Source organism: Molossus molossus, unplaced genomic scaffold (genome assembly GCF_014108415.1).
Source record: "Molossus molossus isolate mMolMol1 unplaced genomic scaffold, mMolMol1.p scaffold_m16_p_1, whole genome shotgun sequence".
Lineage (NCBI taxonomy): Eukaryota > Metazoa > Chordata > Mammalia > Chiroptera > Molossidae > Molossus > Molossus molossus.
Window position 1 is genome coordinate 50021347 of NW_023425344.1, and position 126256 is coordinate 50147602.

Below are 126256 nucleotides of genomic sequence, written 5' to 3' on the forward strand. Positions count from 1 at the left end.
GATGTAAAATGTATTACAGATGTTCCACATTTTTCCCCCATTGACCCCCTCCTCCCCACTCCCACCCCCCTTCCACCTTTTCCCACACTATTGTCTGTGTCCATTCGTTATGCATATAAGTTCTTTGGTTTATTTCTTCCCACCCCCTAACCCCTTTCCCTTTGAGGTTTGTCAGTCTAGCAATGAATTTGTGCTTCTTAATCCCTTCACCTTTTTCACCCATTCCCCAAACCCCCTTCCCAACTGGCAACCAACAAAATGTTCTCTGTATCTATGAGAATGTTTCTGTTCTTCCTGTTCATTTTGTTTGTAGATTCCATTGTTGATAGATATGTATTCATTGCCATTTTGTTTGTTCATACATTTTATCTTTTTCTTCAAAAAGACCCTTCATCATTTCATATAATAATGGTTTGGTAGTGATGAACTCCTTTAACTTTTTCTTGTCTGGGAAAGATTTTATATGTCCATCAATTCTAAATGACAGCTTTGCAGGATAGAGTAATTTTGGTTGTAGGTTCTTGGTTTTCATCACTCTGAATATTTCTTGCCACTCGAAAGTGGGCATCCTTGTCTTGTTCCTGTTCTTAAGGGAAATGCTTTTAGTTTTTTCCCATTGAGTATGATGTTGGCTGTGGGTCTTTTGTATATGGCCTTTATTATGTCAAGATATAATCCCTCTATTCCCAGATTGCTGAGCATTTTTATCAAAAATGGGTGCTGGATTTTGTGAATGCTTTTTCAGCATCTATTGATGTGATCATATGATTTTTATCTTTCATTTTGTTTATGTGGTGTATCACATTCATTGATTTGTGAATATTGTACCAGCCTTGCATCCCTGGGATGAATCCCACTTGGTCATGGTGAATAATTTTTTTGATATATTGCTGGATTCGATTTGCTAGTATTTTGTTCAGGATTTTGGCATCTATGTTCATCAGGAATATTGGTCTGTAGTTTTCTTTCTTTGTAGTGTCTTTTCCCGGTTTTGGAATTAGATTTATGTTGACCTCATATAACGAGTTTGGAAGTCTTTCTTCTCCTTGAATTTTTTGAAAAAATTTGAGGAGAATGGGTATTAGTTCTTCATTGAATGTTCGGTAAACTCCCCTGTGAAGCCGTCCGGGCCTGGGCTTTTGTTTTCTGGGAGAGTCTTGATTACATCTTCAATTTTTTGTTGTTGTTGTTAGTCTGTTCAAGTTTTCTATCTCTTCCTGGTTCAGTTTTGGGAGACTATGTGTTTCTAGAAATTTGTCCATTTCACTTAGATGGTCAAATTTGTTGCCATATAATTGTTCATAATATTTGTTCACAATCCTTTGTATTTCTGTGGTGTGAGTTATTATTTCTCCTCTTTCATTTCTGATTTTGTGTATTGGGGTTCTTTCTCTTTGTTTCTTGGTGAGTCTTGCTAAGGGTTCATCAATCTTGTTTATCTTTTCAAAGAACTAACTCTATGTTTCATTGATCCTTTGAATTATTTTTTGGTCTCTATGTCATTTATTTCTGCTCTGATCTTTACTATTTCCTTCCTTCTACTTATTCTGGGGTTTTCCTTTTGTTTGCTTTCTAGTTTTTTAAGTTGTGAGGTTAGATAGACTGTTAGACATTTTTCTTGCTTCTTGAAGTAGGCCTGTAGTGCTATGAACTTCCCTCTCAGAACTGCTTTCGCTGCATCCCATAGATTTTGTGTTGTTGTGTGTTCATTTTCATTGGTTTCCAGGAAGTTTTTAATTTCTTCCTAGATTTTCATGGTAACCCATTCATTGTTTAATAACATGCTATGTAGCCTCCATATGTTCAAATGTCTTTGCATGTTCTTGTTACAATTGATTTCTAGTTTTATGACATTGTGATCTGAGCAGATGCTTGATATGATTTCAGTCTTCTTGAACTTGTAGAGACTTAGTTTGTGCCCTAACATGTGGTCTATCTTTGAGAATGTCCCATGTGCACTTGAGAAGAATGTGAATTCTACAGTTTTGGGGTGTAATTCTCTATAGATGTCTATTAAATCCATTTAATCTACTGCTTCATTTAGAGTCCGTGTTTTCTTGTTAATTTTTTTGTCTAGATGATCTACCCAGTGATGTCATTGAAGTATTGAAGTCCCCTGCTATGATTGTGTTGCTGTTGATTTTTTCTTTGAAGTCCTCCAAAAGATTTTTAATATATGTTAGTGCTCCTATATTGGATGCATATATATTTACCAAGATTATATCTTCCTGTTGGATAGATCCTTTCAATATTATGTAGTGGCCTTCTTTGTCTCTAGTTATGGCCTTCATTTTGAAATCTAATTTATCAGATATGAGTATTGCTACCCCAGCTTTTTTATTGCTTTCCATTTGCTTGGAAGATTTTTTCCATCCTTTCACTTTCAATCTATGTGAGTCTTTTGTTGTGAGGTGGGTTTCTTGTAAACAACATATATGTGAGTCATGCTTTCTTATTCAGTCCGCTTCTTTTTGTCTTTTTATCAGAGCATTCAAACCAGTTACATTTAAGTTAATAATTGATATGTACTTATTTATTGCTATTTTTGTTTAGTGTGGTTCTATTTTTCTTCCTATTTCTTCATACTGCTTTGTTTGAATCCCATCTTCATCACTTCCTCCCATGAAGTCTTGTATAGGTTACTTGAATTTCCCATCCTTCAGTTTCAACACTCATAAAAAAGAAGGGATTATAATATTTATAAAAAGGACTGCTGTGTGTGTCTTCTGTGAATTATACACATGAAGGGCTTAGAAGTTTTCCTGGAAAAGAGTAAATTTTCACTAAATTTCCTTTGTCCCATGCAAACAGGAAATGTAAGACATTCTCAATAAATATTTGTTATAGAATCAAGATTAGAAATCATTCAGGTATGAAAAATATACTAGACTTTTACATTTTGCTTCATTTTTCAAACTGAGGGGGAAGAAGTAATTATAGGATCAGAAAACAGACATTGATAATTTACTATTAATACTCCAAATGTTAGATTTACTTAGTGGATGACCTAATTTATTGAAAAGGAAGAAGTAATACTAGCTAATCCTCAGAGAAAACTAATTTACAGATAAGCAATTTTCTTTTTTACTAGAAATATTAGATGATAGAGATAGGAGAATAATTGAAACTAGGAGAGAGAGAGATTAGAGACTTTGATTCAAAAAGCCAAAAGAAACCTTAGCTGTGAACTCATAGAATTGTTTAATTTTAATGGCAAGTAAACATAAAGTTTTCACAAAGCACTATACTTTCTTACATATAAAGTAGATTTTTTACAAGAACCATATTTGAAAATTATATTTTCTCCTGACCTTCACTTGAATTTATAAATATGTTAAATGAAGTTTTCTTCTGTAGTATATTCCAAATGATATATATTCTTTGCAACTCCTATTGAGAGGCCTATTTCTTCATCCTCTGAATTTGGGCATGCCTTGTGACCTGTTTTACCAAAAGAATATGGCAGAAGCTATACTGTGTGACTTCTAAACCTAGGCCTAGAACTTATATAAGCTCTTATGGAATTCTGCTATCATGTGACAAAGCTCAGACTTGCCTGTTAGAGAGCTAACATGAAGTGAGAATCAAAGTGTCCTGCTAATCTGCCAAACCTCAGGCATATGTGTGAGGCTTTTTTAGTAAGCCGCAACAAAACTGACAGCTAACTATATCCTAATGAATGAGCCCAGGCAAGTCCTAAAGAAGAAACATTTACTGAGCCCAGTCCAAATTGCTGATCTGCAGGATAATGAGCAAATTATATGGTTGCTGTTTTAAACACTGAGTTTTAGACAGCCAAATAGGGAGACAAAGAAATATGCCACAGATAAAGAAGAGGAAAAATCTCCAGAAAGAAAACTAACTGAAATGGAGGCAAGTAATCTACCAGGTACAGAGTTCAAAGCAATGGTTATAAGGATGCTCAAGAAACTTAAGAAAAGAATAGAGAAACTCAGAACTTCAACAAAAATATAGTAAGCATAAAAAGGACATAAAAACCATAAAAAAATTCAGTCAAAAATGAAAAACACAATAACTGAAATGAAGAATACACCAGACAAAATCAACAGCACTTTAGATGAAGAAGAGAATCAAAACAACAATTTGGAAGACAAGGTAGCAGAAAACACCAGATCAGAATAACAATAAGAAAAAAGTATTTCAAAAAAAATAATAATAGTTTAAGGAACCTCTGGGACAACATCCTCATCATAGGGTATTAGAAAGAGAAGAGAGAGAGCAAGGGATTGAGAACCTATTTGAAGAAATAATGACTGAAAACTACACTCACCTGATGAAAGAAAAAAAATACACAAGTCCAGGCAGTACAGAGAAGCCCAAAGCATGTGAAACCTAAAGAGGCCCACAGTAAGATGCATCATAATTAAAATAGTAAAGGTTAAAGACAAAGAGAGAATATTAAAAGCAGTAGGAAAATGACAGTTACCTACAGGGAGCTTCCATAAGACTGTCAGCTGATTTTTCAACAGAAACTTTTCAGGAGAGAAGTGATTTCTATAAATTATTCAAACTGATAAAAAGCAAGGACCTACAGCCCTGGCCAGTGTTAGACTGAGCAGTGGTTAGACTGTTGACCTGCACAGCAAAAGATCGTGGATTTGATTCCTGCTCAAGGGCATGTACCTTGGTTGTTGGTTTGATCCCTGGCTCTGGTCCAGGGCATGTGGAAGGCAACTAATCAATATGTCTCTTTCACATCACTTTCTCTCTCTATCCTCGCTCGCTCTCCCCCTTCCCTCTCTTTCACTCTCTCTAAAAATCAATGGAAAAAATATCCTTGAGTGAGGATTAACAAACAAACAAAAAAGCAAGGACCTACAAACAAGAATACTTTACTCAGTAGAGTTATTGTTTAAAATTGAGGGAGAGAGCTGGCTTGTTTTTCTCAGTGGTTAGAGCCTGGGCCCATGGACCAGAGAGTCTTAGGTTTGGTTCCCTCTAAGGCCACGTACCTTGGTTGCAGTTCATCTCCAGCCCTGGTTGGGGTCATGTAGGTGGCAACCAGATGATGTGTCTCTCTCATGCCGGTGTTTCTCTCTCTCTTCCTCCTTTCCTCCTTCCTGCTCTATTTGAGGATAAATGCAAAAATGTCCTTGGGTGAGGATAAAAAAAAAAAAAGTAAAATTGAAGGAGAGATAAGAAGCTTCTCAGACAAGAAAAAGCTAAAGGAATTCATCACCACCACACCAATATTATGAAATGTTAAGGAGACTTTTATAAGAAGAAGAAAGATAATAAAGAGGATCAAACATGAATAATGAAATGGCAATAAATACATACTATCAATATTCACTTTAAATGTAAATGGGTTAAATGCTTCAATCAAAAGACATAGTGTGGCTGAATGGATAAAAAATACAAGACCCATATATATGCTGCTTATAAGAGAGTCACATTACATCAAAAGATACATATAGACAAAAGTAAAGGAATGGAAATAAATATTTCATGCAAACGGATATGGGAAAAAAAAAGCCAAGGTAGTACTACTTATAGCAGACAAAATAGACTTTAAAACAAAGACTATAGCCTTGGCCAGTGTGGCTCACTTGGTTTGAGCATTGTCTCATGTGCCAAGAGGTTGCCAGTTTGATTCCTGGTCAGGACATTGCTTGGGGTTGTGGGTTCAGTCCCCAGCAGGAGGTGTGCAGGAGACAGCTGCTCAATCTTTCTCTCCCATTGATGTTTCTCTCTATATATCCCTCTCCCTTCCTCTCTCTTTCTAAAATCAATAAAAAATATTAAAACAACAACAAAAAGCTATAACAAGAGACAAGAAAGGACACTACATAATGATGAAAAGAACAATCCAACAAGAGTACGTAACCCTTATAAACATTTATGTACCCAACATAGGAGCACATAAATATATACAGCACATTTGATAGACATAAAGGGAAAGATCAACATTAACACAATTATAATAGAGGATTTCAACACCCTATTGACTTCAATGGAAAGATCTTCCAGACAGAAAATCAACTAGTATGTCTACTAGATCTGATGGATTTAATTAATATTTTCAGACTATTTCACTCTAAAGCAACAGAATATACATCCTTTTCAAGTGCATATGGGACATTTTTAGGATAGTCTACATATTAGGATACAAAACAAGTCTCAATAAATTTAAGAAGATTGATATCATATCAAGCTTCTTCTCTGACCATAATACTATGAAACTAGAAATCAATCTAAGAAAAAAACTGAAAATCAAACACATGAAATCAAAGTAACATATTACTAAACAATTAATGGGTTAGCAATAAAGTCAAAGAAGAAATCAAACGATACCTTAAAACATGTAAGAATGAGACCACAACAACCCAAAATCTATGGAACACAGCAAAAGCAGTTCCATGAGGGAAACTCTAGCATTACAGGCCTACCTCAAGAAATAAGAAAAATCTCAGAGAAACAATCTAACTTTATACTTAAAGGAACTAGAAAAAGAACAACAAGAAAAGCCCAAAGTGATTAGAAGAAAGGAAATAATAAAGATCAGAGCAGAAATAAAATAAAGTCTAAAAAAATACAAAAAAATCAATGAAACTAAGAGCTGGTTCTTTGAAAATATAAACAAACTTCAACCAGACTTATTAAGAAAAAACGAGAGAGGTCCAGAAATGAAAGAGGAGAAGTAACAACTGATACTGCAGAAATACAAAGGATTATAAGAATATACTGTGAACAACTACATGCCAACAAATTGGACAATCTGGAAGACATAGATAAATTTCTAGAAACATACAATCTTCCAAAACTAAATCAAGAAGAAACAGAAAGTCCAAACAGACAGATTGCAACTAATGAAATTGAAGCAGTAATAAAAAAAAAAAAAAGCCACCCCCCCCCCAAGCCCCCTTAGTCTGGATGGCTTCACAGGTGAATTTTACCAAATATTTAAAAAATAATTAGCACCTATCCTCTGAAACTATTCCAAAAATGTCAAAGAGAGGGAGGACACTCAAGCTTAATGAATGAGGCCAACATTATCTTAATTCCAAAACCAGATAAAGACACTACAAAGAAAGAAAAGTATAGGCCTACATTTCTAATAAACATAGATGCAAATATTCTCAATGAAATATTAACAAACTGAATTTAGCAATACATTAAAAAGATCATACACCATGATAAAGTGGGATTTATTCCTGGGATGCAAGGTTGATACAGTATCCACAAATCAATAAATATGATGTACCACATAAACAAAATGAAGGATAAAAATCACATGATCAGCCCTGGCCAGTGTGACTCAGTTGGTTGAGCATCATCCAATTATGCTTGTTTGATTCCTGGTCAGGGCATATGTCCAGGTTGTGGGTTTGATCTCCAGTAGGGCAGGAGGCAGCCGATCAATGTTTCTCTCTCATCAATGTTTCTCTCTCTCCCCGTCCCTTCCTTACTCTCTCTAAAATCAATAAAAACATATTTTTAAAAATCACATGATCATATCAATAGATACAGAAAAAATATTTGATAAAATGCAACACCCATTTAAATAAATCTTTCAACAAAGTGGGAATAAAGGGAATGTATCCCAACACAATAAAGGCCATATATGACAAACTCACAGCTAATACATTCAATGGGGAAAAACTAAAAGCGTTTTTCTTAATATGAGGAGCAAGACAGGGACATACACTTTCACCACTCTTATTCAACATAGTACTGGCCATAACAATCAGACAAAAAGAAGAAATAAAAGGCATCCAAATTTGGAAGGAAGAAGTAAAACTGTCATTATTTCCAGTTGACATGATAGTGTATGTAGAGAATCCTAAAGATTCCACCAAAAACCATTTGTCCTATATTTGAAAGAGTCAAATTCTGATAATGTTATATTAAAAGTGAAAATACATGACTGTATGCAAAGGCTATGCTAGACATTAGATGGGATCTGGTGCTTTAATACATGGTATTATGATAGCCAACAATGCACAAAACCCCCAATCCTGGCAGCAGTACCTCTGCTATGAAATACGAATGCATGAGCGTGTGTGTAGGTCTCACTTATCTATATGTGTGATTACAGACTGAAATATATAGCTTTCTACTGCAAAATTCTGGTGTATGTGTCTTTGGCCTGGCATATGGTAGCTTTCATTTCTCTAATTGTGATCCTTACAAAAGTTTACCCTTAGAAGTTCATGTTAGGAGATGAATGTGTGTGTGCAAAAAGGAGAATAGATGGCTTGCTTTACCTTTAGCATCACAGAAGTACAAGTCGGGGGAAACTGCAAGATCCTTGTGTATATTTCCAGGTATACAGAATGAATTACTCCATACAATAGATTAACCTAGATCAGTGATTTTCAACCTTTTTCATCTTTTAGCACGCATAAACTAATTACTAAAATTCTAAGGCACACTAAACGTATATATAATTTTTGCCGATCTGACAAAAAATCAATTTTGATTCATCCACACTGGAAAGCTATTGGTGCATTGGCTGTTGTCATTTGTTTATTTGACAATCTAGGGGAAAAGATGTCAGTGCCCCTGACTAAATAGTCAGGTACTGTATGTTTTAAAAATTTTTGCAACACACCAGTGTGGTGTTGGGACACACTGGTTGGACATTGTTGACCTACAGTAACCTTTTTTGCCTATTGTTTCAGTGGCATACAAAGCTCAAAATGGCAAGGTGGTAGTTTCACCTTCCAATTTAATGAAACCATTATTGTGTAATGGTTTCAGTAACAAATATATTGGACACAGAATGACATAAAAATCTAAGAAACCTAGTTATAGACTCTTTCATTTTATTCAAAGAATTCTGTTCAAAATAGTTTTGAATACTTAAGTCATCTGTTAATTTCTCAAAAGAATACACACACTCACAAACAAAGAACAAAAATAAAAAACAAACTTGTTGATCAAGCAAAGGTAGGTTTATTTGACTCATTGCAGGAAGGGAGACCAACACCTAGAACAGGAAATGTCCATTTTCAACAGTAAAAAGTTGTCAGTTGTGATTTTTTTTACCGTGAAGACTCAGAGAAATAATTGTTATTCCTTATTGTTTCTCTGTAATAATAATTAAAAAACCACTACAAAATATGAATATATAAATGTATTTAATTGCATATTTGTCACTTTTATACTAGTCCAGCTTTTTCATTACTTTATCTCCTTATGCACTTGAAACCAGCCTTGCAAATGTGCTCAGGAAACATCCAGTCCCCATTTTTTCTTCATAATACCATTCTTTTCCATTCCTCAGATTAAATTAAAGAAATCCACATTAATTACCGATTCTTGGCCTAAGTTTTATTGATCACTGGAAAAGAAACTACAGTGATACCTCGGTTCTCGAACGCCTTGACTTTCTACCAAATCGGTATTCGACCAGGAGATTCGAGAAACTTTTGTCTTGGAATCCAAACAAATATTTGGAACTCGAACTTCCGAGATGAGCCGAGTTGAGCCGAATGGCGTTCATTCGGCCCAGTGCGCCTTGCTGGCGTCATCAGTGTGAGTGCAGAGAGAGAGTCACGCTTTGTGGAGAGAGTCACGCTTTACACTGAATTTAACCCTTAGACATACTGTACACTTTTATTTCTTGTTGAGACTTATGTTTTTCTACATATTATATACAAATTAGGCCAGTAAATAGGCATTTTCTGGGGCTTGGAACGAATTAATCCAGTTTCCATTATTTCCTATTGGGTTTCATTGCTTCGGTTCTCGAACAATTTGGTTCTAGACCGTCCTCCTGGAACGAATTATGTTCGAGAACCGAGGTATCACTGTAGTTGCAAAGTTGCCTTAAACACTGCCATGGCCTGAAGAAGCTGTGATGAAGTTATCACTGCGGTTGCATCTCCAGTGTGCACTGTTACTTTGAGCAGGTACATTGAGGGTATAGCTAAGGTCATTAAAAGTGCCTAATGTTTTTGAAATCCACAGTCACCTATAATTTATGTAATAAATTCTAAAGATTAGAAAGACATTATCTCAGTCTATAATTAGTTAATCCATGAATAGCTCTAAGATGCAAGTTGGTTTATTGGAATTTAGGAACACCCCTGTAATTAAGAACTCTGGCCTGGCCAGTGTGGCTCAGTGGATTGAGCATTGTCCCATGGACTGAGAGGTCCTGGTTCAATTCCCGGTCAGAGCACATGCCCAGGGTTGTGGGCTCGATCCCCAGTAGGGGGTGTGTAGTAGTCAGCTGATTGATGTTTCTCTCTCACATCGATGCTTCTATTGCTCTCTAAAAAATCAATAAAACATATTTTTTAAAAAAGAACTTTGTTGTAAACAAACAGTTAAAAAAATTAACCCCATAAACCTCAAAACATTTTTCACTAAATACTGATAAAAACATATCACAAGAGTAAAAAATTTATTTATTTAAATATATACAATATATTTAATTGTATATATACAATACAATATAGTACAATACAATATATGTAAACCCAATCTATTTTAATGCTCATCCAACATATCAATTGAAGAAGGTACATTGAAAAAATATATCGCAACAGCTTAGATTGTACTATTAATTCTATGCTGCAGATGTTTTATAACATTTTTTTTTTATTCCAATGTGAACAGAGGTTTTCCTTGTGGGTATCCGTAGCTATTTCTCAGTTGAATTCATTCCTTTGGATTTAATAAGGCCATGCCATTTGTCTACACATGAGTATTTAAGCAGATTCATCTCCAAAAGTTTCTTCTGCACACTTTGAACTTTCTGTCTGACACCACAGCATCAAATGCTTTACCCTTGGCTTAGGTTACTTCTCTTGCTGGTTATCTTCCCCAGACTTATTCTGCTTGGTCACTGGCTGGGGTTCCTTCAACTTGTGCACAGTGAAGAGGTATCCAGACAGAGACACAGGACATACAACAGGGGCCAAATTTGGGCACTGGTAGGAAGCACCATTTGATTTGTGTGCAGGATGTGTTCAAAGAGCAGCAGGTTTTTCATGGTGAAGCTGTACACAACATGGTGAAGGTGAACCTTTGAACTATACTATTTGGCCTTTCCAGTGATTGAATAACAGTTCCTCTGGGAGATCTGAACTCTAAAACTGGTGCTTTCAACTTGCCCTTTGGGCTGGGAACCTTGATATCTTCTTTTGTTCTTGTTTTTTTTCTCATTTGTTGCTTCTGTTTGTCATTATTTTTTAGAGTCTCTTATTATCTGTTAGAGTACTTACCAAATTTATGATTATGCATTAGAATGATAGTTTATTTTCAAATATTCATTTTAATTACTGATAGTATTACATACTATGCTGTGAACTGTGGTAATATGAGAAAAAAACAAGTCAGGAAGGACCAATCTTCCTTTGAATTTACTCTCTATAAGAGGAGATGGAAAAAAGCAAACAAGTAAAAACCAAAGCAAAAATGATCACAAGTACTTTAAACAGAGTTGGAGAAGTGAGACAAGTTTAGATAAAACTTGTTGAAATGGGAGTTTAATTTCTGTCATCCCCTCCCACACAAGACTTTAGTGTCGTGAAAGGAGGCGTGGGTTCCTAGCACGCTGTCTATTCCACTGTAGGTGCACAATACATTAGTTTAATGAATAAATGAATTAATGGATGATTGATAAAACATAACATTTATTGAATATCTACAAATTTCACTGAATTGAGTTCTTTGTACATATTACCTCACTCTATCCTATAACAACCCTAAGCCATCCATATTTGGTAAGTATCTTGCCTAAAATCAGAGAACCTGTCTCATGCTGGGCCATCTGATTTCAAAATGGATATGTATGACAAATTTAATCAATCATTAGAGGTAATAGCTCTTTAAAATGAGACTTATTCAGTACATAAACATTTTCCTGTTCTATTTATTCTGTGCAGTGGCTTCTGTTCACTTAAATTTTACATTTAAATGTATATAAATTGTTGTCTTTGTGTATGTATAATTACCCCATAATAAACATTTTAAAAACACTCTTCAAATCAGTCTCTCCAAGAAAACAAATTTAGTCACAATCCCAATATATATTCTGTTATCCAAAGATTACATTGTGAATTAACCTCTAATGACTTCTATATAAATAAAGTGGAAGGAGAAAGAAGAAAGGGATTAGTATTTACAGATAACACATGTATATGATAAGCAAAGAGAAAATATCAAAGCATCTATAGTTCTTATATCTGTAAATTGGTCATGTCATAGTTGATATTTACAGCTTCCTTCTTTAGTCCCATCTCATACTTCCCTTGTCTTCAACCAGAAACTTCTCTTGGTTCTTTACCCAGTGAAATGACCCAGGTCGTCATTCCAGGTCTGTCTTTAATCATCCTGACTTTTTCTGGTTGCTCTTAGTGTTCCATTAACATTTATTTACATTTGGGATGAAAGTAACTGAGGCATTCCAGAGTATCCCCTGAGTTCCAGACACAGTTCTATCAGTTCCATTGTGTAGCAACAACTAAACTTCCCCCTGGTAATCAGAATGAATTACTCCATACAATAAATTAACCTAGATCAGTGATTTTCATCCTTTTCCATCTTATAGCACACATAAACTAATTACTAAAATTCAAAGGGACACTAAACATATATATATATATCTTTTGCCAATCTAACAAAAAAATAATTTTGATTCATTCACACTGGAAAGCTATTGTTGCATTGGCTGTTGTCATTTGTTTATTTGACAATCTAAGGGAAAAGATGTCAGTGCCCCTGACTAAATAGTCAGGTACTGTATGTTTTAAAAATTTTTGCAACACACCAGTGTGGTGTTGGGACACACTGGTTGGAAATCGTTGACCTATAGTAACCTTTTTTGCCTATTGTTTCAGTGGCATACAAAGCTCAAAATGGCAAGGTGGTAGTTTCACCTTCCAGTTTAATGAAACCATTATTGTGTTCTATGGTGGAAGCATTTCCCATTGAGGATTGAGATAAATTTCTGAATGAGAAGCAAAAATTCTGCATGTGTAATCCACTTCTACTCCTTGATTTCTGCACCCATATAATGTGGCTGTGGGGAGACAGTAGCATTTAATGGTTTCTGAATCAAAGCATACTCTGCCTCTTCTAAAACAGAGCTCCATCCTTTCAGGGTCTTGCCTCCCAAGTGTTGTAACTAAGTCATCAGTAAGCCATTCTACTTTTTTGAGTGATAAAACCCATTGCAAACCTCTGCTCACCCTGTGACTTGCCTATTCAGTCTTTCCATGGTATTTCTAATGAATAGAAGTTCTTCTTTTTAATGTGCTTAAATTTATAATTTCTTTCTTATTTTTTTTTCTTTGTATTGATTTTTCTATCTCTCAGAGGTAGAAACATTGATGAGAGAGAACATCGACCGGCCGCCTCCTGCATGCCCCCGCTGGGGATCTGGCCCACAACTGGGCATGTGCCCTGACTGGGAATTGAACCAGTGACCTCTTGGTGCATGGGTCAGTGCTCAACCACTGAGCCACACTGGCTGGGCAATTTTTTTCTTATTTTATGATTAGTTGTCACTGTCTTGTTTTTAAAGCTTTTTCCCTCTGTTGAGATTATGAAAATTTTGTTCTGTAATGTACTTTAAAATAGTTGATAGTTTTGCATTTCACATTTTGGTCTTCAGTACCTTGAGGTTGATTTTTGTGTATGCTGTAAAACAAGAGCCAGGTTATTATTAGTTTTTTTTTTAATATATAGGTAAACAGTTGTCCCAGTGAAATATGTAGACTTCCCCTTCTGATGTCTTTAACCATCTCTATCATATAGCAAATATCTATATATGCATAAGTAATTTCTGGGCCCTGTATTTGGTTCTGTTGCTCAATCTGCCTGTCTCTGCTAATTATTATAGTTTTCTAACATGTGAGAAAAGTTTGTAGGTGTTTGCATGGGCATGGCTTTCCTCAGGTTCCTGGGAGGACTCCTACTGGGTTATTGGTGGGTCCTTGGGCAGGCAGGACTAGCCCTGGACCACAGTTTAATGACCCAGAACTAAATCATAGAGCTGCCTTAATGTCCACAGACTGGTTCGAGATCTGCAGGCCTGGTTCTGGGGTCATGATAGGTATCTCTCAGCTGGATCCTGGGCAGGTAGGACAATTCCTGGATTGTGACTAGGAAGGGTTGGATCAGAATCAAAGGGTTGTTTTAGGACCTGTGGTCATACTATGTCATTGGACCTGCCTCCAGGGGCACAGATGGGTATGTTCCCACTGGATCTCTGGGATTACAGGAGTGCTCTTGGATCACAGCCAAGATGGGTTAGAGCTAAGTTATAGAAATGCTTCTGGATCTCCAGTGCAGACCAAGGTTGGCAGGCCTGTAACCCAAGACACGGGCAGGTGTAGCTTCTCCCAGGCCGCTTGGTGAATGATGCTGGTGGCAGGATCAAGGTCAGTCAGGGCTCTAGTCAAATGCACTGGAATATGGGGTCTATAGTTATATCATGGTTGGTCAGCCTGGGTGTGGGCCAGCCTTTTTTAAATGGCCCTCCTTTCTCTCTCTCTCTCTCCCCCTCTCCCTTCCTCTCGCTCTAAAATAAATAAAGAAAGAAAAAGAAAAGATGCTTAAAAATGGCTCTCCTCTGTCTTGGGTTCCATCAAGGTTTCACAGCCTCCTACCTGGATGCCCAAGTTTGCAAAAAAAAGTACTTTTGTCCATGGATGGTGCTAAATTATTGTTGCTGTGGGTGGATACAAGCGAGGGACCTCCAATTCTGCCATCTTGCTGACATCACTTTATCTTTGAGCATTTTATAACTATAGAACTTGAACCAAGTCTCTAAGATAGATTATTCCTTAATATGGCAAACAATAGTCCATTCTCTTCTGTATTGAGCAAACTATATCTCCAGCATAATTTCACATTCTAAATGCTACAATCAAGAATTACAGTACATTTAAAAACAGAATTCTTTGCAGATTAGAATTTCTTGCGGCAAAGAAAAGCTAGAGTGAGAATTTATCCCAGATAAATTTATCCCAGATACAGTGAAGCTATAAGAGACTTCACAAAGAAAATAAGTGGTGGTGATTAAAGTTTGAAGCTTCTCTGTCATGAAGTTATACTATAGAATGCATTTAGAGAAAAGCTGCCAAACAATGTAGGTGTATTTTTGTTTTCAAGCAATTTTGAGATACTTGTGGTTTGAATAAAGATGATTAATCTTTCCTGGCCAGTGTGGCTCAGTGGATTGAATGTCATTCCATGCACCAAGAGGTTGCCAGTTCCATTCTTGGTCAGGACATATGACTGGGTTTGGGGGCTCAATTCTCAGTACAGGTTGTGCAGGAGGCAGCCTATCAATGTACATTGATGTTTTTATCTCTCTCTCTCTCTCTAAAAAATAAGAACATTTTTCTTTTTAAAGAGAAGATTAATCTTTAAGTACATGTTGGCGTAGTAGTTTCTGGGTAGGAAGAAATGAGTTGAGAATAGTTCTCTGTTTAAGACGTAATAGCAAACAATTTTATTGTTTTCGTTTTGTTCTTTTGAAAAGCAGAATTATTACCACCATATAAACCTGTGCTTTTCTCTGCATTTTAATGAATGAAAACTATTTAGGATCTAGAAATGATCAACAATGTGAAACTAATTACAACAATTGAAGTATTCAGATCTTTTTCCTGTGGTTTGGATTTAATATAATATATTATACTTCTATTAAATATATTATATTTTTATTATTATAATTACTTTAAAACACTTCACTGTAGACTTTCTGGCATTGTAAAAAAAAAGTATATATGTGTGTGTGAGTGTGTGAGTGTGTGTGTGCGTGCTGCTGTTGTTTTTTTCGTATATACCCTAGCAGTAGTTACCTAACATATGGCATGACCTTATTAGGTTACATCCCAGTGGAAGCTACTAAAGTCACATTAATTTTTCACTTGAAAAGATATTGCTCCAACTAAACCTGGGCTCAAACCAACCACAGAAAGCTTATGATAAGTGTTTTCTGTGCTTCAACCTCTCATCCAGTTAATAGTTAACGGGGCTGAACTTTGGACAGCCTGCCAATACCAATGTTGAAGATCGAGTGTATGCCCTGGCTGGTGCGGCTCAGTTGGTTGGAGCATCATCCCATAAACCAAAAAGTGGCAGTTTGAGTCACAGTCAGGGCACATACCCAGGTTTGGGGTTCAATCCAGGGTCGGGATGTGTGGGGGAGGCAACCAATTGATGTTTCTCTCTCCAATCAATGTTTCTTTCTCTCTCCCTCCCTTCCTCTCTCTGTAATAGTAATCAATAAAATATATTTAAAAGAATAAGACTGAGTAAAAGAGTAAGACTGAGTGTAGCTGCTCTGATATAAAAGGTCAATAAAATTAAGCAACATAGTTCAAACTACCAAACACTTCCTAAAGGCTACATTTAGAGGTAGGAATTTAAGTGCTTAAAATTAAACACAAATCAAAGTAATTTCTAATTGGGTTTAAAAACAAGTCCACCATCATGCTTTGCCTGTTCAAATATGATGGTTTGGGTTCTTTTCTTTAGATTCATTTGAATGTTCATTTGAGCAGAGTATATTCTCTCACTTTTGTATTTTCTTATTATTGGGGTGATGGTGAGTGCATACGTGAAGGAGTTATACTCTAATTTATTACTGATATGTTTTGTGACTTTTTTATTTCACTTAGTACAATGTTCTATAGTTCTTTTCTTTTTAGAATATTTTTATTTTATTTTATTTATTTTTTTCTAATTTATGTATTTTTGTTACAGATGTTTCTTCTTTTCCCCCCACTGATTGCCCCCTTCCCCTCCCTCCCCGCTTCGTCCCTAGTCCTGTTGTCCATGTCCATTGTTCATGCATACATGCATATAAGTTCTGTGGTTTATCCCTCCCCCACCACACACCCTTCTGGAGATTGTCAGGCTGCACCCCACTTCCACATCTCTGGGACTGCCCCATTCCTCAGACTGTTATGTTCATTATATTCCACAAATAAGTGAGATCATATGATACTTGTCTTTCTCTGTTTGGCTTGTGTTGCTTATTATAATACTTTCCAGGTTCCTCCATGTCATCTCAAAGGATAAGAGATCTTTCTTTCTTACAGCTGCATAGTACTCCATTGTGTATATGTACCACTGCTTTTTTATCCATTGGTCTACTGATGGACACTTGGGCTGTTTCTAGATCTTAGCTATTGTAAATAGAGCTGCTATGAACATGGGGGCACATATATTCTTTCTGATTGGTGTTTCAGGCTTCTTAGGGTATATTCCTAGAAGTGGTATCACTGGGTCAAATGGAAGTTCAATTTTTAATTTTTTGAGGTAACACCATATTGTTTTCCATAGTGGCTGCACCAGTCTGCATTCCCACCAGCAGTGCACTACAGTCCCCTTTTCTCCACACCCTCGCCAACACTAGTTGTTTGATGATTTGTTGACGGTGGCCCTTCTGACAGGTGTGAGGTGATACCTCATTGTTGTTTTAATTTGCATCTCTCTGATGATTAGTGAAGTTGAGCATTTCTTCATATGCTTCTTAGCCATTTGTATGTCCTGTTGGAGAGGTGTCTATTCAGCTCCTCTGCCCATTTATTAATTGGGTTCTTTGTCTTCCTTTTGTTGAGTTGTATGAGTACTCTATATATATTGGAAATTAACCCCTTATCTGATATATCATTGGCAATTATGCTCTCCCATACAGTGGGTACCCTTACCATTTTGATGATTGTATCTTTTGCTGTGCAGAAGCTTTTGAGTTTGATGTAGTCCCATGTGTTCATTTTCTCCTTTGTTTCTGTTGCCTTAGGGGATGTATCAGTGAAAATTCTGCTGCGTATGATGTCTGAAATTTTGTTGCCTACAGTTTCTTCTAGGATTTTTATGGATCATGAGTCACATTTAAGTCTTTTATCCACTTTGAGTTTATTCTTGAGTACGGTGTAAGTTGATGGTCTAGTTTCATTTTTCTCCATGTACCTGTCCAATTTTCCCTACACCATTTATTAAAGAGGCTGTCTTTACTCCACTGCATGTTCTTGCCACCTTTGTCAAATATTAATTGAGCATATTGCCTTGGGTCCATTTCTGGGTTCTCGGTTCTGTTCCACTGGTCTATGTGCCTGTTCTTGTGCCAGTACCAGGCTGTCTTGCTTACAGTGGCTTTGTAGTATAACCTGAAATCTGGTAATGTGATCCCTCCTACTTTGTTCTTCTTTTTCAAGATTGCTGTGGCTATTCAAGATCTTTTTTGGTTCCATATGAACTTTTGAAGTATTTGTTCTAGTTCTGTGAAGTATGCCGTTGGTATTTTGATGGGGATTGCATTGAATGTATAGATTGCTTTGGGTAGTATGGACATTTTAATGATGTTAATTCTTCCAATCCATGAACAGGGTATGTGCTTCCACTTTTTAATATCTTCCTTTATTTCTTTTTTCAATGACCCACAGTTTTCTGTGAATAGGTCCTTTATTTCTTTGGTTAAGTTTATTCCTAGGTATCTTAATTTTTTTGCCGCAATGGTAAATGGGATTGTTTTTTAGTTTCTCTTTCTGTGAGTTCATCATTGGTGTATAAGAATGCCATTAATTTCTTGACATTAATTTTGTATCCTTCTACTTTGCCAAATTTATTTATTAAGTCTAGTAGATTTTTGATGGAGTCTTTTGGGTTTACTATGTATAGTATCATGTCATCTGCAGATAATGACAGTTTCACTTCCCCCTTTTCAATTTGGATCCCTTTTATTTTTTCTTCCTCTCTGATTGCTGTGGGTAAGGCTTCCAGTACTATGTTAAATAAGGGTAGTGAAAGTGGGCATCCTTGTCTTGTTCCTGTTCTTAAGGGAAATGCTTTTAGTTTTTACTCATTGAGCATGATGTTGACTGTAGGTCTTTCATATATGGCCTTTATTATGTCAAGATATGATCCCTCTGTTCCCACATTGCTGTGTGTTTTTATCAGAAATGGATGCTGGATTTTGTTGAAGGCTTTTTCAGCATCTATTGATGTGATCATGTGGTTTTTATTCTTCATTTTGTTTATGTGGTGTGTCACATTTATCGATTGGTGAATATTGTACCAGCCTTGCATCCCTGGGATGAATCCCACTTGATCATGGTGAATAATTTTTTTGATGTGTTGCTGGATCTGATTTGCTATTATTTTTTTCAGAATTTTGGCATTTATGTTCGTCAGGGATATTGGCCTGTAGTTTTCTTTCTTTGTAATGTCCTTTTCTGGTTTTGGAATTAGAATTATGCTGGCCTCATAAATTGAGTTTGGAAGTCTTCCTTCTTCCTGAATTTTTTGAAATCGTTTGAGGAGAATAGGTGTTAGTTCTTCGAATGTTTGGTAAAATTCTCCTGTGAAGCTGTCTGGGTCTGGGCTTTTGTTTTCTGGGAGAGTCTTGATTACATCTTCAATTTCTTTTGTTGTTAGTGCAAGTTTTCTATCTTTTCTTGGTCCAGTTTTGGAAGACTATGTGTTTCTAGAAATCTGTCCATTTCGCTTAGATTGTCAAATTTGTTGCCATACAATTTTTCACAATATTTATTTACAATCCTTTGTATTTCTGTGTTGTCAGTTATTATTTCTTCACTTTTATTTCTGATTTTGTGTATTTGGCTTCTCTCTCTTTGTTTCTTGGTGAGTCTAGCTAAGGGTCCATCAATCTTGTTTATCTTTTCAAAGAACCAGTTCTTTGTTTCATTGATCCTTTGAATTGTTTTTTTCATCTCCATGTCCTTTATTTCTGTTCTGATCTGTACTATTTCCTTCTTTCTGCTTATTGTGGGGTTTTCTTTTTGTTTGCTTTCAAGTTCTTTAAGTTGTGAGGTTAGATAGTCTGTTAGAAATTTTTCTTGCTTCTTGAAGTGTGCCTGTAGTCTATGAACTTCACTCTCAGAACTGCTTTCGCAGCATCCCATAGATTTTGTATTGTGTGTTTATTTAAGTTAGTTTCAAGGAAGTTTTTAATTTCTTCCTTGATCTCCATTGTTCAATAACATGCTATTTAGCCTCCATGTGTTCAAATGTCTTTGCATGTTCTTGTTGCAATTGATTTCTACTTTCATGCCATTGTGACCTGAGCAGATACTTGATATGATTTCATCTTCTTAAACTTGTAGAGACTTAGTTTGTGCCCTAACATGTGGTCTATCTTTGAGAATGTCCCATGTGCACTTGCGAATAATGTGAATTCTGCAGTTTGGGGTGTAATTCTCTGTAGATATCTATTAAATCCATTTGATCTAGCACTTCATTTAGATTCTGTGTTTCCTTGTTAATTTTTTGTCTAGAAAATCTATTCAGTGATGTCAGTGGGGGTTTGAAGTCCCTTGCTATGATTGTCTTGCTGTCAATTTCTTCTTTGAAGTCCTCCAAAAGATTTTTAATATATGTTTGTGCTCCTATATTGGGTGCATACATGTTTACCAAGGTTACATCTTCTTGTTGGATAAATCTTTCAATATTATGTAGTGGCCTTCTTTGACTCTAGTTATGGTCTTCATTTTGAAATCTACTTGATCAGATATGAGTATTGCTACCCCAGCTATTTTTGCTTTCCATTTGCTTGGAAGATTTTTTTTCATCCCTTCACTTTCAACCTATATGAATCTTTTGTTGTGAGGTGGGTCTCTTGCAAACAACATATATGTGAGTCATGCTTTCTTATCCAGTCAGCTATTCTGTGTCTCTTTATTGGAGCATTCAAACCATTCACATTTAAGGTGATTATTGATATGTACTTATTTATTGCCATTTTTGTTTTGTGTGGTTCTACTTTCATTTTCATTTCTTCTAATAATTACAGCAGTCCTTTTAGCATATCTTGCAGTGCTGGTTTGGTGTTAATATATTCCCTTAGCCTTTTTTTTTTTTGTCTGGGAAGCTCTTTATTTGACCTTCTATTTTGAATGATAGCCTTGCTGGGTTGAGTAGTCTTGGATTCAGATCCTTGTTTTTTATGACCTTGATTATTTCATGACACTCCCTTCTGGCCTGTAGTGTTACTGTTGAGAAGTCAGCTGAGAGCGTTATGGGGTTTCCTTTGTAGGTAATCTGTTGCTTATCTCTTGCTGCCTTAAGAATTCTTTCTTTGTCTTTAATTTTTGGCATTTTAATTACTATGTGTCTTGATGTGGGCCTGTTTGGGTTCTTCTTACTTGGGGCTCTCTGTACTACTTGAACCTGAATGCCTTCTTCCTTCACCAAGTTAGGAAAGTTTTCTGTCACTATTTCTTCAAATATATTCTTTAAGCTTTGCCCATTTTTTTCCTCTTCGGGGACTCCTATGATGTGAATGTTATTACGTTTCCAGTTGTCCCACAGTTCTCTTAAGCTATCTTCCTGTTTTTTAATCATTTTTTCCTTTTGGTTTCCTGATTGGTTGATTTTTTCTACCGTATCTTCTAATTCACTGATCTTGCCCTCATCTTCCTCTACTCTGCTGGTTAGTCCTTCCAATGTGTTCTTAATTTCTGCTATGTCATTCCTCATTTGGTTGGTTTTCAATGTTTCTTTATCTTTACTCATGGTGCTGATGTACTTACTTACTCATGCCGTTGAGCTTCCTTAAGATCAAGGCTCTGAACTCTACCTCTGATAATTTGCTTAGCTGCATTTCATTGATCTCATCTTTAATAAAGTTCTCTTGTTCTTTCTTTTGTGATTTGTTTCTCTGTTTCACCATTTTGGCTATCTCAGTGGGTTTTGGATCCTGCCAAATTTTCCCTGTGGGTGTTGGTATTCTGTTGTTTGTGACTCCCTCTACTGGGTTTTGATGAGCCTGGGTGGGCCCACGTTATACACTGCTGTCAAGTCTTACTTTCCTGGGTAGATTTGCAAGCCCAGGAAAGGTTCAGTTATCCTCTAGCTTTTTCCTGGTGGCTGGTAGTGTCAGTTACTCAGTGCCTTGGAATATAGCCCTGGTGTTCTACATAAAACAATTTCCAGAGGGTTGGATAGAGGCTGTTTGTTAATGAGCCTCAATTTGCATTTCTTTGCCTCACCTGGGATAGGGCGAATCTCCAACGTGGGGGGGGGGGTGTGAGGGGGTGTGAGGGACTGCTGCTTTTCTCCACAGTTCTGGGAAGGAGCACACTGGCCACCGTCCTTTGTGGCCACAACTCAGCAAAAACTCAGTGCCCTCCAAATCCCGGGTGTCCCCACAGAGTTTCAGCCCAGTCTGCCCTCCCTCTGCTATAGCCCCCAGGTGAGTGGCTGTGGCTATTTTAGTGCTCTGTCTGGGCTCTCTGTGCTGTGGAGCAGGCTTGGTCTTTATTCCCCATGGGCGCTGCTTATAGCTAAGACTGCTGCTGTTTGTGGGCTCCCAGCCCACCACCCTCTTGTGCCTTCACATATCCTACCAGTGTCCCTGGTTATATGGTCTTGTCCTGCTTTTCTGTTGCTATTTTCCAAGGATTTGTCTTTATTTTAGTTGTAATTCCCATTTGGTCCTGGCAGGTCATCTCTGCTGCTGGTCTGTGCTTCTGGTCTTGTTTTCAAGAGAATATTTGCCTGGGGATGGATGTCCGCTCCCCAGTCTCTGTTGCTGGGCGTATATCTCGACTCCGATGGAGCTCCTACTATGGGGGATGGTGCTGGGCTCCCGTCAGTCTGTGGCTTCAGCAACCGGCACCTTGGGAGTTCTACTACTGTGCACTGGTTTGTGTTGACACAGAGTGTCCACTGGTCTGCTGGTGCCAGGTGCACAGGTGGGCTCAGGTTGCTGGACCCTATGCACTCACATCAACTCCTCCCAGGGAAGGCTCAGGATCTTTCAAAATGGTGGGACCTCCCTGTGGCACAGGGAGAAGTATCCTGAAGGGCCGCTTACCAAGGTAGCTGGTTACTCCCGTCCACAGCTCAGGAATCTTCTGCTCCACGTGTCTGTACTGCTCAGGTTTGGTCGTCCACCTTCACGTCCACTCACACTCTCTCACACACTCACCCTCCCTCTGGTCCTGCCTGTCGCCATCTTCCGACCCCTCCTTCCTCTATCTTATAAGGCCCCTTGTCTTCATACTATTTTCAAACTACTTGATTCTAGATAAAGATTGTTTTCAAGAGAATATTTTATCCCTCTAAAGAAAATTGTTTTATCAACTGATTCTTTTTTTTTTTTTATCCTCACCCGAGGACATTTTTCCATTTTTTGTTCAGGTAGAGTGGGAGGGAGAGAGAGGAACAGAGAGAGAGAGAGAAACATCGATGTGAAAGGAACACATCGAGTGGCTGCCACCCGCACAACCGACCAGGGCCGGGGACAAACTGCAACCGAAGTACGTGCCCTTAGCAGGAACCTAACCCGGGTCTCTCAGGACCGCAGGCCGACGCTCTAACCGCTGAACCAAACCGGCCAGGGCTATCAACTGATTCTTAATAGAAAAACAAGAAAATCTTTTTGATAATCATTCTTATTTGATAGTAAGAGGAACACCTATTTCTTTATGGCAGAATAAAAGGATTGGAGCTGTTATATGTTTTGGCTGTCTGAATGGTTGGATCCCAAATACTCCATTTTCTTTTCCTTTAGAACCTCTCTCTTTTATTACATCTAGGAAATACAAAAGTTGGTGTGACATTTGTATCTGAAATAAATTAATTAAATATAACAGAAAATATATTGAGAAAGTTAGATTTTGGATATGTTGTCATCAGATTGTTCAGCTGCCACAGCTGCAAAGTTATACAACTTCACCTCACTAGTCAGAGATGGAACAAGGGATTAGGGGTCACATCTCTGCTTCTTGTGTAATGTGTGGCACTTATTCTCCAAATGAGCAACTCCCAAGCTAGATTCAAAGACTTCCATTTTATAGTCTCTGGTATAGAGGTGTTTGGCATTCTGAGGTCTGTGTAAGTGCTTTATTTGTTTCTCCAGCGGCTAAGTAATAGGAAACAGGTAAGGACAGACAAAATCTCAGCATGGATGACAGGAAAATGGAAAAGGAAGTTTTGAGTTTTATTTGTTTTTGTCCTCACCAGAGGACATTTTTCCATTTTTTGTTCAGATAGAGTGGGAGGGAGAGAAAGAGAGAGAGAGAAAAACATCGATGTGAAAGGGACACATTGAGTAGCTGCCACCCGCACGACCAACCAGGGCCGGGGACAAACTGCAACCGAGGTACGCGCCTTTAGCGGGAACCAAACCCAAGTCTCTTGGGACCGCAGGCCGATGCTCTAACCGCTGAGCCAAACTGGCCAGGGAGGAAGTTTTGAGTTTTAAAAATTAGTTTATTTCTTACAAAATTCTCAGGATTATCATAAAGAGACATGAGATGATTGCACTGACATTTTAGGGAAGCATTGAAAAAAATAGGATTATGGGGGAAGGATTGCTTTGTTGTACTTTGATATCTCACTTGATACTCATCCTTGGAGCTATAAAACAAAATCACTCCCCCTATTTCTTAGGGCTTCTCCTCATATACAATGAGCAGTGACTGCTACTGTAACAAGCTTCTCCCATCACCAGTGAGGTGGCTGAATGTGGATAAAGAGCAGTGTGAGGAAAACGGAGAAGAGGGGTTCTCAAAGCCTGACACATTCCTAATAAAACTAGAGGGACTCAGTTCACCAAGAAATCTGGAAGGTTCTAAAGTACTGCTGATTGGAATCTGATAGAAGATTAGATGAACAAAGTGATTTCAGCCCAGGTTTAACATAGGTGGTGCAAAGCTTGACTTTGAAAACATTTTAATCTACATAAAGCTTGAAGGAATATTATAAAAGGAAACTTTATAACCTGTCCAATTTTGGCAAGGAATCAAACTCTTTACTTCTTTACCTAAATGTTACAAACTTTCCTACCAATATAATTCTCTTTATTTATTTTCTCCATTTATATGAATGAAGCATCCTGTCCTTTACCCCTGTTAAGACTGATCAACCTCAGGTCCTTAGTTTATATATTGTCCTTCTCTTTTTGCAGTAAGAAGTATATGTTCATAAATGAGGTATATATCATTAATTTTAACAATACTTACTCTGGGCTCTGTCTGCTTATGGTGAAATTCTCCCCAACCACTAGCCAGTAATATCACATTGTGAAAATGATATAATCTGTGTGTACCTCAGTTTCCTTATCTGTAAAACACATGTATTAATAATGATTATTGTAAGAATGAATTGAATTAATATATTTAGAGTACTTAAAATTATGCCGAGCATTTCAACTTAATAATGTTATGAATTAAAATAAAATACACATGTGGACATACATGGATCTCGATGCTTACATTTCTGTCTCCATGTTACCTCTCTGTCTCATTGACCATCACATATCTTTCTTCCTAACCTGAATCCTACCGTATGAGAACTGTCTACACATTTTGTCTTATGTCCTTATCTCCCACATTGTAATTTAGCTTCTGCCCCCACGATTTCCCTTAAATAGGTTATATCAGGCTCAGCAACAAAATCTGAAATTGGATAAAAATGTATCATTAGTTTTGTTTATATGACCTAGAATTTATTACTATTCTACCTCATTTACTAAAATTATTACTACGGTTCCTGACTTATACCCTTAAGGTGTTTCACTTACCTTCTATTTGTTCTACTCAGTATTGTTTTTTTCCTTTCTGTTATGGTAGACTCTGTCTGTCTAGTAAATAGAAATGTTCGTTATTCATTCACAAATTCAGTTATTAATAATCAAATACCTTCTAAGTCACTGTTGTTAGCCTCTGGATGCCTCATCATTTCTCTTTCTTCCCCTTATTATCCACACTTTTTGTAAGTATTCTTTTTTCAAAAATTTCCCTGTTTGAGTCATTTGGGAGGAATATTGTTATCCACAGTGAAACTGAGTTATTCTGAGTTGGAGTATTCCCTTTAGTGTGGTTGACAAGCTGATGCACCATTACCTGTCCATCATGTTAAAAGAGGTCTCAAAGCTTATTAGGCCCACTTTGAATAATATGGAAACTATGCCACATATGGGTGTGTGAGCATAACTTATTCAAGAAGTAATCTGTAAGTTACAATTTTTTTTACTTCATCTAGGACATGAGTGTCATCTACTGTATATCTTGCTGTATTACATTCATTATGACTTAGAAAGTATTACTGTATATGCTCTGTCTGTGGCAGATAGAAACACTAGAGTGATGTCAACATCATGGCAAAGTTAGACGACCGCTTTGTGTCTCCTCTTATCTCTACAATAACCTAACAAAGGTTTCTCTGCTCTCCAGGGCACCTGAGGGATACACACATGAGTGTATCTGAAGGTGAGTGTACTGGAATGCATAGGTAGGCAAGATGGGGGAAGGATAGGGATGGTACACACAATCCCAGTTTCATGGCTTTCCACAGATGAGCTGGGAGCCCCAATGAATGCGGTAAGGGTGGAAGTATCAGGTAATAGCTTTGACACTGCTGTGGGTAGAGGGTAAGAGGGACAGCAGTAGCTCTGGAGCCCATAAATTCAGCTCCATCCCCCGATTTGCAGTGGTGCTCCCATTACGCTGCATTACTGGACAGCCTGTTAACAGATGTCTCTCTGGCATTCTGGTCACAGTACAGTGGTGCCAGAAGCTAATGGAAGCCAGTAGCTGGGTGGTGGGCTCTCAAATCTGGTTACCCCTTGACTTGTCACATTTCCCCTTACCATGGTGGTATGACTCAAAAAACAGGTAATCGAAACACAGAAGGGCACCCTTTTTCCTTGGCAACTCCTCTCCTGGTCAGGGTTATTTAGTTGGTGGTATGATCTAAACCTTTATTCATTCAGAATCAATGTGATGATTTATTTTTATTAGTTTGTTACCACTTTACCCTGACTTTTATTATTGGGCATTAGAGTATTAAGTGATGCCCTACTAGACTGCCTCTCATTCGTTTACTCTTTACCAGAGTTCAGTAAAAATCTGGGAGCTAGTTCTCAAACACAAAGGAGTAGTCAGGAGAATATGGTGTGGTTTTGTTCCAAAATCCTAAGATTCTTCTATTAGGAGTTGTCAGGGATGTACGCATTTTCTAAATTGAGATAAAATTGGTTATTAACATTATATACATTTCAGGTGCACGACATTATAATTTGATTATCTTTATTATGTGCTCACCACCAAAAGTCTAGTTTCCATCTGTTGCCATGTATTTGACCCCCTTTACATTTTGCTTTTCCTCTATCTCCTTCCCCTCTGGTAATTACCTGTCTTCTGTCTGTTTCTGTAAGTTTGTTTTTGTTTATGTTTTATTATATTTGTTACCTTTTGTTTTATATTCCACATATGAATGAAACCATATGTATGAATTTACATTAATAGAATATAGAGATTGGAAAAAATTGCAATGATCTTACATTCAGAGTATATGACTTTTTTCTGTAGGAAACTATTTCTTTGATTATATAGAATTATTACCTAAATTATGAATACTAGTGATTTTTAAATATAATGAATTGACATTTAACTTTAAGGTTATTAATTGGGCTGGTCTTTAACAATCTCATTAAAATCAGCAAAACAATTTATTTCTATAATTTTTAAATTTAGAAATATTTTATTTTTCCTAAAATAATTTATTTACTTTTATAACATCACTGATATCTTCACTTGTTGTGGGTGGGGGATCATTCCATTGATTATCTTTATTGTCTAAGGAAATACATGAAATTCAGCTCATATTTTGTTCTCTCTAGCAATCACCATATCACTTAAGATTATATTATTAAAATAGTGATATCATGGCCTGGCTGGTGTCTCTCAGTGGATTGAGCATCATCCCATGAACTGAGAGGTCGAAATCCGATTCCTGGTCAGGGCACCTGTCTGGATTTTGGGCTCCATCTCCAATAGGTGGCGTGCAGGAGGCAGTCGATCAATGTTTCTCTTTCATTATCGACGTTTCTATCTCTCTCTCCCTTCCTCTCTCTAAAAAAAATCAATAAAAAAAATAGTGTTATCATGAATAGAGTATTAATGTCCCTGTGTCAGAAAGTGGGTAAAGAGGAAGAGGGTAAAAATACCTGGGACTAGAAAAAGGAATGGGACATGCTCACCAGTTAATAGTCTTGTGGAATTGCAGGCTGGTTTTTTAGGCTAAAAAAGAGGAATGGTGTGCCTCAATGGTTGAGCATTGACCCATATACCAAGAGGTCACTGGTTCGATTCCCAGTCAGGTCACATGCTATGGTTGTGGGCCAGATCCCCAGTGCGGGGCATGCAGGAAGAGGCCAATCGATGTTCTTTCTCATTAATGTTTCTATCTCTTTCTCCCTCTCCCTTCCTCTCTCTCTAAAATCAATAAAGAAAAAAAAAGTAAAAAGAGGAATGGAAAATTTGAAAACAGGAAGGAGGTGCAGTAATAAACAGGATTTTCCACTCAGACTTTTGCCAAACTTGGAAAGATCTATTCCCTCTTTTTCTTCTTTCCTGTTTTACAAAAATTTTTATAAGATAACAAACAACATTTCATGATCAAGAATATAGCAGTTGCCACACAGGCCAGCAGGAACCCAACCACATCCAGAGAGTGGTACTGGAGCCAGGTGAGGTCATGGGAGGCTGGCCGCAGGTGTTTGGCTCCTTTGTGGCGCATGACATACTCGATCCAGAAGACTGCTCGATCTAGAGGCTTCATAGGTTGATCATGGTGAATCCTTGATAACCTCATCACATTCTCTTTATAGCTGGAAGGCAAATAAGAAAAGGCAAAAGAGAAAGAAATTAATGAAATTTTGTTTTTGTTAGTTACGTGATACATGTTACAAAAACTAATTGTTACATCAACTCTGCTCACTGCATAGAATTTTAACATTTATAGTGGGGTGATGGTAAAATAAATACATTCTTGAGAGAACGTGGTTAAGTGCAGACATAGGGAAAAAAATCAAAGTAAAATAGTTGTTAACTGAAGCCTAATTTTTCCAAGCAGTAAGTATGACATTGAATGAACTATACTTTCTAGGAGATTTCCAAGACCAAGGTAGTGAATGGCCCAAGGTTATAGGAAAAGATCCATTAAAAGGTCTGTAAGCATAATCTCTAATATTTTGTTGTATGGTGCATAATACAATCAATGGTAATCCCTTAGAAAGAAATAGTACTTACGAAGGATCATTAATGACTGTCCTCAAGGCGTTGAGCAACTCTGCACTTGTCATTGTGTGTAGGTTCACCTCCACCGCTGCTCCTTTGACTTTCATGTGAGCAATGTTATCAGGCTGATCAGCAAACATGGGAACTCCCACCATAGGGACCCCATGATAAATAGCTTCATAGATCCCATTTAGTCCACCATGAGTGATAAAAGCTTTGGTTTTCGGATGACCTAGTTTGGGGATAGAATGAGAAGCAGGTAAACGTTTTATTATAACACATGAACAGAAATTCAGACAGAAGAGGAAGATCTATGGGAAAGTTACCAAAGAAGGCAGTATTTTCTACAGTATTTCCTGTGGGGTACTGCTACTGCAGAAAATTATTATCCCAGGAAAAGGAGGCATTAAATTTCCTCTGTGTTGCCTGAAAATCTTATCTGAATTCATAGCAAGTATGAATATATAAAATTAATGGTTAAATCTTTAATTATATTTTTGAATTGGAGGTAAAATGAGAAATAGTTGCAATTGTTAACTATTTATTGATATTAGTTTTATGTTAATATTAACTGTTAAAGAATTAATCAAATTATCCATCAACCACTGTACAGCTTTTCTTCCTCTTAGAAGCTGAACACAGGAATTACTGCTATCTCAGAAAACTGTGATCTCAGGAAATGGCAGGATTAACTCCCCCTGCATTGTCTGGAAAGACTTTACAAGGAGGTGATATCTGAACTGAGGTTCAAATTTGAAAAGTGATGAAAATCGTTACTGAAGATTCTCCTTTGTGAACCAGAGGAAGCAGGACTCTATAAATGGCCAATTCTTAATTATATCTGCTTTAAAATTGGGAGTAAAATGTGAAAATGTTAAACCATTAAGTGTTCATTGAATTTAGTTGCTACCAGTTACTGAACGTGTTTATCAGCCAACTATACAGCTTTTCCCCCTTAGTCTTACCAAGAAGATCATTCTGGGGTATCCAGTCATAGATCTGAGTATTGGCTCCCAATGTGGCTGGTTTCTTTCCTTTGTATCTCCATAAAACCTGTGGAAGACAGTACATGTATTTCACAAGTTATACCACAGGATAGTGATATTTTAAGGTTATAGAGTTATGTATAAATCATGCATCTACTCTACTTTAGGTGATAGTTGAGAAGGGAGTATAGAGGCATACTTTGTAAACACTGAAAGAAATAGTGGGTCTGTTTACAACCACCTTTTAATTTATTTATCGATTTTTATTTTTGTTAATCCTCACCATGTATATTTTTCCAATGATTTTTAGATAGCATGGAAGGGAGGGAGAGAGGGTGGAAGAGGAGGAAGAGGAGGAGGAGAAGGAGGAAGAGAGAGAAAGAGAGAGAGAGAGAGAGAGAAAGAAACATAGATGTGAGAAAAAACATCGATCATCGATTGGTTGCCTCCCACATGACTCCGACTGGGGTGGGTGTCGAACCTGCAACTCAGATGCATGCCTTTGACCGGAAATTGAACCCAAGTATACTATTATCATTTTGTCTATTATCACTTAAAAACTTCTAAGAGTGGGATTGTAAGTGAAGAATTAGAAAATAATGCAGTAGTAGCATAATGAATCAAAGTTTAGGAGTTAAAAGTTCATGGCCACAGAACTTCTGTATAAATGTATGTTACTGCCATTCCTAGCTCTGTCTTCAAATTAGTGTTTCTTACAAATATTATTGCTTTAAATTTGATCTATTTACTTTTTCGATGACTGGTTATCTTTTCATCCTCTATTTCTTTCTATCTTCTTTATTTTCCCCACAACTTCTTCTTCTTTTTTTAAAAAGTAAGAATAAGATAGTGCTTTAGCTCATATGCCAAAGTTCAGTGAAGTATCCGGTTTTGTTTTTGCAATTATCATATTTACCTTTATATAGAATTTTTTAATATACTTTTATGGAATTTAACCAAATATACAAATGAAAAGAGCTCTGGATGTTTTATAAATAGCACTATATAAAGAGCAGTAGTCTAGAATGGTGGTGATAACATTAAAATGAATTGAATATCATAAATTAGGACATGCAAATTGCTAGACAATAATATTAAAGTTTCCATGATCTTTCAATCCTAGGAAACTCTAATTAAAACACTAAATGAATATAGGCTTTTACTTCTATGCTCAGTTATGACAAATCAAGTCCTAATGCAAACAAAGATATGGAGGAGGTTCTTGTGCATGATTCATCTCTGTTTTTGTCATTTCAGTTCTCCCCTTGTCCTGGAGTGTATGCACTTCAGAACTATCTTGGAAGTTGTCAGAACAGGCCTTAAAATTTCACAAACAAGACACTTCATATTTTAATTTCTATTACATTGAAAACAAATGATTGTAAAAAGTTGTGTTCCATAGGAGCAGCAAAGCTTGGTAGGCAAGGCGCAAATATGCCTAAACTCACTATTACAATGTTTTACAAGTTTTTCCTAATACTGGTACCTGATATGTTAAGTGTAAAATGAGATTCACCTTTCAGCTGGAAAGACACCATTAGTCACACTCTCTTTCCATTTGGTAATAGCTACTCATAGGATTAAAGGTTGTACTAACCTTCTGTGGAATCTGAGCGAGGGCCGAGGCAATGAGATTGGCCTTTTCTTCTGTGAGATTTTGGATGATTGAACCCATAGAAAACACTACAATGCCGTCTTTGCCTGAGCTCTGGACAAATTCTTCCATTTCCTGTAGAGAAAAAATGTTTGTACCACAGAGGTACAGCATCATAGGGAATAAAATAAAGTTCACTTACACTTCTAAACTAAAGATTCAAGGGAATTGTCAGAGGCATGGTTAGACTGTTTCTTATCTTTTGACACATATAACTACCTAGTCTCTTTAGGAGGAAGTATATAGTGCAATATATAGATGAGGTATTGTAGAATTGTACACTTGAAACCTATATAATTTTATTAACCAATGTCACCCCAATACATTTAATTTAAATAAGTAAATAAATAAAATCTATGGCTTAAATACATATAATTGATTAGTGAATAGCCATAGAACCACACCATTATACCAAAGGATTAGTTGATAAGAATACAACACTTTTCATGGTTGATGGACATTGTTACTCAACAGGTTTAATTTTATTAAAAACTGAGTAGTTTGCAAATTCATAAAAATATTCCTCAAAATAAATCCCCAAATGGGTCTGAATTAGGCATCTGACAGTTTACATTCGATAAGTCATTACTGTATTGATCTGCCCACTTTTTTTTTTAATCCTCACCTGTGGATATTTTTCCATTTATCTTCGGATAGAGTGTGTGTGTGTGTGTGTGTGTGTGTGTGTGTGTGTGGAGAGAGAGAGAGAGAGAGAGAGAGAGAGAAACAATGATGTGAGAGAGACACATCGATTGGTTGCTTCCTGCAAGACACCAACCAGGGCTGGGGACCAAACCACAACTGAGGTACGTGCCCTTGACTGGAATCAAACCCGTGACTCTTTGGTCCTTGGGTGATGCTCTAACTGCTCAGCCAAACTGACCAGGACTGTGTATTTTTTATATATAGCTTCAATGGTAATTTTCTCATCTTCAAGTCTTCCTTTATTCATAGGGCTAAGTAAATATTTGTTAGAATTGTGGTATGTAGTAATGTATTAGAGAGAGAGAGATAACATATTTAAACTGCTGTGTAATCATAAATTACTTTTAGGAGACAGTGATTGCTTGTCTTCCTGATGTATAAAACTCTCACCTCAGTGCACACTAGCTGCATAATCTTAATTTAAGCCTTAGCACAGAGTTGATGCATAGTTACTTCTGGAAATGATACCGCCTCACCATTTAGAGCTGTGCAAGTTGACCATGGGAAACTCTGGGTCTGGGCCCAGTCAGATCATATTCTATGACAATGACATCCTCGAGACATGCATCATTATTCCTTGTGAAATCTTTTCTGACAGCTCTAGAGTCACTGTGTTCCCCAGTTAAAGGTTGTTAGATGACGAGAAAAAAGACGATGTCAAAGTTGACGATGTCAGATTCATTAATGTTAGGAGGACATATCTGACATTACAAGAATTATTTTGTTATTATTTTGATTCACCTTCTCAAACACATGGAGTTTGAATAAAATGTGTGTGTGTGTGTATGTACACATGTGTGAATGTTCTTGATTGTAAGAAGTCTCATTTTTTTTTTTTTTTGAGGTTGTGACAGTTTATTTTGAAGGTCATTTAAAAAGCAAAATTAAGGACAATCAGAGAAAAAATTGAACAGAATACACTCCTTAAACAAGTATAGTGATTAAATAAAACTAAGTGAAATATGTTTTCTTCTGCAACTCCATTAATAAGTTGTTATCCTGAAGGTTCTTATACTTCCAAAAAGGTGCTGGTGGTGGGGGGTAAGTTATGGCATTTAAAGCTGCCTCTTAGTCATGTAAATCTATAGTAGAAACCAAATTTTTCTGTTCTTCCCAATAAGTCAGTTTTGATCTTCCAACTGTGCCTTGTTTTTTAAGGGATATGGTGCTAGAAATTTGGTGGTCTTTCCTTTTCAAGAACAACAATTTCCTATAATAAGATAGCCTATAATAAGATAGGCACAACTGTGATTTAGGTAGGCACAGTTGGCAAAGACTGCAGATCCACTTTCTGTTTTGATGACTTTTTTGCATTAATATCCTCATTTCTACTATCCTCTCAATGTTATCTGTGAGACTGTACTCAGAGTGAGGATTTTCTGCAACCTGTGTCTGTCCTTCCAGTATGTGCTCTGGCTCCATGGCGACCCTGCAAGTCACAGTCCCCGGATACGACTCCATGCCCAAGGATTCCATTTCTAAGAGCTCTGTGCCACACCACCAACTCCCAGAACAAACTGCTTCTACCTTATCATTGCTTTTTAATCTATGTATTCAGTGACTGATTTCTCAAGTTGGATATTAGTTTATTATACCAAGTCTTAATAGAGCTTGATTTGCAACTATAACTTGATTGGTAAGAAAAAGGATATTCATAATTCTGAAATGAAATATTATTCATCACTATGCAGCTTAAATAAATCATGAATTCTCCTAGGAACACCATGTCCCCTGAAAACTTCCTAAAGGTATTTTGTTAATATTCTCTCACTACAAGTAGATGAGGGTTTTCCTACTCACTCCTTGTTCATAGTTCAACACAGTATCAGTGTAATGCGAATCCATTACGTGTTTGTTTCTCATTACTGTTCCCTTCCAAAATCCCTGACACCCCACATTTTTTTCTTTGAAAACTTAAGAATGTGGTATACAATTATCTTTTTCATTCCAAAAGAAACCTGTCATCAGGCTGGTAGAGAATCAAGCCAAGATTGGGTCTCTCATTTTCATGAACTCTACTTTATGCTGATGACTTCCAATCTTTCCTTTGCTGTGTACTGATATTGAGACCTCGTACCACCTAAATGACTTCTTGAAAATTCTGCTTGTTCCTTTAAGTGAATTATCACAGTATAGAACTCATTTTATTAGTCTCAGATAAATTTTACCTTATGTTTCCTATTTCAGTAGAAGCCATCACTATCAAATAAATATTGAAAACGGAAGTCAAGGAGTCTTTATTTCCCTTTCTTCCTTTAATCTTGCTTCATTTCACCCATTAAATAGTGTGTAACTTATCCCAATACCTTATGAAAGCATGTTTATTGCTCTACCATCATAATTTGTGTCTTTGTTCATAACTTGATCATGCTTGTGAGGAATACTGCAGCAGTCTCCTTAGTGATTTTCATGGCTCCAGTTTCCTGTCACACCTATCAATTGTCCATATAATGATATTTTAAGATGTGCTTCAATCATGCCATTTTTTTAGCCTAATTTTCCAATATAATGCATAAAATACCAATATGTAACTTCCAAGAACCCCTCTGATATGGAAGATGGAAATGGAGTTAGCCATTCAAAGATGTTCAACATCAGGTCTCTGTTATTAAGACTGTAATCTTTAAAGGGAAATCAGGTATCATATCAAAAGGCATACAAATCTTTCAATGTTATAGGCTTACCTTAGGTAAAGGTTTGCTAGGTTTGCAGTGCAGTCCTCCAACAAATTCAAAATTAGGTGGGTATGGACGAGGATATTCAAAATCCCAATATGATCTGATTAACCAAATTTCAGCTTTTCCCAGAGTCTCACATAATGTAGTGGGTCTTCCTGGAAATTTTTTTTTTTAAAGTTGGGTAGAGGGAATTAGACTATAAGTTAAATAGGAAAATTGCACCACTAATTTGATAATTAGCTATCAAGAGAAAAATAAGTTTATTTTTACATTAAAAATAAGACTAATACATCTTCTATATGTGGAATGAAAAGAGGCATTAATACAATAGCATGGAATGAAGGAAAGAAAGAGAAAAAGAAGCAGAGCTGAAAGAAAAAGACAGTAAAAAAAAGGAAAAATAGAGTTATTTATAAATTTACAGATAAAAGAAATCAAACATTTAAACACAACCCCAAACTGCAAATTAATTTATTACTAATTTTCTCTCTCTAATTGAATGGAAAATGATAGATTAGCCCCACAATATCAGCACAAAATCACCTCTCCGTGGTTTCTAATCTTCCAGTCAGAAATATGTCTGTGCCCCTGCCAGCATATTTTAATTTCAGGATTACTCATATTGTTATAGGATCCCATCAATATCAGTCCACCTTATCTTTCTGAGTTATATCTCATCACTTCAATTGATGGGCCACCATTTTTTTAGCAAGGTCTCCCTGAGTAATCCATGCTCATGATGCTCCTCCTTTTGGGATGTCTGATACATACTATGATGATCACACACCACTTCACTGCTTCCTTACTGATGTGTTTTGAAGGGTATTTAAGGTATTAATTTTAGGTTTTTATGACTAAAATTGCAAATAAAAAAGTCAATCATTATTGTTTACAAAAATACAGGTTTTATAATTAAGAGAAAGGGAAAAAAAACCAAGGTGAGAATCCTTTTCACTTCAGTATTCTAATTAAAGTTGATGGTGACATACACCTAGGGAGGAAAGCCTCATTTTGGACTCATCACTTTTTAATGTTTGAAATAATATTTAAGGTCATATAACCCAATGGCTATAATTTGATACTGGAGAAGCTTTGCCCAAGGACACTCAGCTTGAAATGGCCAGAGATTATACCAGAATTCTGTCTCTTTGCTTCTGAATTAATGTGTTTTGCCCTTTAGATGCCTACATTTTTTGTAATTCAAATCCTGTCCTGATTACAAACTCTGAGGTAATATTTTTATTTGTCATTCTCTTATTTCACTTAATCACTTTTCTCCCTAGGTGATTTAGTTTATATGACCTTAGCTTCATTTTAGAAAGCCAGAGCTTAAAGCAATTAGGAGAATTCTGTATTTAAAGTAATGCTCCACAATAATGAGCATGGAGAAGATAAATGGGCAGGAAACGAAAGTGAATTTAGAAAATAAACTGTAAGTAATTTCATAAATTGGATTTGAAATGTTACATACCAGTAATTATGGACATAAAACAGTGAAATAAAATTGACAAATACCTCTTTTCTTTTAGTTATATAATTTACATAAAATTGAGTTATATAATTAGAATGGATACTTCTAAATATAAATTAATTAATATCTATTAATTATATATAATTAATAAATTAAATTTTAGGTACCAAGTAGATATTATTTTCAAATGAATCTGTTATGTTAAGCTACTCAATGGGTCAAGTGGGATGGTTTTTTATTTTAAATACTTCTTAGGAGTTGCCTGACTGCATAGCCAGTACAACTTTTGCTTAATAGAAGATGTTCTTTTTCTCCCTTTTCCTTAGATAATGGTTCTGTCCTCTTTTTCTAAAGTTGAGGCTTTTCAAAGGTATTTACTCATAATCCTATTATTGCCAAAATGTGACAGTGATATATTATAGTTTTCAGTTTCCACTGAGGGTAGACATGAGCCAAGATTCTTGTATTTTTTTTGTAAATCTATAGAACATAGCATGTACTGTGTTCTTAGGCATGCATAATGGTTAATTAATTAATTGATTATTAATGAATTATAGCAAATCAATATATAAACTTCAAAGTATGTCTATATCAAAGAATATTTTAAGTTGGTTTCTTTGAACATTAGTTCTATGAAACAATTAGATATTCAGTGAATTAAATCAAATGGTATGTTTAGTGTCAGATATGATCCTTTATTTGTTCATGTCTGTGCTTCTCAAAGATAGTTGAAGTAGAAGCCTGTCTGAGTTGACCGATTTTAGCTGAGTGTATGAAATTGCAAATCAAAGTATTTTTAAGCAGAAAAGGCAAAGAATTAAAAATAGATTGAATAGGTATATATCAGCAAAGTTTTAAAAAATCCATTCTCTTTAACTGCTCAAGACACAAAGTCTTTTAGAGTTGTCTAATTAGACAACTCCGGTGTTTGTGTGGCACTCCTCCAAGAAATACAAGCCATTTTAGGAATACTTTCCATGACCAGCCATGACGAACCTGTCCCAATAGGACTTTCTGAAGTTTCATTTAATGTTTGTGAGAGGGATAAGAATGGTGGCTACCCTTTTCCAGTAGAACCAGTATAAGATTGAAGGTTATCATCACTAATTATCAAAAATTTTTGGAGTCGCCCTGGCCGGTTTGGCTCAGCGGTTGGAGCGTCGGCCTGTGGTACACAGAGACCCGGGTTCGGTTCCCACTAAGGGCACGTACCTCGGTTGCAGTTTGTCCCCTGCCCTGGTTGGTCGTGCGGATGGCGGCCACTCGATGTGTCCCTTCACGTCGATGTTTCTCTCTCTCTCTCCCTCCCGCTCTATCTGAACAAAAAATAGAAAAATGTCCTCGGGTGAGGATAAAAAAAAAAAAAAATATTTTTGGAGTGGATTCAGGTGAATTAAATGCAACCTCTTCGTTAATAATGACCATATTTTAGTTTATTACTAGTGTCAGGCAAGTAGGTTATCTTACTCTTATCCTCTCTTTACCAAGAATAATGATGATTTATTCTAATTTGGAAACTCAATGTACTGAACTTATATGTAATATCCAAATATGACAAACATTCCATCTTCTAGAGGATTAACATTTTTTGTGTTTTGTATTGTTTTTTTTCAGGAACCTAATAAGTATTAAGTTATCTTATGAGAAACCATGGCAAGAGACTTCTGTTTCCCATTACCACTGAGTTTTTTTTTAAATTTTTTTTATTTTTATTTTTTTATCCTCACCTGAGGACATTTTTTTGATATTTTGTTCAGATAGAGTGGGAGGGAGAGAGAGAGAGAGAGAGAAACATCGATATGAAAGGGACATATCGAGTGGTTGCCACCCGCACAACCTAACCAGGGTCAGGGATAAACTGCAACCGAGGTACGTGCCCTAGCGGGAACCGAACCCGGGTCTCTCCAGACCGCAGGCCAACGCTCTAACTGCTGAGCCAAACCGGCCAGGGCACCACTGAGTTTTTGATAACCAGTTGATTACCGTACTGGCAGAGTTTTAAATGGAAGACAGATATTTGAAATGTATTTCTTTCATTTACTTAGATTTTATTCACTTAGATTTAGATTTCTAAATTTATTTGGATAACAACTTTAAAATGAAAAGCAAAGCAACTTACCTAATACCTCACTGTACATCTGGTCCCAAACATGGACGTCATAATCCCAGATCCAGAAGTCAAAGAAAACAGAAAGCATTGTATTTTTCACTCTTTCCAGAAAGGTCATTCGGTCTGTAAGCCCCATCATCTGAACAGGAACATAGGAGGGTGGAGCTGGAAGTTTCCCACAGCGTTTCTCCTTCATGCCTCCTATAGACACTCTTAATGTGAGTACAAAAGGGACTGCAAGCAACTCAGCCACCAGCTCTCCGCAAGGCATCACAGGGTCTATAAGCATTACATCGTAGTTGGTTTCCTGGAGATTCTTCATGAGTGTCTGATTGTAGACTGCACTCTCACACAGGGTTTTTAACGTTTCAGTTATTTCAATAAAATAGTCGTTTAATTTTATTGTTGCTTGCCAGGGTGTTAAGTTTGGCAAGACATCAAAAATTAGGTCCTGTAATTTAGCATGTATATTCTCCACTGATTCTTTTTGATATTCTGAATGTAGTAGCTTAAAGTTCAGTGGGGAAGGTTTGCTGTAGTCAATGAGTTTACCATATGATGGAATCAGTACTGTTACCTCATGTCCCTTCTTTGTGAGTTCCTCCAGAATAACCTTTATATTAAGCCAGTGGCTCATGTCACAGGGCCACACCAGAACCTTCCCACAGAATCCACAGCCAGCATTACAGAGCTGCAGCAGCAGAATCGCCAAAGCCCACTTCTTAGACACCATGATAGCAGCTCCGTCACACGCTGTTCTGTGGTGGTTTTAGGGTATTTCTCCTGAGTGCAGAGATCAAATGGCAGTTAAGACATATAATATGTTAAAAATTAACTTTAAAAGGAACATTTTTATGTGTAATATGCAAGGTTAATGTTTATTGAGGAAAGAAAATAGAATAATAGCTGGGAAAAATTATTTCAACTTCCAGAACTTAAAAATAAAATACATTAAGTAGAGATACATTTATTCTCTAGATCTGAAATAAGAAAAATAACAAATAAGAACTCCCTAACGTTAATGTTTCCCTCCCTCTTCTCTCTCTCTCTCTCTCTCTCTTACACACACACACACACACACACCCCAACATTCATTCCACTCTGTGTTTGAAGGTTTCAAGTGGCTTAGGTGAAAACATATTGAACATCTTTTTTTCCTATGGGAAATAACAAATAATTTGCTTGGATAGCTATTAGGAATATTTTGATAAGAGTTTTATGACTAGTACAGGGTGTTCAGAATTACAGAGAAAAAACATAATCCTCTATGGAATAATTGGTAACAGCTTTAATAAAGTAGATAACGTATGAGGTGAGATGAAAACCTTGGTAGGACCCAGGCAGAGTGTGGCAAAAAGAACAGATTTCACAGTGAGTAGAGGAATGAGAAAAATTCATAGGTATTTGGAAAGCATTTAAGTGAGTATGGATCACAGACGAAGTTGTGGGCAGTAGGTTATAGAAAGTTAGATTGAAATAGGAGACAATAGGTAGTCTTCAATGGTTAGGATTTTAATACAGAGGCAAAACTATTTACTCTAATTTTATTTAAAATAATTTTTTTTTTCCTTTATTGATTTTAGAGAGAGCGGAAAGATAGAAACATCAATGAGACAGAACATTGATTGGCCACCTCCTGCATGCCCCCCACTGGGGATCTGGCCCACAACCCGGGTATATGTCCTTACTGGGAATCAAACTGGCAACCTCTTGGGGCATGGGTCAATGCTCAAGCACTGAGCCACATAGGCTGGACTACTCAAATTTTTAAGAAGGTCAATCACAAGATCAAATTTTTCCTTTAGCAAAGAATTCTGACAGCTAAACATAAATTGGCATACAAAGGCAAGAATTTAAAAGAAGGAAATATGATTAAAAATGTGTATTAGTAACTTAAACATGAGACCTGCCCTGGCCAGTTTGGCTCAGCGGTTAGAGCGTCGGCCTGCGGTCCGGAGAGACCGGGGTTCGGTTCCCGCTAAGGGCACGTACTTCGGTTGCAGTTTGTCCCCGGCCCTGGTTGGTCGTGCGGGTGGCAGCCACTCGATGTGTCCCTTCACGTCGATGTTTCTCTCTCTCTCTCCTTCCTCTCTCTCCCTCCCACTCTATCTGTACAAAAAATGTAAAAAATATCCTCGGGTGAGGATAAAAAAAAAAAAAAAAACATGAGACCATAATGGCCTGAAACATAGATTGAAAATAGTAAATGTGGGGTTTTCAAGATGATGGCAGAGTAGATGGATCTTTCTTGCACCTCCTCCCAGAACAAAACTGGAAATAAAACTAACCTGGGAAATAATCACCCTGAATTATTAACTGAAGACTATCTGAAGAGGAGACTTTGGATGAAGGACTGGCAGAAGAGGCCACTGCAAGACTGGTGGGAAGGGTGGTGTTGGCCTCACTCCCATGTGGCAGGCCAAAGTTGCAGAAGGATATCTCAGCTGCAGGGAGTGTGGATGGTTATCCTGAGAGGCATGAAGCCTTAATCCCAGACTAGGCTCCTGAGTCTGGAGTGCCAGAACCAGGAACAGGTGCTCATGTAGACCCAGCAATGAAAGGTGGCAGGTTTCTGTCTGCCAGAGAGAGGTGGAGTCTGCTGAAAACAAACTACTTTTTTAAAGGGCCAACACATGAGATTTTCATTTCAGCCACTTACCTTGGGCTCCAGCAGAGGGAAGGTGGTGTGGACTGGAGTTGTCTGAGGAGAGACTGGAGTACGTGGCTTTGGGGAAAGACATGAGGGAACAGCCACCAGGATACCTGTACTGGGTCATCCCTGGATACCACAGCAGCCATTACTCTTGAGAGGAGCAAGCCCCTCCCACCAGCATCAACCTTGGGGGAAGCAATCACCCCTCAGGAATCCCACTTGCCCCACCCTGTATCTTAAGCCCTCCTGAGGAGACAGCCCCATAGGCCGGGGTATACAAGTTTGGTCCGACTCAGAGGGTGTCAGTGACCATCTTTGGGGCAGGGCCATTTCACCCACTTTCCCAGGAACCTGATTGGCACTTTTCCCTCACAGAAGAGCCAATAGAAGCACCCTCCCAACCTCTGAGCTCTGGAGGCCCCACTCGCCTGTCTAATAGGCGCTGTACCCTGCCGAGGACAGCGAACAAGTATAAGACAGAGTGTGGCTCTGGGGCAGGGGAACATATTCACCATCTTACCTGAAGTCTTAACATGACCTCCACTTCATGGTAGATCCGAGAGGTCCCATCCTCCTGATACCACCAGAGGCTCCAGAATCTGAGCCTTTTCAGTGACTAAAAGTGGCAGCCAGCAGGTGGAGGCAGGCCGAGGTGGATCCTGGGTGCCATGGGATGTTTGCGGAACCCCCCACCCTCCACCTTGTACTGGTAAAAGCCAGCTTTGGAGAGCACCTTGGTCCTTCCTGGGTGCAGCCAAGCCCAGCGGAGGCAGTCACAGACTGTGGATTGCTTATAGCTTTGGAAAGGTTGCTGAGGGCCTGGTGCGAACAGTGTCTGACATTGGCTTGCACTAGAGAACCTTCTGGGAGGCCCAGAACTGGCACACAAAATGGCCAGATTCAGACAACATCAAAGCAGGATCCAACGCGCTTCACAAATAGCATATCCAAAGGGAGAGTGCAGCTGGCACTAAACTCTGCTGAGGCAAACGCTGCTTTTTTCTTTTCCATTCTTTTCTTGTTTTTCTTTCATATCTCTTATTTTTCTCCTCCTTTTTTTTTACTTTATTTTTTCTTTTATTCCTTTCCCCCCATGTTTTCTATATATTTTTCTTTTCATATTTTTTTCTTTTAATATTTCTATTTTTCTTTTCTCTTATTCTCTGTTGTTGGTGGTTTTTTGTTTTGTTTTGTTTTGTTCTGTCAGCACCTGTACAACACCTTTCAGGACATGGTCAAGGTTGAGCCTTACAGTCAGTCAACCTGAGGGTAGATCCTACCCATGAACAGGCCAACATCAGTTAAGACCCAATTACAATAGGAGGGCCCACATAGCCCATACAAGGGACATTCCTAGAGCATCCAGCTCAGGAGATCAAGGAGACTGCACCACTGGGTCCCACAGGACACCTACTACATAAGGCCATACCATGAACACGGGAAGTAGTAGCTGTTCTATCTAATACATAGAAACAAACACAAAAAGACAGATAAAATGGGAAAAAAGGAGCCCCAAATGAAAGAACAGAAGGAATGTCCAGGAAAAAAGCTAAATGAAATGGAAGCAAGCAATTTATCAGATATAGAGTTCAATGTAATGGTTATAACTATTCTCAAGGAACTTAGTGCAAATTACAATAAACTTAGTGGAAACTACATCAGTATGAAAAAGGACATAAAACCATAAATAAGTAGGAGTCAGAAATGAATACCATATCTGACATCAAGAATGCATTGTAAGCAAGACTTCCAGTCAAGATGGTGGTATAGATAAACACAATTAGTGGCATTTTTATACATTACCAATTTTTATGTATCAGAAAGAGAAACTAAGAAAACAATGCCATTTACTATTGCAACAACAACAAAATAAGGTTCCTAGGAATAAACTTAGCCAAGGAAGTGAAAGACCTGTACTTGGAAAACTTTAAGACATTGAAGAAAGAAACAGAGAAAGTTACAAATAAGTAAAAGCATATACTCTATTCATGGATTGGAACAAATAACCATTAAAATGCCCATACAACCTAAGCAATCTATATATTAAACACAATTCCTATTAAAATACCAATGGCAAATATTCCAAAAATTTATATGGAACCAAAAACGATACCAAATAACCTCAGCAATCTGGAGGAAGTTTCAGGAATCACAATACCCAATATCAAATGATACTACAAAGCCATTGTAATTAAAACAGTCTGCTACTGGCACAAGAACAGGCATATAGATCAATGGAACAGAACAGAGACCCCAGAAATCAACCCACATCTTTATGGTCAATTAATATTTGACAAAGGAGGCAAGAGCATATGATGGAGTAAAAACAGTTTCTTCAATTAATGATGCTGGGAAAATTGCACAGGTATATGCAAAAACATGAAACTAGACCACCAACCTATACCATACACAAAAATAAACTCAAAATGGATAAAAAACTTAAATGTAAGTAGCAAAACCATAAAAATTCTAGAAGAAAACAGGCAATAAAATCTCAGACAACTCTTGAAGCAATATCTTTTTCTGATATATATCCTAGGGCAAAAGAAACACAGGAAAAAATAAACAAATGTAACTATATCAAACTAAAAATCTTCTGCACAGCAAAAGAAACCATCAACAAAAGGAAAAGGAACCCACTGTATGGGAGAACATATTTGCCAATGTTATATCTGATAAGGGGTTGGTTAATGTTTAAAATATATAAATTACTTATGCAACTCAATTCCAGGAAGACAAACAATTCAATTTAAAAATGGGCAGTGGGCCTGACTGGTGTGGCTCAGTGGTTGAGCATCGACCCATGCACCAAGAGGTCGCCAGTTCAATTCCCAGTTAGGGCATATGCTCAGGTTGTGGACCAGGTCCTCAGCAGGGGGCATGCAGGAGGCACCAATTGATGTTCTCTTTCATTGATATTTCTGTCTCTCACCCTCTCCTCTCCTCTCTTTCTAAAATCAATAAAGAAAAAAAATAAAAATAGGCAATGGACTTGATTAGACACTTCTTCAAAGAGGACATACAGATGGCCAACAGACATATGAAAAGCGTTCAATATCACTAATCATCAGAGAGATGCAAATTAAAACTACAGTGGGGTATCACCTCATACATTCCAGAATGGCTACCATCAATAAATCAGTAAACAACAACTGCTGGCAAGAATGTGGAGAAAAGGCAACTCTAGTGCACTGTTAGTGGGAATGCAGACTGGTGAAGCCACTGTGGAAAATAGTATGGAGTTGCCTCAGAAAATTAAAAATAAAACTGCCCTTTGACCCAGTAATCACAATTCTGGATATCCTAAGAATCCCAAAACACCAATGAGAAGGAATATGTGCACCCATATAGTCATAGCAGCGTTATTTACAATAACCAAGACCTGGAATCAGGCCAAATGTCCATCAGTAGATGAGTGGATAAAAAAAGCCGTGGTACATTTACCCAGTGGAATACTATGTGGCTGTAAAAAGAAGGAACTGTTACCCTTTGTGATAGCACAGATGGTCCTGGAGATTATTATGCTAATTGAAATAAGTCAGTCAGAGAAAGACAAGTACCATATGATCTCACTCATATGTGGAATATAATGAAGAAAATAAACTGACCAGCAAAATAGAACCAGAGACATGGATTTATGGAACAGGGTGACAAATATCAGAGGGGAAAAGGGTGGGGGTGGGGGACTAGATAAAAGAAGGTGGAGAGATTAGCCAAATAACATATATGCATAGCCCATGTACACAGATAACAGTGGGGTGGAGGCCAGGGGAGGGGGAGGGTGGGGCCTGAGAGTAGGTGGGCAAAGGAGGTAATATGGGGGACAACTATAGTTGAAATTTATGATTAGTGATTATATCTGAGACTAAAAACAATGTATAAGAGCAAAAATGTGTGGTTTGTACAAAGATGTAAAGAAAATGATTTCTGCTTGAAAGACCAAAAAGCTGATAATATCATTAGATAAAATATTATATACAAGATTAACAGTAGGTTTAGGAATCAAAATGATGATTAGATTCCCCCCTCCCCAAAGAGAATAATTTAGTAAGACAACTTCATTGAAATGTGTATACACCTCTTAGATATTCAGACTTAGGCAGATGATTATCTATCACTCCCTCTACAATAATAATATACATCAAGGTAATTTCTTTTACATTATGACACTCAATTAATAGTTTGTACCTTCTACTACATCTTAGTTTTTTCAGAAGAGCTGTAAATTATGATGGTGTACTCATGGTGCACAAACTTTTATATTAGTGGATGAATTTTGGGGGAAAAGAACAATTTTTTTCATCTTGCATAACTTACTTGAGATGGCTTTGTGAAGAACTGTAGTTCATTTTGTGGTTTGTGTCTGTGCATGTGTGAAAAGCAAGATTAGAAGAATGAATGTGATATTACAGACTGAGAGATTAGAGTGCCAAGAAAAATGTCATATCTCATTCTGTATGTGTAATAAATATTGACTCAGTATCTCCTATAATAGCATCTCTTTATTGAGGTTGGGTTGTAGCTACAACTTGACTGGGGAAAAATGGATATTCAGAATCTTGAATGAAATTTCAAACATCAATACACATTTTACAATAAACAGAAATCAAGAGCTCTCCTGGGAACACTATTTACCTTGCAACATTCTTAGAAGAGATTTTGCTCATATTCCAACAACCCAAGTAAAAGATGGTCTCTCTAGAAACAAGAGCTAGGACAGGATAAGACAATGATTGATCCCCACCTGCACCCCCAACTCCACCCCCCACAGTGAGCTGCGGTGACCCAGGTGGCAGCAGGGCTTTGTCGACCCTAAGCACACAAATGATCTCCATCCTGAGTGTGAGACCCCCGCCAGGCCCACCTGCCGGCACCCACCATGAACCCGGCCAGTTAGAGCAGAGAGGCAGGCTCTGGCTAGCTGCTCTTCACTAGCTTCAACCAGGACATCACAAACCTAGCTATTGGTAGTTAAGACTGGTTTTAACTTTTTTCTCCCTTTCTTCTGTGGATAAACTGGAACAGACCTATGACTGCACTTGATACTGAAGACAGGTGCATTGTTGAAATATTGTTCTCAAGCATCTTGGTAGCCCTTGTCAGCCTCAAAGCTCCTAGGAAGCTATAATTAGCCACTTTAAGAAAGGAACTGAGATCTGCAACTCCAAGGCAATACGAACTGTGAAGTTAAACCTGCAGACACTCATAGTGTGCCTGAAAGAGTCTCTGTGTATACCCATGAAGGTACTGCTCACCATCAGGGAGATCCCCAAACCCATGTGTGATATCCATGAACAGTGACAGCTGCTACTTGACAAACTCTAGCAGCACTACCACCAGAGAGGTGCCAATCTTCAACACCCTTAACTGGAAAGCTGCCAACATAATCCTGGCTCAAGACAGTCCTTGAGCCACGCTGTCTTTCAATGCCAGTGGAACCAAACTTGCCACTGCTTCCAAGAAGGAAACCATGCTTAGGGTATCTTTCATTCCAGATGAACAGAAAGAGGAGTTAAGAGGTACGTGAGCATCTGCTCCCTGGCTCTCAGCATGAATGGCATATTTCTCCTCCAGCCACCCTGAGACTGTGCATCTCTTCAAACTTGAGCTGGTGCAGGAAAAACTTTGGGAGGAGCCCACCACCTGGACTGGGTACTTTTAGAAGGCGCTCATGGCTTCTGCCAGCTACTTGCACTCCCAAGTAACAGAAATTTTTAACCAGGGTAGAGCTTTTGCCACAGTCTGTCTGCCTTGCTGTGGCCACAAAAACATTTGTGCCCTTGCCACAATTCCAAAGATTCCCCGATTGCTAGTGGGAGCTTCTGACGGGTACTTGTACATGTACAATCTAGAGCCCCAGGAAGGGGCGAATGTACCCTGATGAAGCAGCATAAGTTGGATGGCAGTATGGAGACAACCAATGAAATAGACTCTGCCTGTCTTGACTAATCCTTAGTAACTCAGACCTTAGTCAAAGCCTACACCTATGAGATGGATGTGGTGGGCTGTTTGGAAGTGGGAGCCAGTGCCCTGCAGCTGGAGGAGGACAGCTGGAGGAGGACAGCTCGAGTATCCTCCCATGATTCTTTGGATGGACTGAACTTGACCTGTGAACTCTGACCCCAAAGCAGAGAACACTGGCTGACAGAGAACTTAATGTTATGCTGCTCTGAACTTTGATCTGAATTGGGAGAGTGAATGGCAGAGACTTAAAAAAAACAACAACAACAAAAAAAAGATCATAGCTGTAGTCTCATTCCCTACTGTTGAGAAATCATGGTTTCATTTCAGTGGCTTTAAAAAAAAGGTCTCTTGCCCTGGCCGGTTTGGCTCAGCGGTTAGAGCGTCGGCCTGTGGTCCTGAGAGACCCGGGTTCAGTTCCTGCTAAGGGCACGTACCTCGGTTGCAGTTTGTCCCCAGCCCTGGTTGGTCGTGCGGGTGGCAGCCACTCGATGTGTCCCTTTCACATCGATGTTTCCCTCTCTCTCTCTCCCTCTCTCTCCCTCCCACTCTATCTGTACAAAAAATGGAAAAATGTCCTCGGGTGAGGATAAAAAAAAAAAAAGGTCTCTTTCCTCAGTCCCTATTGATTACTAAGCACAGTATTGTCATCATATTTATCTATTACTATCTCTTCCTTCTTAATACTATTTCCTTCCAAAATTCCTAACACCATTTCTTTGAAGACTTATAATGTGTTATTCAATTTTCTTTATTTCAAAAATTCTACCATCATGCTGGTGAAGGACTAACTCAATTTTTGAGTCCTCTCATTTCCATGGTCTCTTTTATGCTGGTGACCCTTACTCTATTTCTTTTGCTGTTTGCTGAGATTGAGACCTTGTATTATCCAAATGACTACTTTTTAAAAACAATTGTCCTATTCCTCAATTACAGTTGACATACAATATATTAGTTTAAGGTTTACAACACAGTGATTAGACATTTATAGAATTTATGAAGTGATCACCTCGATAATTCTGGTGCCCATCTGACACCATACCTAGTTATACAATATGATTGACTGTATTCCAAATGACTTCTAAAAATTTCCACCAGATATTGCTTTGATTCCTTGAAGTGAATAAATCTGAAAAAGAACATATTCATCTTAAAAAAGTTGTCCCTCCACATCATTTCTTATTTCAGAGCCATCATTATTCAAATGAACATACAAGATAGAAATCAAGTAGTCCACTTTAACTCCTCTTCCCTGAATAGTTAATTCCTTTCACTTACCAAACCTTTGAATTTACCCCAAAGTGTCTCATGAAAGTACCTTTATCTCTCTACCATACTAGTAAATACCTTTGTTCTGATCTTAGTTATGCTTGTGAGGAATACTAAAGCAGTCTCCCCAGTGATCTGCATGGTTCTATTTTTCTATGCCTACAATCCATTATGTACACTTTAATCCTACTGGTATTTTAAGGTGCCCCTTAATTCATGTCATGCTTCAGTTAAAATTCTCAAATGTTGCCCTGGCCGGTTTGGCTCAGCGGTTGGAGCGTCAGCCTGTGGTCCTGAGAGACCCGGGTTCGGTTCCCGCTAAGGGCACACCTCGGTTGCAGTTTGTCCCCGGCCCTGGTCGGTTGTGCGGGTGGCAGCCACTTGATGTGTCCCTTTCACATCGATGTTTCTCTCTCTCTCTCTGTTCCTCTCTCTCCCCCCCACTCTACCTGAACAAAAAATGGAAAAATGTCCTCGGGTGAGGATAAAAAAAAAAAAAATCTCAAATGTTATGTCCATATGAACTAATATCACTTAGAAGATTCGTGATGTGGAAAATAGTTTTGGAGATGCAATCCAAAATTTGCAGTAGCATGTCACTGTTAGGAGGTTGTATTCTTTAAAGGCTATCAGGAGTCCTATCACAAGGGATATACAAAATCCACTGTAATACTCTGAGTAAAATTTTGGTGGGTTTGCTGTGCAATCCTCCAACAGACTAAAAAATAGGTAAATATGGATATGGAATTCAATATCCCAATATGTTCAGAGTAGCCATATTTCTATTGTTTTCAAGCCTCACATAACTCAGTGGGTCTTCCTAAAGGAAACAAAGATTAAGTGGACCCAATTAGCACACAAGTTAAAAAGGGCAAATTTCACTATTAACTTACTGTTAAAGCTATTATGGGAAAAATAAGTTTAGGTCCTCCAGAATAACTTTGGGTTACAAACATAAATAGAAAGGGGGCATTAAATAATATAAGAAGGAAGGAGGAAGAAAGGGAGGGACAGATGGAAGGAAGGAAGGGTGGATGGAAAGAAGGGAAGGAAAGAAAGGGAAAGAAGGGAAAGAGAAAGAAAAAGAGAGAGAAAGGAAGATGGAGTAAGGTAGAGAGGATAGGAGAGAAAAAAATAGTTAGGTCTTTCACTACAAGGAAGTCAGCCAAAAATTTAAGAACTCCTACCTACTGATTGATTTAAAGCTCATTCCCCCTGCCCCAATTAAATAGAAAATGATAAATTAGTTGTGCCATATTTGTAAATCACTACCAGTGATTTTCCAGTGCTGTCAGGGATGTATCCTGTCTTCATCTTGTTATATAGTATCTGGTTGACTCATATACTTGAAGAATTTTTGAATATTGGTCCATTTTGTCCTCCTGAGTCAAATCTCATCACATCTCCTGATGGGCCACTATACTTGTAGCAAGAATTCTAGGAGTATTTTACACCCTTTTGGGATGTGAAGAAAACATATGTATACATGCTACAACTGCCATACTTCCTTTAATTTATATTTCTTGAAGGAAAACATACAGGTAGCTTGCAGACAGTTAATCCTATTAATTTTAGGATTGACTATTTGCAAATTACCAGGTCAAACACTTATATGCACCAAAAAATATTCTTTTCAACTAAATTAAAGAGAAAACTCAGATTAGAATTATTTTCTCTTTAGGATTCTAATCAAAGTTGGTGGTGAAAGACACCCCAGGGTAGAAAGTCTCCTTTTGGAGTTATCATGTTTTAGTGTTCAAAGTTATGTCTGAGGTCATACAGATTCATGTTTTTAATTTGATAACAAAGTTATTCCTGAGGACACTCAGGATGATATTGTCAGTGACTGATGAGAACCCCATCTCACAGCATCTTAGCCAATGTATTTATATCCTCTAGATGCCTTGTTTTCTGTGCTTCACATTCTATCTTGACTACCAAACCTATAGGTGATTTTGATTTCTAAGACATTTAGGCAACATGCTTATAACATTTACCAAAATTTTATATTTAAAGGAGTGATTCACAATAATAAATATGAATATATCCAATGAAAGAGAATGAAATGGAATAAAAACTTATAAAAATTATTGCATAAGGTTTATTTAAAATGTTATACCTGAGTTATTGTGGATCAAAAGAGTGAATTATAAGTGACTAATTATTATTTCATTTAGTTATTATTCACTTACACTTGAGTTATAAATATAATGTACTAATCTATAAAAATAGTTAATACTCAGTAGCTTATTTATTTTGACATACCAAATATATATTTTTATTTAATGACTATATTTTCTAATATTATGTAGTAATTTAAATGAGATTGTTTTAATTTAAAAGAATTCTTGGAATTAGCCTGAACACATGGTCAAATGTAGATGAAGCAAAAGTCAAAGGGAGAGGGGACTTCAGTGCTTAGCAATTCCTAATATTTTAGATATCAGAAATTAGGAAGATGGGTATCTAGAGACAACTTTTACTAGGTGTTTTAGGTGTGACCATGTCGCTAAATCCTCAGCAAAGGCAAGTGAGCAACCTGTGTACAGTATCTTGATCACATGACTTAAACAGGAAAATGTTCTTTACTTTCTTAATGTCTTGAGTTAGATTATAGGTGTCCCTACCTAAGTACATAGACAAGAACAGCACCCTAACGGATGAAGGGACACCAAAGTAATGAGATAATCAATGCCTTTATACCTGGTTGAATTTTTCAGTAGAGATTTCTTCCTTCCTACAACATTTATATTGGAAATATACCTTTATGCAACATGAAGCATGGTAGTTTACCTGTCTTTTTACTGCAGTTTATTTATTTTTATTTTCTCTTTTATTGATTTCGGAAAGAGAAAGGGAGAGGGAGAGAGAGATAGAAACATCAATGAGAGAACATCTACTGGCTCTCTCATGTATGACTCCCTTTGGGGATTTGGCCCACAACCTGGGCATGTGGTCTGACCAAGAATCAAACTGGCGACCTCTTGGTGCATGGGTCGATGCTCAACCACTGAGCTATACCAGCTTGGCTTTACTGAAGTTTATACTGCGGAGTCTATTATTTTAACCCAAGTAAAAGATAAAGGTACTTACAACCAAGGAAAGCCCATGGAGGTGAAGAGTAGGGTGCAAATTCTAGATATACAGGGTGGGGCAAAAGTAGGCTTACAGTAGTGAGGATGCAAAACATAGAGTTTATTCTTATATTCTTATTTATTAATTATTGTATTACTTTACATATGAACAACTGTAAACCTACTCTTGCCCTACCCTGTACTGTGAGGTAATGCTGACAGATATTGTTAGACAATTGAAAGAGAGAGATACATAATGAGACCAGTATTTTTTCCTGAGTCCCTGGAAGGACTGAGATGATTTTTAATTGACATAGGGATGATTTCAGGAGAACTTGTTGGGTAGGGTAAGAGCAGGAGCTCGTTTTCAAATAGTACATTTGTAAAGTATATGTGAACATCTTAACATAGATAAAGAATAGCAGTTGGTCTTATAAGTCTGCAGTGCAGTAAGATAAAGACAAGAAAAGTAAATTTTGCTTAGTTGGTTGGAATGTTGTTCCATACACCAAAAGGTTGCAAGTTTGATTCTTAGTCAGGGCGCCTGCCTAGGTTATGGGTTTGATCCATGGTAGGGCACCTATGAAAGACAGCCAATCCATGTTTCTTTCTCTGCCATTGATGTTCTCTCTCTCTCTCTCTCTCTCTCTCTCTCTCTCTCTCTCATTGAATTCACCTCACTAAGGGCTTATCTGGCTACTTTAGATGTTATATCCTCAATTTGTTAATAGAGATATCTCTCTACCTCCTTCTCAATATGGCCCCACTTCCTAGGATTCTAACTAGCCAGAAGCTAGAAGATTGCACTGGTCACCTTCCATCCTAGAAGATGCATCCTTTTTCTCCATAGAAGTAGTTAAATTTCAAATAACAATTATCCCTCTCCCAACTCTCTGTAGTACTTTTGCCAGCCTCACAAACCATGAGTACAAAGTCTTAGTAAAAATCATGTTATTGATATCAACATGTGTATAACCAGGAAACATATTTATAGTAAAAAAAATGTAACAAAATCTAATATCCACACAATTTGCTGATTTTACCTATTAGCTAATGAAAGCTTTTTAGAGTTTTAGCTGAGATGATCCCCTATTAAAGGATGCAGTGTATGCTTGAAATCATGCCCTAATACATGATGCCTTCAGTATTTTAATTTGAATACATGAGTTCAGAGTTCAGGGGATTGAAAGAGAATGGGTCTCCTTACAAGTTTGTTTTTCATTATTTACAACTTGGAGTCAGGCAGTTTGGAAGTTGACTAGCTTGTTTTGCTTAGATAATACACTCTAGGTCCCTGTATGTCATCTCAAAGCATAAGAGATCTTTCTTTCTTACAGCTGCATATGTATATGTACCACAGCTTTTTTATCCACATCTATTAACGAACACTTGGGCTGTTTCCAGATCTTAGCAATTGTAAATAGTGCTGCTATAGGAGTACATATATTCTTTCTGATTGGTGTTTCAGGCTTCTTAGGATATAATCCTAGAAGTGGGATCACTGGGTCAAATGGCAGTTCAATTTTTAATTTTCTGAGGAAACACCATATTGTTGATCCAGTCAGAGAAAGTGTTACTCTCCTGGTTATGGTGATTGTTTCAAAAGACCAAAGATAAATTAGGTTGCTGATACATGATAAAGTGTAGGCAAAATTTTGTCTCATATACAGCCAATTACTACTTAATTCTCTGAAGTCCAATAGTAAAAGTCAATGGAAAGCTGTGACAAATCATTCAGACAGTATATACAAGGTGTCTGTAGATTCTATTAAATTTTGAAAATGAAATGTATTTTAATAAACACTGGCTTTATAATTACAATTTTTTGTGTATACTTATTTTGAGATACCCTATATTATCACACTGATTTGGAATGGATGAAGATTTGGATCATCTTGCCAGGTAAAGAACCCTGACCACAGCAGATGTTGCCATAGGAGCACATGGAACACATATGAACAAAAAAAGTAAAAGTAATAAATCCAGGCTTCTGAGCATCTCTAAGCTCTGAGAATATAAGAATTGTGCAAAGTACTCTGATCAATGGCACATGGTTTCTGCTTTATTAGAGATGAGAGTTTTCTCATCTGAAGAGTTTTATGAATGGTAAGGAAAGTCCATTCTAAGACTTTTAAAAAGTATATGCTGAAGTTATGCTAATGAAGTTGGTATCACCAAAGAATTTTCACCAGCTGGCATCTGATGATATTCAGGAAAAGAAAGAAACCTGTGGATAATCAGAGAGAAGGAGGGGGAAAGTCATGTGAACAGTGGATATTGAGCACAAGCAAGTCTCCTATGCAATGGTGGCCTGTATCAGAAACCAAATGGATGCTTGAATTTGGGTAGAGCTCAGCACTGCGGAAGACCAGCCCACTTCTCATTGGATCATAGCCATTCATTGCCTTCTAATTGAAGAAAATAAACTGGGCCTAGAGCAAAAATAGTTATTCTCAAAATATAACAAAAGTGTAATAGTCAAAATACATCAATGTGAGTTACCCTTTTAAAATGTTAATTTATAATAAGTACATTTTTAGCCTTCACAAAAAATTGTAGAATTTATTTGCATTTTCAGTAATGAATATGTTCAAGAAGAAATACTTATATGCTTTCATGATACAGTTATTTTAAAATTGGAAGTAATTTTTAGCATACCATATTGAAATGAATAAGTATTTCAACATTGTCAGTAGGCCAATAGATGTCATTTATTATACATCAGACACTGAAATTAAATCTTTAGTTGGACATGTCATTAAGTTTACAAAGGGTAAAGAAAGTTCAGTCTTTAATCTATTTGTTAAATTAATGCAAAGATGATTCAAACATGAATATTTGCCTTTAATTAGTTTTTTCACTGATAAATATTTAGTATTACATTTTTGGTCAAGGAGATCTGCTAATATCTTATATTCTTGGCATAACAATTAATTAATTTAAATTTGTAGATGATAGAGATTGAAAAGTAATATAATGATCTTACATTCCAAGTAAATGTTTTTTGCCAGAAAACTAAACCTTTGATTATAGTGATTATAGATTATGAGTACCAATGATTTTAAAATATAATGAATCGACATTTAACTTTTTAATTAGTTGTACTGTTAATTAAAATTTTCATAAAATTAATAAATATTTTTCTGTATTTTATATTGTTATTTTCTCTAAAGTGATCTGTTTACTTTTAACATATGCTACATTCTCTGTCCTTGAGAAAAAATGACTAATTGATCTCTTTTGTTTGAAAGTAGTACCCAGACCCTTCACTAGAGCTCACTCAAGAATATTTGTGGACTAAAGGTGAAATATAAACTGATTATGCGTGTGTTCAATGGAAATTTGTAGATCCTAGTGTGATGTGCCATCCCAGTTATTATCATTTCATGCTCTGACCCCAGTAACAAGGGCTTATTTTTATGAAAAACAAAAACAAAAACGCAAAAAAAAAACAACAATCCCAGATATTATTCTTGTATTAATTTTCTATGATGTTTCCCTAATTTGGATGTTCTAGAGAACTTGTGAATTTTATTCTTCTGTGTTTCCTACATCCATCAAATTTAGCTCACATTTTCTGTGTTCCCCATGATTTAGCATATTGTTAGTCAGCATATCATTTAGGGTTAAAAATAAAGACAATTTTGCCCTGGGCGGTTTGGTTCAGTGGTTGGAGTGTCGGCCTGCAGACCAAAGAGTCCTGGGTTTGGTTCCCATTAGGAGCACATACCCCCCCCATAAAATAAAATAAAGACAATTTTGATATTATGCATAGAAACTACATAAAATTATTAGTGTCCCTGTGTCAGAAAAGTGAGAGGAGGTGGGTAAAACCACCTGGCAAAAAACAAAGGAAGAATGGCACATGCTTACCAATTAATGGTGTTTGTTGTCATATTCTAGGCTTTATCTGTAGGCTAAGGTACAGGAATGGCAATTTTTAAAACATGATAGAGAGGATATGTTTTCATTAAGGTAATTGTGGCTAAACTGAACAGGATTGCCCACTCAGATCTTTACCACACTTAGAATGTTCTATTCCCTCTTTTTTTTCTTTCCTGTTTTACCAAATTTTCGACAAGAAAATAAACAACATTTTGTGACCAAAAATATTGCAGTTGCCACACAGGCCAGCAGGAACCCGATCACATCCAACGAGTGGTACTGGAACCAAGTGAGGTTGTGAGCAGCTGGCCGAAGGTGCTTGGCTCCTTTGTGGCGCATGACAAACTCAATCCAGAAGACTGCTCGATCCAAGGGCTTTACAGGCTGATCGTGGTGAATCCTTGATAACCTCATAGCATTCTCTTTATAACTGGTAGACAAAGACATAGACAGAGATTAGAGATTTTGTTTTCGTTGAAGATAAGTATAAGATATCTTTGCATAATGTTATGTTATGCAAAGGCCACAGATGTGTTGAGGCAACATTTCATACTTGCTGTGGAACTTTGCTGATTGCATAGCATTTTAAGACTTGTAAAGGGCAGGGGGGCAGGGGCAGTATAGAAGAAGAAGTACATTTTTTACACAATGCAAATTTTTTTACATTTGATTTGGTCAAATATAAGCATATAAAGAAGGAATAAACTTAATTTTTTCAAGAAGGAATCTTAATATTGTTTGAAGTGTGATTCCAAGGACTGTTCTAAGAGCAAGATTGGCTAACCCATACTATGGGAAAATAGCCATTAAACAGTCCATAAGTAAGGACCCTAATATCTGACTCATTAATAAAGACAGGCACAGGAAATTGATAGTCAACAATGATGAGTCATTTTTATATGTCTGAGATTCCTCCATTGCACACAGTTGTGTATTTGTAATACAAAGGATGTTGTCTCAATTGGCAGTGTTCAAATTAGATGAAAGGACTAGGGTAATTTTAGAAATGCAAGGGGTTTTCAAGGTGAATAGAAGTATCTTGCTGGAATTTGAGCTCCTAACCATTAGGGTATCACAGTAGTCATAGCTGTAGAGCTAACATCTCTGATGATCTCTCAAAATAACAATGGGTATATGTAACGTAATTGAAAAGGAAGTTCAGTCTTCACTTGACATTTGGTGGCTAAAACAGAATTAGTATATTTCTCTTTGGTTTTGTGATGAAATAAAATTTTCAGTCTGGAAACATGAAGATGACATAAGGTAAGTGGTTTATGAAGAAATGTCCTAGTGTGAGCAGGACATTGTTGGGACTGGGGAAGGAGAAATGTGGTCATCATTCAACAGTGAATGTGGCACAGTAGGTCCAGCAGCACTGTGTTCTTTTTTTGTGTACAGTGAGAAAAAATAATCATATACTTAAAAAAAAAAAATCCTCACCTGAAGATATTTTTCCACTGATTATTATTATTTTTTTAGATAAAATGGAAAGGAAGTAGAGAGAGAGAGAGAAACATTGATGTGAGAGAGACATCAACTAGTTGCTTCCTGTACAACCCTGATGGGGGCTGGGGATCGAATCCACAACTGAGATATGTGCTCTTGACCAGGAATCAAACCCGTGACTCTCTGGTCCATGGGCCAACGCTCTAACTGCTGAACCAAAATGTCCAGGGCAATCATATACTCTTTTAACTGAATAAAAATATAGGTAGAGTCAAAACAGTAATTTCACATGGTTCTTTTGAATACAATCAAGTCGGACTACAGTGGTGATAAAACCTATCTCTCCAAATCATTCAAGCTTTTTATCATTTATGGATAGATATTTAATATTTGAAATTTATAAAAGCTTTATAAACTTATACATGTGAATCCAAATAAAAATAAAGCATGCTTTCTTATACATGAGATAAGAAAGAACTATGCTAATTTAAAAAATTATTTTATATTTTATTCTATACTAATCTTTTATTACTGCTACCTTAAAACATTGTGAATAAATGAAATTACTATGGTTTATGTACTTAAATGTATCTTTTGTGTTTCTTAATTTCTTTAAAGAATAATAAAATGGAATACAAATATATGCATATGTAAAATATACACTAGATTCTTTTGTTTCATGATAATTTCAGAGTTGATATTAGTTTTAGAGTTAATATTAAGGTATTTTAAAATAAATAATTTTAGGTATTTTATTGAAAAAGTCTATGAATATTTATGATTCTGTTTATAAATCATCAATAAAATTTAAAATCATCAATAAAATTAAATGAGTAGTCTATAAAATAAAGTAGAGTTTTAAAAATTAAAGAATTTGCCTACTCTGATATATAGTAAAATGAACCAAATAATCGGCAGTTAACAACCTGATAATAGTCTAAAGGATTAGACATCAAGGCCATCATTTATAAGAACAAAATAAAATCATATTAAGCCTTACTGAATCTCCTAACCTCAGACCCAGCTCCTGAATTGAATTTATAATATTCTGAAAATGACTTAAACATACATATTAATAAGTCATTTAACTGAAATGTGAGTGAGGGGAATAGTGAAAACCAAGGGCTGCATAAAATTGCATCTGAATTTACCTTTTCTCCTACCTCCTGAATTTCAGTTTTCAGTAATATGAATGGAATATTATAAGTAGCCTTCAACTTTGCCTCTGAGTAAAAATAAGTGAATCTGAGATAACTTGGAACAAGTATAGGCACCTATAAAAATTCAGAACAAACACTGAGAGAGCAAGATGAAAATCAAGACTTGATAAAAACGTACGCAATATTGACGGGAGAAAAATAAAAAATCACAGCCAGGCATAATACAGAATTAAAATAAAAGGAGATTTGATATGTAATAAGAATGTAAAAGTTATGAACAAGAGATCAAAACTCAGACTATAAAACAAAAAGAGGTGATAAAGGATATAGGTTAGCTTTTGAGATATTAGTAAAAACAGCACATAAAATATTAAGTAAATTAGAAATAGTAAACAATGCTCATGTTGAAAAAGTGAATGTACTAATGGATAATTTGGGGTAATTTCATTGAATTAGGAAAATAAAAATTGATTAGAATAATTAGAAAATAATAGAGCAGGAAAACAATTAAAATATTTTAATATAAAGAACATTAAAATCTGATGTCCCTGAAATAGAGATAAAAAAGGAACTAAAAGTAATTCTAATAAATAACATACACAAATTAATTTGTGAAAGGAAAAATTAAATAGTACTTTTTAATCTAGATTAACAGTGTTGAATCACTAGAACTAGGGAAAATATAGAAAATAATTTATAAAGATACATCATAATTAGGTTTCTGAATTAGGAAAAATTAATGATATTTTTCTATGCTGGTAAAAAAACATATAAAGAGAAAAAAATGATCAGATAGGCCACAAAATCTACAGCAGCATTTAAAGCTAGAAGACCATGGGTAACTTAAATAGTTCTGAAGAAAAGAGAGTAAGAGCTGAGTATATTCAGATAGGTGTCATTCTCATATCAAGGTTGTGAGCAAATATCGCTAAACATGATCTCAAAGAATTCAATATCTACAAATCTTTATTTAAAGAAAATTTTGTATTATATATTCATTTAAAAACTAATCCAAAATATTTTGGAATACAGACTCTCTGATTCAATGGAAAAATTTAATTTCCTTAAATTAATTTTTAAAAAAACCTAAATAAGCCCTGGTCGGTTTGGTTCAGCCGTTAGAGCGTCGGCCTGCGGTCCTGAGAGACCCGGGTTCGGTTCCCGCTAAGGGCGCGTACTTCGGTTGCAGTTTGTCCCCGGCCCTGGTCGGTTGTGCGGGTGGCAGCCGCTCGATGTGTCCCTTTCACATCGATGTTTCTCTCTCTCTCTCTGTTCCTCTCTCTCCCTCCCACTCTACCTGAACAAAAAAAAAAAAAAAAGGAAAAATGTCCTCGGGCGAGGATAAAAAAAAAATTAAAAAAAAAAAAACCTAAATAAATGTGAGAAAAGTAAGTACCAAGATTAATGACAAATAAAAATTTTAAGTAATACATATTACAGATGAGATTACTGATAGTGGCTAAATTTAAAACATATAGTTAAAAATTAACATTCAAAACTAAATGACTAAAACAAAAAAACCCACTCAAAGCTATATATACATACATTAATTTTTAACTTTGGTGATATCTCTCAGAGAAAAATACCTAAGATATTACTATATGTATCTAAAGTTAAATATAGGTTATAGATTCATTTTAATTTATCTTTAGCTAAATTAGATAGAATTTTAAGTGTTGTTTAAAAATCCATACTATCTATATTTATAAAGTTATTAATTATCTTATCTCTCCTCCCTGTATATATGCATCTGCTAATGGTGGTATGCCCTCATTAATGATGGTTATTTTTGAATGATTAATATTTGGCAAATTATTACTTCTATTTTGTACTTACTGAATACTTGTAAGTTTAAAAAGGCATAGATATTTATAAAAATAAGCAGATGAGCCCGGGAAGTTATGGCTAAATTTTTGGGTATCGTCTTGTGCACCTAAAGGTTGCTGGTTCGATCCCCGATTGGCGTACATGCTATGGGTTTCAGGGTGCGTGCAGCCAATCAGTGTTTCACTCTCACATCAATGTTTCTCTCTCTCCCCCTCCCTCTCCCTTCTTCTCTCTCTAAAAAAAAAAAAAAAAATCAATTAAAAAATTGATTTAAATCAATCAAAAAATCTTTTAAAAAAATGTAAGCAGATGATCTAAAAATATTTGGGAATTTGCATTATCATTAACATTATTTTGAAAAAAACATTGGTAGGTATTTGAAATCTGAGGGTTTTTTGCAATTTTAGTATCACTTCATCAATTCAGGGAATGAAATAATAAAGTGGTTTTTGTATTAGTCATTTTATGGTTATTATTTAAAAGTACATCAATTACAAATATATGATATATTGAACATTCTTAAATATGATGGGTAACATAATCAATGGTAAGCCTTTCAAGGCAGTTGTACTTACGAAGGTTCATTAATGACTGTTTTCAAGGCATTGAGCAAATCTGCACTTGTCATTGTGTTTATGTTCACCTCCACAGCCGCTCCTTTGGCCTTCATGTGAGCAATGTTATCAGGCTGATCAGCGAACATGGGAACTCCCACCATGGGGACCCCATGATAAATAGCTTCATAGATCCCATTTGTTCCACCATGAGTGATAAAAGCTTTTGCTTTGGGATGACCTAGTTTGAGGGTTGAGTGAGAAGCAGATGAGGATTTCATTATAATATATTAACAAAATTTCAGAGAGAGATGAAGAAAACTACAGGATGAACCAATGAAGAAGGCAGTGTTTTCTATAGAAGCTGAACACAGGGATTATTGCTATCTCAGAAAACTGTGATCTCAGGAAATGGCAGGATTAACTCCCCCTGCATTGTCTGGAAAGACTTTACAAGGAGGTGATATCTGAACTGAGGTTCAGATTTGAAAAGTGATGAGAGTGATAACTGAAGATTCTCCTTTGTGAACCAGAGGAAGCAGGACTCTATAAATGGCCAATTCTTTAATTATATCTGCTTTAAAATTGGGAGTAAAATGTGAAAATTTTAAATCATTAAATGTTGATTGAATTTAGTTGCTATCAGCTACTGAACGTGTTTATCAGCCAACTATACAGCTTCTCCCCCGTCTCACCAAGAAGATCGTTCTGGGGTATCCAATCATAGAGTTGAGTATTGGCTCCTAATGTGGTTGGTTTCTTTCCTTTGTATCTCCATAAAACCTGTGGAAAACAGTGCATTAATTTTGCAGATTAAAACATATAGTTAAGGAATTTTAGGGCTCTAGAGTTGTTAAAAAATCATGTAGCCCACTCTATGTGATATTTGAGAAGAATGTACAAAAGGGGTAGTTTGCAGACATTAAGAGATATAGTAGGACATTTACAACTACCTTTTTTGAAAGGGCTTGAACTGATAGTTTATGTATATTATTATCACTTTAAGGTGATGTTTACCAATTAAAAGCTTTGTGGAGTGAGATTGTAAGTGAAGAAATAGAAAATAAAGAAGACAAGTTTAGTGAACCACAGTTTGGAATTTAAAATTATTAAAACAAATATGAATGCTATGTAAATTTATTTGTCAGGGGGCCATTCCAGCTCTCAAGTTTCAAATGTAACATTTTCCAAAAATATAATTAGCTTTAGATTTTTATTGTCTGATGTTTTGGTGGTTGCTTGTATTTCCTTCCTTCCTTCCTTCCTTCCTTCCTTCCTTCCTTCCTTCCTTCCTTCCTTCCTTCCTTCCTTCCTTCCTTCTTTCCTTCCTTCCTTCCTTCCTTCCTTCCTTCCTTCCTTCCTTCCTTCCTTCCTTCCTTCCTTCCTTCCTCCTTTCCTCTATCTTGTCTTTTCTTTCTTTTTCTTTTTCTCTTTCTTTCTCTGCTCTCTATCTCTTTCTTTCTAAAGTTTTGTAGGGAGGGTGAGATAGGAGGTTTGCTTATATTCCATTATTTAATGAACTATCTTGTTAGGATATTAACTTTTCATTACATAATTTCCTTTTGGGGGACTCTGTAAGACAAATTCCAGATGATATACTGGAACAGTGGAAAACTCTTAACAGAAAAGTTTGTTAGAAATGAATATAAAAGGTTTTTAGAACTGCAAATCCAAAGTTTTAACAGGCCTAATTAGTATACAGGTGATCGCAGAGTTATAACTAATAAACAAATATAGAATCCTTGAATATTTCATGAATAGGAGTTATGAAAAATAATATAAACGGAGCCTGGCTAGGTGGCTCAGTTGGTTGGAGTATCGTCCCATACACCAAAAGGTTTCAGGTTCGATTCCAGTCAGGGAACAATACCCAGGTTGCATGTTCCATCCCCAATCAGGGCACATAGGGAAGGCAACCAATCCATATTCTCTCTCTCTCTCCCTCCCTTTCCCTCTCTCTAAAATCAATGAACATAACCTCAGGTGAAGATTTAAAATAAATAAAATAAACTAGCCACTTTAAAATAAAGCGGGAGCTGCCATTTGAGAGCAAGGCCTTGCATGTATTCCTCTTTAAATATTTGGAAGGTTTAAACTGGGCAAAATAACCTTCAGATTGGTCTGAGAGCAACATTGTATTCCAAACAACTGTTTGCAGAGTTAACAGGAAAGCAGACATCCTGAGCAATGAACTGAAAATTAAAGATATTCTTTAGAATTAAGACCACCATATGTAGCTAAAGAATCACTTAGCTGATTTGTGCCTATAGAAATTTCTTCCTTGGCTTATTAACATCAACAGAAATTTTTTCTTTTTGTGTATGTAGTTATTCCCCTTTCTTTTTCATAAATACTCTTTACCTTCCCCTCTAATCAGAACACTATTTGGTTTCTACCTGAATCAGTGTTTTCCGGAATTGCAATTATTTTTTGACCTCAAACACTTGTTGCCTCTCATTTTGGCATTTAATGTTTTTAGGTTAACAAAGTATATATAAAGAGTAGACATCTAAAATGGTAATAACAAAATTAAAGTTAATTGAATATTATAAATAAGAAAATATATATTGTTTGACAATAATAGGAGGAAATATCATTGTTTTTAATTGTAGAAAATCAATTTAGAAAGATGGGCTTCTGCTTCTAGACCAACTACACTTTGGTAGAATCCTAATAAAACATAGAGATACAAAGTATATTTTTAAGCATGATTCTATGTATAACCCCTCTCTTTCCATGGACCTTGGAGCTAACACACTTGAGAACTTTAAGTAATCAGTGCAGGTCGTGCAATTTAATAAGAACTTATTAGGATCTTAACGTTTTTATTTCCATTCCCTTGGAAATAGTATAATCTAAAGATGTATCTCCATAGTATTGAAAAGGCTCAGTAGACAAATGATCAAATGGGTCCAAATACAACATTTTGATGTTTTGAGAAATTTTTCCTGAAAGGTGGTACCAATTATGCTCATGTATAATGAGTTTCAACTTTCATCTGGAAAGAGTACTATTAGCCACACTTTCCCTCCAAGTGGCAGAGTGACTACCATTAGGACAGCAGGTTGTACTGACCTTCTGTGGAATCTGAGCGAGGGCCGAGGCAATGAGATTGGCTTTTTCTTCTGTGAGGTTTTTGACCATTGATCCCAGAGAAAACACCACAACACCATGTTCACCTGAACTTTGGACAAATTCTTCCATTTCCTGTACAGATAAAATTATCTTTATTATAAAAGTACAGGATCACAGGGGGAAAAAAATTCACCTGCATTACTCCCAAGGCTTAATTTTATGAGCCAACAGAATTGTTTACAAGCTCATAAAGTATTCCTTGGAGGGAAGCCCCAAAAAGGGGTTTAGAACTAGGCTTTACATTTTTTCAGCGTGCTAACTTATTGCCAATAAGTTACTAATGAATCAATCTAACTTTCTGTTGGGTATTTAGGATGTTTTTCTCCTATTTTTTCTTTCCCTGATTCATAAGGCTAAAAATAATTTTTTTTTTAAAAAAATGGGATACATCGTAATATGTTTAAAAGGTGACAACACAGTTAAATTCCTGCTATAATCAGGATAACATGTATGAAACAGTGATTCTCTCTCTTCTCACAAGAGTGTGACACAACTGCGTGCCTTTGATTTGAGCCTTAGCACCGCAGTGAAATATACATTTCTCTGCAAGACAAAATGCTCTTGTTTGTCACTTCAGTTGGGCAGGCTGAGCACTGCACAGTCTGGGGTTAGGGTCTTTTACAGCATAATCTATGTGAATGTCACTCTCTAGAGATGTATTATGCATTCTCTTTATAACTATTTGTGGTTGCCTTATGATCACTTATGTTTCTCAATGTAAGGCAAGTAAAGCCTTTTAATTACTAGGGGAAAGATGATGCCATAAAGGTAGACTTCCATTTTTAGCTTAGTTAAAGTTAGAAGAATATCTCTGCAGAATCAGAAATTGGTGTTTTACTATTTTGATTCATCTTCCTAAACAGATAATTGAATAAAAAAATATGTACAGCACACACACACACACACACACACACACATACATGCATACACACACGCTCACACACTCCCATTAAGACTTACATATCTACTTTTTTATTAAGATTCTTGATTTGACTGCCTCTTATTGCATTTATATTCTGTGTATTCAGTGACTGGCATAACTCTTTCATCAGAGATATAAACCATGATTGGTATTCATGTTGCTCAAATGTCTACATTAATAATTGGGTTTGAAATAGAATAATCTTCCCCTCTTGTAAAACATATCTGAATTGTTTTTGTGAAATTGTGATAAACATAATAGTGCTATGTAGTGAGCCACAGAATATTTCATGTCTTTTACTCTACTTTTATTTAGATATTGATTAATTATCTCCTGTAATAACACTCAATAGAGTTTACTTGAAGGTCTAACTGGCTGGTAAGAAAATCATATTCAGTATCCTGAAATAAAATTTTAAACTTAAGTATGCATCATACTCAAAGCAGAAATCAAGAATTCTACTGGGGCCCTGGTCTGTTTTGCTCAGTGGTTAGAGAGTTGGCCCACGAACCAATGAGTTGTGGGTTTGATTTCGGTCAAGGACTCATACCTCAGTTGCAGTTCATCCCCGGCCCTGGTAGGGGTTGTGCGGGAGACAACCAGTTGATGTGTCTCTCTCACATCAATGGTTCTCTCTCTCTCTTTCTCCCTCCCACTCTATCTGAAGATAAATGGAAAAATATCCTTAGGTGAGGATAAAAAAAAAAAAAAAGAACTCTACTGGGAACACCATTTAACCTGCAATCTTCTACAGAGATTATTTTTGTTTACCTACGACCCAAGCAAATGAGTGTCTTTCCACTCCCCACTGATAAAGTTAAATACAAGATAGTTATTACTATATTTACCTATTATTCTCTTTTGCTTCTCAATGTTTTCTTTCAACATTTCTGGCAAAAATAACTTTGGAATGTGTTATATAATTTCATTTTTTAGTCAAAAACCCAAAACAAAAACCTGACATCATGTTCAAAGAGTCAATTAATCATCTGAGTTTCTGAGTTCTATGACTTCCACTTTATGTTGATGACTCCCAATCTACTTCTAATGCTCTCTGCTAGGACAGAGACCTTGTATTACTCATAAAGTTTCTAGAAATCTTCATCTGAAAATTCCTTTGGCTCCTTAAGGTGAATTTGAAATTGAACCTATAGTTGTCATCTCAAAAAAGTGTTTCCACTAATTGTTTCTTATTTCAGTAAAGTTCACTGCTATTCAAGAAGCCATATCTGATTCCATGTCTACTGACAGTCTTTTCTTCTACTGACTAAATCCTGTGGATTCTACCCAACAGTTCTCACAAAAGCCTCTTTATCACTCAAACAACCATAGTAAGTGTCCCTGTTCATAATTCCTCTGTGCTTGTTAGGATGACTACAGCCGTCTCCTTAGTGACTGTCAAGTCTTTAGAACTCACGCTAGAGACACACTCATATTTTTAACATATTCCTTAAAACTCTTCATTCTTCACCTTAAATATCAAAGTAAAGTCCAAAAAAGTAGTAATACCACTCATAAGAGACCTCCATGATTTGAAAAATTTATTTAGAGTAGCAAACTAAAGATACCCAGCAACACGTTTCTGTTATTAACTTTAGAGGAAAATCAGAATTGTTATCATTAGGTGCAAAAAAATCTTCCACCATAATGGACCTACCTTAGGTAATGGTTTGGCAGGTTTACAATGCAGTCCTCCTACAAACTCAAAATTAGGTAAGTACGGACGAGGAAATTCAAAATCCCAGTATGTCCTCATTAGCCAAATTTCTGCTTTCCCCATAGTCTCACATAATGTAGTGGGTCTTCCTGGAGAAAATAAAGAAAGTTAGGTGGATGTTATTTGCATATATATTTGTTAGGGAAAGAAATGTACCTCTAACTTTCTGACGTGCTGTTAAGAAATTAAATCTAGGTCCTCTAGATTACCTATTATGTTTAGATTTTAAAAGAAAGGGGAATTTAAAATAATAAGAAAAGAAGAAAGGAAAAAAGGGAGAGATAATGTTTGGGTAGCGAAAAACAATAATGTGTAAAAGAATACATTCAAAATAAAATGAAAATGAATAAAATAAATTCACAAAAAATGAAATTAATAAAAAAAGTTAAGCACATTTCTACTGATGAATTTAATACTCATTGTTTGCCTCCAATTAAATGGCAGATGATTAATTAGCCCCATCATATTAGCGCCAAATCACCTCGCAATAGTTTTCTAATTTTCTGTCAGGAATGTGTTTCTACCTTCCAGCTTGTTATATTTTCTCATTCACTCATATTGTTGAAGAATCCCACCAATATCAGTTTACGTTATCCTCCTGAGTCAAATCCAATCCACTTCAATTGATTTGTCCTTTTTTTCTCAGTAGTAATTCTCTGAGTATTTTATACCCAGTACAATCCCCTTTAGAATGTGAAGTACATATTACACATTACCAATAACACACATATATTTTAGTGTTACTGTTAAATGATGTTTCTTTAAAGGGACAAATTTTAAATATTAATTTTAGGAGACTTATGGAGAAGGAGTATTTGCAAGTGACTAAGTCAACCATTTCTATACACAGGAAACATGTTTTGTATCTAAGGAAACAAAAACTCAGATGACAATCCTTTCTTCAGTAGTCTAATAGAAATTGGTGATCGTATGTACCCCATGTTAGATAGCCTCTTTTTAGTCATTATTTTGTAGTGTTTGAATGTGTGTCAGAGCTTATGTAGGCAAATGCCTTAATTCAATAATGAGAAAGCATTTCACAAAGACACTCGGCTTGAAGTTGCGAGAGATTGGATGAGAACCTCCTTACAGCTTCCATGCCACAGTGTTTATGTCCTTTAGAAGTCTTGTTCCATTTACCTGACACCCTGCCTTGATTACCAGCACCCTAGGTGAAATTATTTTGCATAACCTGTAGACCACATTTTAAGAAAGACATAGCTTAAAGTATTCACAAAAATTCTATATCTGAAGCAGCGATGCACAGTATCAAATGTAAAGCCAATAAAAAGTGAAGAGAATGAAACTGAGCAAAAATATGAAGAAGTTCATAAATAATTTCATAATACATTTAAAAAGTCATACTAAGGAATTATGAAACAAAAATATAGAATTAAAGTTCATCACCAGTCTTTTCCCAATAATTATGTTACACAAAATGAGTTATGATCACAGTGGGGAATTATATAAATAATATGTAATTAATAAATGGGCCATTACATTTGCGTTGCCATGTTTGAATGTATTATTTTAAACCTACATGTAAGTCTACTGAAATGACTTTTTAACAAAATTTTAGAGGTAGCCTGGATTTATGGCTAAATACCTCATTGTAGGTGAGAAAGACAGGTGAGAATTTCAGTGGGAGACAGTTACCAATATCTCCGAGATAAGTCATGTTAGCTGGGTTGATATCGAGAGACAACTTTTCTATGCTAAGCTATTAATTTATTTACAAAGGCATGAGAGAAAACTAATTTCTACAATTTCTGAATCACTGTTTAAAAACTAATACTTTATAATACATTTACATTTACTTATACATAAATAAATTATATATTTAAAACAATTATTGGGAAGGTCAAGATATTTCCCATAAACTCTTGTTTTGGCAATTATGCAAAAATTGCTATAACCATACATGTGCAAGTTTTTGTGTGAACATAAGTTTCCAGTACCTGTGAGTAAATACCAAGGACCACAATAGTATGGTAAGACTATGTTTAATTTTGTAAGAAACTTCCTAACTGTCCTCTAAAGTGGCTGTATCATTTTGCATTTCCACTCATGAAAAAGGAGTTTTTGTTCCACAACTTGCCAGCATTGGGTGTTATTTGTGTTACACATTTTGGTCATTCTAATAGATGTGCAATGGTATCTCATTATTTAAATTTGCACTTTCCTCATGAAAATTGATATGGAGAATTTTTTATATGCTTATTTATTTGCCAAGTATATATCTTCCTTGGTGAGGTATCTGCTAATGTCTTTGGCCATTTTTAAATCAGGTTTTATGTTTTCCTATTGTTGAGTTTTAATAGTTTTTAAACATTTTTGGATAGAAATCCTTTACAGACATATTTTTTTGGCAAATATAATCTCCCAGTTGTGTCTTATCTTTTCATTTTCTTGATATTGTCTTTCACAAAACGGAGTTTTAAAATTTGAACAAAGTCCAGCTTATCCACTGTCTTCCATTGATTGTTCCTTTGGTGTTATACCTAAGAAGGCCTTGCCATACCCAAGATGATCTATATTTTCTCCTGTGTTATCTTCTAGGAGTTTTTATAGCTTTGAAATTTATATTTATATGGATAATCCATTTTATTTAAATTTTGTAAAGTTTAAAAGGTTTGTATCTAGATTTATTTATTTTTGCATGTGGATGTCCAGGTGTTCCAGCACTACTTTGGAAAAAACTATTTTTATTGCATTGCCTTTGTTTTGTTTTTTTGTTTTGTTTTGTTTTGTTTTGTTTTTGTCAAAGATCAATTGACTATTAGTGTGGTTCTCTAGTCCATAGATCTGTTTCATCGATCTATTTGTCTATTCCTTTGCTAGTACCGCACTGTCTTGATTACTGTAGCTTTATAGTATGTCTTGAAATTGGATAGTGTACGTCCTCCAACTTTGTTTTTCCTCTTTAAATATGATATTGGATATTCGGAATATTTTGCCTCTCCATTAAACTTTAGAATCAGTGTGTTAATATCCATGTAGTAACTTGCTGAAATTTTTATTGAAATTTTATTGATTTTTGGATCAAATTGGGAAGAACTGATATATTGACAATATTGAGTCTTTCTATCCATGGACATGCAGTATCTGTTCACTTATTTAGTTCACTGATTTTGCTCATCAGAGTTTTATAGTTTTTCTCATATTGATCTTGTATTTATTTTGCTAAGTGTTTTATTTTGGGGCATGCTAGCTAATATAAATGCTAGTGTTTTTAATTTCAAATTCTGGTTGTTCATTACTGATATACATAAAATTGATTGAATTTTTTATATTAATCTTGTATACTACAATCCTGCTATGATTTCTTATTAATTCCAGGAAAGTATATTTTTTTTTTGGTCCATTCTTTCAGATTTTCTATATAAAGTCATGTGTTTCTTAATGATGGAGATATGTCCTGAGAAATGTATTGTTAGGCTATTTTATCATTGTGCGAACACTGTAGAGTGCACTTACACAAGTCTAGATGGTGTAGCCTACTATATACTTAGGCTACACGGTATAGCTTATTGCTCCTAGGCTACAAATCTGTAAAGCATGTTACCGTAATGAATACTGTAGGCAGTTGTAACACAATGGTAAGTATTTGTATATCTAAATAAATCTAAACATAGAAAAAGAAATGAAATAATATGGTATAAAAGATAAAAAATGAGCCCAGCTGGTGTGGCTCAGTGGTTGAGCGTCGACCCATGCACTAAGAGGTCGCCGTTCGATTCCCAGTCAGGGCACATGCCCAGGATGTGGGCCCGATCCCCAGTGAGAGTTGTGCAGCAGATGACCAGTCAATACTCTCTCTCATCGATGTTTCTATTTCTCTCTCCCTCTAAAAATATCAATAAAAACAAAGAAAAATATTTTAAAAATGAAATAAACAATAAAAATGGTAAACCTGTATAGGGTTTTTACCTTAAAGGGAGCCTGCAGGACTGGAAACTGCTGTGGGTTAGTCAGTGAGTGAGTGGTGATTGAATGTGAAGGCCTGAGACATTACTGTATGGTTATGCTAAATGTATGAAAATATTTTTCTTCATTAATAACTTTTTTTTGTTAACACTCACCTGAGGATATTTATTCCATTGATTTTTTTTTTTTGAAAGAGTGGGAGGGAAGGGGGAGAGAGAGAGAGAAACATTGATGTGAGAGAGACACATCCATTGGTTGCCTCCCTCAAGTAGCCCGACCTGGCCGGAGAATGAACCCAAAATCCAGGTACGTGCCTTTGACCCAGAATTAAACCTGTGACCCAGTTTGCAAGCCAACACTCTAACCACTTAGCAGCACCAGCTAGGGCTTCAATAATAAATTTACCTTAGCTTACTTTAACCGTTTTACTTTATAAGCTTTTTAATGTTTTAATTTCTGATTCTTTTATAATAACAAAGCTTAAAACAAACACATTGTACGGCTGTACAAAAATATTTTCTTTCTTTATATCCTTATTCTGTAAGCTTTTTATATTTAAATTCTTAAAACTTTCTAAACTTTTTTTGTTAAAAACTAAGACAAACACATACAGTAGCTTAGGCCTATAAGAGAGGAAGATCAACATCACTGTATTCCATCTGCATATCTTGTCTGCCTGGAAAGCCTTCAGGGGCAATAACGTTTATGGAACATGATCTTAGAAACTTTATGTATATGATCTAAATGTGATTCACTCAACACATTTAGAGAAATAGGAAAATCATGTGAGAGAGAAACATCGATCGGCTGCCTCCTGCAGGCTCCCCACTGGGGATTGAGTTGGCAACCCAGGCATGTGCCCTGAACCCAGACGATGCTCAATCCACTGAGCCACACCGGCCAGGCCAGTGTATAATACTTACTTGTGATATCCTACATCTGACAAAAAAATACATCTTCCATTGGATTGACATTAATTACTATGTTTTATATTTTGTTTTTATAACAAACTATTAAGTAGCAAGGTATCTTGCAAAATGATTAGATGACTGTAAAGAAAAAGTACCCATAGCAAAATATTTCTCACTTCCTGTTCCCAGTTAATACTGATAACAGTTTATTGCTATAAATTATAGAGTTTTAAGTAGAAAAAAAAGTTTAAAAATATAATCCTCCTTTCATTTTCTTAGACTTTTCTTAAGCCTCCTAAGTTTCTTTTACTAACTACTTTAGAATGAAAAGCATAACCTCTTACCTAATGCTTCACTGTAAAACCGGTCCCAAAAATGACTGTCATATGGCTGGAGCCAAAAGTCAAAGAAAATGGAAAGCATCATGTTATTTACTCTTTCCAGGAAGGTCATTCTGTCTGGAAGACCCCCCATGACAGCAGGCACGTAGGAAGGCGGAGCTGGAAGTTTCCCACAGTATTTCTCCACAGTGCCACCCATAAAGAACCTCAGAGTGTGCACAAAAGGGACTTGCAGCAACTCAGCAATCAGCTCTCCACAGGGTACCACAGGATCTATAACCATTACATGGTAGTTGGTGTCCCGGAGTTTCTTCATAATTGACTGGTTATAGACTACACTCTCACACATAATTTTAAAATATCCAGTTAGTTGGAAAATATATTCTTGCATTTTTCTTGCTGCCTGCCAGCGTGACAATGTTGGCATGACGTTAGCAGCTAAGTCTAAAAAGTCATTTAGTATGTTTGCAGCAGCCTCTCCGTCTTGGGGCATAGGGATCACCTCGAAGTTCAGTGTGGAAGGCTTACTGTAGTCAATGATGAAAGAGTTTGGAGAAACCAACACAGTCACCTCATGTCCCCTTTCTGTGAGTTTCTCCAGAATAATCTTTATATTGAGCCAGTGGCTCATGTCACAGGGCCACACCAGGACCTTCCCACAGAATCCAGAGCCAGCATTACAGAGCTGCAGCAGCAGAATCACGGAGATCCACTTCCCAGTCACCATGACTAAGTTCTTTCACACACCGCTCTGCTGAGCTTGAAGTTTGCTGGGCACAGGGGAGAAGTGGCAATTTAGACATAAAGTTAAAAATTAATTTCTGTGGTTAATGACAAATGCAGAGCAGTTCGTCAGTGGTGTTGACTGGTTTACTGGATGATACTTGTTCAGGAGCGGATATGAAATATTTAAATATTTTGTAGGAAATGTTTGCAGCATTCTAGGAGTTTTAAATATGTTAAAATAGAAAAATATTTTTAATTGATAATTTAAAAAATTATACAATAACTTATTTCAGTAAATAATATGGTATATCTTATGGAACAAGAAAATTGATAATTTGGGGAGACATAAAGTGTGGGTTTTGTCATAAAGTTGGTTATATGCTAGTATTGCTAGTATGTGGATAAGAAACATATAGTAACAAGAAGAATGTACTAAATATTATACAAAGGTATAGTGTTTCAGAGCACCAGAAGATGCTCTCATTCCAATGTGAAGAAAATCAGACAAAGTTTCAGGTTGGAGAAGGCATTTTAGGAGCCCAGATGTAAGGGTTCTGAAGGAGGATTCTGGAGGTAAATGGAAAAAAAGAAGAAAAAGAATGACTATATAGAAATCATGGCCACTTAAGCAAAGAGTTATCAGTTCAGTATGTATAGAGTGGAGGTTAACACAGAGCAGTGCAGAAAAAACATTAGTTAAAATAGGGCATTGTGGAGAAATTGTATGCTATACTGGAGCTGTTTTAATCTCCATAAAAAGACATCTACTCAAATTTTCAGGTTCAGAATATGATGATATATACCCTTTAATAAAACAATTCTGGCTCGGCCAGTGTGGCTCAGTGGTTGAGTGTCAACCCATGCACTAAGAGGTCGCTGGCTCGATTCCCGGTCAGGGCACATGCCCAGGTTGTGGGCCAAATCCCCAGTGGGGGGCATGCAGGAGGCAGCCAGTTGATGTTCTCTCTCATGTTTCTCTTTCTCTCTTCCTCTCCCTTTTTCTCTCTCTAAAATCAATAAAGAAAAAAACAAACAGTTATGGTATCTAAATAGGAGTTTAATTGTAGAGAAAACAATGTTTGAGGTGTGAAAAAATTTATATAAATAGAGCCACTTCTAAATGGAGTTGGAGCTGCTCTCCTAGAAAAAAGGTTTGCACACCTTACTCTTTAATTCCATGGAATGCTTGAACTGAACAGAACAACCTTATGACTGGGCCAAACAAGCATGGTCTTATAAACTACTGTTTACAAAGCTAACAAAAAAGCAGACTTCCTGACAACAAAAAAACCCTGATGATTTTAAACACTATTTTGGGGGTGGTGAGGGATGGGGCAAAGTTCTGTAATTATTTATTTTTTATTTATTTATTTATTTATTTATTTATTTATTTATTTATGGTTAATACTCACTAGAGGATATTTTTTACATTGATTTTTAGAGGAACTGGAAGGGAGGGAGTAAGCCAGAGAGAGAGAGAAAAACATCGATGTGAGAGAGACACATTGATTGGTTGCCTCCTGCATGCTTCTTGACCAGGGCTGGAAATCAAAGTTGCAACTGAGGTACCTGCCCTTGATGGGGAATTGAACGTGTGACCCTTCAATACATGGGCGGGGGCTCTAACCACTGAGCACCAGCCAGGGCAGTTTCTTTTTATTTTTTAAATTGAATTTATTGAGGTGATACTGGTTAACAAAATTATACAGGTTTCAGGTGCACAATTCTATAACACATCATCTATATATTGTACTATGTGTTCACCACCCCAAGTCAAGTCTTTTTCCATCCTTATTTATCCCCCTTTTACCCATTTCTGCCTCCCTCCACCTACCTTTCCCTCTGGTAATCACCACACTGTTGTCTGTGTCTATGAGTTATTGTTGTTTTGTTTTTACTTAATCCCTTTACTTTTTTTACCCAGCTCTCCAACACTGACAGCTGTTATCATGTGCTCTGTATCTTTGAGTCTTTTTCTATGTTGTTTGTTAGTTTATTTTGTTTATTATATTCCACATATAAGTGAAACCATATGGTGCATGTCTTTCTCTGACTGGCTTATTTTACTGAGCATAATATTCTCCAGGTCCATCCATGCTGTCACAAAAGATAGGATTCCCTTCTTTTCTACAGCTGAGTAATATTCCATTGAGTAAATGTATCTCAGCTTTTTATCCACTCATCTACTGATGGACACTTGGGCTGCTGCCAAATCTTGGCTATTGTAAATAATGCTGCAATGAACACAAGGGTGCATATATTCTTTTGAATTAGTGTCTTGGTTTCTTTGTTTAAATTCCTAGAAGTGGAATTGCTGGGTCATAAGGCAGTTCCAATTTTAATTTTTTGAGGAAACCATATACTGCTCTCCACAGTGGCTGCATCAATCTGCATTCCCACCATCTGTGCACGAGGGTTCCCTCTTCTTTACATCCTTGCCAGCACTTGCTGTTTGTTGATTTATTGATGATAGCTATTCTGACAGGTGTGAGATAATGTTTTATTGTGGTTTAGATTTGCATTTCTTTGATGATTAGTGATGTTAAGCATATTTTCAGTGTCTACTGACCATCTGTATGTTATCTTTGGAGAAGTGTCTCTTCAGGTCCTTTGCCCATTTTTAAATCAGACTGTTTTTTTGGTGTTGAGTTTTATAAGTTATTTATAAATTTTGTATATTAACCTCTTATCAGATGTATCAGTGGGGAATATGTTCTCCCATTCAGTGGGTTGTCTTTTCATTTTGTTGATGGTTTCATTTGCTGTGCAAAAACCTTTTAGTTTGTTGTAGTCCCATTTGTTTCTTTTTCCTTCTGTTTTCCTAACCCTAGCAGATATATCAGAAAAAATATTGCTTTGCACATATCTAATATTCCCAACACCATTTATTGAATAAACTATTTTTACCCCATTTTTTGTTCTTGCCTCCTTTGTCATATATTAATTGACCATAAAGGTGTGGATTTATTTCTGGGCTCTCTATTCTGTTCTATCTATATGTCTCTTTTTATCTCAGTACCATACATTTTTTATTAGTAGTACAGTTTGATATCAGGTAGTGTGATTTCTCAAACTTTTTTTTCTTTCTCAAGATTGCTGTGGATATTTGAGGTCTTCTGTGATTCCATATACATTTTTGGAAAATGTATACTAGTTCCATGAAATACACCATTGATATCTTGATAGGAATTGAGTTGAATCTATAGATTGCTTTGGGTGGTATGGACATTTTAATAATGTTAATTCTTCCTATGAACACAGTATATGCTTCCATATATTTGTATCTTCTTCAATTTTCTTTCTTCAGTGTCTTATAATTTTCTGAGTACAGGTCCTTTTCATCCTTGTTTAAATTTAATCCGAAGTATTTTATTTTTTTTATGCAGTTGTAAATGGGATTGTTTTCATTTGTTTTCCTTTCTGATAGTTCATTATTGGTGTATAAATATGCAGCTGATTTCTGGACATTTATTTTTTATCCTGCTACTTCCGAATTCACTTATCAATTAGGTTTTTGTGGAACACTTAGGGTTCTCTATATGGTATCATGTCATCAGTAAATAATGACAGTTTTACTTCTTCCTTTCCAATTTGGATGCCTTTTATTTCTTCTTTTTCTATGCTTGATGTGGTGAGGACATCCAGTACTACGTTGAATAAGAGTGGTGAAAGCGAGAAAACTACAGGACATTGAAAAAAAATAGAGGAAGATATAAGAAAAGTGAAAGCACGTACCTTCATGGATTGGAAGAATTAACATCATTAAAATGTCCATACTACCCAAAGAAATCTATGTATTCAATGCAATCCCCGTCAAATGACCAATGACATATTTCAAAGAACTTCAACAAATACTTCAAAAGTTCATATGGATCAAAAAAATACCCCAAATAGCCACAGCAATCTTGAAAAAAAAAGAACAAAGTAGGAGGGATCACAGTACCGGATATCAGATTATACTACAAAGCCACTATAATTAAAGCAGCCTGGTACTGGCACTACAACAGGCATATATATCAGTGAAACAGATCAGAGAACCTGGAAATTGACCCAAGACATTATGCTCAATTAATATTTGACAAAGGTGGCAAGAGTCTTTGGAGTAGACACAGCCTCTTTAATAAATGGTGTTGGGAAATTGGACAGCTACATACAAAAAAATGAAACTAGACCATCAACTTACACCATACTCAAGAAGAAACTCAAAATGGATAAAAGACATATATGTAACTCATGAATCCATAAAAATCCTAGAAGAAAATGTAGGCAACAAAATTTCAGACATCATACGCAGCAGAATTTTCAGTGATACAATGCGTAAGGCAAGAGAAACAAAGGAAAAAATGAACACATGGGATTACATCAAACTAAAAAGCTTGTGCACAGTCAGAGAAACAACCATCAAAATGGAAAGAGAACCCATTATATAGGAGAGCATAATTGCCAACGATACATCAAATAAGTGGTTAATTTTCAAAATATAAAGAGTGCTCATACAACTCAACAAAAGGAAGACAAAGAACCCAATTAAAAAATGGGCAGAGGACCTAAATAGACACCTCTCCAAAAAGGACATACAAATGACCAAGGGACATATGAAGAAATGCTCAACATCACTAATCATCAGAGAGATGCAAATTAAAACAACTATGAATTATCACCTCACACCTGCCAGAATGGTTGCCATCAACAAATCATCAAACAACAAGTGCTGGCGAGGGTGTGGAGAAAAGGGAACTCTAGTACATTGTTGGTGGGCATGCAGACTGGTACAGCCACTATGGAAAACAATAGAGTGTTTCCTTAAAAAATTAGAAATTGATCTGCCATTTGATCCATTGATCCCACTTCTAGGAATATATCTTAAGAAGCCTGAAACACCAAAAGAAAGAATATATGTACCCCTATGTTCATAGCAGCACTATTTACAATTTCTAAGATCTGGAAACAGCTCAAGTGTCCATCAATAGATGAGTGGATAAAAAAGCTGTGGTACATATATACAATGGAATACTATGCAGCTGTAAGAAAGAAAGATTTCTTACCCTTTGAGACAACATGGAGGGACCTCGAGAGTATGCTAAGCGAAAAAAGCCTATCAGAGAAAGATAAATATCACAGGATCTCACTTATTTGTGGAATATAATGAACAAGGTGGGCTGATGAATGAAATATACCCAGAGACATAGAGAGAAGTATGGTTCAGACTGACAAACTTCAGAGTACAAGAGGTGGGGAATGGATGAGATGAACCAAAGATCTTATATGCATGTATGCATAACCAGTGGACATAGACAACAATGCTAGGGTTTGAGAAGGGCAGGATGGGGAGGAGGGTGTCTGAGGGGGAAAAGGAGAAACATCTGTAACAAAAATAAATTAGTGAAAATATTGGAGGGAAAAAAAAGAAAAATCACTTACCCTTTGAGATGACATGGAGGGGCCTCCAGAGTGTTATGCTAAGCGAAATAAGCCAATCAGAGAAAAACAAATACCACATGATCTCTTTTATTTGTGGAATATAATGAACAACATAAGCTGATGAACAAAATAGAGCCAGAGACATAGAAAGGAGTACGGTTCAAATTGACAAATCTCAGAGGAGGGGGGTAAGGGGGATGGATGAGACAAACCAAAGAACTTATAGGCATGTATGCATAACCAGTGGACATAGACAACAGTGCTGGGGGGTGCGGGGCCGGGATGGGGAGGAGGGTGTCTAAGGGGGAAAATGGAGAAACATCTGTAACAAAAATAAGTTAATAAAAATTGAAAGAAAAAAAAAAAAAAAAAGAGTGTTGAAAGCGGACATACCTGTCTTGTTCCTGTTCTTAAGGGAAACACTTTTAGTTTTTGCTCATTGAATAAGATGTTGGCTGTGGGTTTGTCATGTAAGGACTTTATTATGCTGAGGTATTTCCCCTCTATCCCACTTTGCTGGGAGTATTTATTAATGGATTCTGAATTTTATCAAATGTTTTTTTTCTGCATGTATTGACATAATCATGTGATTTTTATATTTTATTTTGTTTATGTGGTGTATCACATTTAGTGATTTGTGGATATTGTACCAACTTTGCATCTCTGGAATAAATCCTACTTGATCATGATGTATGATCATTTGATTGTATTGCTGGATCTGGTTTGCTAATATTTTGTTAAGGATATTAGCATTTATGTTCATCAGGGATATTGGCCTATGATATTCTTTCTTGTAGTGTCTTTATTTGGTTTTGGAATTAGGATACTGCTGGCCTTATAAAATCAGCTTCAAGGTCTTCCTTCCTCTTGAATGTTTTGGAATAGTTTGAGAAGGATAGGTGTTAGTTCTTCTTTTAATGTTTGGTAAAATTCACCTGTGAATCCATTCAGTCCAGGGCTATTGTTTATTGGGAATTTTTTTTTTATTAGTGCTTCAATTTCATTAGTTGTTATTGGTTTATTCATGTTTTCTCATTCTTTCTGATTCAATTTTGGAAGATTATATGTTTCTTAGATACATAGATAGGAATGTATCTATTTCATCTAAAATGTCCAATTTGTTAGCATATAATTGTAATATTTTCTTACAGTCCTTTGTATTTGCTATCAGTTGTTATTTCTCCTCTTTCATTTCTGGTTTTATTTATTTGGGTCTTCTCTCTCTCTTTCTTGATGAGTCTGGCCAAAGGTTCATCAATCTTGTTTATCTCTTAAAAGAACCAGCTCTTGGTTTTATTGCTCTTTTTGTATTGTTATTTAGACTCTATTTTGTTTATTTCTGCTCTGATCTTTATTATTTCTTTCCCTCTATTCACTTTGGGCTTTGTTTGTTGTTTTTTTCAATTCCTTTTAAGTGTAAAGTTAGATTGTTCATTTGAGACTTTTCTGTTTTTTTGCGATAGGCCTGTAATGCAATGAACTTCCTTCTTAGGACTGCTTTCACTGTGTCTCATAGATCTGGTATTGTTGTGTTTTCATTTTAATTTGTCTCAAGGTTTTGGTTTCTTCCTTGATCTCATTGTTAACCCATTAATTGTTTAGTAATATACTATTTAGCCTCCATATTTGTGTGTTTTTCATTAATGAAAAGTAAGAGCTGAGCAGCAGCTAGAAAACCAAGGAAGTGCTGAGATTATAGTTTGAACAATCAGAGTATGATAATGACTAGCAAAATCATAAAACACTAAAGAAGGAGGAGCTGTGAAAAGATCTTTTGACCTGCAGTGTGTGAGTTAATAATTGCACAGGTCTGTGGAGATACCAATTTGGCCTGTGAACACTTCAATCTCAAAGGGGATGGGGTGGATAATTCTAGAAATATAGATTTTTTTGTCCAATCACTCATCAAGTCAATCCAATTCCTCTCCAAATACTTTAATATTTCATATCTTCAAGAAACAACTATAGCATTTAGTATGTGCCAGATTCTATATAATGCATAGGGAATAAAGAGACAAGTAAGATACTATTGTACTTCAAAATGAGTTTACAGGTTATTGCAGAAAATAAATTAGTTAAGACAATGCTTAGTATACATCTATAAGGGAGATAGGTCTTAGATGGTAAAGATTAACTGGGGAGAGGCAAAGCTTATGAAAGAAGTTACTTGGTGGAGGAAATGAAGAAATAATACTTTAAGTTTTTAAGAATGATATTTAGCAGGTTGAAAAGGATCATTTGGAAGTAAAAGAGAATATTAATATATCTATGTTCTAAATGTGACATACTTTATCCAGGGTTATATTCAATTATAAAATTATATTCATATCATTAATTTGAAAGAGACATTATTGGAATTTTAAATTCTTTGAAAGTGTTTCTGTTATACTGAAAAACAAAAATCCAGAGTAGATTTGTTTAGAACATACAAAGATAAATCTGGGGTCAAGGATTAGAGAGATGTACTCTGTTGCATAATTAGGCTTTGCATAAGTTCTGGTGATAACTGGTAGAAAGCAGAGGCCAAACAAGAGTCAAAAACAAGAAGATAGGACAGCGCCATAAATCCATTAGAAGAAAATTGAGGTAATGTTATAATCTAGAGGATGAAAGTTCTTTTATACAAGATAAATAACCCAGAAGTGATAAGAACCAAAAAGACTGATAAACTTATCTACTCACTATATACCAAGGTTCATGATACATTATAAACAACACAACGCTAACGAACGAACAGTGATTATATAATACAGCTCAAGAGATGTTGACCTCAAAATAAATGTATTATTAGATAAATATTTCTAAGTTATTTTATTATATGAGAAAACTAGGATAGAACTCAGGTTTTGCAGAGAATTCTTTTGCATAAATTTAGAACTATAGGCGTGTTTTTATGTCAAATCTCAATATTTAAAATTCTGGATGAAATAGAAAATTGCCTTTTCTTTTTTTTTTGATTTTCCGAGAAAGAAAAAAACAAAACAAAACAGTAGATTCCTTAAACAAAGTAAAAACAGGAATTCTGATGTACAAGCTTTCACCAAAACTTGCCTTGTTTCTTTGAATAACACCCAGTGTGTGTCAGGAGTGGGAGAGTAGGAACCTGTGAAAGCTTGCCAGTCCTTCCAGCCCACGTCTGCATTCATGTGATGCTAGATTCCTAAGATCTATCCTCACCTGTACAAATAAATTTCTTTAAAGAAAAGTTTACAGCAAGGAAAATGGCTGGTTTTTACTTGACGTTCTTTTCTTAGAATTCTTAACACAGACAGCCATCATATGGATTTTCAATTCAAATTCAAACTAGCAAAGCCTCTTTGAAGAAACTCTGACCTTGGCTTCAAAGGCTTCTCCCAGAAAAATTCCAAGGTGAATTAGCAGCTCCCTTTTACAAGGAAACACAGCTTCATGACTGAGAACCAGCATAGCAACCGGAACCAGAAGTATTGACACAATCATTTGAAATATTGTTATTTGATGTAAAGTATAAAATTATTTTATAAAATATGTTTAAGTATATGAAAACAAAGCCTGAAAATGTGAACAAGAAACAAGGGATTTTGCCCTGGCCAGTTTGGCTCAGCGGTTAGAGCGTCCACCTGCGGTCTGGAGAGACCCGGGTTCGGTTCCCGCTAAGGGCATGTACTTCGGTTGCAGTTTGTCCCCGGCCCTGGTTGGTTGTGCGGGTGGCAGCCACTCGATGTGTCCCTTTCACATCGATGTTTCCTTCTCTCTCTCTTCCTCTCTCTCCCTCCCACACTGTCTGTACAAAAAATGGAAAAATGTCCTCGGATGAGGATGAAAAAAAAAAAAAAGAAACAAGAGATTAAAGAGAATAACTGAAAATTTGCTAATGATCCAAAGAGAATTTCTGGAATTGAAAAATTCAAGAAATGAAATTTAAAGCTCATTGCAAAGATTATAGATTAGACACAACTGTAGACATAAACAACAACTCTGTAGAGAAATCCGAAGATGTTGTTTAGAATTAAGTTATGAATAAAAAAAAATCACATGAAAGGAAATATGATAGAACTGTTAGGAGACATGGAGAATAGACTAAGATGCCTGAGTCTAGTGCTCGCTTTGTGTCTCCACTCTCAACTCTTTTCACTCTTTAAAGTTTGCCCCTTGTTCACACCACCAGACTGCATAACTAAGCCCTATATTTATGTTCTTTTAACCCAATCTTCCAATTACTTTTAATTTTTTTCATAAAGAATCATTTAGATACAAAAAGTTACAAAAGAAATACAGAGATTTTGGTATACTTGCTGTCATTATTACTATGGTGTTTGCCTAATGGTGATTTTCTATTTCTATTATTTCTTCTGTAGTTGTTCATTAAGATTTTACCGTAAAGGATTACAAACATACATACTAATATATGATTAGTATGATTTACACAGTCTCACTGTATCTCCCTTTAACTGGCTTAATTAGTTACAAAGGTAAAATAGGGAGATTCCTGGCAGATACCATCTTAACTAAGTGAGTAATATTATTGTCACTAGTAATACCTATCTATATTATGTATATCCTGATAAGTTGCACCGTGAAAGACACAAGATCATTTTTGTAGTGTTCTTATTAAAAATTAATAATCTCACTTTAAACATGAGAAAATATTAGAAAAACCCAAATTAATGAATATTTTAAAAGTAACGAACCAGTATTCATAAATAAAAGACAAAGAAATACTGGGAACTGTCACAAATTTAAAGAGTAAGGAGACTGGACAAATTAATGGAAGGGGTGAACCTGAACTGTATATTGGGGGAAGAAAAGGACATTAGCAGGTTTTAATATGGATTTCTAGTTTTGATCATTTTATTAAGGCAATGTAAAATGTTAATATTTAAAAATTTGGTTAATGTAAAATTTTTCATTTTTCTTCTACACTTAATAACTGAAGTTTAAGGAATTGCTTGCTTATCAATTATTTATTTATATCAGTATAACTCATATAAATTGATTTTATTTTATACATTCTGTTAAATTATTATCATTATTTATTTTTTTTGCTGAAACTATCCCAGATTTTAGAAACTTTTTTATATATTGGTTCCTATGTTTTTTCAATATGGCTCCATAATTTTAAAGCACTTTTTACTTTCCAATTTTTAGAGAGAGGAAGGGAGAGGGAGAGAGAAACAGAAACATCCATGAGAGAGAACATCGATTGACCATCTCCTGCATGCCCCCCACTGGGGATCTGGCCCACAACCTGGGCATGTGTCCTGACCGGGAATCAAACCAATGACCTCATGGTTCATGGGTAGACACTCAATCACTGAACCACACGGGCCGGGCCTAGAATGTAATTTTTTAAATAGTACTTTGAAAGATGTTGGGAAGCCCTGGCCGGTTTGGCTCAGCGGTTGGAACGTTGGCCTGCGGTACAGAGAGACCCGGGTTCGGTTCCCGCTAAGGGCACGTACCTCGGTTGCAGTTTGTCCCCGGCCCTGGTTGGTCGTGCGGGTGGCAGCCACTCGATGTGTCCCTTCACATCGATGTTTCTCTCTCTCTCTCTTCCTCTCTCCCTCCCGCTCTATCTGACCAAAAAATGGAAAAATGTCCTCGGGTGAGGATAAAAAAAAAAAAAAAAAGATGTTGGGAAGATAGAGATATTCTATCCATTTGACTTTTCAGAAATATTTTAAAAAGCAACAGTTTTCCTGAAGAGTGAAAAATAGTGTATATTGAAAATGCATATGTTGATCATATACATAGTAGAGAATGGGACATGCTGTACTTATAAAAATGAACTACAGAGGAGAGCATTTATTTATTCCCCAAGATTTCTCTTGGGGAATAGATTTCTCCAAGAAAGAGCTTCTTCATTGCTAATTTTTATATGCTTATATTTATTCTATCAAGAAATATATTAGTCTAGTATTTATAGGCCCAGATATTAGTATGCAAAATGTGTTGGAAAGAACAACATTTTTCTGTGTAATAAAACTGGTGACCATGAGCATGGGCATATAAATGAATCAAGGCTGATATCATAAATGGATCTGCCAGAGGTTATCAGGATCTGGCTACCACAGGCTCTTGAGAGTTTATTGTTAATATTTAGAAGTTTTTCCAAGCTGTATGTTATATCACCAGCAGCTTGAAATTAGTCCGGGTGGGATAATTTATAACACAAATAGAGGTAAATGCTACCAAAGTGTTATTTTATTATTTATTTGTAATTATTTATTTATTTATTTCCACAGAAAGCCTGTTGTTTAACATTTATAGCATGTTACTGGATATTAAAGTGCAGAAAAGAAAATACGTATATAGAGGTGAAAGCAAGGTAGAGTTCTAGGACTTAACAAATAGAGTAACTCAAAGCCAGAAGTTTTTATTTTATTTTTTGATTATCAAATGGAAAAATACCCAAAGGCTTAGTGTCTAAAACAATAACTTTCTATTTAGCTCATGGTTCTGCTCACAATTCTGATGCAGACCAAGCAGAGCTGTTCTGGGCTGCTCTAGTTTATGGTCATGTAAATGTGGATCAGCAGAGGGCTAGCTGATCTTAGAGGCCATCATCTGTATGTGCTGCAGTAGTCTGGCTAATACCTTTGTGGGTGAATATATTGGGGCTATGTTTCCTTCACCATTTAGCATGCCAGATAAATCACAAAATAAAACATTCACAATGCAGTGAGAGTAAGCTTCAATTTTTAATAGACTGCTTGTTTTACATTCACTAAAGTCACATTTGCCAAAGCAAGATAAATAACCAAGACCAGAGTCAATATGGGACATGACTGCCTATGTGAATGAATAAAAGAAAAGCAAAAATATTCATAATAAAAGAACAAAAAATGTAAAGAGAGTAGATATGAAGACACATTAAAAGAGAGTTCTCAAAACTCTAAATAATATACTTTACAACTCAAAGATAGATACCAATATATGTTCTATCTGTCTATTCTATCTAATATTAACTATAATCTACACAAGTAAAGAGATAGCTTCTAAATTTTTAGGAAATATGGAAATTGCCATAGACTGCCTTGCATTAATTTCCCAGCCCAAGATATTTTATAAAAATATACCAAAAAGGCCCAGCCAGTATGGCTCAATGGTTGAGTGTCAACTTTTGCACTGAGAGGTCACTTGTTCAATTTCTGGTCAGGGCTCATGCCCAAATTGTGGCCTCAACCCCAGATTGGGGATGTGCAGAAAGCAGCCAATCAAAGTTTCTCTTTCATTCATGTTTCTACCTATCTCTCCCTCTTCCTTCTTCTCTCTCTATAAATAAATAAAAACATAAAAATGTTTTCTAAAAAAAAGTACCAAAAAGCCCTCAGCGAACATCATACTTAGTGGTGAAAGACAGAAAGCTTTTCCTAAGATCAGAAACAACACAATCGTGCCCACTCCCACTACTCATACTCAGCATAGTACTAACAGTTTTAGCCTGGGCAGTCAGGCAAGAAGAGTAAATAAAAGATTATCTGAATCAAAAAGGAAGAAGCAAAATTGTCTTTGTTTGCAAATGACAGGATCTTATATATAGAAAATCCAAAAAAGTCATCAAAAAACTGTTACTACCAATAATGAATGCAAAAAGTGGCAGGATATAAAAATCAGTTGCACTTCTTTCTTTTTATTTTTTTCTTTATTGATTTTTATAGAGAGAGGAAGGGATAGGGAGAAAGAAATAGAAATATTCAATGAGAGAACATTGATTGGCTGCCTCCTGCATGCCCCCCACCGGGGATCAGGCCCACAACCTGGGCAAGTGCCCTGACTGGGAATCAAATTCACAATGTCTTGGTGCATGGGTTGACGCTCAACCACTGAGCCACACCAGCTGGGCCAGTTGCATTTCTATAAACTAAAAATAAAACAGCTGAAAAATAAATGATACAATATTTTTTTCTCCCATTTACAATAGCACCAAAAACAATAAAATACTTAGAAATAAATTTTTTATTGATTTTTTTTTTTTTTTTTGGTGGTACTTGCCCCTAGCAGGAACTGAACCTGGGACTCTCTGGTCCACAGGCCAATGCTCAACCGCCAAGCCAAACTGGTCAGGGCATAAATTTTAACGAAGGTTGTGAAAGACCTGGAAAAATTTAAAACATTGATGAAAGGATCAGAGAGAGATGTGTTTACCGAAGAAGAGCCAGAGAGAAGTGAGTTTAGAATTCTGTTGGCCATTTCTGGCTTTGGAAATATAAAGAGAACAGAAGCTAAGAAATGTGGTCAGATTGAGAAGCTGGAAACAGAATGGAATATTGATTCCAGGGGAAGAGTGATGTCAGAGGAATGTAGGCCTGAGAGATCCCCTTGTCTCTCCTCCTGAAATTTCAACAATTTGAATAGCTGTAACTCAACAAAGGATTTCCTCTCAACATACAGGCACATCTGAGAGACCCGTGCATTGAAGCATCTGATGATGGGCACGTGGGAACAAACAAGGGAGGAAAGAAGGAAGGAAAGCTCAGACTAGTCACCAATGCAGCCCTGCAGCTAGGATTTCACAGCAGAGCTCAGCCCAGAGAGAGAGGAAGCTGGCTGTGACTGTGCTTCCTTCAGCCAGGAGGAGCACAGAGACTCAGTGGGCACTCCTGAAGGAGTGAGCAGTGTGAGCTGTGGCTGAGACAAGAGACCTGGGCAAGGACAGAGCACAGGGGTTCTGCTGTAGCTGTCAGGTAGTTGGCATTTCAGAAAAAAAACCACAGAGCCCTGCTGCCCCACAGACTCCCAAAACTCAACTCCTGTGGCTTTTTGTGTTGGGTTGCAGAGCACATTATCTGCAAACCTGAGAACTGTTACAACAGAATCACTATTTCCCCTTAGCAAAGGGTATACTCTTTGATTGATCCCTGGTTGTGGCACATTGTGAGGGGACCCTGTCAAGGTACAAGGTTGCTATTATTGAGAGGGCAAAACAAAGAAGGCAGCTGGGTTCCCCTAGATAACTGCACCCTCAAGCATTATGGCTACATTGACAGCAGCTGTTAGCGTTAGCTTTGAGTCAAAAAACTTGTGATTCAGCTTCACTTACTAGAAAATAATAGAAAGACCTCTTTGTAGTAGTGCCACTCATACATAGATGCCTAGATAGAGAAGGAACCCATCAAATACAATGAATAATCAAGGTAGCGAGGAAAGTAAATTTGAACGTATGGAGATATGTGATATAAATGACAGAGAATTCAAGATTTCAGTTTTGAAAATATTTAATAAGATGTGAGAAAATATAGACAGACAATTTAATGCACCCAGGAAACAAATTAATAAACAAAATGTGTACCTAACCAAAGAGATTAAAACTTTAAAAAAGAACAAAAACAGAAATTTTGGAGATAAAGAATTCAATTAAAGAGATCAGGAATGAACTAGTGAGCATAGGAAAGGGAAATGATCAGATGGAGGAAAGAATCAGTCATATTGAATATAGAAATCTAGAAATAGCCTGGTTAGTGTGGCTCAGTGGACTGAGCGTCATCCCATGGACTGAGAGGTGCTGGTTCGATTCCCAGTCAGGGCACATGCCCAGGTTGCAAGCTCAATTCCCAGTAAGGGGTGTGCAGGAGGCAGACAATTGATGTTTCTCTCTCACATTGATGTTTCTATCTCTCTTTCCCTTCCTTTCTCTCTAAAAAAATTTTTTAAAAAAACAAACCATATTTCTAAAAAAGAAATCTAGAAGTGACACAGAAGAAAGAAGAGAGACTTGAACATTTAAAAATGAAAGAGCTCTACAAGAACTATCTGACTCCATCAGAAAAAGCAATATAAGAAAAATAGGCATACCCGAGAAGAAGAGAGGGATAAAGAGGGCCTATTCAAACAAATAGTTCATGAGAAATTCCCAAACCTATGGAAAGTACTAGATCCTCAATCCAAGAAGCAAACAGAACACTGAATTACCTCAATCCAAAGAGGCCCTTTCCAAGGCACATTGTATTAAAACTGTCAGAAATTAGTGACTATGAAAGAATTCTCAAGCCAGCCAGGAAAAAGAAGGAAGTGACTTATAAAGGAAAGCCCATTAGTTTTTATTGGATATCTTAGCAGAAAGTTTACAAGCCAAAAGAAAGTGGAACCAAATATTCATACTACTGAAAGAAAGAAATTACCAGCTGAGAATAGTATATCCAGCAAAGTTATCCTTGAATATAAAGGAGAAATAAAGACTTTTATAGCTATACTGAAGCTGTGGGTATTTATCACCAGAAGACCTCCATTGCAGGAAATATTCAAGGGGCTTATTCTACCTGAAACAAGGAAGAGAAGATCACAACACTTTAAGTAGGATCAACAACAGAATTACAGCATAAATAGGGATAATTTTTGACAATAAAAACATAAAAGGGGAGGGAGGTAAAGGTCTAAATTTGCAAAAGAATATGGAGATCAGATGCAATCAAAAGAAAAAAATTAACTACTGCATATATGAAACTTTCTTTTTCATAAACCGCGCACATGTGCACACACACACACACACACACACACACACACTGAGACACATAGTTTCAAAAAAAAGGAAAGAAGTATTGAATACAACCAGGCAAAAATAACAGGCTGGAACATTAAGGAAAAGAACCAGTGGAGGCACAGAGCTATTAGGAAAAAAAGATTAAATGGCTATAGGAAATCCTCATACATCAATAATTATCTTAAATGTAAATGGACTGAATTCACCAATAAAGGCACAAAGTAGCAGATTGAGTAAAACAAACAAACAAAACTAATCATATGCTGCTTTCAGGAGACACATCTAAGCTGCAAAGACAAAGGTAGATTTAAAGTAAAAGGGTGGAAAATGGTTTTCCAAGCAAATAACATCCACGGAAAAGCAGGTGTACCCATACTTATATCAGAAAAAATAGATTTCAAGTTAAGAAAAATAACAAGAGACAAAAATGGACATTTTATAATGGTAAAGGGACACTACATCAAGAAGACTCAACACTGCTTAATATATATTTATACACACACACACACACACACACACACACACACATCCAATCAGGGAGCACCAAAATATATATTTTAAAAAACTACTCACAAAGTAAAGGAGTAACATACCAAAATACAATCATAATTGGGGACCTTAATACTCCATTGATAGCTCTAGATAGATCATCCAAACAGAAAATAAATAAAGAAATATCAACCTTAGTAACACATTAGACCAAATGAACATAATTGACATTTAAAATTTCCCTTTCATCCCAAAACATCAGATTATATACATTCTTCTCCAGTGCACCTGGAACAGTCTCAAGGATAGGCCATATGCTGCTCATAAAATTAGCCTCAACAAATTAAAAAAGATTGAATTTATACCAAGCTTATTCTCTCATCACATGCCTTGAAATTAGAAATCAACTGCAAAAAAGGAAGTTAAGAAACACACAAATATGTGAAGATTAAACAGCATAAAAAATGACTGTGTCAAAGAAGAAATAAAAGGTGAGATCAAAAGATATATAGAGAAAAATGAGAATGACAATATGACATATCAAAACGTCTGAGATGCAGCAAAAGCAGTAATAAGAGGGAAGTTTATATTATTATAGGCCTATCTCAAGAAACAAGAGAAGTCCCAAGCAAACAACCTACCATTACATCTTTAAAAAAACCTGTAAAAAGTAGAACAAAATTAACCAAAGTCAGCAGATGAAAGGAAATAATAAAAATTAGAGCAGAATCAAATGAAATAGAAAATATAAAGACTATAAAAATTAATAAAACAAAGGGCTGGTTCTTGAAAAGATTAATAAAACTGACAAACCCTTGCCTAGACTCACTAAGGAAATAAAAGCAAAGACTCATGTAAACAAAATCATAAATGAAAGAGAAGTTACCATAGACATCACAGATATGCAAAGGATCATACTAGAAAACTATGAAAGACTATATGCCACCAAATTCAATAACCTAGAAGAAATGCATAAACTCCTTCCTAGGTTATATATTTCCTACGCTTAATCATGAGGAATTGAAAAATCTAAATAGACCAATCAGCAGTGAGGAAATTGAAACAACCATATAAAACCTCCCAAAAAACAAAACTTTAGGAACAGATGTCTTCACTAGTGAATTCTACCAAACATTCAAAGATATGAAACTTATCCTTCTCAAACTCACCCAAAAAATTGAAGAGAAGGCAATACTTCCTAACACATTTTATGAGGCCAACTTAATACTGATACCAAAACCTGACAAAGATAACACAAAAAAAGAAAACTACAGGCCAACATCATGCAAAAATCCAAAGCAAAATACTAGCAAATTGAATACAACAATACACTAAAAAAATAATACGTCACAATTGAGTAGGGTTCATTACAGGGGCACAAAAATGGTTCACATACACAAATCAGTCAATGTAATACACCTTATTAACAAAAGCAGAGATAAAAATAGTATGATTTTATCAGTAGATGCAGAAAAAATTTCTGATAAGTTACAATATCCATTTATGATTAAAACACTCAATAAAATAGAAATAGAAGGAAAGCACCACAACATAGTGAAGGCCATATATGACAAATCCACAGCCGATATCATATCCAATGGTGAAAAACTGAATGCTTTTTCTCTGCAATCAGGAACAAGACAAAAATGCCCACTCTCACCACTCTTATTCTACGTAGTTCTGGAAGTGCTAGGCAGAGCAACCAGACAAGAGAAAGAACTAAAAGGCATCCACATTGGGAAAAAAGAGATAAAAGTGTCAGGTGACATAATTTTACAGATGACATGATTCTGTATGTAGAAAACCCTAAAGATGCCACACAGAAAAAACTATTAGAAACAATAAACAAATACAGTAAAGTTGCAGGATACAAAATCAATGTACAAAAATCTACTGCTTTCCTAAATACTAATAACAAAAGTTCAGAAAAAAAGAAATGAAAGCAAAAAAAACTTTTTGCAATGGCAACAAAAGAAATAAAATATCTAGGAATAAACTTAACAGAGGATGCAAAATATCTGTATATTGAAAACTTCAAAGCATTAAAGGAGATTGAAAAAGATGCAGTGAAATGAAAAAATATTCCATGTTCATGGACTGGAAGAATAAACATAGTCAATATGGCCATATTACTGAAAGCAATATACAGATTTAATGTAATCCTAATCAAAATCCCAATGCAAATTTTTAAAGAAATGGGACAAAAATATTATCAGAATTTTATGGAACCATAAAAGACCCTGAATAGCCAAAACAATCTGGAGAAAAAAGAACAAAGATGGAAGTATCACACTATCTGACTTCAAATTATACTACAGAACTATGATAATCAAACAGTATGGTATTGGTAGAAAAACAGACACACAGATCAATGGAACCAAATTGAGAGCCTAGATATAAAACTACATGTATATGGGCAGATAATTTTTGACAAAAGAGCCAGAAATACACAATGGAATAAACAAAGACTGTTCAATAAATGGTGCTGGGAACATTAGAAAGCCACATGCAAAAGAATGAAATTGGATTGCAGTATATCCCCATGTACAAAAATTTATTCAAAATGAATTAAAGACCTAAAGATAAGATCTGAAGCAATAAAATACACAGAAGAAAACATGGGTACTAACATTTATGGAACTTTGTTGTAGAGAATGTTTTATAAATTTGACCCCAAAGGCAAGGGAAGTAAAGGCAAAAAAAATTGAATGAGACTATATCAAACTGAAAAGCTTCCACACAGCAAAAGAAACCAATAACAAGAACAACAACAAAAAGGGCAGCTAACCAAACAGAAGATGATATTTGCAAACAACAACTCCAACAAGGGGTTAATATACAAAATATATAAAGAACTAATAAAACTCAACACCAAATAAACAACCCAATTAAATAATGGGCAGAGGACCTGAGCAGACACTTCTCCCAAGAAGCCAACAGATATTTCAAAAGATGTTCAATCTCACTAGCAATTAGGGAAATGCAAATAAAAACTACAATGAAATACAACCTCACGCCTATTCCAATAGCTAATACCAACAAGACAAGTAATAACAAGCATTAGAGAGGTTGTGGAGGAAAGGAGACCCTCATTCACTGCTGGTGGGAATTTAGAATGGTAGAGCCACTATGGAAAATAGTCCCGAGGCTCCTTAAAAAATTAAGAATACAGTTACCATATGATGCAGCAATCCCTCTCCTGGGTATCTACCCGAAAAACTTGAAAACATGTATTTGCAAAGATATATGCACTCCTATGTTTATTGCAGCATGGTGACCAAGACATGGAGACAACCAAATTGTCTTTTGATAGAGGATTGGATAAAGAAGATGTGGTACATACATACAATGGAATATACTCAGCCATAAGAAAAGACAAAATACTGCCATTTGCAACAACATGGATGGACCTTGAAGATAATATGTTAAGTGAAATAAGTCAGTCAGAAAAAGCTAAGAACCATATGATTTCACTCATATGTGGGACATAAAAGTGAAACTCATGGACACAGACAACAACAGTGTGGTGGTTACCAGAGGGAAGGGAGTGGGAGGTGGCAGGGTGTGAAGGGAACCTAATATATGGTCATTTTAGATGGTTTGGCTTTGGGTGGTGGCCACACAGTGCAATATATAGATCTTATATCATAGAAATGTACACTTGAAACCTATATGACTATTAACCAATGTCACCTAATAAATTTGTTTAAAGGAATATTGAGTCTGGCCGGTGTGGCTTAGTGGTTGAGCATCAACCCAACCAGGAGGTCACTGGTTGGATTCCCAGTCAAGGCACATGCCCAGGTTGTGGGCCCGATCCCTGGGAAGGAGGGGGCATGCAAGAGGCGGCCAATTGATGTTCTCTCTCATTGATGTTTCCATCTCTCTCTTTCTCTCTCTTCCTCTCTGTCTGAAATTAATAAAGAACAAAAATTTTTTTTAAGAAATATTGATAAGAGAAATTAGAGAAAACACAAACAGATGGAAAGATATTCTGTGTTAATGGATTGTAATAAGTAATATTGTTAAAATGTTTACACTATTCAAAGAAATCTATAGGTTCAATGTAATCTCTCTTGATTCCAATGACATTTTTTACAGATGGAAAAAAATTCTAATATTTATATGAGAGAACCCAAATAGTCAAGGCAATCCTGAGAGAGAATTATACTGAAGGCATAACACATACTAATTTCAAACTATATTATAAAGCAATAGTAATGAAAACAGTATGATACTGGCATAAAACAGATACATAAACTAATAGAACAGAATTGAGAGCCCAGAAATAAACCCATACATATACATACAGTAAAAAATATTTGACAAGGGAGCCAAGAATACTCAATAAAGAAAGGAAACCTTTTCAATAATTGGGAAAAATTAATATTCACAGGCAAAGGAATGAAATTGAATCTCATTTTACATCATTCACAAAAATTGCCTCAAAATTAATTATTGACAAATGTAAGACCTGAAACCATAAAACTCCTAAGAGAAAACATAGGAAAAAGGCTCCTCTTTATTGGTCTTGGCAATAATTTAATGACTACTACACACAAAGCATAAATAACAAAAGAAAGAATAAATAAGTGGAACTACATCAAACTAAAAAGCTGAACAATAAAAGATATGATCAACAAAACAAATAGACAACATACAGAATGGGAGAAAGTATTTGAAAACCGCTTATCTGATAAAAGGTTACTAAGGAATTCAATAGCAAACAATAAATCAAATAATTCAGTTAGAAATGGGCAAAGGACCTGAGCAGATATTTTTCCAAAGAAGTCATAGAATAGCCAACAGGTACATGAAAAGGTGCTCAACATCTCTAATCATAAAGGAAATGCAAATCAAAACGGCAATGAAACATTACCCTACACTTGTTATAATTGTTATTATTTTAAAAAGACAGAGAGATAAATGTTGTCAAAGATGTGGAGAAAAGGAAACCTTTGTGCATTGTTGGTGGGTATATAAATTGGTGCAGTCACTATGGAAAAAAGTATGGAGGTTCCTCAAAAATTGAAAATTAGAACTCCCATAAGATGTAGCACTTTCTCTTCTGGGTGTGTATGTGAACAAAATGAAATCACTATCTCTAACAGATCTGAACGCCCATGTTTATTGCAGCATTATTCATAATAGCTAAGACATGGAAACTACCTAAGTGTTTATCAATGAATGAATGAACAAAGTCTTGGTATATACTGTATGCACAATGGAATATAAATCAGCCATAAAAAAGAAGGAATCCTGCCATTTACAACAACATGGATAAACCTTGATGGCATTATGCTATGTAAAATAAATGAAACAGAAAAAGTCAAATACTATCATCTCACTTATATGTAAAATCTAAAAAAAGAAGCTAAAGACATAGAAGCAGAAAGTAGAAAAGTGGTTTCCATGGACAGGGTTTGTGGGGTGGTAGAAATAAATGAAGGTGGTGAAAAGGTACAAACTTCCAGTTATAAAATAAATAAGTTCTGTAGGTATACTGTACAGCATGGTAGCTACATTGAACAGTACTGTACATACTGTATAGTATATTTGCAAATTGCTAAGAGAGAAACTTTTTTTTTATCCTCACTAGAGGACATTTTTGTATTTATCTTCAGATAGAGCGGGAGGGTGCAGGAGGAGGAAGAGAGAGAAACATCAATGTGAAAGAGACTCATTGACTGGTTGCCACCCGCATGACCCCAACCGGGGCGGGGACAAACTGCAACTGAGGTACGTGCCCTTAGCGGGAACCAAACCCGAGACTCTCTGGTCTGCAGGTCTACGCTCTAACCACTGAGCAAAACCGGCCAGGGCAAGAGAGAGTAGCTTTTAAAAGTTCACACCACACCACTTGTAACCATATGAGATGTTGGATGTTTTAACTAACCTAATTGTGGTAATCATTTCACATTAAATGATTACTTTGTACACCTTAAACTTGCACTATATTATATGTCAATGATATCTCAATAAATCTTAAGAACAAAGAAAAGAATTATACTAACACAAAATATCAGAAGCTTTGAAGTTGCTTCAAGCATGGCAAAAGGAAACAAAGATTACTTTTATGAAATGTCCATACTATGGTTCCAAACCTTAAAGAGCTTGCACAAAAGTGGAATGTTTTATACTTTATTCCTATCCAATCTTTTATCTATCAATAAAAACATATGCAGTGCCTGGCCAGTGTAGCTCAGTGGTTGAGCATTGACCCATGCACCGAGAGGTTGTTGGTTTGATTCCGGTCAGGGCACATGCCCAGGTTGTGGGCCAAATCCCCAATGGGGGGCAGACAGGAGGCAGCCAATTGATGTTCTCTCTCATCAATGTTTCTCTCTCCCTCCCTCTCCCTTCCTCTCTTTCTAAAATCAATAAAGAAAAAAAATATATATATATGCAGTAAAATATTAGCAATAAATATAAAAATAATTATAAAATAATTCCAGGAATAATTCAATAATAGAAAATTTATTCATATAATTCAGCTATTAACTAGAAAATTATATAATTCTTGCCATAAATGGAAAAAAAAGTCATTGACAAAATTTGACCCATTTCTGATTTACAAAAAAAAATACTACATATAATAGGAATTAGTTTATATTTTTTCACATGACTAATAAATGAACATGTTAATTTATGAGTACGATTTAGATCCATTTTAACCAAAGTTAAAACTAAAGATAAAGGTAACTATCTTCACTACTATTAAATAAGTCTTTGGATTTATCAGAAACAAAATTAGACAAGATAAGGTGACCAGCACCATGAAAATTAAAAAGGGAGATGTAATATATTTCTAATTGCAGTTTATATGAGTGTGTGTCTGGAAAACTGTAAATCATAGGAAAATATAAACAAATATCAGGGTATAAAATTAAAATTGAGTGCTAATTAGGATATCTACAATTAAAAACCATTTAACACACACACACACACACAAAACAGCAACCATATGAGACGTTGGATGTGTTTACTAACCTTATTGTAGCAATCATTTTACTTTATACACATATATCAAATCATAACTTTATAAACATTAAACTTGCACTATATTATATGTCAATGATATCTCAATAAATAATGCCAACAACAAAACAAATTAAATTAATGGGCTAAAATTTCACAATAAATATGCAAATAAGAAACATTGGTAGACACTCTAGAAGACACAAAAGATGATTTTTAAAATTGAAAAGAAATAATATATTTTTGAAACAGATACTCAATAAAAATGTCAATATACTAAATATCTGAACTTAACTACAATAAAAATAACAACAGCCATGGCTGGTTTGGCTCAGCGGTTAGAGTGTTGGCCCACAGACTGAAGAGTCCCGAATTCGGTTTCCGTAAGAGCACATATCCCAGTTGCTGTTTGTTACTGGCCTGGTTGGGGTGGTGTGTGTGGCAGCCACTCGATGTTTCTCTCTCTCTCTTCCTCCCTCTCTCCCTCTCTCCCTCCCTCTCTCCCTCCCACTCTATCTGAAGATAAATGCAAAAATGTCCTGGGGTGAAAATAAAAATGAATAAAATAAAAATAACAACAGTTCTTTCCCAACTTAGGAGCTACTTCAGAGTACAGTAAGTCCTAACTTAACATCATAAGTAGGCTCTTGGAAACTGTGAGTTTAATTGCAATGACGTATAATGAAACCAATTTGATCATAGGCTAATTGATATAAACAATAGTTCTGTGTATACTTCTGGTCACAAAAACATTAAAAAAACCTTCTATATGAAGACCCAAAACGCTTCTAATATTAAACATTGAAATAAATGTAAGCTACATGTACATTTAAGAAAGATTAATATAAACAAATAAGATAATTATCTCCAACCTACTTACTCCAGTTCAGGGTCATGGTGGCTGGAGCTCATCCCAGCAGCTCAGGGCACAGGGTGGGAACACACCCTGGACAGGAGGCCACTCCATCCCAGGATGCACTCACATACACACCCACCTCACTTACACTGGGACAACAAAGACACACCAATGCATTTAACGTGCACACCTTTGGCATAGACAAGGGGAGAATGCGGAGTGGTGGCCCCTGCTGGGTATATGTAATTTTTTCCTCATCAGTTTTATGACAAAGCAACATTGAATGAAGCCACATTATTCAAGGACCTCCTGTATTTCTCAATTTCTACAGCAATGTAAACAAACAGGAGAGGCCAAGGGCACCAGAGCCTTACATGCACTTCCCTGAAGATGCAACCTTGTATGAGGCAGAGCAAAGTTCTGCAAACTCAGGATCATGCATTCCTCTATGAGAACACAGTTTGTACCAAAATATTCAAAAGATATTTAACTTGCAAAACAAACTGTGCCAAAAGAATGTCACAGCAGTATCCTCAGGAAAGCTGGATGAGAGAACCTGAGAGAAGGCTCATGGGACACACCAGAGCACCAAACAAAAGGTGCAAGGGAGTTGGGTAGCCTTGGTTCTTTCTCTTCCTTATCTATGATTTCTAAAATTAAAATCCTGTAAGTTAGAGTGGCTTATTCCTGGGAACCATGTTCTTTTATGTGGTACGTTAAATATTTTCAGGTTCTAATCTTGTTCAATTACATATTTTTGAGCTCAGCAATTAATCTTTCTTAGTTTCTAATGCATAGTGTCTAAAAGGCAGATAATGATTATCCTTGGATGTTTTTGCTGTGGATTAGCAATAATATCTGCAGTGTACCTATCAAAGTGTTTGGTACTGAGTAGGTATTTAGTAAGAGTGTCTATTTATTAAGTTAACAAAAAAGATGGTACAATTAGCAAAGGCATTAATTAGCAGCAGCATCACCAAATAGAGAACTAGACTAGAGATTCTTGATGGATCACAAATTGAAAAATGTAACCAAGTCACTTTTACAATTAAAATGATTAGAGGATGCAATAAAAAGCCAACAAAGGAAAAATAGAAGTGAATAAGAATGAAGAACAAAAACTAAGACACTAGTTTTCAGGAGTTATTTGGTATCTGAAAAAGTCTGAAGAGTAGCTTTGTTAGAGAGGGATCCAAGAGATTGATAGATGTGTTAGTTACAGAGGTATATACATTTGACAAAACAAACCATAATGTACACTTTATGCACTTTTTAGCCATAGGTCAATTTGCCCTTAATAATAAAAAATGGGATAATACATCAACAACATGGTTACAGTTTTTCTAAAAAAGACAAATTCCAAGTGTGGGTAAGAATGGAGAACAATTGGAATTGTAGTGAATGACTGGTAGTGTTATTAATTGGTACAAGCACTTGGGAAACTAGATTTTAGCAGAACCTACTAAAGCTAAACATTGGCATTCGCTAAAACCTAGCATTTCACTCTTATGAGTATACACAATAGTATGGCACATGTATATTTACCAAAAATTTTATAGCAGTGTTTATTATAAATAACTAACATCATATAGTACATGTCCATCAACAGTAGAAAGGATAAGTGAAATGTGGTTTATTAATTCAATAAAATCTTTGTAACTGTGAGAATGAACAAACTACACCTACATGCAATAAATATAATAAACAAATATATTACTATATTTGGCCCTAGCCGGTTTGGCTCAGCAGATAGAGTGCTGGTCCATGGACCAGAGAGTACTGGGTTCATTTCCTGCTAAGGGCACATACCTTGGTTGCAGTTTGTCCCCAGCCCCCGTTGGGGTCATGTGGGTGGCCACCACTCAATGTGTCTCTCTCACATCGATGTTTCTCTCTCTCTCTTCCTCCTTCTCTCCCTCCTGCTCTATCTGAAGATAAATGTGAAAAAAAAATATATATATAACTATATTTGTTATAATTGGACCAATATAATAAACATGATGTTAAATAAAAGGAGCAAAATAAGAGTAGATAATATATGGTTCATCAATACACAGTTCAAAGTCAGGCAAAATTAATCTACAGTGTTGGAAGTCAAGAAAGTGTTCAGCCCTGGCTGGTGTGGCTCAGATGGTTGGGTGTCATCGCATGCACCGAGGCACTGAAAGGTTTCTGATTCAAGTCCCAGTCAGAGCACATGCCTGGCTGTGGCTGGGTGTGGGCTCCTTTCCCCGATTGATGATCTAGTGTCTCTCTTTGTCTCTCTCTCTCTCTCAAAATCAATAAAAGTATTAAAAAAAAAAAAAAAAGAAAGTGTTCACCCTTAGATGGGAGTCGTAGGGGCTGGTATGAGGAATGAAGAGGAGTTATGGATTGTAATAATATTTTATTTCTGGATGTGGGTGCTGGGTGCATGGGTGGGTTCACACTGTGAAACTTCGGTGAGCTGTCAATGTTTGATTTGTGTTTTACTTCAATAGAAAGTTTACAGAAAATTTAAGAACACCTCACAGCACTGAGCACAGGAAAGCTGTATGTGAGAAGGAAATAGAAGTCTTGTGTGACAGAAGATTAACAGTGAGAACCAAGTTTTCCAGAAAGAGGATGAGAGATTGGGAATGGGGCTTAGAAGGGGAGTGGGACATACAAAAACTAACAAAATACTGGGCCCCAAAAGGGAGCCAGAGATTGGATATAAATAATGTTGTGAGCAATCTAGCTCAGTTCTACACAAGTGGGGGAAGGGGAAATGTTTAGAGGCTTATTTTTTTCCCAGAGCTGGAAAAAGGTAGTGTTAGTTCTAGGAAATCCATCTAACATAGATGGAAAGAGAGGCCAACATAGAACCACCATAGTACGGACAGATCAAGGAAGGGAGGCTACACTGGCCAAGTGGTGCATATGTTAGTACTGGGTGTTCTGCTCTCTAATCTGTGGTGCCCTGGGAAAGATGGAGACAGACTGGGAAACCAAGAAACAGCAAAATGGAGCCATTTTACCTGTTTAGCTATTTCTACTACGGTGTTCAAGCCCTTGCCTTCCTATAGGTGCAGTAAGGCTAGTCTCAAATCCTGCCCACATAAGAATTATCTACAAGTAGTACAGGATATCTCTCAATTCAAGGGTCGGGGGATAGATGGGGCTCAGTGCAATCCAAAGGTGCTCTGTCGACCACTGGGCCTGGGTGAGATTGTCATTAGATTCACTCCAGGAAATGAACAGCAGTGATTGTCATATCCTGAAATATGCCTGTTCCACTAGGTTTAGAAGCATATTTAAAACTTTGTTGATGTTCATTTTTATTTGCTTCATCCATAAAATTTAGGACTTTCTCCCTGATTAATAAAACAGGATTTTTAACCAATGCAGTTAGATATTTTCTTGTTATTTCCTTCTCTTTTCTTCAGTATAAATATTGGGGATTTTTCTTTACCACTGTTAACCATGCTATTTTTCTGGTTTATTTTTCCCACAGAACAATGGGGGAAAACACCCTCTGGAATGGAAACTCCACAGAAATTTTTCATGTTATTTAATCTCCTGTATTCAAAGATAATATCAAATATAAGATATTTACTCTGCATTAGTATAAACTTACAGCTACCAGGTGTCCTTAATACTTCAAAAATATAATTGAAAACAAAAGACAAATTGGATTATACCGGTTTTTCCGGATAATATACTTCAATTTGAAAAAAAATATTTGAGGGTGCTATTTGTTGTTCAAATAGGTTTAGTAACATGAGGAGCATGAAGGATTTAAGTAAATAATACACTTAATTTCTCAAAGCGTAGGATTTCTGAAATAGATCACCCTGTGAAAATGCGAAGTTGGGAACATGCCTTTTCATACATTATATAATGTGTCATGGCCTTTCCTGAGATCACACAGTTAGCAGGTAGAACTTGAACTCAGAATCTTATGTGTTTTGTAGGACCCTTCACAATCTTACCTTTTGTAATCCCCTTATTTAAGGCATCTAGACTATTATTTTATTCAGTACCCACAATAGTCAGTATGTGATACGTATAGGGGCAGTGATAATTATTATTGAGCACATTTTGAATGTCTTAGAAAATAATCATGTGACTAACATCTAAATGTATAGAAAGATACATTTTCGAGCCATATGAAATTTGAAATTTAGAAATAAAGAAAATATAGTTAAGTTGCATTATAAAGAGTATTAAAACTGAATTTTACTTTTAAATTCTAATTACCATATCTTTAAAAGTATATGCAAATTTTAGTTGATTTGCATGTGTTTTATTCATATGTGTGCTATGTTCAATATCCTCCCTCTAGACCAATTCTATGAAGAATTCTAAAAGTTTAAGTGATGGAAAATGGGATGAAGAATATTCCAACATCAAGGAAAGACAAAAATGTATACATATTTAAAGTCTACTTGTGAAGGATAAGATTAATGTTAATTATAGTAAAAATGTTCCTGCCTCTATGACTTGCCTGAAATGCTTTTCCTCCAGGGAGCCTACTGGCTCTCACCCTCGCTGCCCTGGGGTCTCTGTTCAAAGGTCACCCTTTCATTTGAGACCTTCCCTGACCATTCTGTTTAAAAGTGTAATCCTACTCCCAGAACAATTCAGTTATTTTTTTACTCTACCATATAGCATGTATTATACTTTAACATCCTATATATTTTGCATATTTATTTTCTTTACCATCTGTCTCCTTTTACTAGACTGTAAGCTCTAAGGAGGTAGAGATTTTGATCTGTTTTGCTAACTGTTGTATTTCCAGTACACAGAAAAGTTGTGGATACTGGGTTGTTGTTCAATAAATACTTGTTTACACAAAGAAAGCAAGATGAAAGGAAGGAAGGAAAAAAGTAGAGAGAGAGAGAGAGAGAGAGAAAAAACAGAAATGGAGGGAGGCAGGAAGGCCAAAAGTTGTGTAAAAGAACAGTATTTTGCCCCTGGCCGGTTTGACTCAGCGGTTAAAGTGTCGGACTGCAGAACAAAGGGTTACGGGTTCGATTCAGGCCAAGGGCATGTCCCTTGGTTGCGGTTCATTCCTGGCCCTGATCAGGGTCATGTGGGAGGCAGCCAATCAATGTGTATCTCTCACATCGATGTTGATCTCTCTCTCTCTCCCTCCCTCCCCACCAAATCTATCTGAAGATATTGAGAAAATATCCTCAGGTGAGGATTAAATATATATATATATATATATATATATATATATATAATATAGCCTTTGTAATAAAGTACCATTGATAGCATCAACTATTATTTCCAGCTGTTAATTAATACCCTTGATACTACTGATAGATTGAGAGAGAGAGAGAGAGAACACACAGGGAAGAAGGAAATAGACAAATAAAGAAAAGAAGGCTCATAAAGGACAGAAGAAGTAAATAGCTGATCAGAACTGGCCTTGACAGTTTGCATTATTTTGCTTGATCTTCATAAGGAATCTGTAAGGCAGGGAACTTGAGGTTTGCCAATGGATACTGAAAACTTAGGTTGAAGACAGTGCTCGCCCAAGCACTCAGAGTCTAGGGATGGAGAGATAGTGCGAGGCTAGGAGGATATAAACCCAGGTTTCCCATGCCCCATGCTAGGCTTTTTAAAGGTTTCTGCAAAGAAAAGAATGAAGAACTGTAGAGGGAAAGTAAATCATGTATCACTTCATAATGTTTGCCAAGGTCATAATTTATCCTAGTGAAGATATTTCCATTTGTATTTGAAGATTGATTTACACGTTGAAAAGCTATTTCTTAAATGGCACAAGATTATTTGCCTTAATAGCATACATAATAATACCACCATTCCATTTTAAGGAAGTTATCCAAAGATAATGATCAAGAACTTGTATGAAAATAAAATAAAAAGTACATTTACTTCAGTTTGGTGTGTACAGTGGGATGAACTTCTGCTGTATTAACAAGAATAAATAGAGCACCTAGAGCCATTAATAAGAGGACATTTTAGAGACTTACCTAGAACTTTGCTGTAGTACAAATTCCATTCTCCCCAATAGGACTGAAATATATAGTCTTGCAGAGGATAAGAGATGGTATTTTTAACCCTTTCACCAAAGGTCATCTGGTCAGTGAGCTCTGACAAGGCTGCAGGTACGTAGGAGGCAGGTGCGGGGATTTTCCCACAGTGTCTCTCTACTGTTGAGGCTGGAGAGAACCTCAATGTGTACATAAATGGAATTCCTAATTTCACAGCAACCAGGTCCCCACAGATTGTTACTGGGTCAGCTACCAACACGTCAAAACCACCTTTCTGAAGTCTTGACATTAACTTGGGGTTGCTTAATACTCCATCACAGATTTGCTTGTTAATTTGAAAAAAAGTATCCAGGAGTTTTCCTAGTTCTTTGTAGAAAGTCCAGAGTGTGAGAGGAGTTGGTCTGTGGTCTATCCACAGCATTATCATATGCTCAATTAAGGAATCTATATCACTCTTCTTGAAGGAAACAGGTATCACCTCAAAATTCACAGGAGAATCAGGATCAGAGTTGATGAATAAAGTTGCTGATGAAGCCAGTATGGTCACATTGTGATTTCTTTGAGTCAACTCTTCTAGAATGATCTTAATATTTAACCAATGGCTACCATCTGTTGGCCAAATTAGCACATTTCCACTGAAAACATTTTCAGTCAGAGTCAAATTAAAAATCAGCAGAAAGACAAAATTCTTAGGCATGATGATATCCATTGTAGAAACCAACCTACTGTAGCTCTTTGCAGATGAGAATAAACTTTCAAAGTATAGTTAGGTAAGTATTTTTTTAAATAAAATAATATTTAATGTAACAGCTACACTCAAAGGTCAATTGATCTATAGATGAAAAGGAAAACAATGTAAATAAAATTCTTATATACATTAATATGATTATTTCAACAACAGAAATGAAGTATTGTCCTATTTTAAAGAACAAAAAGCAGGCAAGTTATAAGCCTAGTATCTGTGATAATAACCATTATTTATAAAATGTGTCTCCAGTTTACTATATCTTTCCAAAATTAGGTTAAACAAAAAGTAATACTTCTTATTGATAAAGCCACTTTGTCAAAACATATAGTACCTTCAAGTTGTATGTCTTTATTATAAAGTATTTTTAAAAACATACAAAATTGATTAGCCATAGAAAATTTTCACCAATTAGAATATTGTCCTCTTACTTTCAGTCAAGTTTTCATTTTCATTTCTGTTTACTTTAAAGGAGAACTTCAAAAGGGAATACAACAGATATAAAGTATTCATATTTAATTATATTTAATAGTATCTGGTATATAACACTTGCTGAAGATCATTTAGCTCATCCGTATAAAATTAACAAAATAAAATTTCTTAAAATGTGTATAATGCTATTAGCTTGAATCGAGAATCCTTAAAACAACATTTTTGTATGAAAGTTCTTTCGTATATATTTTCCACCCAAAGACATGCCCTGATTTGAAGGTCTCTTCTTCCTGTGTGTTTCCGAAGCATTGCACAGGATGGCTGGGATTTCACCGTGCTCATTCATTTCTCACTGCCTCTCAGAGTTAGAGGTGGCCCCCGAGGCCACAGAAGTCTAGAAACCAGCCTTAATACGCTTTTAGGGACATGAGTTGTGAACTCCTTAGTAACTTTAAAGTTTTAGCCTCACATCAGTGCTTCGATTTTATTTGAGTTCCTTGACTGGCATTTAGTTAATTCTTTTGAATGCTTAAATTTAGATAAACGTTTTCCCTTTGTTTTGTTGTATATAAACTGAGAATCTTTCTAGAGTTTTCATTTTAGCCCAGAGTCTGCCATCAAATGCTTCACCACTTTCCTGATTGTAATCTCATGTAAATTACTCAGCTTTCTCTTTACCAGACGGGGGAGAACGGTGGTGCTGATTTCCTAAAGCTGTGAGGGCTGAATGCAACGATGCACACAGATTATTCAGAAGAGACTCTGTGTGCAATCCATGTTAGCTACATAGGCTATTGTAAGAAGACGGTCTGACTTTTAAAGATGACCTATTTAACAAGATCTCTTCACCTCTTCTCATTCCTCTTACTGAGGTGCCCCAGCTGTGGTACCAAGGGGAAGCAGAGTTGCCACCCTGAGGTACGCCTTTTGGGATATTAATAATTTTAAGCTGGCTATTTTCAAGAAATGAAAGACTGAAAAAAAAAATTCTACTTTCCCCTTATTGCCTAAAAGAATTAGATAAAGAACCTGCTTCAGGAAAGGAGATGTCATCACAGATAACTGTAGTTTAATATAACTAGTGTGTGATGGACAAGGCTCCTTGATCAAGGTCCTCTCTGTGCTCTGTTGTTCAAGATGACCCAGCAAACAATTATTTACCAAACATTTGCTTTTCTCTCTCCATGCAAATTGCCTCCCACCCTTTGAAGCTGCAAACTATACCACCCCTCTCTCCTTAGCTCAACGTGGCATGTATGGCCACCTGCCTGAGCTGTCCTGGGTCTCACGTGCTATGGAATCCCTATATGTACATACACAACAATTTTGGCTGTTTCCTACTGTTAATCAGATTATTAGTTCAGTACCAGAAACTCACTTTGGCCTTTTAGTTTTAGATTAATAATATAAAACTCAAGATTATACCCATAAAAATAACAACCTCCATTCTCTTTCACTGAGTGGTAGAAAAAATGAGTGATAGCTTTCTCTGGGAACTGGCATGTCCCACCACAAACTCCATCCTGGATGTCATGCCTGTGGCTGTTACCCAGCTCATGGGTCATTGTGGAAAAGGTGATGCTATGAGCAGCTATTTGAAAGATTATTTTAAAAAATCAAGATTTAGTTAAATTTTAGAATAGAGGAAGAAAAGAAAGAAGGAAAGAAGAATGCAAAGGGAAGACTCAGAAGAAAAAGAAAATAAGAAGGTAAAGAAAAGATCCAACCCAAAATATATTACGCTTCAGGGAAAAGACTCCAATACATTATTTTCTCCTTTAAATGTTTACTGTCCTGTCCGGTGTGGCTCAGTTGGTTGGAGCATCATTCTGTACACCAAAAAGTGTCAGGTTTGATTCCCTGTCAGGACACATACCCAGGTTTCGGATTCAATCCCTAGTTAGGGCGTTTACTGGAGGCAGCCAGTCCAACCAATCAATCAGTCAATCAATCAATAAAATGTCTTCTGTAAATCAAACATTTTGGAGATATACACACTCAAATTTGTTTCATTTCTATCACCTTACTTTATGTTAATTACCTGTGCTCTGTGAGTACTTAGTTCATGCAAAGATCTAAATATTATGGTCATTGCCCTGGCCAGTTTTGCTCAGTGGTTAGAACATTAGTCCACGCCAGCCGAAAGGCAGCGGGTTCAATTCCAGTCAAGGGCACATACCTGGGTTTCAGGTTTGATCCGCTGCCCCCCAGTTGGGGTTGTGTGGGAGGCAACCAATTGATGTGTCTCTCTCACGTCGATGTTTCTCTTTCTCTCTTCCTCCTCCCCTTTCATTCTCTAAAAATCAATGGAAAAATATCCTCAGGTGAGAATTAACAAAAAATAAATAAATACATCTTATGGGCATAATCTTTTCTTTTTGAATATCTGTTTTTTTCCTATTTAAATAAATATATTTACAAGATAGTTTATTGTTATTATAGATAGCATTAGTTCTTAGAAATCATTCATTTAATTGTTTATATATAACAATACATTAGGTATTTATACATATCTAATATATAAAGATTACTCACACAAATAAAAATCTGTTTGTTTTTACAGTGGCCAAAGTGTAAAATTGATAGTAATAGGTAATGTTTATGGATTATGCATTTATTTTATTTTTTTAAATCCTCATCCAAGGATACTTTTCCATTATTTTATTTTACTTTTTAGTTCCAGTGGGAGGGAAGGAGGGAGGGAGCGAACGAGAGAACCATGGCTGTGGGAGAGACACATGGACTGGTTGTCTCTTGCACGACCCCAACCCGGGGCTGGAGATCGAACCCACAGCCCAGGAACATGACCTCGACCAGGAATCAAACCCAGGACTCTGGTCCTCGGGCCAATACTCCAACCACTGAGACAAACTGGCCAAGGCAGGATTATAAATATATATTTTTTACTGGAATTAAAATGCTAGATTATTCTTTCCTTAAATGTTTCCCCAATTTTTGTGACTTTTTTGTTGTTAATATGAATGTAAAAATAAAATCTACCTGGTTCAACTTTAAACAAATCTATTTGAAATCTGTAGCAGGCTTTTCTTTCTTAGTTAAAGAGATGCTTTCTCAAGACCAGAAAGCTATCCTCAGGCAGATTTGTCCAGGCAACGGAGTCGCGTTCCCTCCGGATAACATGGCCCAGGGAAATGCCATTCCACAGACTAAAACAGGTGAGACACAGGACAGATTTCAAAAGCTATATATACTGAAAGGAAGAGGAAAGTACCCAAGAAAATTTAAACCTAAAATATTCTAAATAATTACTAGATTTGCACCCAAAATTTTAAAAGGAGAGAAAAAATTTTCTAGAAGTGTTAGCATCAGAAAGACTTCAGTTTGAAAACCATTTTCTCAAACTGGTATCTATATGATTTTATATGTCATGTTTGATATTTCTAAGCCTCAAGATTTTTATCTGTGATAGTAGTTTTTTTCTTCACAGATTTATTGCAAAGGCTAAGAGATATAATACACATGTAGCCCTTACCACAATGTCTAGTGCACGGGATGAGATCAACACATGTTAACTACTATTACTATAATGATGTTCATGAATTTGAACCAAATAGCCATGACTTGAAATAAAATAAGTCATTTGACGTTATAATATCCGATTTCTAGCAATTAGCAAAGATTAAGGACACACTTTGAGGTTCTCATTGCATTACACTGCAGAAAACTAATCTTACAGAGAAAGTCATTCTATTTATTTACTCAGGTGTGACAATTTGAGACCTGAGTGTATATGGATTCTTTGCAATGACTTTGCTTAGAGCAGTAAAGCTAAAGTAAAAGATAAATTCAAGTTACAAACTGGAAATGTTATTTTTACGCATCAGTTCTATTTATCATTCACATTTATCACATGTACAAAGACTTGCACAAAAAGAAATTACTCTGCTGGTCAGTACTTTTACTTCTTACCTGGTGTTTTTGAGTATGAGCGTTCATGTCCCTGGGCATCAATAAGAATGTGCTTTAGTAAGACAGACTTAAATAGTCATTCTAAGTCAGAAGAGTATAATTTGATTAGAAACATGATATTATCAAAATCAGAGAGTAAGAAGATTTTTAAGAATCTTTATTACATCCTATGAACAAATTGTTAAGGAGTATTAGGCTCGTGGGAAGAGCTGAAGAAGAGTGGAATAGCGTGATTTTATTACTAGCATTAACTTACAAGCACAATACAATGAAACTTGTGATACTGAGACTGCCAGCTTGGGGAAGGCTTATCTGGGAATAATCTCACCAGCATGAATAAGGAGCATTGTAATCATGATAATTATTACTTCAAGGTGAAGAAGGAGCAGTTGATAAAAGTTTAAATAATGAAATAAAAATAGAGACATATATAGTGAGCAAGGCACTCTCCACGTACCTTCTTCTACTTTATGAACTGAGATGCTGCACATACTCAGTCAGGTGCATCTGTTAGTTTACAGCACGCAAGAGGAGATTAAAGAGATTTTGCAGATATTAACAGCTTCATTGCCTCATAAAATGACCATTTCTTCATCCTCTATTTCTTACTTTTAGCTCCATGATGTTGACTATTTGCTTCTGTCATCATAGGATAGTTTATAATCCTCATAGTAGCTATGCTTATTCTCTCTGAATCACAGAATACGTAGGTCTTTGTTTACATTCCAAGAGAAAATCTATTTTGTAATTTGGGGGCAACTATTTAACATATCTAGAGAAGGTGATGCACCAATTAGAACTAACACTTCTCCTAACACTGCTCAGCAATAAACTCATGCTTATATGGTCAATTCATTTATAGAAAAGGGTTCAAGAATATATAACAGGGAAAGGAAGTCTCTTTCATAAATGGTGCTGGGAAAATTGGACAAAAAATAAAACTGAACACTATCTTAACACCATATACAAAAATTAACTCAAAATGGATTAAAGACTTAATTGTATGACTGAAACCATAAAATTCCTTGAAGAAAGCATAGGCAGTAAGCTTCTTGACATTGGTCTTAATGATGACACTTTGGCATTTGAAACCAAAAGCAAAGACAATAAAAGCAAATATAGCCCACTGCTGTGGCTCAATGGTTGAGTGTTGACCCATGCACCAGGAGGTCGCCAGTTCGATTCCTGGTCAGGGCACATGCCCAGGTTGTGGGCCAAATCCCTAGTGGTGGCCAGTTGATGTTCTCTCTCATCAGTACTTTTATCTCTCCCTCCCTCTCCCTTCCTCTGTCTCTAAAAGTTAATAATGGAAAAAAAAATTTTTTAAAGTAGGTATAAACAGTGGAACTACATAAAACTAAAAAAGCATCAGCACAGCAAAGGAAACCATCAACAAATGAAAAGGCAACCTACTATATGGAAGAAAATATTTGCCGATAAGGTGTTAATGTGTAAAATATATATAAATTCATACAACTCATTAGCACAAACAAACCTGATTAAAAATGGGCAGAAGATTTTCTAAGGAAGACATACTAATGGCTAACAGGTACATGAAAAGTTGCTCAACATCACTAATCATAAGGGAAGCACAGGTTAAAACCACAATGAAATATCACCTCACACCTGTTATCAAAAAGACAAGAGATAACAAGTGTTGGTGAGGATGTGGAGAAAAGGAAGCCCTCATGCACTATTGGTGGGAATATATATTGGCACAGCTTTTTTGGAAAACAGTACAGTCACGTACCACTTAAAGACCAGTATTAAGTTCTGAAAATGCATCATTGGGCAATTTTGTGGTTATGCAGACATTGCACTTAAACAAACATAGATGATAAGGTCTACTGCACACCTCGGCTACATGCTATAGCCTATTGCTCCGAGGGTACAAGCCTGTACAGCATGTTACTGTACTGAATACTGTAGGTAATCCTAAAATAATGGTAAATATTTGTGTATCTAAACATAGAAAAGGTACAGTGAAAACACAGTATGAAAGATAAAAAAATAATACCCTGGTGTCAGGCACTTACAATGAGTGGCGCTTGCAGGAATGGAAGCTGCTCTGGGTGAGTCAGCGAATGAGCGGTTCCTGAGTGTGAGGGTCTGGGATATGGCTGTACACTACTGTAAATTTTAAACACTGTGCTTTGGCTACACTAAGTTTGTAAAACAACATGAGATTATATCAAGCACAGAAAAACGTGATGCAATCAAGCCACGCAGTAAACACAGGAGTGTGAGGTTGCTGCTGGTATAACACGGTACACTGTTTTACAGCAAACTGTTTTAATAGGTAGAAAGGGTACACTCTAAAATAATCATGAAAAGTATACTTGTGCAACTATATAAACCAGTTAACAGTTTATTATTAAATATCATGAACTATACTTCATTTTATGTGCTATACTTTTATGTGACTTTTGGCACGGTAGGTTTGTTTGCACCAGTGTTACCACAAGCACAAGAGTGATGCGTTGTACAACAGTGCTGTAGATAATGGACCACCTGTATGAGGGATAGTAAGTAGTAGATACTTGCTCTCATTATGAGGGGATAGAAATTTTCAGCTCCATTATAATTTTATGAGACCACCCTCATATATGTGGTTCATTGTTGGTCAAAACATTATTATGCACTGAATGACTTTAAAGAAATTACTCAAAATATTAAAAACAGAATTATAGAATGATCCGTCAATTCCACGTTCATAGCAGTATTATTTACAATAGCCAAGACATAAAAAACCTAACTGTTCATCGATGGATGAATAATAATGCAAATATGGTTGGTATATACAATGAAATAATATTCAGCCATAAAAAAAGGAAATCCTGTCACTTGCAACAACATGGATGGAACTTGAGGGCATTGTGCTAAAAGATATAATTCAGAGAAAGACAATACCATATGATTTCATTTATATTTGGAATCTTAAAAAAAGAAGAAAGAAACATAGAAAAAAACCAAACTCATAGATACAGAGAACAGGTATTTGCCAGAGGTGGGAGTAGGGGGCGAACAAAATGAGTGAAGGGAGTCAAAATGTACAAACTTCCAGTTGTAAAATAAATAAGTCACAGGAATATAATGTACAGCATGGTTACTACAGTTAACAATATTGTGTTGTGTACTTGAAAGTTGCTAAAAGAGTAAATCTTAAAATTTCTCATCATAAGAAAAAACCCTGTACCTATGTGTGGTGATGGATGTTAACTAGACTTATTGTGATCATTTTGCAATATGTACAAATATCAAATCATTAATATGTTTTATGCCAATTATAAAAGAAATAATTTAATCTCTTTCTCGCCCCTTATAACACTTACCAATTAGCCATCAGTTTATATTAATTTTACCTGCTAAACAACTAACACTAATTGAACAGTTTTTATCTTCTAGACACTATTCTAAAATGTTCTTATGTGTTAACTAATGTAGTCCGTTCAGTAGTAGCCCTGTTTGAGATGGGATAAGTAAGTGTAGGTACAAAGAAACTTAATTACTTTTTATGATCACACATGTAAGCAGAAATTATTTTTCAAGAACCTGCTCTACTGTATGTGTTACTCTGTATTCCCATCTGCATTATTTTTCTAGTTCATAAGCTACTTCTCTAATATATGCTTTTACCACATCTTTCCTGGAACAACACAGTAGCCTACAGTCTAACCTTTGTCTACTTTAGGTCCACATCTGTCCATGTGTTTTATATAAGGTGAAGTCTAATCATAATACATCTCTTTAAACTGTTTCCAGTTACTTGTTAGATATGAATCAAGATGCATAGCATGACATATAAGATGCTTTGAAAATATTTAATTTATTCATTCTTGCAATATTGACATCTTCAGAGTTCTTTCTCATACCTCCCCACCTTATACTTTGACCTTCCTAAATACTGAGTCGTCAGTAATACCCACCACACATGTGCTATTTCTAGGCTCCACAACATTGGGTACACTGTTTCTTTCCCTACACTTAGTTTTCAAAAAAATTCAAAAATATATATTTTTTAATTTCTTTGTGTATCACCTCAACTCTGAAATTTTTCAGAATAGTATGTTGTCCTGTCATATACGGCCTATTTCCATTATACCATTTCTGTTTTTTATACATATTTTCATTACCCACATCATTTATATTGTAAATATTCCCTTTCATGTCTAAATTTTTAGTTTTTGAATTTCTTGAAGCCAGGAATTTCATCTTAGTCTTTGTTGTACCCTCCCTATCCAAGGAAGTGTCTAGTAAACAGTGAGAAAATATGAGCAATGATCAGAGATTATTGACTAACATGGGTGTTTTTAAATACACATACACAGACACGAATGTGAATATTAATATTGGGCTCATAGAAAACTTAAACTCTTTCAACTTCCCACACACACCACTGAAGTTTCTGGGCAATTTGTATTTTCAATGCAATATGTAAATGAGAATCAAGTCCTAATTTTATTTATTTGTTTGTTTGTTTGTTTAAATCCTCACCCAAGGATATTTTTCTATTGCTTTTCAGACAGAATGGGAAGAAGAGAGAGCGAGAGAGAGACATCAATTGGTTGCCTCCTGCACAACCCCAACCAGGGCTGGGGACCAAATTGTGACTGAGGTACGTGCCCTTAACCAGAATCAAACCCGCAACCCTTTGATCCTCAGGCTGACACTCCAACTGCTGAGCCAAACCAGCCAGGGAGAGAATCAAGCCCCGATTTTAAACTAAGGTATTTTTTATGTTAGGCATAAAAAATGCATTTGGTATCTTCAAGTCCATAAAATTAGAAAACAACACAGTATGGTTCCAAAGCATATTGTATTTTATGTTCTTTCCTACTATCAAATTATAATAATACTAATCAATATAGAGAATTGAAAAGAAATAGTCATAGGAAACAAAAAGAGGTCATAAAAAGCTCTGTTTGTTTAACTTCAAATAATACAAAAAAATGCTACATACCCAAAGCTTTACTATAGTAGGAATCCCATGAATTCCAAAGAGTATCAAACATGTAGTCCTGTAGATGGTAGGAGATGAAATTTCTTATTCTGTCAGTAAAAGACATCTGGTCGGTGAGTTCTGATAAAACAGCAGGAACATAGGAAGGAGGGTATGGTGTCTTCCCACAGTGTTTTTCAACCGTCGATGCTGGAGAAAACCTCAAGGAGTACATAAATGGAATTCCAAGTTTTAAAGCTACTATATCACCACAAGGAAACACGGGATCTGATACCAGGACCTCAAATTTGCTTTTCTTCAGCTTTTCCATCAGCTTTTGGTTTTTGAGAACACCATCACAGATTTCCCTACACAGCATGTGGAAATCCTTGAGGACTCTGCCGATCTCCTGATAGAATCTCCAAATGGTGGAAGGAGATGGTCTATTTCCCATCCATGCCAGAATGAAGTTCCTGATCACTTGTTCCACTCTTTCTTTTCCAAAGGGTACCTTATATATCTCAAATGTCAGAGATGGGTTAGAGGTGGGCTCGATGTAAAGTGCACCAGAAGCAACTAGGACAGTCACATTATGCTGTTTTTTAATCAGCTCATCTATAATAATCTTAATATTTAGCCAATGACTACCTTCCATTGGCCAAATCAGAACATTTCCACCAAGAGTGATTCCCAGGAGACTTATCTGGAGAGATAACAGCAGAATGGTTTTTCCAAACATGATGTGGCTTGAGGTTGAAGATTTGATGAGCTATGACACAAAGGATTTTCTCTGTGTTTCAAACAAAAGGGAAAGACAAATTATTTTTTAGTTTGATTCAAACCAATGATATACTTAAGAGCTTTCTCTCTATCAAATGATATTTGTCATGGTGGCTTCATATTTTGTGATCATTACAAGTCCAGGGGTAACATGTGTTGTATCTGTCAACCTGTTGCTGTATCTTCAGTTGTTATTCTTTTTCTTAAACTTGATCCTTCAACCCTTTCTTTGCAGCTCATAATTGATAAATTCTTACTATTAGATTGCTGGAAGCCAGTGTCTATCTGACCTCCACACTCAGGCCTGGAACTGAAGCTTCAGATGTGATCCAAAATGTAAAGATGCAAATTCTACAGTTAGCTTAGAACATAGAGATGCTTATTCCATAGGTTTTTAAATATTTAATATGTTTTATATAATGTCATTAGCAAAAATAATTATTATAGTTACTAATTATTAATAGATAAAATTATTACAGAAAGAATACTTAAAATGTGAAGTGCAAACATTGTAAGTGTAATCTTTATTACTACTTTATCTTAATAAATTAGAGAAAAAAATTGCAAGTAAATAAATAAACTGAGTAGTAGTATATGTGCAGGCGATAATTTGTAATGTTACTAGCGAATAGGAGCTCTTTGAAAGAATTGCTAAGTCAAGCATGCTTCTATGGAAAGTGCTGCTCTAAAAGCTAGCTAGCCTGTGTGAATAACAACTACTTTACATCTAGACTCAGCCTGTCACAATTGCTAGCATTTGTTAACTGCTCACTATGTGTCATTGTGCAATGTGTTGTACATATGTTGATATCATTTACTTTGTGCTAAAAAAAAGATCCCATAAAGTAGATATGGTAATCATTAAAGAAGGAAACATCGGTCAAAGAAGCTGAGTAACTTGCCAAGTTCATAGAGCAAAATCATAAAGGAACCGATAGCAGCTGCCTTAAGGTCCTTTGGCTCTCAAGCCTATCGTATTGAGACAATTGATACAATGGGAGCCATTTCAAAACAGAACCACCATCCCCAGCACAGCTTGCTCCTTGAACATTTGGATGTTTGGACTGAGCAAAATAACCTTTGGACTGAGCCAAACCAACATTGTCTTAAAAAGAATTGTTTGTGAAGTTAACAGGAAAGCAGACCTCCTCACCACAAGGACTGATGATTTTGGACATTCTTAATCAATAACATGTGTAGTTAAAAGAGTAACTTAGCTTGTTAGCATCAATAGAAATCCCCTTCTTCTATTCATGTAATTTTCTCTCTTCCCTTTCTCATAAAAACCTTTTTCTTCACCCACTGCAATTGGGACATAATTTGGTTTTTTTCCTGAATTTACACCAATGGATTGCAGTCTGTTTTGATCTCAAATAAATGCTTGTTGTCTCTCACTTTGGCTTTTTATTTTTAAGTTAGCAGCATTAAGCACCAGACAGAGTGCCTCATCAGAGTGTATCATGTCATGTTTTAAACTATAAGGCAAGTCTTCATTAGAGACTGGTATTTGATACTCATCTTGGAGTTTAAAGTATTAAAAACAAAACAACAGGCTCCAAATGGAGTCACTTATGCTAACACCCATGTCACCAACCCAAGTTGTTACCTAACTTCATTATAGTTTCAATTTCTCCCCAGAATGGAATCTTAAACCAGTACTCAGAAATTGCCTAGTTAACACTTGCGAGATAGTGTGACCATAGACCCCTACCCTCCAGAGGTGGGAACTGTCCAGCCCACAGGCCATGTAAGGCCTCCGAAACCGATACCAGCTAACATCACCATCCCCAGCACAGCTTGCTCCTTGAACATTTGGAATGTTTGGACTGAGCCGGGGAAGGGTTACACCTCACCAAGATAGCCTGACCAAATATAGCAGGCTAATTTTTAAGTTGATAATTTTGTATGGCCCGAGAATGATGTTATAAATATCCAAATGGTCCTCGGTGGAAAAATGTTCCTCACTCCTGCAAGGTGACTTTCCACAGACAGTCTGGTTTCTGTTAGTGTAACTTCCTTGTCCTGCTCCCTTCTGCCTGTAAGTCTTTCATTTTGTGCAGCTTCTCCGAGCTCCTATCTGCTGGATGGAATGCTGCCCGAATCATGAAGTGTTGAATAAAGTCAGTAACATCTTTAAAATTTACTTAGCTAACTTTTTTTTTTTAACAGAAGTATCTGGACATGAGCGATAAACAGTGTATACAAAGGAAACTTTGTACAACTATGCTACATCATAAACTATGTTACATCATAAACAAATTGTTTGATTTTTTAAAAAAAATATCGCAGTAATATTGACTTTGAGAAAAACACCTTTTGAGAAAAAACACCACTTTGCTTTTCTCAGTTACTGCCTAGACATTTTACAGTATGACAACCCTACTTACATTCAGACAATGGACATTTAGATAAGGACCTGAGTTTGAGAAGCCCATCATAAGTTCCACCTCACTTTTCACAGAGCACCTTTTAAAAGGACCACCCAGCCCGGCCAGTAGGGCACAGTGAATAAGGCACCCTCCCATGGACTGAGAGGTCCCAGTTTCATTCCCTGTCAGGGCACATGTCCGAGTTGTGGGCTCCATCCCCACTACGGGGTGGGCAGGAGGCAGCCAATTGCTGTTTCTCTCTCACATTGATGTTTCTATTTCTCCCTTCCCTCTCTCTAAAAAATCAATAAAAACATATTTTAATAAATTAAATAAAATAACCACTTAGAGTTAAGCCTGGGAAAAGTTAGTCACCTCCACCCCAACCACCTTTTAAGTAGTGGGTGTTTGCTACCCTGCTCTCGATCTCCTGCGGGCCTGTGATCTGGGGCTGGAGTCGGCCCTGCCCCGGCTCAGCTGCGCCCTTCGCTTCTGGGATCTGTGAGTAATAAATCTATGACTCTATTTCTAGTGTATGGGTTTATTAAAACTGCACTTCCAGTGCAGATGACCCAGTCAGTGGACTTCATGTCCCCAAAGTGAAAGCTTGGATACTGAAGGTGCTGCCTGCCACCGCTGTGTGGGTGGCTTGTGTCCCCTCACTCAGCAGGCATAACTGCAAATTCTAATTCAGTACACCAGCTCCAGCTGCCAACACAGTAACGTGACCAGTGTTAAGAGATTTCTCAAACTGCTGAGGTAAATTTTAGGTTTTAGATTTGATTGGTTTCCTGAACTTAAAAAATTAAAATAAAGAAATCATAAAATTAAATGAAGAAGTTAATGAGCATAAAGTTTTAAAAAGGTGATGAACAAAAGGCTTTTCCAAAATGAAGGGCCAAACTTGTGATTTTAATTATTCTGATCTTAAGATCACTGAAAAACTAATCTGTTTCTGGACATTTTTAAGAAACTATACACAACACTAAGACACACGTATTTGTGACATCAGGTGTGTTCAAAGAAAAATGATGATATTTAAAAAGAAGCTAGTATATACAAATATTTTTATCATAGATAATAGTAAAAAATCTAATTAATTGCACAAAAAGGCAGTAAGCATAGTACTTATTAATACCACAATTGGTTATTGATGCTACAACAGTATTTTCCTGAGAAACTTTAAATTTCCTATTTTTAAAAAATACATTTGATTTTGCATAAAACTTATTTTATATATAAAACATATAAATTTAAAATATATAAATATAATCCATTGCACAATATTAAGAAAATAAAATACCCACAAAAGATGCCATCTTGATACTTATACTCGCACTGTTTTGAAGAGCATTGTTGTCACTTGTAAGAACATTTTTGCCTTCACTGTGCATTAATATAAATCTTATTTGCTATTTAATGTGTGCCTAATGAAGAAACAAATGATCTCTCCACTGGTAGGAAGTAGAGGCAATAGAAAAACTTTTAAAGAGGCCAATGATCTCACGCTTAGGCAAAACTTTCAATTTACTCCTCTATAATACACTTCCCTCAATATCTGTACAGTTATTCTGGAGTGTATCTCCTGGGAGGAAAAATCCCTCAAATTATTTAAAAATAGAACTAAAAACGTTTCAAAGAGAAGGATAAAACAACCCAAAGTTAACCCACAACCTTGTAATGGTTGATTTGTTTTTAGAAAAAAATATAAAGTAAATTCAAAGGTTTATTACACAGCGCTTTTACATAGCTTAAATGCTCATATATTGCTTTAAATTTCTTACCTGATGTTTCCAGCTGGATCTTTAATAAGAATCATTTGCCACTAGGTAGCTGAACTTAAATAACCCCCAGTTGGGTGAGTGTGGTATGATGAGAAATATGATCTTAAAATGAGAAAAGATTAAACAGATTGGTTTACTCTTAGCATTCCTCATGCATTACATTATTAACCAGATGACCATTTGTTAAAGGTGTATCCTTCCACTGCTTTCCTGGCAAGTATTCGCACTGGATATTGCCTTTGCTGCCATGGTCTCCACTGCTCCACCAACCAAGAATGTCAGCTATATCTAAAATAATGACTGGTGGTTATTAATAATCTTGGGTATTATCAAGTATGAAAATTAATATCTCTTAAACTCACAACATAAAATTATTATTATTGGTTATAAAAAGAAATTTTAAGAAATTGAAGTGTCTTTTTTTTTCTGAGTCCTATAATGAGAGTTAGTTATATTAATTCAAATGTAGAAACTATAGCAAAGCTGAATTGCTCTGAATAATGAAGAAATATCTCTGAAATATCCTGGTGGTTTTATTTATTTATTTATTTAAAAAGGTACTAACTTAGAATGTTAAATATGTGTTTTACAGCTTTATACTTTCATTATGCCACATCCCTGTGAATGATAATTATCATTATGTTTCTTTATCCAACTGTTTTAAAGGAAGTTAAAAGAAATAAAGTTAGTATGTCTTTCACCATAGAGTTCCAAAACTGTTATTTTTACTGATAACTAAGTACTAGAATAGAACATGACCATTTATTTTATTTAGTGGTAAACAAATGTGGCAATAATTTCATACAGATTTTAAGTAAGGGTTAGTCCCTTAAAGATGCACTTTTTGTGGCGGTAATGGAGAGAAAAGGAAGGGAAACATAAGAATCAGCACATTGATCTTCAATTCAAGTCTGCTTACACTGGATACACCTAACTACAAATATTCTTGATCAGATAAAAGAAAATCAGCACCTGTTTTATTGAATGATTCCTCCGTTTTTGAATTGCTGATATAATTTACCTATCAGCTAAATGAAATGAGTCTTCAAGGAAATATTTCAGGAAAAGCCCTCAGATAAGAACTTTTTCAGGGACTTTTTACATTGAGTAATAAATCTTTCATATACACACCTGGATGAAAGCATGGGTGATAACTGATTTCTTTGATATCTTCATTTTTCACAAAATATTTATTAGCTCATACTCTATTGTCTTTTCTCCAATTCTGATTACAAAAAGCACTGAAATCAACAACTATTTTCTGCCAAAAGCCAATGTGTATGTGGTTGTTAGTATGTGTGTGTTTGATTTATATTATTCCTATAAATTATGTTATAATGTTTCTAAGTACTGAACTCATTCAACATATGTATATCTGTTTTAACCACCAGAGTTTTCTTTGATAACTGATTTAAAAATGCTTTCAGGGGGTGCCCAGCGGTGTGGCTCAGTGGTTGAGCATCGACCCATGCACCAAGAGGTCACCAGTTTGATTCCCAGTCAGGGCATATGCCCAGGTTGTGGGCCAAATCCCCAGTGAGAGGCATGCAGGAGGAAACCAATCGATGTTCTCTCTCATTGATGTTTCTATCTCTCTCTCCTTCTCCCTCCCTTTCTCTCTAAAATTGATAAAGAAAATATGGGGACTCTATTCATAGTTATTCAGAAATAAATAAATAAAATACAATAAAAATGCTTTCAGGGGAATTCAAGATGGTGGCGGAATAGGTAGAAGTTATATTTTCCAAGGTCAAAACCAGAATTACAACTAAGTTATAGAAAAATCAAACTGAATAATAAACTAAAGGCTAAACGGTAGAGGACTTACATCTAAGAATTTACAGAAGAAACCAGATCAGGACTGGTAGGAAGGGCAGAGATGCTAAAAGGGTTGGCCCTACACCCACTTGTGGTGGCTGAGAATCTGGGGGGACATTTCAAATGCAAAGATCCCTCCTGAGTAGCATGGGATCTCAACCCCATGCTGGGCTCTCAAGTCTGGAGCACTGGAGCCAAAATGAGGAGCATAGATAACATCTGGTTGTGAAAATCAGTGGAGATTCTGTTCACCAGAGAGAGACAGGGGTCTGCTAGAAACCAGGTGCCCTCTAAAAGAGCCAGCACAGTCCTGGCCAGTTTGGTTCATCGGTTAGAGCGTCAGCCAATGAGTCAATTCCATTCAAGGACATGTATCTGGGTTGCAGTTCAGTCCCCAGCCCTTGTCAGTGTCATGTGGGAGGCAACCAATTGATGTGTCTCTCTCAGTTGATGTCTCTGTCTCTCTGTCTGTCTTCCTCTCCACTTTATCTGAAGATAAAATGGAAAAATCCTCAGGTGAGGATTAAAAGAGCCAGTGCACAAAATCTTTTTCGCAGCCACTCACCCTGGAGTCCACCAGAGGTAGCATGGCTCAGAGTGTACTAAAATTCTGTGAAGGGAGACTTGGTTGTGTGGCTCCAGCAAGAGAGCTGAAGGGACAGCTGCCAGGGTCCCTGTGCTGAGTCTCTCTCACACACATCTATTCCATACGGCATCAACCTGAAGGAATGCAGTAGCTTCACCCTCCTGACTCCCCGTTGCCCTGCCTAGCCAAGATCATGCACTGTTGGGGAGTATGCTGCCTGAGCCCACAGTATAGACTTTCTTGAAAGGCTCTTGAGGGTGAATGCAGAGAGGTCAAAGACTGAGTTGTATGGCTCTGGGGCATGACCATTTCACCTCCACTCACTGCCAGAGCAGCAGCAACCCATTGTCTGCACCATAGCAGCGCTGTCTCACCACAGGAGAAACACTAGGTCCACTCTCCTGATTCCTGGTGACCTCACCCTGCTAAGCTTGCACTCTGTGATACTGTCAGCTAGCAGTGGCCAGCCTGGGCCTGCAGTGCAAAATTTTTCGGAAGACGCTTGAGCAGATCTGTGCAGACTCTGGGAGAGACAAAGTTATATGCACAATCAATGCCACCATTCTTATGCAGTGCCCTCCCTTCACACGGCCAAATCTTGGTCTGTTTTGGACTAACGAACACTGCTGGCCTCACCTTGATGACCCCTGAGACCCAGTCCCACCACAGAGGTCTGTGGGCACCCAGCTGGTGGCAGCTGGCCTTGGTGTGCCCTGAGACTACTGATGAATGTCCTCAGACTCAGCACTGGCACTGAGGTGGGATCTATATCAGTCTGGTGAACACCATTCACCCCTACATGGTAATTCATTGAGAATATACTTCACTTAACTCATGTACCACCAGAGACTTTTTCAGGGCTGGATCCTAACAGTTAGCCAGAGCAGGAGGAGATGGATCTCTGGTGCCTTAGGTCTTTTGCTGGCCTGCCCCCTGGCTCTGTTCTGGTGGAAACTGGCCTCAGTGTTCAGCTTGGCTACTCCCATGCACACTCTTGCCCAATAGAGGTACCTACAAACTGTGGATCGTTTAGTAATTCCAAACAGGTAGCCCAGGGCAAAACACAGGCAGTGCCTGATATTAACTCGCACTGGAGTCCCTCACAAGTTGCCCCAGAACCAACACAACTGGTGGCAGGATTTAGATCATATCAGAGCATAACTCAATTAAGTCTACAAGCTGCACACAAAAAAAGTAGATCTCAGCAGGCACTAGATCCTGCTGTAGTGAATTATACTTTCTGGGGTCAGCCTCTGCACACCAACTCATACTGTGTGGTTAGAGTTGATTCTCATAGTCAGCTAACCAGAGGGGCAACCTTACCCATGGGTGGGCCAACAGCAATCAAGATAAAACTAGAACAAAAGAGTTTACATAACCCACACAAGAAATTTCTGGAGCACCTAGCTCAGGTGATCAGGGAGATGCATCACCGAGGCCCACACGACACTTGCTATATAAAACCAACATACCAAGACTGAAAGGCATAGCATATCTACCTAGTACACAGAAACAAATACAGAGAGGCAGACATAACAGAGAGACAAAGAAAAATTCCACAAATGAAAGAACAGGAGAAATCCCCCCAAGATCAACTAAATAAAATGAAGGCAAGCAAGCGACCAGATGCAGAGTTCAAAAATAGTTATAAGGATGCTCAAGAAAATTAATAGAAGGATGGATTAACTCGTGAGAACTTAAACACAGAGGAAGTAAACATAAAAAGGACATAAAATATATAAAAGAGAACCATTCAGAAATGAAGACTATAATAAAACTGAAATAAAAAATACACTAGAAGGAATCAATAGCAAGCTAGATGAAGCAGAGAATCCAGTTAGTGATTTTGAAGCCAGGATAGTAGAAAACACTGAATCAAAGCAGCAAAAATAAAAAATAATTTTAAAAAATGAAGATAGTCTAAGAACATTTGGGACAATATGAAACAACAACATTCACATCTTAGGGGTATCAGGATGAGAATAGAGAGAGCAAGAATGGAGAAACTATTTGAAAAAGTAATGACAGAACATTTTACTAACCTGGTAAAGAAAAAAGGCACACAAATCCAGGAATAGCAAAGAGTCCTAAACAGGATGAACCCAAGGAGGCCCACATCAAGACACATAATCAAAATTCCAAAGGTTAAAAATTAAGAAAGAATCTTAAAAGGAGTGAGAGAAAGATACCTACCTACAATGGAGTTCCCATAAGGCTGTCAGCTGATTTCTCAACAAAAACACTTCAGGCCAGAAGGGATTGGCATGAAATATTCAAAGTGATGAAAAGCAAGGAACAACAATCACTAGAGAAAGTTAACATTATAAATCAGTTCTTTATACCTTGCCTGCTCATTTTTCCTCATAAGTTTATCTTCAATATTTTGCATTCTCCTGAACTTCTTTGTACTATTATTATTTATATATTTATCATTAAATAACAATGGTATTATTTTTTATTTTTCAATTTTTAGATACGTATTGTTAATTTTACTGTGTACAAATATGCGTACATATATTTAATATAGAGAGCAAAGAAAGTGGTTAATATGTGGTTAAATCTTACTATTACTTGAATACAACATAAAAAAACCCCATAAAATTGAAAAACATAACAAAAAAAGAAATTAAATATTTGACAATAATAGCATGTAAGTCATGAGGGGTAAATGGAGTTAAAGTGGCATAGGATATCACATTGGGTAGGAGAAAAGTGAAAATACTGATTAATTTTATTCATTGGTAAGTAAAATAAGAAAGTTAAATAAATAAACTGTACAAATAAATTACCAAAACTGATGCAAGGAAGAGTAAATCTATTTGTCCATATAACCGTATAAGAAACCATGTCAATTGATAAACAAATTCCCACAAAAACACTCCAGGTCCAGAACAGATGGGTTCCTGACCCCATTTTACCAAATTTTCAAGAATAGTTCATTTTAAATATTCTCCTATGGAGGTAGGTAACCATGATACCAAAACATAATTTGGAAAGTACTAGAAAGAAATCACAAGAAATCACATTGATATGTATAAGGCAAATAATAAATATAGCACCACCTTTTCAGTTATGTGTAATAAGCTTTACGTACAAATCAGGATTATTCCAAGAACTCAAGTTTATTTTATTTTGTTATTTTTTTAATCCTCACCTGAGAATATTTTTTCCATTAATTTTTAGAGTGAGTGGAAGGGAGGATTGGGGGCAGAGAGGAATGAAAGAAAAAGCAATTTGAGAGAGACACAACTGGTTGCCTCCCAAACGTGCCTGACCCCAGCCAGGGATTGAATCTGCAACCCAAGTATGTGCTCTTGACTGGATATCGAACCCACGACCCTTTGTCTGCAGGCTCATGCTGTAACAACTGAGCCACACCAGCCAGGACAAGGAATTCAAGTTTAACATTCAAAAATCTATTAGTATAATCTACAATATTAAAAAGTTAAAGGAAGAAAATATAATTTTAATAAATGTAGAAAAAGCTATTAGTAAAATTCAACATCATTTCATAATTTTTAGAAACTATAGAAAACTAGGATTAAAAGGACTTTTCTTAACCTGATAAAGAAAAGATATAAAGATATCTACAAAACTAAACTATTCTAAAGAATAGCTCCTTAAAGATGTAAAAATGGGCAAAATCAAATCACTTTATCTAGTAATGAATACATATCTGGTAAAAAAAAAAAAAAAGAAAGAAAGAAAGAAAGAAAACAAAAGGACTTACCAAAAAGTGAGAATAGTGGTTAAATCTGAAATAAAACAAGGAGAAAGTGATTAATGATGATGTAATCTTCTAAGTTACCACAAGTGTTCTAGTTCTAGAATGAAGGATGGTTACATAGATATACGGTTTAAAAATTGTTATTGAAAGTATTGGAGAAGTTATCTTTTTTAGTCTGTTCTTATGTACCAATGCCCTTTGTTCAGCTCTCTTTAGAGTGGAACCTCCCACTAGACTGATTAATTTGATTTTGTGGAATTCCTGGCTCCATTTACTTGCATGCCCCCAGTATATTTTCAAGAGAACGATTACCACTCTCATCAAATTCAATGCAGGTCCCCCCCATGCGCGCACACACACACACACACACACACACACATCCTTGCAGGCCCATTTGTCTATCTATGTAGCCATCTATAATAAAAGAGAATTTTGCCTTTAATTTGACTGCACCACAGTGTAATGGAAAGAATAATATGTTGTAGTTGGTTGATAAATGTTCAAATTTTAGCTTTACTACACACACACACACACACACACCCTTTGACAGAGTCTCAACATGAGAGTTTTAGTTTTCCTACATGTGAAATATTTTTTCTCATAGAATTACAAAGTTTATGTAAGATGTATATTAAATTTACATACAAACACATCTAATCCAGTTTTCCTGCAATTTGAATCTATTTGAACTCCTAATTGAAAAGTTTTATAATAAGAAATTTCTAAGGCCTAGACAATTCTCTCTTATTAAACTACACATGTGAATCATTTCCAAAAAACATATTAAACCATAGTAATGTTAAAATAATGACACCTTGTTTGTCACTGTTGTTTTGTTATTATTATTGTTGTTGGTTTTATTAATTTGTTATGGAACCAGGAAGTGAAATTTTGTTGGTGAGGCAAAATTATTTTCCAGCTATGTTATAAATCCCAGCTATATTTTATTTTAATAGTCTTAAAAACTACATCAGATAATATTAGATATTACATGGTAATGATAGTATTTTTAGAAATGTAATAGCTAATAATAAATAATGTTATATCATTTACTGTTTTAAGTGATTTAAAACAGCATGTCAATGTGTTTTAACTTTTAATATACTTATATTATTATTTTAATTTATAATCAGCAGTGGCCATAACCTGGAAAGGTATTTCTTGTTAGATACAAAGGAAACTAGTGATTGGAGCACAGCCATGAAATTTCTTATTACACGATGTGTATGTTCATATTGGTTTTGTATATCTGTGTATACATATGTATACATAATTTGCTTTATACCATATATTTGTTTTATATTAGATATATACATACATTTATGTTACATATTTATATAAATACAACAAAGTATCTGATGTACACAAGTATATCTAGATGAACTTTATTTTTACTTCATTAACAAAATTATGAAAATCCTAATAATTTGGACTCATCCTACCTAGTCAGCATTATTCACTACTATCCACGTGGGGGCAGCACATCCTAAAGCTAGATAAACGACATGAAGGAAAAGAAGTCCTGAGCTGCCACAGTATACATACAAAAAAGTGCTTGCAAACAATTTCTTGTTTAATCCTCACAAATTTCTTATACCTTAACTTTACTTTATAGATGAAGAAATCAAGGTCAGAGAAATTTAGAATTTTCTGACCATTGAAAGCTTTGTAATTATATCTCATTTCCATGAGTTATATATTTCGCATTCCACTACATTTTGACTACAAAATGATAGTGATAAAATCATTGGCAGAAAATTCTGTAGATTTTTCTCTACTTCATTGTCATTAATTCAAGATGCCATCTATACAGAAAGCAGTTTCCAGGGAAACATGAAATTTAGAAAGCACTATTTAAAAATAATGATAATGATAATAATGATGATAATAATAATAATAATAATAATAATAATGTTGGCAGAGAAATCCCAAGGTGTCATTTGCTTTTGATTTCTGTTTTAACTGGTATCAACCATCCAGCTAAATGAAGGAATTTTTAGCTTACACTTTTCCATTCCTTACCCCCAAAATAAATTGCTTCATGTCCCACTTAGAAGATAAAAATACAAGTTTTCTAGCTTAATATCGCTCCTAAATTCAAGAGATTTAAGCTGGAAGTACCAAACTCTTGAATCTCTTCTGCTCCTGAGAATTTTTACCATGTTTTGGCTAAAAATATCACAAGTAAACAGTCCTTCTGTTCAGGTCTTCCATTGTAGAGGCATTATGGATGTTGAGGTTATGTCAAAACCAAGATAATAATTACTGCCATCAGTTCTAATTAAAAGAGACCTAAAATATTCAAAGTTTTCTATGTAGGAATAATCTGTATAGGAGTAGTTTTCTTATGGAACTCCAGGTTTGGAAGACAATCTGCATGTCATTTAAGAGAAAATAAAAAACTTATATTACCAATATTCTTATTTCCTATGTAATAATGAAATAAATCTTATTTCATATTTTTAATGCATAGAATTATAGCTATTGTAGTTACCAACTCTTGAACCCATTTTCTTATATGATCTAGGGAGAAAAAAATTCATCTGGGCATAAAATATGGGAGAATGCTTGTGAAAAAGAATGACATTTTAAAGTTAGTATTTTGAGATTTGCATATCTGAAAAATACCTTTGGGGAGAGTAATTCTTAATTTCAAGATGACAGTGATTTTGTTTTTATTTAAAAATATATTTATTTATTTATTTATTTATTTTAAACTCCTCTTTATTGTTAAATGTATTACAGAGCCCCCCCTTATTTTCCCATTGACCCCCTCCTCCCCAATCCCATCCCCTCTCCTGCCTTCCCCACACTGTTGTTGGTGTCCACTGGTTACGCATATATGCATAGAAGTTCTTTGGTTTA

At 36.0% G+C, this 126256-nt stretch overlaps 2 protein-coding genes and 2 pseudogenes across 3 annotated transcripts; 1 reads left to right on the forward strand and 3 right to left on the reverse strand.

The window, feature by feature from the left end:
* Window positions 1-28293: 28293 nt before the first annotated feature.
* Window positions 28294-39319, reverse strand: LOC118628744 (UDP-glucuronosyltransferase 2A3-like). The gene is made up of 6 exons (XM_036259677.1): window positions 38596-39319; window positions 35012-35160; window positions 31566-31697; window positions 29948-30035; window positions 28995-29214; window positions 28294-28573 (listed from the first exon to the last, which is right to left on the reverse strand). The coding sequence occupies exons 1-6, from the start codon at window positions 39317-39319 to the stop codon at window positions 28294-28296; spliced, it is 1593 nt and encodes a 530-aa protein (XP_036115570.1).
* LOC118628800 lies at window positions 33449-33749 on the reverse strand (annotated as a pseudogene).
* A 6799-nt stretch (window positions 39320-46118) lies between the features above and the next one.
* Window positions 46119-47339, forward strand: LOC118616187 (annotated as a pseudogene).
* An 8239-nt stretch (window positions 47340-55578) lies between these two features.
* On the reverse strand, window positions 55579-117373 carry LOC118633032 (UDP-glucuronosyltransferase 2A3-like). 2 transcript variants are annotated; one of them, XM_036266449.1, is made up of 7 exons: window positions 117261-117373; window positions 112349-113117; window positions 102261-102890; window positions 66130-66278; window positions 61111-61198; window positions 60437-60656; window positions 55579-55858 (listed from the first exon to the last, which is right to left on the reverse strand). In XM_036266449.1, exons 2-7 carry the CDS (start codon window positions 113064-113066, stop codon window positions 55579-55581), a joined length of 2085 nt encoding a protein of 694 aa, XP_036122342.1. In that variant the 5' UTR covers window positions 113067-113117; window positions 117261-117373. The 2 variants fall into 2 exon arrangements, with proteins under 2 accessions (XP_036122342.1, XP_036122349.1); XM_036266456.1 differs by lacking the exons at window positions 102261-102890; window positions 112349-113117; window positions 117261-117373 and adding exons at window positions 63491-63622; window positions 71372-72095.
* Between the last annotated feature and the right edge of the window lie 8883 nt (window positions 117374-126256).

Bases quoted from the DNA above. Each gene is read 5' to 3' on its own strand.
- LOC118633032 (XM_036266449.1), bottom strand. From the start codon at position 113,066: ATGTTTGGAAAAACCATTCTGCTGTTATCTCTCCAGATAAGTCTCCTG. The intron at 102,891-112,348 runs GTATGTAGCATT...TTTGGCCAACAG, and splicing joins CTACTATAGTAAAGCTTTGG to ATGGTAGCCATTGGTTAAAT. The intron at 66,279-102,260 runs GTAAGTCTCTAA...TATTTTCTCCAG, and splicing joins GTACTACAGCAAAGTTCTAG to GAAGACCCACTACATTATGT.
- LOC118628744 (XM_036259677.1), bottom strand. From the start codon at position 39,319: ATGGTGTCTAAGAAGTGGGCTTTGGCGATTCTGCTGCTGCAGCTCTGT. The intron at 31,698-35,011 runs GTAAGCCTATAA...TTTTCTCTACAG, and splicing joins CTAGCAAACCTTTACCTAAG to GAAATGGAAGAATTTGTCCA. The intron at 30,036-31,565 runs GTTAGTACAACC...TGTCTTCCACAG, and splicing joins TCGCTCAGATTCCACAGAAG to GTTTTATGGAGATACAAAGG.